Below are 142,357 nucleotides of genomic sequence, written 5' to 3'. Positions count from 1 at the left end.
GACCCCAAGAGCTGCTGGAGAGATCAGCCTGGATGGTTGGTACCTCAACCAATACCCAAGATACTTAGTTGAACCATGAGTGGAACCAGGAACCCAGGAAAAAGACAGCTCAGACCTATTCCCATGTCCTACCTCCCCAAGGGGTCTGTGGGGAGTCTCAGGACTCCCGACCCATGTGGATCACATTTTAAACATCACAGATTTGGTCCATCCCTCCCCATTTTACAAAGGGGGAATCATAAAGACAATGATTGTTGGTCATACAAATGGCCCAAATCCTCAAACCCCACGAACTCCTTTATGGCACAAAAATCACCTTTAGAATGGAAAAAAAGTAAAGTTAGAAGATATCTGCAATATATCTGAAAGGCAAAAGATGAATACCTCTCATATGCGAAAATAAATCCAGTATCCTCAGCAGAAAGAAAAATAGGCGAAAGGCATGAACAGGCAACTTGAAAAGAAAAGAAGAATAGATGGCTAATTGAGATGAAACAAGCTGTTCAATCTCACTAGAAAATGAAAGAAAAGAAAACATATCTATAATAAGCTGTGATTTTTCACATGTCAGCGTGGCCAAGACTGGCAATTCAAATAATTGATAGCATCCGGCTTTGGGAAGTATGCAAGGAAAATTGAACTTTTGTGCTGTTGGAGGGAGAATTAATTGGTCTAGTGGGTTGGAGGGCAGCTAGAAAATGTGAATCAAGATGGAAAATGGACCTGCCCTTTGACTCCGCAGTCCCACTTCTGTAAAATGGGGACAATAAAAGTCCCTATTTCAGTTAATCATTGAGAGGCTCAAGTGAGCTAATCCATAAAAAGCATTTAATGCAGTGCCTGGCAGAAAGGGCTAGAAATATTACTAGGAATTTATCCTAGAACATAAGCCCCCCCAAGCAAAATTATGTGTATACAGGGGATTGTCCCTGTGGCTTTGTTTTCAACAGCAAAAAAATTGGAAACAAATTGATTGTTCGTCAAGAATTAAGGAGGCTGATTCCATGAGGGTAATGCTCTCTGTGATTGCAGGATGAACCAGAGAAAGATCTGAAGGTCTTCGACTGACACTGTTTCTTGAGCTGGATGCTGGTAACAGCTACGTTCACTTTGTGAAATTTATCAGGCTGCATCCTTGTGATTTGTGCCCTTTTCTGTTCTACTTCAACAAAGAGTAAAAAAACCCTGTCTGTATTAGGATATGATCTCATCTAAATAAATATGTACATATAAGGTATAGAAACAAGTCTAAAAGGACGTTTACTCCATTATATTTAAAATGGTTTCTGGGTGTTGGGAGTAAGAGTCATTTTTATTTTCCTTTGTGTGTTTATTGATATTTTCTGCTGATCTTCAACAAGTATGTGTCGCTTTTGTAATTAGGGAAAAACATAGCCACCATTACAACTCTTCGGTTGGAATAGTCAGAAACCCAACTCAATCTTATTTAAAGAAAAATTGCAATTAATTGGCACCTGTGACTGAAAAATTTGGCCATGGATTTGACTTCAGGCCTGGATGCAGGCTCATATGAGGTCATGGGGATCCCATTTCTCAGCCTTCTTGGAGTTATTGGCCAACAGGGAAGGTGGGAACCAGGGGGTGTGTATCCATAGGTACAAGTAATCAGAGCTGCTGTACAATGCAGAAGAGGGAGACCCCTCCAAGGGCCTCTTGGAGGAGGAGGCCATTGAGCTGGGCCTTGAATGTTGGGCAGGATTTTCATGGGCAATTGGGGGAGAAAAGGGTTTCTTGGCGGAGCACGAAGCTCTATAAAGTGCTGGGTGCAGGATGGCATGAGGAGCACCTCAGCTGGCTGGAGTAAGAGGCCCATCATTAGAGACAAGAATGAAAATGTGGGCTGGGGTTTGATTGTAACGAGCCTTCAGTCCTAGGGGCATTAATCAAGTTTCTCTAGGTTTATAGTTGCAGAACCCTTATTCTGATGGAACCATCCAGAAGAGTGGGTTTCAGGCAGCAGCGAGTTCCAGGTGCTCAAACTATATTTGTTATCAGGACAGAGTCTCTCTGATTCTCTTGATCGTGGGTCCAGTTTCCTCTCTATTGATTTTATTCTCAGAGTGCACCTCCCTGGCAGCATCAGGCCCAAATCCTACTTAGCAACCCTGGGATACATCGTAACTTTCCCCCAGTAATTTCAGCAAAAGTCCAGGATTGACGCTCACTGGTTTGCTTTGGTTTATGTGCTCCTACACCAGTCACTATGGCTGGGGGCATATTGTCTTGAGGAATCAGGTCCGATCATGAGTTCACTCCTGGAACCAAGGGCTGGTTCACACAGGTCACTCAGGAACAAGGAACTGTGATCAGACGAAGAGCAACATGTTCTCTGGGTAGGCACAACTGCAGTTGGCCAATAAAGGGGTGACAATCTCCTCTGGAGGCAATGATTCAGGCCGCCCAGAAGGAAGACAGCTTTTCAATGTGGTGGGGCACTAGAACGGGAAGTCCAGTTTACCCTTATGTCTCCTCTTCCCCATGAAGCCAGGAGCTCAAGAAGGCTGGGTGCCGTCCTGGACCACCCTTGCCTTTGCCGTGCTGCCTGGCGCGTTACGGGTCTGTGTGGATTGCATTTCACAGAGTCCATGGAGTGACCTCTGTTTTAGCCAGATCTCTTTAAGTTGCAAGTGACAAACACTCAGTTCAAACCCACATAAACAAACACGGGGAATTTATTGCCTCTCATGAAATTAAAAGTCTTTGGGAGTATGTTTGCTTCAGGTATGGCTGATTCAACTGCTTAACAGATGCCATCAGGTCTCTCTCTGTCTCTTATCCTCCATCTTTTTTCCAAGCTTTCTTCAATTGGGCCTCATTCTCAGGCAGACTCTTGTGAGTTGGCAAACACTGTCCCCCGTGGCTCCAGGCCGACATCTTACCAGTTTAGCAACCCCAATGGAAAGCAAATACCCGTTTCCCAGTGATTCCATCCAGAGTCCTGGAACAGACGCTTATTTGTCCGGCATGGGTCACGGGACCAACTCTGATCCAATCACTGGCCAGGGGATAATGCTCTGATTGGCCAGCCCAAAACATGGGCTCATCCCTAAAGCTACAGGTGGTTGAGGCTGGTTCCTTAAAGAAAAGCAAAGTACTGGAATAATGGATGTTATCCAAGCAAAACTAACATGCATCCACCCACACTGACACCAGACCTTCGGGCTTCCCTGGTGTTGGGGACCAGACAGAGCCGGTAGCTCTGAGCCCACAATTAACACCCTTTTTCGGAAGGACCCATGGCTCCCACCTCCAGGGGCTCACCCTGAGTGGGGCAATGAAAGGGAAGAAGAGGGGAAAACCAGCCATCCCTCCCCTCTGGGGCTGCTGGTGCCAAGTTTCTGGCTGAGCTGCTCTTAGAAGACTGGATCACAAAGCTCTGGAAATGGGTGTTTGGGATGGAAATACAGACACACAGTTAATTATGGCGTCCTGCTCGGCGCCACCCTAATTAAGGCAGTTCCCTGGTGGAGGCCAAGATTTAATGCTCTCTTTTATAGTGCTTGGTGGCAAGAGGGCGGCCCTGTCCTCTCCTCTCCCTCTGATGCATCCCCGTCTGGCTGGCCGAGAGCTGGGTGGAGACGGTGGCCTGGCTGGCTGGCAGCGAAATGAGAAGGCAGTCTAGGCCCCATTGGAGTGACATAGCTGCCCTCCCAGAACAAGGGACAGGACAAGTGGGAGGCAATGTGAGGGGCAGAAATGTCAATCCTGGCTGTCTCCTGCTGGTAGGCGGTGACTGGGCAGAAGTGTCCCACGTTGAAGGCAAGTGTTAGGACTCTCTTGGCTCTGGGGCCCTCCAGGAAGTGGGAAATGGCTCCCAGAGGGCTGGCCAGGAGCACAGTCAGCTCCTGACGTCTGGCTTCATGACCCTCCCTGATACAAATAAAACAAGGAGGGCAGATCTACTGCCAAAAAAATATGTGAAAAAGTCCATAGAATTTCATTTGAAACCAACTGAATTTCCCTCTACTGTCCACAATGTAGAATTTTCCAGGCTGCTGTTATAGAATTCACTGGACCACAGAGCTGGCAGGGACACAAAAATCATTTCATATAATAGATAAAGAAATAGAGGCCAAAAGAGAAGTGATTTTCTCAAGATCCCAGAGTTTGTTCAATTAGTATAGGTGACATCTGGCAGATAGATCTCACCTTGCGTACCAGTGCTGAATGATTGGACAGCTGGAAGCTGTGATGATATGATTCTGAGGCCTTCGTGTGCAGTGGGGGACAGGCACTTGATCGATTAATGATGTCTGTCGTGGGCACTGGTGGGAATATGGTGGTGAATGTGCATAGTTTCTGCCATCCCTCCCTAGATGTCAGAGGGGTGCTCTGAGATGGACCCTGAAAGTAAGCCATCTTGGAGGGTTTTGGCTGGATCGAGAAGACGAAAGTCAAAACAGGTTTACTAAGAGAGACATGAAATTTGCAAAGCTCCTCAATGAACTACCTTCTAGTTACCATGACGGATGGATGGTCAGGATTGAAAAAATGGGAGTTCCCAAGGTTTTTCTCTCTAAGGAATCTTATGATGAATCTTGGGCTATGTCTCTGGAGTGTTGCCTGGCCCCCCGAGCTGTGAGTCCCCTAGTCCCTTTCCTTGAGGGGCTATGGGTCAGTGGTCTTGGTGGTAGATTCCAAGACCTTTGGAAGAACTGGGTCTTGTGTGGAGATATTGAGCTGGGAGACTGGTCACAGAGTACAGAGCTGAAAGGCCCGAGCTGAAGGCCCGAGTGTCTCGCTACCTAAGTTCTTCTCCTGCCTCCGCTATCACCACTCTGTACCTGGAACAAGCCTCTTTCCCCATTGAACTTCATCTACACAGTGAATGAAGGTCTCAGTGGTCTTATGGGTTCCTAGAAGCTCTCACACTTGACCAAATAATCTAGCTTTCTTTTTTATTATGATAAAATACTCATAAAATTGACCATTTCAACCACTTTAAGTGTATAGTTCTGTGATATTCAACGTATTCACATTATTGTACAACCATGCGCCTCCAGAATTTTTCATCTTACCCAACTTTAACTCTGTACACATCAAATAATAACTCTAGATTTGCATGTGCCCCTGGCCCCTGGAAACCACCATTCTATTTTCTGTCTCTCTGAAGTTGCCTATTTTAGGCACCTCATACAAGTGGAATCGTGTAGTATTTACCTTTTTGTGACTGGTTTATTTCACTTCGCATAATATTTTTGAGGTCCATCTGTGTTGTAGCATCTGTCAGAATCTCTCTTTTTAAAGAAAAAAAGCCTGAATAATATTTAATATATTTTTAAAAAATTTAATGTTTAATTTTTAAATGCTGAATAATATTCTGCTATATCTATCTACCATATTTTGTTTATCCACTCATCTCTTGAAGGACACTTGGCTCACTTCCACATTTTGGCTACTGTAAATAAGACTGCTGTGAACATGGGTGTACAAATATCTGCTTGAGTCCCTGCATTCACTTCTTTTGTGAATCTATACACCCAGAAGTAGAACTGCTGGATCATATGGTAATTCTGCGTTTAATTTTTGAGGACTCGCCATACCATCTTCCACTGCAGCTGCACCATTCTACATTGTCAACGGCAATGTACAAGGGTTCCAATTTTGCCACATCCTTGTCACACTTTTCTTTTTTGCTTTTCAATAATAGTCATCCTGCTGGGTGTTAAGTGGTATGTCACTGTGGTTTTGAATTACATTTCCCTCATGATTAGTGATGTTGAGCATTTTTCATGTGCTTATTGGCCATATGTATACCTTCTTTGGAAAAATGTCTGTTAAGTCCTTTGCCCATTTTAAAATCAGATTGTTTGTTTCTAGCTTGCTTTTAATCTTCTAGCAGGGCCCTGAAAGATTGGTACTAAGGAATGGTAATTTTGTTTTCCAGGTTTATTGAGATATAACTAACAAATAAAATTGTAATGTATTTAAAATGTACAATGTGATGATTTCATCTATGTATACATTGTGAAAAGAGTCCCACAATCAAGTTACTCACATGGTTACCTTGTGTGTGTGTGTGTGTGTGTGAGAATGTTTAAGATTTACTTTCTTAACAAATTCAAGTATATAATACAGTATTGTCAACTATAATTATCATGCTGTACATTAGATTTTCAGAACTGATTCATCTTATTACTGAAAATTTGTACACTTTCACCAACCTCTTCCCATTTCCCCCACCCCAACCCCCTGCAACCACCATTGTACTTTGTTTCTATGAGTTTGACTTTTTGTTTTTAAAGATTCCAGATATAAGTGAGATCATACAGTATTTGTCTTTCTCTGTCTAGCTTATTTCACTTAGCAAAATATCCTCTTGATTCATCCATGTTGTCACAAAAGGCAGGATTTCCTTCATTTTTAAGGTTGAATAGTATTACATTGCATATATGTACCACATTTTCTTCATCCATTCATCCATTGATGGACACTTAGGTTGTTTCCATGGCTTGGCTATTGCGATAATGCTGCTATCTCTTCAAAAATGATTTCATTCCCTTTGGATATATACCCAGAAGTGGAATTGCTGGATCATAAGTAGTTCTATTTTTAATTTCTTGAGGAACCTCCATACTGTTTTGCATAGTGGCTACACCCATTTACATCCCCACCAACAGGGCAAAGTGTTAGGAAGGGTAATTTTTTTTTTTTTGGTACGTGGGCCTCTCACTGTTGTGGCCTCTCCCGTTGCGGAGCAGAGGCTCGGGACACGCAGGCTCAGTGGCCATGGCTCACGGGCCTAGCTGCTCCGCGGCATATGGAATCTTCCCGGACCAGGGCACGAACCCGTGTCCCCTGCATCGGCAGGCGGACTCTCAACCACTGCACCACCAGGGAAGCCCAGAAAGGGTAATTTTTTTTTTTTTTTTTTTTTTTTTCGGTACGCAGGCCTCTCACTGTTGTGGCCTCTCCCGTTGCGGAGCACAGGCTCTGGACGCGCAGGCTTAGCGGCTATGGCTCACGGGCCCAGCCGCTCCGCAGCATGTGGGATCTTCCCGGACCGGGGCACGAACCCGTGTGCCCTGCATCAGCAGGCAGACCCTCAACCACTGCGCCACCAGGGAAGCCCCAGAAAGGGTAATTTTTGATGGAAGAAGAAATACAGATGAAAAGGCTCAAGGCTGAAACAGTATTCTAGACCTGATTTCTCTCTGTCTGATCGGTCTCTTCATTCCTCTCTCCGTGGTGTTGGCTTCATCCTTGGGCTTCCAGTGGTGTCTGTCCCTCCCCAGCCCTGGTTGCTCCAGGGCCTCCTCTTTTTTTTTGGATTTTAAAAGGTTTATTATTTAGAAATATAAGCCAAAGTCTGCCCAGTAGCCTACAGAGCCCTCATGATCTAGCTCCCCGCCACCTTCCTGACTCTTTGTGTTACATCCATTTCGCATACCATCCCAGGGCCTCCTGTTGTGTCACCAAAATAGAGGGAGCAGTAGCCCGGTGGAGAGCTCACACACACTCACCAGAGCAAGTCTCTTCACCAGCTGCCCGAGCTCACTCTGAGGCTTGGCTCTCACTGGACTCATCTAGAAGCAGGGGCGGAGCCTGAGGAGCATCCCTGCTCCTTGCGAGAGGCTGTTCATGCCACAAGGAATAGAGTCCCTCAAGTTATCTCAATAAAATTGTCCAAGACTCTCTAGGAGTAGGGATGGTCACTGCTACGCCGAGCGGTAGGGGACTGGAAGGGCGTTCAGAGTGCCCGGCAGCTGTCCCCAGTGAGGGAAGAGTCCTCAGCTCAGAGGAAACATCCAGAAGGTGACTCTCCTGTTGCCTCTCCACCTCATGTCGGCTTTCTCCTAACTTCTGCCGACTCAAAGCCTCCACTCCCTCGTGGCCCCTGTGGCTCCGTCTCTGTCACAGCCTCTCAGCGTTTAGTCCCCTCGTGTTTTCCAGTCCAGAGAGGAGAATCAGACCGGTTCAGTGTATTTGACCCTGACCAGATGCATACGGCCCCACCTGTTCTTGGCCCTCAGCCCCTCACTCTGTCCCCAGCCAGAGTGGTCCCACAATGGTCAGTGCTATTCCTGCCGTCGGAAAGTCCTGTCTGCCATGTCTGTCACCTCATCTCTCAGCACTGCTGGTCACCTCAGCCTCCCTCGGGGCAGAGCTCCGGCTTTGGTATGGCCTCCACCATACCTGCCCAGGTGGGAGAGGCCTTTGGGATTGGTCCGACGGGGCCCAGGGAGGCACTGGCTTCACCAGCGGCTGCCTGGAGGGGCTGAGTGATGCATGGAAGAAGAGCGACCACCTGGTGAGGCGAACCTGGATGAGCGAGAGTCAGGAGATGAAGTTTCTCACCTGTCTTCCCTCTGACAGACCCTTCTGAGATGCAGCACTTCCCCGTGTCCTCTGTGGAGATGGACCCACCGTGCAGAGTTGCTCAACCCACTGGCTTTTCTGGGCTGCTGGAGTCAGCGAGGTCATGCTTACATTTTTATTTTTTATTTATTTACACTTATTTATTTAGTTATTATTATTTTTAAATTTTAAAATATAAAAAATTTTTGATTTTTATTGATTTTTTAATTTAAATAATTCATATTTACGTTTGAATTGTGCTTTCCCCCTGTCGCCCTCGGTTCCCTGGGAGGCAGTGCCTGAGGTGGAGCTCAGCACTCAGGGGGTTTACTGGGGGTGCTCCTGGGGTCACTGCCGGTGGACTGGCCAGATGGGAGCAGTGCTGGGCAGAGGGAGATGTGAGCTGTGATTTCGTTTCCTTGATGGGAGTCTGGAAGCTGGCATGACCTTCAGAGGTGTCCAAAGTTGGGGTGAGAGGTCTGGCTTTTAATGCCCCTGTGCTTATCAGCCATTAGATGGGCTGCTCCAGGAAGGGGGCATGACCTGGGGCCGGGTGACTTCAGTGAAAACAACTCCAAAGAAGACTGACAGCTGGGGGCCATCTTCCACCAGCACTCCCAGGAGCTGGGGGAAGACGCTCTTCACTTCTGAAGCGGCAGCCGCTGTGCCCTTCTTCCCTGCCTCACTTCCGTTTCCCCTCCTTCTTGCTCCACTGGGATTATATCTACCAGAGAAGCATTGGGAGGTAAGTTTGACCCAGGTTCTGCTTTCCGGGGAATCTGGGGTGAGACATCCACTAAACCACCACCACTGCTACTGGGGAGACTTTTGCATCGAGATGTATCATAGGCTGTCGGCTAACCTACGACATAACTTCCTTTAGGTCAAGTGATCGATTTGACCCACCATCTCTGGTCAGAGGCAGGATGGGACAGACATTGGCCACCCAGGGACAGTCTGTCCCCTCTTCCCTCAGTAGGGGACTGTGGGCATGGCAGGCGCCAGCACTGACCCATCCAGTACAGCTGGGTGCCTGCTACTGGATGGACTTGACCAGGCAGGGGAGCAGGGAGAACAGGAGGACTGAGGCACGATTTCTGTCCAGGATGCTCACAATCTAAGTGGAGTCACCCATCGTTTCTTCTCAGAGCCCTCACGGGGAACCCGAAACAGCGGCGGAGGCAAACGCTCTTGGTTGCCCCCTTCCCCCTCATCAGCCGTTCCCACCTACGCTTGCAGTCTCAGGGGGTGACTTGTGAATGTTCTAAACTCGTGGCGGCCGATGCTTGGTTTGGTTCTGGGTGTGGCACTCAGCCTGGTCGGTGGCCCCGAGGCAAAGTCTCAAAAGTTAGATTTGGAAAAGGAGTTGCGGAACTGCGTGTGATTTTCTGAAAATGCTGCAAGTACAATGTGCCCGTCTGCGGGGTTGGGGAGACATGGTGGACGTGATAAAGACGGCATCTTTGATGATGTCGCTGAACCGCAGAACTAAGCCCCCAACAAGAGCTCTGGTTCTGGGCTTGTAGTTCTATGAGGTAATTGCATCCTTACTGGTGCAGCAGCCAAGACCAAGGTCTCTGAAGCCTGACTACCTACAATTTACTAGCTGTGTGACCCTGGGCAGGACGCTTAACCTCTCTTGTCTCAGTTTCCTCATCTGTAAAATGGACGTAAAGTACGACCCACCCCATAAGGCTGCTGTGAGGTGTAAATGTGTCTGTATACCTGGAGGAATTACAACAGTGCCTGGCACTCAGGAAATGGCATATAAGTATTGACTTTTATTTAGACCCCCTTTAAAAATAGATGTAAGTTAAAGGGGAGACAGAATTGGATTAATCATAAGCCTTGGTTCATGACGTGCCACTGGTATATTTATTAAAATAACATACATCTGTGGACCCATTGCTCAACTCAAAACTCAAGAACTAGAATATTACCAGTCGTTGTTGCTCCTCCACTGGCCCCCTGATCGTCCCACCCCTTACCTGCTCTCCCACTCCTGAATTCTACGTTTATTATTCTCGTGTATGTGTGTGTGTATGTGTAGTTTTGTCACATATAAAGGTACATGCAAACAACATATTGCTTTGTTTTGCCTGTTTTTGAGCATTATAAAAAGGATACACACCACGTGGTCTTCTGGGAGTTTTTCTGCAAAGACACGTGTATTTGCGGGCTTCTGCTCCACACAGCTGAAGGCAATCCAGTCACATGGCGCCTTCTTGAAGGGAGAAAGAAAAGCCCACTTTCAACAGAAAGAAACAAAAGTTAAGTCTTTTCTTCTTTCTTGCCCTTCATTTGTCTGCAGAGGTGCACTGGCCCTCATAAGGGTCCTTCCAGAATTGCCTTCCTTCTGAATTAGTGTGTGAGGGGGTTCATGTCCTTCTGGCCTGGCTGCCCTGCTGGGCACAGGGTCCAGGTGTGAGGGACCAGGAGATGTGACTGCTCAGAGACCTGGTCCATGTGGAGAGAGGCTGTGGCCCCTGTGGAATTTTTCTGATGCTTCTGAATCCCCTCTGGGAATCATTTTCCCTTTTCCATCCCAAATATGGGCTCGGTTCTGGAAGGCGTGGGAGAACTAATTTGAGGCGAGTGTAAACACTTCCATGCCGGTGGAACACTGGCCAGGAGGAATTCCAAGCCATTTGAGAAGTCTGCCAGCCTAGAGCTGGACTTTGGCTGGGACCCTCTGGTGTAGCTACTTTTAGCTGGGAACATTTTTTCCCAGACTCTGGAAGGCCACACTTGAAAGATTATGATTTACCCCAAACTGACCGGGAGCATTTCTCCATTGAGTTGGCCATTTACATGCCTGCTTCCCAAATGTTGCCTTTCTGGAGAGTGGAACCTACCTACTCGTTAAGACCCAGAGCTTGGGAGGCATATGAACATGGCTGTACCTCTGGGTCTACCTCTTGTTGATTTTGGGCCAATTACCTAACATGTCTCAGTCTGCTTCTTCATCTGGAAAATGGCGATAATAATAATACCAATTTCAAGAGTTGTGGTGAGGATCAAGTGAGATCATATGCATATGAAAATACTTGTACATGACAGTGCTTGTACCAGTCAGTCCAGGCAAGGCTATGCTGCAATAACAAATATCCCCCAAAAGTCAGCAGCTTAACACAGCAGAAGTTTATTTTTTACTCTTATAAAGTTTGTTGTTGGTCCAGGCCACTCCCCAAGGCAGCATTCCCCCACATGTGACACATGATCCAGCAGATCAAGTTGTGGTTCCACCATTTCAACAAGAAACCCTCAGGTTTGCTAGAGCAGAGGAAGAGATTAACTAAAGAACAAGGCAGAACACTTTGATTTCCATTTTAATTGACCAGAACTAGTCACATGGCTGCATCTAGCAACAAGGGTGCTGAGATAATGTAGTTTTCTATACATCCAGGAAAGAAAAGCAAACCCGATGTTGGGGAGCATTTGTAACATCTCCCACAGTGTTCAATAAACGATATTGTCCTGCCTTTATTTTCGACCCTCAGAGAGTTTAGAACTTGTTCAAGGTGACGAGGCAGAGATAGATGAAAAGATAAACGTATTTTCTTAATTCCTTAGAAGCACGCAGGCCTTCGCATTTTGTAGGAGGCTTTTTCAGCTTTATTTCCGTAGTCTTCTGGGGAGGGTTTTTCCTCCGGTGTATGAGGAGAAGGAAGCTGGGAAGTAAAGGGCTGGGGGCCTGCTCAGTGACTGGACAGGCAGGTGTCAGAACCAGCTGGCTTTGCAGAGGAAATCCACTTGCACCAAGCCTCAAGGAGGGCAGAACATGAGGCTAAAAGAAAAGGACATCCCAAGTGCAGGTATCAAGCCAAATGCTATATGTGCTGTCGCTCATGTAGTTATAATTAGCGCTGCAAGTTTACAGATGAGGAAACCGAGGCTCAGAGAACCAGGCAGCAACGGCACAAGGAGGAGGGAGGGATGACAGAGGCCTGGGACAGTCTCTGGCTTGAGGAGTGGGACAGGGACGCCGGGGCCCTCCCTCGTCCCGTCTACTCACGCTATGGCTGAACAGCAAAACAGAGGACGTTTCTGGCAAAACACCAAATGTGACAACACCCGAGAGGCTCTTAGCAAAAATCCAGAGTGTTCATGGGGATTTCTTACAAATAAAAAATAAGAGTTAACTTTTCTGTAGTGTAGAAGCAATGAGTTGCCCCTTTTGGTTAGAAGGGAGTTGGGGAAGGAGGGAGGGATTGTGTAGAGTGAGGGAGGGGGCTATTCTCCACGTTGGGGTCTTGGGTGGGCCGAGATCAGAATAAAAGTCTCCCTTCCTTATTTGGGGAAACTGAGCGCCAGAGAGGGGAAGGGTTTGTTCAGGGCCACAGAACCAGGAAGCAGCAGAGGCAGGTGAAAAGGCAGGTCTCCTGATGCTTTTTCCCTCCCACGGCCGCTCCATAGTGGCCTCAAGGCCAGAGAGGAAGGGAGGTGTGAGGGCCCCAAGTCCACAGCAGCTCCCAGCCAGCCCTGTATGCAGGCAGTGCTCGCCCAGATACCTCCTCCAGCCTGGTCTGTCCCTGCAAGCCCACAACATTACAGATAGGAGGGAGCAGGGGAAAAGGCACCTCCACTCACTTCTTTCCCCCAAAGTACCCCATTTTCTATAAGAGTGATGGGGTTGTCATGGCATTTGTTAGGATTCTGATAAGATGGAAGAAAACTCAAGGCCAAGAGGCATAAAGAGAAGGAGATCAAATGGGGGATCCCTTTGTTTCTGTGTTTACCAACCAAGGCACCAGCGAAGCAGGTCCCCCCACTAGCTCTGCTTTGGCCCTCGCCAGGCTTATGTTCCCTATTCTGTATGTGACCTGCTCCCAGATCCCAGAACTTGGTTTTGCCGGGAGCTGAGATCTGGAATATTCACACGTGTATAGGCTGCTTGCAGGCGGAGGTGGGGGGAGCTTCCCACCCCTGGGCGTGCACAAGCTGAGCGGGGCCCAGTGTGGCGCTCTGCAGGGGTGTCCCGCGGTGGATGGCATGCCCATATGCCCCTCCAGATCCCGCTCTGTGCTCGGGCAGCTTCATCTCTCCATCGGCGCCTCCCTCTGGCTTTTGCTTGGGTTTGGCCAATGGGAGGCACCATAAGGGGATGAGAAGGCGGCAGGAGAGAGCAGTCATGCTGTTCATTCCCTGCTTTTCTCCCTGCCTGGCCACAGTGCCTACTGGGTGGCTCTCCAGATGCCACCCTCTCTGGGTTCTGGTACCTGCTCCATCATCCCCTTGTTCTTTCAGTCCTAGTGGTAGTACCCACTCCCCACGGGTACTCACTGTCTCCGGGACCTTTCTGGTTCCCCTTCCCCCGTAAATAGCCCCGTCATAAACTCCCCCCACTTTCCCTTTGGAGGATGCCATCTGTTTCCTGCAGGGATCAGACTGATACAAAGAGGAAGGATGGGACGTCGACCCCCTGGACCTAGTCTTTCCCAGAGGCCGAGGTTCACAGGTCCCACGGTCGCCTTGCCTGCCCACATTTCCGCCAACCCGGCCCCTCCTCGTGCCAGGTCTGCGCCGGGCTCCCGCCAGCCTTATTTATTTATTGAACAACATGCAAGCTCAGTTTCCTTTTGTGTTTAATGTGTCAGCGTTTCAGTGGATTCGGACTTCAAGGCTTGGATTTTGTTGACAATAACGAGATCACCCAGACAATTATCGTTTGATTTTTCGGTTTGCCAGAGAGGAGAAGATTAAAGAAAAGTTAGGAAGCTTTGGCTGTTTCCTGTTATCCATTTGCTGGGAGGGATGGGGGTGGGCTTGAAGGGCTGGGGAGAAGAGAAAATCTGCTTAAAAATGACCGCATCGGGAGACATGCAGACTGTCGGCTCGCAGCAGGCTTCGTATGTCTGTGATGGTCTCACGTGAGGTGACCCAGGAGGCACCTGGAAGGCTCCTTCACCGCCTCAGGCCACAGGGTCTGAAAATCCATCGGCTCCAGTTGGAGCCATAGGAGACTGGGATTCAACAAACATTTTTTATTGTTATGATTATTATTGATAGAATTATGGTTATTGTTTCAGCTCACCACTCACTGGTTGACATGGGATGGCTTCATGCCTCTGGCCTCAGTTTCCCTTCTGCAGTGACGAATGCTTGAATGAGATGACCCAAACCTACCTCAGCCCTGAATTCACCACCCATTGCCACCTCTTATTTGTGTGGCTGGATTTTTCAGACGGGGAGACCCCGAGGAGAGGGTGCTAGGGTGCTGAAGGAGAGGAGGAGGGTGCTGGAGGGACAAGCAGGTGCTGGAGCCTTCCTTCTTCCCATCATGCTCTCCTAACGGGACCCCAGCCCTGGAGGAGCACCCCCCTCAGCTGGGGACTTTCAGAGCACATGTCCCAAGGAATTCTGGAAGAAACAGTGGTGCTGGGAAGGCAGGGCAAGCTGGAGGGTCTGTTCCCTTCTTCTATCCCTCCATCCGGGGTTCCTAGGGGGACTCCTGCTGTGAACTAACCCCCACTGACTGCCAGAACATGGCTTTTATGCTCAGAAAGACCATCTAGGAAACGACTCTACCTCTGGAAACGTTCTCATGGCCCCGTCTACATCATGCCCCTTTCTAGAACACCGCAGAGACCCTCACCCCCAGTGGTTCCACCTTTCCCTTGCTTGTCACCTTCTCTCTTACTCCCGCCGCCTCCCTGTCTAGCTCGGATGCCTCTGTGGCTTGGCCTCCCTGCCCCTTCTCGCCCAGCCTCATCGCCCTGCTGCTGCTCCCAGGTTGTCACTCTGCTGGTCTGCCTTTGGTTTTGGCATTTTCAAACAACCTGCTATGTATGGGATGTTAGAAGATGACCACTGGGGGCTTCCCTGGTGGCGCAGTGGTTGAGAGTCCGCCTGCCGATGCAGGGGACGCGGGTTCATGCCCCAGTCCGGGAAGACCCAACATGCCGTGGAGTGGCTGGGCCCGTGAGCCGTGGCTACTAAGCCTGCACGTCCGGAGCCTGTGCTCCGCAACGGGAGAGGCCGCAACAGTGAGAGGCCCGCGTACCGCAAAAAAAAAAAAAAAAAAAGAGAGAGAGAAATGATGGGGATGGGGTGGGTTAAGGGGACTCAGAATCTTTGAGCAAGAAGAATGCTAGACAAATGGGAAAACTGAGGTCCACAGAGAGGACAGAACCCGTGTCTCCTAGTCTGGCTCTGAACTGCAGGCCTTCATCTAGGGTTTGAATTCCCCACAGCCAAATAAGGCCAGTGAGGGCAGTATACTGAATTCTTCATAAAGCTTTTTATTCTGAGTCTGTCCTTCATATTTTTGGTGTTTCAATGTCCGTTCTTTTATGAAATCCTGCCGGTAATGAATAATTGCCGATTTCCCTTTTCAATGGACTTGCTTGGCATAAGATTTAAATGAAAAAATTGGCAACATCAAATTGATAAGCCAAGTTTGGGGGAGATCTGACTGTTGCCCAACAGCCAATGTCTGCGAACGTATGCCTCCCAGCACTCTGAGGAAACGCAGAGCAGCATTTGCTGAATTCCTCTCCTGACGGGGAGCTCCCTACCTCCCCTGCAGTGTGGTTCCAGGGAGCACAGGCTTAGGGAAGCCAAGGCTCACAGCTCTCACTGGCCCAGACCCGGGCCTGCGGGGGCACCCAGAGCCCCACTGCAGGAGGGACTTCACAGTTGAGCCCCAGTCAGTCTGATTCCCAAGGCCTTACATCACTGTGGGTCAGAAAAAGAAGGACCAGATTTTTCCAACTCATTCAGTGATTATCAATGATGTTTCACTTTCTTTGCTGTGTTTTACTATTGTCTGAATTTTACAAGGAGCAGAATAACTTTTACAGCCACCTCCGATAAATCATCTCTAAATTGAAAAAACTTAAGCCCGTAAACCTTTGCTCTCTAATTTTAAAAGTAATGATTGCTCGTGGCACTGACCTGGAACGCCCAGGCGAGGATGATGAGAACGACTCCCCCCGCCCCGCTCCCACAGGAGAAAACGGCCAGGATTTGGGGTTTCTCCTTTCCATCCTTAGGACCACTTAGAAATGGAGGACACAATTGGCTGTTCTCTGGATGGTCGTGCAGGGCAGGTAGCAAACACCTTTGCTCTGGGAGGACCCTGGTGCCGAGATTAAGTTTGCTCCCTCTGGGGGCTCCCCTCTCTCTTCTGCTCGCCCACCCGTCCTCCACCGACCTCCCCAGACACCGATGCCAGCGCGGCAGGGAGCTCTCCTGCTGAATATTTGTGGAGCTGAATAAAGAAGCAGCAGAGAAGAGCTAGCCCTCGAGGTGTGCCGCCACTCCCGGCCCCCAGGAGGACTCTGAAGGACTTTGACAGACAGGGGTTTGTTTCTTCACGTTGTTTAGCTCAAAACAGAGCTAAGAATCCTAATCGTCTCAAATGACCTGAAATGGTTTCCCAAGCAACCTGGGCAGACCCTGGGGGGTCCAGAGGGCATTCAGGGGCCCTGGGCCTCTGGGGCTGGAGGCCTGCCCGCCCCTGCTCGGCCTGACACAGATTCCAGAAGGGCAGCAGATGCCTGGTGCCGAAGGGCTGGGGGAGTGAGAGTGTGTGCTCCTTGGTGTGGGGAAGGGCGAGGCGGGGAGCAGGGGCTCCAGCCTGGGCCCAGGGCATTGTCTGCAGGGGCAGGCAGGAGAAAGTGGCCTGGGGTAGCTGGGAACAGCGATGAGCCAGAAGAATGGGGTCATTCTTCCAGAAAGCTGAGTGCTCAGAGCTGGGGTGACTCCCAGGGGTGGGGGGTCCCAGCCACCATTTGCACCGGGCAGGGCAGGCTGGGGGTCAGCACCAAAGCATGGCTGGGGGTATTCTGCTGCAGCGGCGGGTTCCGGAGTGGAGGGGGAGCTGGTGCTGGAACCCCATGTTGCTCTGGGACCTGGGAGGCCTTGCAGTGGTCAACAGGGTGGGGAAGCTGAGCCCCAGGGAGGAACAAGGACTCTCCTCATCTCCCTTATGAGTTAGTGGCAGAGCTGGGACGTTAAGCCTGGAGATGCTGGAGATCTGGGTTTGAATCCCAGGTTGGTGGCTTATGAAGTGTGTGTGTGAACCATGGGGCCTCAACTTCTCTTTCTGCAAAATGGAGATAATTACAGTCCCCCAAGGAGCCGATGCAGGACGCAGGGCTAAGGTGTGCAAGAGAACTTCCTTGCACTGACTCTGAAACCTAGTCTCCACACTCCTACTTGTCCTTAACGGCCCCTCACAAACGCTCTTTCCTCCTCCCGTCTCCTCCGTTCAGCTTTTCTTGGGGACAATGGTTCTTCCCCTGTTCTTAGTGGAGGACTGGCTTTTCTCACCTCCTTACTCACCTCCAGTCTTTGTGGTTGCCCTTTCAAAATGTATGGCTGGGACAGAAGCCTTTCTTCCAGTTCTGGGCAGGGCTGATCAGCTAGGGTGAGAAGCAGAGTGACTTCCCAGGGACCGAGGTGACTTGTCACCTGGATTAATGGCTGCTGAGAGTGGGGGAGTCTCCGCAAGGGAATCAGCATCTCTGTGCACCAACCATGTGCCTGCCACAATAGGGTCATTTAAGCCTCGCAAAAGCCCTGTGATGTTCATGGCATGTATCCCCATTTTACAGATGAGGAAACTGAGGTCTGATTTGCCAGAATCACTTTCCTTTGGATGTTTTGTATCTATTTAGCCCGAGTCCTCCAGGCCTTGTGCTGGCACTCTGTCCTGTTTCTCACCTTGACTCGGCAAGGCCTGAGTGCCCTCTTACTGGCCAGAACTGACACTAGGCCGGTTCAACACCAGTTATTGGTGACAGAAACAGAATTGGCATGATGGATTTAGACTGGTCGAGATTCGTCCTGAAGATGAAGTCCAGACACTCTCTAAAATCCATTACCTTAGGCCTCTGCCTTGAGGAAGAGGAGGGAATTCTAGGAACAAGTAATCAAATGTGTCTCCCTTATATATATATCTATCTGTCTCAGACACACACACACACACACACACACATTTGTTTGTTTGATTCATTTTTAAAGCACCTATTTAAAAATTATTTTAAAAATTCTGATTCTGGTGCCACCCCCGAGATTCTACTTAGTTGGCTGGGTCTCACCTGGGCTTCAGGACGATTAGCAGCTGCCCAAGAGATTCCAACATGCAGCTGGGTTGAGGATAGAACATAAGACACCTGGGCTGGTTCACATCCCCACGACTACAACAGCCAACACTCAGTATTATTTTCACCTTTGCCAATGGGGTGGATGAAAAACAGTACCTCCCTGCTGTTTTAATAGGCATTTCTCTGGTTACTTCTGAGGATGGGCATCCTGGTGTCTCCCCCACCCCATGATTTTCTCCCCACACCGTTGCCCATCTCATCCCTCCCAGAGCCAGAGCCTTTCCATATTCCTGTCTCACTGGGTCTCCTGGGGTCCCTGGGGGACAGGCAGCAAAGGGTGTGGGTCCATTTCCCATTTTAGAGAAGTGGACATAAAAACCCAGGAAGGACCAAAGGTCACACAGGGGATAAGTGGCAGAGGTGGGTTCACATCAGCGTCTTCACACTTAGGTCCACCTCTGTTTTCAGGACGCTGATAGTTTCCAAAAATTTTTACGTAAGGAAGGAATTCTTTTTTGACATCTTACGTGTAACCCTAAGTGAAAACCAGAGAAAAGGGCTGTCACTGGGGAGCATGGTATAAAGTCTTGCCTCTCTGTCACTCTGCTCCTTGAGGGTAGGGGCTGGGTCTTCCATGGCCCCCCTTCTGTTCTCCATGACGCCTAGGACAGGCCACAGGCTGGATGTGACTCGTGGTGCTGCTGCTTCGTTTGGCCCACAGAGTGACTTTTATTTTATTTGCCATGTTTTATTAAGGTATATTGTTTTATAAGGTATAATTTTATTATACAATTTACATAGAGTAAAATTCATATGGTATATAGTTCTGTGAATTTTGACAAACTACCGCCATAAGCAACGCATAGATCATCTCCATCACTCCCCAAAATCCCCTGCATGCCCATTTTAGTCTATTCCTGCCCCCATCCCCAACCCCTGGCAAACACTGATATGTTTTCTGTCCCTATACAGTTTTGTCTTTTCCAAAATGTCATGGAAATGGAATCCTACATTAGGAATCTGTTGAGTCGGAGCTCTTTCACTTGGCAGAATGCGTATGAGATTCAGCAATTTTGTTGCATGTGTAGGTGGGTCAGTCCTTTTATTGCTGATTAGTATACCACAGTTTGTTTATCCATTACCCAGTTGAGGGAATATTTGGATTGTTTCCAGTTTGGGTGATTACAAATAAAGCTGTTATAAGCATACACTTACAGAGTTTTGTGTGAACATAAATTTTTATTTCTCCTGGGCAATACCTAGGAGTGGGATGTCTGGGTTGCATAGTAAGAATATGTTTAACTTTATAAAAACTGCCAAATTGTTTCCAGTGTAGTGGCACCACGTTGCATTCCCATCAGCAGTGTTAAGATTTCTAGCTGCTCCCCATATTTGTCAGCACTTGGTATTGTCAGTTTTTTTATTTAGCCATTCTCATGGGTGCATCGAGTTATCTTATTGTGGTTTTAATTTGCATTTCCCAAATGACGAATGATGTAGAACATCTTTTCACATGCTTATTTACCGTCTGTATATCTTCTTTGGTGAAGTGTTCAGATCTTTTGTTTAATTTGTTTTTAATTAGATTTTGAGAGTAATTTATATATTTGGGTAGATATAAAGTGTTTTTAAAAATCAAAATTTGTTTATAATATTTAAAAAGATTTCAAGAGATTTCATGTAAAAGTTGGATTTCCGGTTTAATAAAACGTTGGAAGATCTGGCAAGGTTGAGCCCTGTATTCCATGAGGCAATAGTGGCTGGGGCTGGGTAGTGCCTGCATCTTTACATGGGCTGCATCCTTCAGTCTCCTGCCTCTTTTACTTGCCAGCCTGGTTCCTCTAGGTATTTGAGTTTGAGACCCTCTGAATAACATGGTCTTTTTTTTGACCTGTGATGTGTTGGCCACATAGACAGCACCCCCTAGGGCTGAGTTCAGGTTTTGCACTGTTTTTCTTCTCATCTTCCAATCACCCCTTGCCTGGGACGGAATCCCCAAAACCCACTTATTCAGGTGACTACGAGACCCCTCCTCATGCTCCCTGGTTCCTTGATGTTCCCAACTGGGTCACCATGTTTTGCCATTCAGGTGGTAGTTTTTGTGCATGGCGCCCTCTGGAGTTGTGCAGTGCACGACCCACACTGCCATACATGATAGGCAAGTCCTTTGTGCCCACCTAGCCCAAGACTCAGGTGTTTATTGTTTGCTCTCCAGGTGGGAGGATGCTACGCAGCTGAGACTAGAGCCTGAAGTTGTCTCAAGACGGTCCCACTTTCTTGGGTTTTGGTTTTAAACTTATTAATTCACTGTAACGATTATACTGGACCAGTGGTTCTCAAACTTTAGCATCCATTAGCATCACTTGGAAGCCTTGCTGAAATGCAAATTGCTGATCTCCACTCCCAGAGAGTCTGATTCAGCAGGACTTGGAGGGGCCCAAGAATTTGCATTTCTATCAAATTCGCAGGTGATGTAGATGCTGCTGGCCTAGGACCACACTTTGAGAACAATTGTCCTAGATCATTCCAGAGCGAAGGAGTGGGAGGAGAGTGATTCTGAGTGGGGGAGGTTGATTTGGGGAGAAGAGGTGATAAGAGGAAAATTAAATTACCTGAGGGAGGAAAGGGTTGTGTGGAATTCTCAGATCCTTAAAGTAACAGGACAGAACCTGGGGACAGGGGTATGGTAGCCCCTCCGAAGGAAATGGCCACAGCTTGGGCTGCTGGACTGAGAGACGCCAGACCTTGGCCGAGATCCCACGCCCAGGTGTGGCTGGAGGCATCCGAGCTGCAGCCTCTGAGGGAGGCTTTGGGGTTGTCCAGCTCTGCCTTGGGATGCGGACTGATCAACAGTGACCAGGGACAAATTTCTCGTCAGGCTGCTGGGAGGGTGCTTGGAATCATGTTTAATTTGATTTTAGAAGAATAAAATAAGAACTTTTTTTTTACACATCTAAGATCATGGAGTAAAATTCACATCTGCTCTAGACGATTTAGTTGTAAGCACCTCTGTCTCCACGATTGTAGGGTTTTGCTACTGATAAATAATTCCGTCTTTCCTGAGTATATGCAGAAACTGATGATGGAAAGACATCAGCGGACAATAAAAATTAATTTGTGGATACTCTGCAAAGTGGAATACTCAATAGTTGGTTGAAATTACTGCTTGTTCTCCTCGTCACTAAAGATTTCTAATGTAATATAACAATGATGATAAAAGCTCTGGCCAGGTGCTGGGGCTCTGCTGCATCAGGTCCTATGTACAAGGATCTCCAATTACATTATTTATTTTGAATCTCCGAAAAGCCCCATGAGGTAGGAATTTATTTCTCCCGCCTTATAAATAGGAGAAACTAAGGTTAATAACCTGTCTAAAAGCACACGGCCAGGGGCAAAGGCAGGATTAAAACCCAGCTCTGTCTTACTCTGTTTACCTGGGGGATTATATGCCTGTAAAGACAGATAATCTCTCAAATCACCTTAAATATAAAATGATGCTCCGCAGGAAGGATACAGGGTGATGTCAAAGGGCAAGGGGCAGGTGAGGCTGCAAGACCTGTACGCAGAGAGTAGAGGCTCTTCCCTCGGCTCTCTGGGGCCATCTGGGCTCAGCATCTGTTTCTTTCTGCACATCAGCTTCATCCTTCTTTCCTTTCAGACATTTCATCATCTTACTTGCCTGTGGTCCAGTTTTGGTCACCTCAGCACAGCTTTTCACAACTGGACTCCAATCTCCTCTCCCCAGGAGGAAGGAACTGATTGGCCCAGCATAGGTCAGGTGTCCACTTCTGGCCCAACTGGCTGTTGCGAGGGAGGGCATAGTTGGGGGGAGATAAGCAAGGCTGCGGGTGCCTTGGGGGTAGGGAGGTCCTGTCCTGGGTGGAAGGGCTGTCCTCTGTGCAGGCGGCCCCCATGTTTTATAGGAGAACCAGAGGCTCTGAGAAGTAACCACGCAGCTAATGGTGAACCCAGAACAGAACCACTCAGACAGGCAGACCTGGGTCTAACCCTTGTACCCACTGGGTAACCTTGGGCAAGTCCTTGAGCCTCCAAATACTCAGTTTTCTCAGTTGTGAAATGTAGAAACTATAACTCAGCTCATACGATTGTCGTGAAGAGTAGATGATGTCTACTCAGCTCCTTGCACAATAATACACCCCAAGTGTTAACCTCAAGCTTCCCTACATTACAGGAAGACACTTTCATTGTGCTTTTCTTTTCCAAAATAGTTATATTGGCCATAATATCAAAATAAGAGAGGACAAATACGTGTTAATTCCCTTTGTCTTGTAATTTCTACTTCTCAAGTCTATCATTACCCATTGTGTGACCTCAGGCCAGTTATCTGAATGTCACAGGGCCTCAGTTTTCCCATCTGTAAAATGGGCACAACCGTTTCCCCACTACACCCTACCATCTCCACAGACAGGGCTTAGATTCTGGTGGGCCCAGGGATACAAAAGCAGGAACTTCAGCGGAAACAGTAGTTTAAAGCAACAGTTTAAAAAAAAAGAAGTCACCTGAAATACCCCATGGATGCCACTAGGATGAGGGAAAAACCTCTAGAAAGCTGGTTAGCTCACTCCCTCTGTAGAGGCCCAGTATTGCCAGGTATTCTGATCTTTAAAAGAAAGGAAATAGAAGGGAACTACTCTATTTCTTTAAGAAATATTTAAGCATCTGCTATATTAAAATTTAAAAAAATATTTGAATTAAATATTTAAATAAAAAGTCACCATGGGGGTCAAATAAGACCTTCCCGGGGGGCTGCCAGTTTGAAAGCCCTCCTCGGAGTCAGGCAGGGAGGTTTGGGGTCTTATTCTGAAGGCCGTCCCCCACTCAAGCTGTGGTCCAAGCCTCTGGCCAGGCTACAGCAACCCCTCCCCAGACCCCCTCCCCTCCTGGTGCCAGGGATGACTTCAGCTGGAAGACAAAGGGGCCTTCATGTTCAAAGGCCGGCAAGACGGTTCATCCTCCGTCCTCCACAAACAAACAGGGCGGCTTTGATCTGGGCGGGGGTGGAGGCAGCAGCTCCAATTAGGAGATCAGCCCGTGACTGGGCTAAAGAATGTTTGTAATAAAATAAAAGATCTAAGTGGCGGTAATGAAGGGTAATAGAACAATGGTGTCACTCGGGATTCTCCCTGAGCTGTCCCATTTGAAGTGGATTAACCGACTGGTACAGGACAGAACAAGGGGCCAGCGCCCAGAGCCCGTCCCGGGACTCTGCCTCACCCCCAGTCGGGGTGGGGTGGACCCTCCTGGGTGCATATGGAAGGGCACCCAGAGGAGTCTATTTTCTGAAGCATGCCCCTCCTCACCTTTGCAGACACTGCCCCTTCCACCCAAGTGACCGCCTTCCTTCTGTCAAAGCGTGGGAGTCCAGACCTTCCCTGGTGACCTTCCTGTAGAGAAGACACCTCTGCTGTCCCAGCCTTTTCCCCCTCACCTGCTGTGGATTGCTTCGCTCTGTGGGGCCTGACCCATGGAGTTTGGTTCTGCGTTACCGCAGGACTTGGGCTATTTCCTGCTAGAAACGTTTGTTCCTTGAGGGCAGGAACCCTCACAGACTGGAGATGGCCGTTCTTCCTCAGCGTTGGCATCCGCCGTACTCATTACGGAGGAAGGTGCACAGGAACGATTTTGAGTTCAGGCTGATGGTTTGGTAGGTAAGCTTACCCAGACGGAGGCACATGGGTGGTACCTCCAGCGTGCCATCAGGGCTGCTGCAGACGGTTGTTCAGATTGTGCACTGCACAATCCTAGGTCATTTACATGCCATTTACAGTCTAGGGATTGCCTGTTCCCATCATGCCATGTTTCTTCATGATAATGCTGCAAAGCAGTCATTTTGATTCTCAAATGAGGGAGCTGAGGCTCAGAGGGGTTGCATGGTATCCCCTAAGCAAGATGACTGAGCTGGGAATGTGGGTCCTCCAGACCCTTGAAGTCCTTATGTTACCACATGAGGATACGACACTGAAGATGACAGCCTGGAATAGGTATTTATTTAGTAGACACTATTCTAGGGCTCTATGCATGGGAACCCACTGAATCCTTACACATCCTGACGATATGGTTACTATGATTATCATCTTCATTTGATATATAAATGAGGAAGCTGAGGCAGGGGACATTTAGCAAACAGAGTTGTGGGTATTTGAACTCAAGGAGCTGGACCCTCAAAGTCTTTGATGTTACCCACTCCACCATCTTGTCATAATTACTACCTTGCGTCTGGCTACCTGGTCTGATTTTCTGGTCTTGGTTTTTTCCCCCTTTTAAATTGGTGATTCCATTCACCTGAGAAAGCCTTGGGGCGAATATTTCTTCTTTCCTAGACCAGGTTTCTCCCTTCCATGTGGGCAGGGACCCCTGGGCAGGAACTTCCTGGGGTGAGGGGTCTTCCTCCTTCTTGGCACCCAAGCCATGAAGCGTGCCTCTCCGTGCTCTGTCCCTCTCCCCCTCCCTCCCTGAGAGAAGGTCCTACTTCTGGGGAAAATGCCCAAGGACAGTCTGGATTTATCTATAGTATACAAAATAGAAGGCAATCCTTTCCTTGACACGGAATTCCTTTAGCTTTAATTTTCCTTTTTCAGTTTCTAATTATTAACTTCAACTAATTTGGTATGACTTGATATCCACTCCATTACCGGTGAGTAGATGTAATGGGGATGTTAACCTTGTTCCTGTTTCCCCCGTGGCACGAAAGGCAGCTGTCCCCCATCCTCCTGGTGGTGGAGGAGGGAGAGGGCTCCAGGGGGGCAGTTCCGGAGTTGTGGCTCTGATCTAGCTCTTGAAACAGAGGGGATTTTGGAGCCTGTGTGGCCAAGCCAGTTTCTCTCCAAGCAAGCACAAGCAAATCCAGGAGGTCACTCTGGAGGCAGCTTCCGAAAGACACACATGTGTGTGTTTCTTCACGTGGGCCACAGACTTTTAAAATCCATCAAACTTTTGACTTAGGTTCACAAAGTCATACCTCTGCCCGCTCACACGCCGGCCACGTTGCTGAGCGTAAATCCAAGCAGACTCAAAGCACAGTGAAGAGGGTCTCTGCCCTTTCCAGGATTCTGGGTGCGTAAGGCTCCTTTGCTGGCAAATTCCACCTGGCATTCCCACCCACACTAGGCAGGGCAATCTGCCTTACTCAGTCCCCCCCACCCCGATTCAGATGTTAATCTCATCCAGAAAGTTCCACACAGACACACCCAAGCTAGTGTGTGACCAAATGTCTGCACACCCTGGAGCCCCGTCAAGTTGACACATGCAGTTCACCATCACCGCTGCCCACAGAAGCCAACTCTTTAAAAAAGAGGTGGACATTCGTCCCTGTGCTCGCTGGCTTGGCATTGCTGGCGGAAAGGTTTGTGCACAGGGAGAGACTTGAGCCACTCTGTGTGCCACTGTGGGGACTTCTGAGGGACAATCCAACTTCACCATCCACTCATGAGACCTTAGCACCCCCTAGACTGTACCCCCGCCCCCCTGGTTGTTGTGCTTTCCCCATCCCACCCCTCAGGCCTGCAAGTGCTCCCCCTTACCCTCACATCCGATCCCAGAGCCTCGATCCTGGGTGGTCCCAGCCGCCCATACCTCCCGGTTGACACCCCCCTCCCCTCTTGCCTCCCAGAGGCCTCCTTCTCCCTAAACCTCCCGGGGCTGCTTGGGTGGCTTTCAAAATGCCCTTCTTCGTTCGTAGACCAGTGTGGTTACTGGAACTGGCAGGGTCTTTAGGGATGGTGTATCTTCTCCAGTCCTCCTCTCCTTCCTTACAGCTGGGAAGCTGAGGCCTGGGGAGGGGAAGGGACTGGCTTAGGGTGGCTGCCCTGACCCCCAGGCCGTGGTCTTCCTGTGTGTTCCCAGGAGGCAAATGGGGGAGTAGTGAGGACAGGGCTGTGGGCCTGATGCGGAGAGAGGATGTAAGCAACGTGGTTAGGGGTGGAGGTGGTAGAGTGGGGAGTCTGTGAGTGTGAGGCGGAGGCACGTGACACATGCATGTGCCGGGTGCACGAGTCGGTGTGTGAGTCCGTGCGACTCATACAAAGTGACAGTGGATTCCGGAGTGGGAGGTGGGGGGTGGGAAAGGAGACAGGCAAGGGCCAAGCAGTATCAGCCAGTTAACAACTCAAACCGACTCTCTGGGAGGCTCGTGATGGGAGTGAGATCTTCACGCCCTTCAGACACAGCCCACTTCCACACATGCCTCACTGGGGGCTCCCGGGAGGGCTATTCTGCTCCCAGATCTCCCGGGAGGGCTGGGGCGGGTGTAAAATCTTACCTGGGGTCCTCCTGCCAGTTGGTGCCTGTCTGGAGGCCAACCCAGGGTCCAGCCCCATTGAACCATGCTTAGCTGTGCCCCTGCCAGCACTCAGTCCTCTGGGGCGTAATTTCTCTCCTCTGTACGAGAAGGGGTGTGTCAGGCTGGAGGCGGTTTCTAAACACCCGTCTTCTATGCCAACATCTGCCCCCTGGCCTTGGCAAAACCAGAAAAGGACAGCGCAGTGAGCTGTGTATAAATCTAAATGCATGGAGTTTACTGGGCTAGCCTTTCTTCTGAGATGACGTCCTTCTTCTTTTTGATATTCAAATGCCCTTTTAAAAATCAAATGATAGAAGCTGTGAGTGTGTGTGTGTGTGTGTGTGTGAGCGCACGCGTGCACATTTGTATGCTTATGGAAAAAGCCAGTGAAAGTGAATAGTGAAAGGCAGTGCGTATCAAAGTGTGGTCTGAGGATGCCTGGGTCCCTGTCAGGGAGTCTACAAGGTCAGAACCATTTTCATAAGAATACTGAGATGCTATTTGCCCTTTTAACTGGGTGGACATTTGCACCGGTTGTGCAAGAGCAAGGGTGGGTAAACCTCCTGGCGCTGGAGCATGAATCAGGCTGTGATGCACTCATGGTAAAACAAACAAACAGAAAAAAAACAGAAAAAGAGACAGTCATCATGTAAGAATGTCCTTGAAGCAGGAAACTTGATTGATTTGTTAATTTCTTGACCCTTGAGTACAAGCCATTTTCATGTTCTGTGTGACCAAATGCATAAAGCATTTCTCCTGCTGAAGTGCAGTAGTTGTCTTGAAAAGAAGTACTGGGGCAATGGTTTGAATTGTGAGCTGATCTAACTGAACTCCATTTTTACTTGGGAAAAAACGACTAAGAGAGAAATTCTGGTTATTCAGACTTGAGTATTGGAGACATTTTCCCAAAAAGGAAGGAAGCGTGCCTGTCACTTCAAGGAAAAAAAATGGACAGTATTTGTTGTCAGTGATGTAATTCAAGCTTTCAAGATAATGGATGCCTGGACCAGAGTGGGTATGCAATACATGCTAGCCTTCCCTCTTCCCTGCCCCCAGTTCTCTCCTTCTTTTCCTCTCTTTTTGGTGGGGATTAGCTCCCGGGCCATGGCTGGCAAAGTGTCTGAGGATTTGGTATGAACTGGAGGAGCTGTCAGTTAGGGCACAGGTACGTGGCTGTAAGAACAGTGCCCCCATATATGGCAACTTAAACTAGGTAGAAGGTTATTTCTCTCAGGTAAAACTCAGGTTAGGAGGTGGTCTGGGAGTGGAGGACAATTGCTCTCCATGAAGTGGGTCAGGGGCCTAAGCAACTTCCATCTTGTTCTCTGCCCATCCCCATGGCTGAAGCTGGATCTCTACCCCATGTCTATGTTCCAACCTGCAAAAAGAGGGAAGGACAAGGTGAAGGGCAAACACACATCCCCTCTGCTCACGTGCTGCTCACACAGGGCCATGCTTAGCTGCAAGGGAGGTGGGAAAATGGTGTCTGGAGCTGTGCGGCCATTCTCTTACTGAAGCAAGTAAGGGAGAGTGGCTACTGGAGTAGAGATAACTCTTTCTGCTACAGTGGGAATGGTGCAGGATCAGGAGAGAAGAATGTGGCACGTACAGGCTCTCAGACACGAAGAGATTCTCAGGTGAAAGCCCAGAGAGGCCTATGCAGACTCAGCACACTGGCATTACTGACTCTCCTTACCGTGTCAGGCTGTTCACGTGATCCAGGCCAGGTGCATTCACGTTTGCCCCAAACATCTGAACCTGTTGGATTTAGAAGAGACCTCAGAGATACCCCCCAGTCTATAAAAGGGGAGCTGAGCCCCAGAGGGGGAAGACTCTTGCCCAGTGACTCACAGCAAGTCAAGGGTGTCACTAGAACCAGCTGTCCTCCTCCTGGCTCGTGGCTTTCCTGCGGAGCCACTCAGTTCCTTCTGCTCCCTCCTGGACACATCAGGTGGCTCCCTACCTGAGCTGACCACCTGATTCCTTGTTCTGTGTTACCTTGCAAAGCACTGACATGCTTTAAATAGGAAAGGAATGAAGTAAACCTGTAGCACACAATCAAAAAGAACCAGCAGAGAGACGTAGCTGAAGAAAGGTCATCCACGGAAGGGGTTTCCCATCCTGTTTCTCACATCTCTCAAGATCTGCTTGGCTGCAAGGGCAAAAATGTCACTCATACCTGCTTACATAACGAAGGGGCATTTATTGGCTTGTATACGTTTACCAATTCCATTTTTTTTCTTTTTTTTTTTTGCAGTACGCGGGCCTCTCACTGCTGTGGCCTCTCCCGTTGCGGAGCACAGGCTCCTGACGTGCAGGCTCAGCGGCCATGGTTCACGGGCCCAGCCGCTCCGCGGCATGTGGGATCCTCCTGGACCGGGGCACGAACCCGTGTCCCCTGCATCGGCAGGCGGACTCTCAACCACTGCGCCACCAGGGAAGCCCCCAACTCCATATTTTAATGGAAATTAAATTAGGTCACTTTCAACACCCCACTCTTGGTACCAACTTCTATGTCACTCCAGGTGTCTTGTTGGCAAAATGGAGCAATGGGCTCCGTCTAACCTGAGCCTTTTGGGGACTTTTATCGGAATAATTCTGGGGTATTCTCAGAGGATTGAAGATGGGGCTGAACAGCTGGATCTGGAAGTTCTATCTCAGAGGATGTCAGCAACAGGAGTGTCTGTCACCTGATGTTTCTTCTGCAGTCACCTCCCACCCCTGAGTTCAAGGGCCAGGTCTGGGGAAAGGAATTCTGATTGTATGCCCACCTCTATCTGGTACCAGAAAAAGATGGGGTGAAGAGGGGGAGGTATGCCTGACAGACAAAAGCGATCACCATCACAACTTCCATCTCCCATAGATGTGCCCTATTCTCCATGTTTGTTTAATGGATTGGTTATGGCTTTTTTTTTCTCAAGTTTAACTTATAGATATGTGTCTCGACCCTACTGATGGCATCTTTCTAATGGAAGGCAGTACATATAGCAGTTAGAAAACCTTGCTCAACACTTATTAATTATATAACCTTGGGCAAGTTGCTTAACTTCTCTGAGACTCAATTTCTTCATCTTTAAAATGGGGACAAAGATTCCTTGCAAGGTAGTTGAGAGAGTTAAAAGATAATTCACGAGAAGATCTTGAAGTAGAGTGAGCATTCTGCTTTTCATTGTTTTAATTTCCCTCCCTCTCTTCTCTCTTAGGTCGGGTTCCCAGAAGCAGATTTTTAAAAGAAAGAAATGTGTAGGGGGTTAGGCAGGTGAGGCCAGGAAGGGAAGGTATCAGGGTACAGATACCCAAGCCAGGACATATTATCTAGCAAAGATGTGATATCAAACAAAGTCCTCCAGAGGGTAATTTGGGCCCACTCCCACAGAGGAGATCTGTAGTCATATGAGCTGCGTGAGCTGGGGTAGTGATACTCCCAGACTGACGGACATTGGCTGAGGTCTCTGGTTGCCTCTGGGTCAGAGCTTGCCCACCCTGTGGCTCCAGGACTCTCCTCTTGGAGCTGCCGATTTGCAAAGCCCTTCCAAGTGGGAGGCTCCCCGTGCTCAGCTCAAAAGCTAGCAGTACTCGTTTGAAATCCCAGCCTGAGGAATTAAGGATTTAGACCCAGAGGTCTATTGCACTGCGGCATTTCACTAGCAAGCCCTGGGCTGGGCCAGGCTGCATACGTATATTAGCCCAAGCTCAGATGGGTTCCTGCTTGCTCACATGTTGAGGGTTTAGAGGCAGTTGGGGCTCTCACAGTTGGCAAAAGGCTCCCTTGCTCAGGCATTCTCCCAGTACTTCCTCAGCACCCACCAGGCACCAGGCACCGGCCTCAGTGCCCGGGAAGACCTCAGGCCTCACAAGGTCACAGACGACTTCAGGTCCTGCCCAACATCAGAACAGAAGGGCAGATCAAGCGGGTTGGGATGCTGAGGAAAGAGATGCCACTTCCCACCTGGGGCTTAGGGAAGGCCTCAGGCAAGGGTGGCTTCTGAGATAGGCTTGAAAGTATCTGAACTTACCGAACTGGGAGAAGGCAATCAAAAAGGCCTGATTTAGCCCATGGCCTAGAAGTTATATCTTTCAATATTTATTTGAGAAGCATTCATATGGCAGTTACTATATATACTACAGTATACTACATATATATACTATATATATGTATATATATATAGTATATACTATATACTATATATATACTATACTATATATATATATACATACATATATATATGTATATAGTATATATACATATATATAGTATATACTATATATATAGTATATATATATATATACTATATATATAGTATATACTATATATATGTATATATACTATATAGTATACTACTATATATACTACAGTATACTACTGTAGTACAGTATACTACAGTATACTATATATACTACTAGAAAAATTCAAGAGCTTTGCAAATGTGAACTCGTATCTTATTCACAGGGAGCGTGGAGGTTCAGGGGATGTCTGTGGGGATTTGGATGCCTAGAATCTCACCTTGTCTTCTTTAGGAGTCCCACCTGTTCTTTCTCTAGTAGCAGCTAGGGTGTGGCGGCACCAGCAGGGTGCTTCCCTCTCTAAAGAAGCAGGAGAGCCAAAGATTCCCCCTCTGCAAGCAGTGGCTTAAAGATCTAGTGCCCAGAGTCCAGGTAACCGGTGGTGCTCCCATTTTAACTATGCCTCTTCTGACCTTGGCCCAAGCTGCCTGATTTTCTTGCTTTCTGCCCATTTTCTCAATCTGATTTTACAGGTACCTCTGAGTCCCTTTACTGTTAGGGTTCATCAGGATTGGATTCTGTTTTAGCACCCAGAGTCTTGACTGGTTCAGAAGAGGAAGCTGGGAGATGAGGCCAGAGAGTCAGACCAAGGAAGGTCTTGAATACCAGGCTAAACACTTGTGACTTTATCCTTCTGGCCAGTGGTTCTTAACCAGGGGTGTACTTCAGAATCACCTGATGTATTAGTTAGCTATTACTGCAATAATGCTGTGTAACAAGTGACCCCTGAGGCATACAACAACAAAGATTTATTTTTCTCACTCCAGGTCAGCAAATCAGCTGGGGTGACTCTGATGAACTTGACTGGAATTCGCTGAGCTTGAGTCCACACTGGGGGTTGCATTCATGTCTGTTCCGTATGTCTCTCATTTGGGGGCCCAGGCTGAAAGGGTAGCAGCTATCTGGGGCATACTCTTTCATGGGGAATGGCAAGAGTGCAAGAGGGAGGAGTGGAAATATGCAGTGCCTCTCAAGGCCTTGTCTTGGAACTGGCACAGTGTTGCTTCTGTCCACATTCAATTGGGCAAAATAAAAAACATGGCCAAGTCCACTGGTGTGGGAGCATTCCCTCTGCTCACTGGGACCCATGGTACAGGTAGGCAAGGAAGAATCATTGGCAAATAATTTAATCTACCACCCAGGGGTGTTTTTTCATCATCTGATACCCTGATTCCAAGCCTTTGAATGAAATATCTGTATTTTGATAAAGATGCCCTGGTAATTCTGACATGCACTCCCTAGGGCTAAGTACTATTGTTATGGCCAGTGAGAAGCCGTTGAAGGCTTCTGAGCAGAAGAATGACACCCTCAGTCCTGGGTCTGGAAAACAGCCTTGGGAAATAGATGGGTGTGGAGGCTGCGAGATCAGTTAGTTAGCAAACAATTCCAACAGGAAGGATGAAAGCTTGAGCCTGGGGTTCAGGTACTTATTGCTGTGAAACAAACCACCAGAAAACTCAGTGACTTAAAACAACCGTTTTATTATCTCTTGTGATTTTGAGGGTGAATGGGCTCAGTGGGGTAGCTCTTCTGCTCATGTGATGTCGACTGGGACTGCTGTCATCTGGGGACTCTTTCATGCTAGACGTCCAAGATGGCGCACTCCCATGGCTCGTAGTTGTTGCCGGCTGTCCGCTCGAAGCTGAGCTGGCGCTGCTGACTTGCAGAGATACATGACCCCTCCATATGGCTTGGGCTTCCAGCATTGCAAATGGGTTCTGGGAGGGAATGTTCCAGAAGTGAGCATTCCAAGTGGGAGAAAACAAAAGCTGCCTGTCCTCTTAAAGTCTAGGCCCAGCACTTGCAAGGCTCACTTCTCCCACACTCCATTGGTTCAACAGTCACAGGGCCAGCCCAGACTCAAGGAGGAAAATCAACACCTGTGCTCCGTAGGGAGAGTGACAAATCATGTGTGGCCATCTTTAATCAGTCACACCCGGACAGTGGCAGTGTGGAGGGAGGGGGTGCAGATCTAAGGGAGAATTCAAAAGAATGGACAGGAGCAAGCACGTCATTGGTCATGGAAGGAAGACTTGGGATGACTAGAAATCCTGGCAATGAGGATTTATTGGGGTGGCCACTTCAAACCCTGGGGCCAGCCTAGGGAACAATCCCTCTGTCATGTGTTAAGTGTGTCCCCTGGGGAGGAAAGGCGATTGGCACTTTTACCCAGGACAAATACAATTATTCCAGAGGCATCAGATAGATTAGCCGGGCTCCTGGTAGAGCAGTAAATGAAGAGGCCACAGGAGAGGTAAGTCTGGATAGCAAAAACGTAGGAAAGAAAAAGTACTGGATGCTCCTGGGAGAAGAGGGTTGCAGAAACCAGACTAAGATGTAGTGTGAGCAGGTCAGGAAGCGGGACAGAGACTGGCCTCTGATTATTCTGAGAAGTAAATTTCTTGCCTATATCATCAGAGACTGAATTATTTGCCCTCAAGGGTGGCACCTGGCTTCCTCCCAGTGGTGTCAGTCGACCCAGGTGATCAGTCTTGATGGCAACGTCCTCTTCATCATTTTCCTCCATCTTTGGAGGCCCATGCTCATCTGGAGAGGGAGGGCTCATGGTCCTACTCAACAGGAGAGAATCCAAAAATCCTCCTTCTCAACATCGAGACCAGGCCTCGGAGGGCAGCCCTGGGTCAGGTATGATATATATTTTTCTCTCCTTTTTTCACTAAAGTATTTTTTTCCCCTCTAGTTCCCTCACCAAACCAGCTTTCCTTTAGACCTGAGGATTCTGGTCTCCAAGTCACCTGTTTCAAGGGCAAGGACAGCTGCTAACCTGCTCTTCAATTTGCTCGGTCTCTCATTCCTGTGTCTCTACTGTCTTCCCTCTTGCTTTCCCAGGGGTCAATTTCAAGAGGTCGAGTTCACCCAATTAAAAACATTTCCAAAGATCGAACTTGGCTCTGAACACAGCTGGGCTAGCCCAGGCAGGCAGCCAACTACGTTGGGGAAACGTGAGTGCCTGTGCGTGGTCAATCTTTCTCTTCTGCCTGAAGAAAGAAAGGGATTAGATGTGAGAAAAACTATGGAGGCAGACGTTCCGAGACTGAGTCCCTGGGCCACCACTTACAGATCATGTGACCTTGGGCAAGTTATTTCATAGATTTGAGACTCACCTTCCCCATCCATAAAGTGAGGATAATACCTCTTTGACAGGCCCTGAGTTCATGTATTGGAAGGGTGGAGCTCTGAGGACATTCTGCCTTCCTCAGGTAAGATAATGTCCCCTTTTTCTCCTTCCTTTAGGGGACTTGCTCCTTCTCATCCACTATTGTCATGGAGATGGAGCTGCCAATCAACTCCATCTGGCCAAGAAGTTGGCCATCGGACGCAAGTTGGACCCACCAAACTCCTCTAGTGATTGGTCCAGGAATGTGTACATGACCCAAGCTAGACCAATCAGGGTCCTTCCCCAGGATTTTTCTCATCTGAGCCGGGGGGGAATAATTCTTTTTTTACTCTCAACCCAAGGTTGTCAGGTTATAAATTGAAGCTGCCCATGGTCTGTCCTCCCAGAACCTGGGTTATGTGAGCCCATAAAGTTCCTTTTTGCTTGGATTAGTTTTAGTGGGTTTCTGTCCCTGTCACTTACAACCAGAAAGTCCTAAAGAAAACATTATTTTTTGGTGTCCTTATAATAACAATGATGAGATCCTGTGTACCGCGTGTCTGCTATTTGCCAGGCTCTGTGCTAAGCCTTCCCATACCTTAGCTCATGATTCACCTCCATCCATGCTGTTGTGTGCTCATCTCCCAAGGTTGGGTTTGTCTCAGCACTGCCTAGAGCACCCAGCATGGTGCCTGTCCTGCACTGGGTGTAGGGCAGCCTGATGACAGCCCCCTCAGTGGATCACCTTGAACTTAGCATCCAGTGTATGGTGGGTGGGGTGGTCAGTGCAGACACCCTGTCACCACACGGGTTCCACAGGCTACATGGAGTTGGTCCTCTGGCCAGGAGTTGGTTTGGGACTCATCTTCAGAGGGTAGCCACTTAAACGTGGGGTGGATCCCCATTCTTGGTCAGCCTGCGAGCCCCAGCCTCGGCACTTCCTTTCTGATTAGTATGTTAACAGCTGGTCCCAGAATTCCATCTGGGGGCTGTGAGAGTTGGGGATGAGTAAGTGTGTTATTAAGCCACTTGGGTTGAAGGAACGAACTCCCCAGGGCTCCAGCTGGGAACTAAGACAGGAGAAGGACTGCTGGTTTATAGAGGAAGAGGTGACATCCAGGCTGGGGCTGAAGGATGAGCAGGTGGCCGGAGTGGGGAGAGCAGTGAGTGGGGCAGCAGTGAGAGGACAGAGTCAGGAGGCCACCTGGGTGTCTGAGGAGCTGGCCAGAGGCTGGAGCTCAGGGAGGCCTGGGCAGATGAGAGGGAGAGTGGGCACCCCATCACTTGCTTCTGACATGCCGGCACATATTGCTAATTTTTAAGAACAGAAAAGCTGGCATTTTTCTTGGCATTTAAAATTTTTTGAAAGCTGAATGATTTTCATCTGAAGTTAGAGATATTCAGAATATTACATGTGCATTAAAATGTTGACTTGTATAAAGGGGGCACCGGGTTTGAGAAGGACGACAGCTCTCCTCTGTTCAAATCTCTTTCAAGGTATTTGATTGCTGTTTAGCTCCCATTCTCCTGGATTTTAGTGAGGCCGAGAGTTTTTTAAAGGTTTACTAGTCCTCTGCATGTTGCCTGAACCATTTGGCCCCTGAGAGCATCCTCCTACAAAGAGGGAGGTTAAGGGTTTAGGGGAGGAGCAGGGAGCAGAGGGTGAGGGGTTTCTGGACCCAATTTTCAGCCTTTCCCTCCTCTCTCCTTTTCTTTCTGAGGCCAGTGGCCTGACCTGCCAACCTTGGATAAGGGGTTTTGACCAGCCCTCCTCCCCAGCGTCCTCCCTGGAGAAATCCAAGGCAATGGGTGGAGGAGCCTCAGCCCTGGCCCTAGCCACCCTGCTCAGGGGAAGTGCACCCCAGGTTGGAGGGCAGCTGACACGGCGGGCCCAATCCCACTTCACCCTGTCTGGGAGCTCTGTCACATTACTCCTATGTTGCAAATGTGGAAGGTCAGCTGTGCTGTGCAGCCCAGTGAGTTCTTGGTAAGAGTTGGTCTGATGCCTGATGGGAGCAGGAACCATGGGATGCTTTTATGCAGGAACGGGGCATGGCCCCTCTGGAGCATGGAAGGTCACAGAGATGATGATGATGACAACAGTTAGGCAACATTAATGATGGCTTACCGAGAGCCCACCCTGAGCCAGGTGCTGTCTGCCATTTTATAGATGGAGGAAGTAAGGGTAAGTAGCAGGTCAAGGTTACCCAGCTGGCAGGTGAAGAAGGCAGAGCTACCTTGTTTAGCCTAGAATCCCTCTCCAGTTGTTTCAGGGATGTTAGAATTACTTCCTAGCTATAATCTCCATTTACAGATGAGAAAACTGAGGGCAAATATTGGAGCCAGGAAGTGCTAATGTTCTGCTTTGCTTCTTTCAGGTACCCATGGAAGGTGGAAAGTCTGGGCAAAGGAGGAAATTTTTTCTTCTCAAGGAGCAAGATTTGTGCTGGGAAGAGGATCTCAGGGGAGGCCCCAGCCTCAGCATTCTTGGGCTTTATATATACTTTGATGAACACTTAATTTGTTGTAATTTGTCTGTTCTACTACAGGGTTGGCATGTACAGTTGCACAGGTTACACACTGCACAACACCAAGAGTTATGTGGCATAAACCTGGGTGATCCATCTTGCAGGTCTGTGTATAGTAGTGGCCACAGGCAAGGGCTCAGCTGGCAGGCAGTGGGGAACCTAGTCTCTTGTCACTTTGTTGAGAAGTTCTGTTATTCTTCTTGAGCTCATTTCCTCATCTATAAAGCGGGGATGGTAATCATAGGTCCCTCCTCCCCAGGGGGTTGTAAGGATTCTGTGAGGTAACAAAATGCATACAGCCCTTCACACAGAGCCTGGCAATAGTGAGCCCTCAGCACAGTCTAGCTTGCCATACTTCTGCCTGCTTGCCTGGACTTATAGAGTCCTTTCTGATCCGTTCCTGTATCCCCTGCACCCAGCCCAGTCCTGGCACATTGGAGGGACTTGGTACCCATTTGACGAGAGATTGGAGGAATAATGCTGATGGCAGAGAGGGTGTTTGGGGGACACTGGGGCAGGAGGCACTACTCTGCCTTCATCTCCCCTCTTTTCCCCTTTTGGAGAGAGCCTGGGCCTGGTCTGAATTATTGCCTTCCCCCCACCTTGCCTGTCTCCAATGTACATTTTCTCTGGATGAATCTACCTAAGCAGAGGGTGAAACTGGTGCCCAGGGGCTGGATCCTAGGAGGAACACATGTTTCATTTGGCCTACACTATGACTTAAAAAATTTTAAGTTAGCTGCCGATATTTTAAAATTTGGAGATTTCACTTAGAAACCTGGATTTGCAGCTACTCTTGAAAAATCAAAACTCCAGCAACTATGGGCCCTTGGGCTGGCGTTGAGCTGCAGCTGGCCCTTTAGACTAGGCAGATGCCACCAGCTCTACCTGTCCAAACCCCTCCTTTGTGTTTCCTGACCTTCCCCTGGTGTACCTGTGGCCGCTAGCTCTGTGGAGCTCCTGGGCAGTCCCGGTGACCTCTCAGGTCTGGGTTTGGCAAATCATGGCCGTGCCAGGGCTTTTGTCCATGTAACAAGTGTACCTCACCAGACAGCCTCAGCAGAGGTTCTCTCCAAATGTGCCAGCCAACGTGCTGATGCTCACGGCCAAGCCTCCACTGTAACCATCCTGCTGACTTTCCCTTCCTCTGCTCCCCGCGCCCCCCCCCCCCGCCCCGCTCCATCCATCCAGCAAGGCTGCTGCATTGTTTTGGGACACAAACATACACACGTTATTAGAACCCCAGATCAAAGGCGGCGTCCCATGGCCTGCCTCTCAATGGTCCCTTTGTGCAGACGGAAGCCTGTGAGAAAGAATCAGAACCCAGGGAGAGAGGGAGGGGCCGAGGAGGGGGGCTCAGTACAAAGATACTTGTCACCCAGAGAAGTCCGCAGACAATGATGTTAAAAGAGGCGCCAGGTGGAGGATGTACCCCAGCTCTCTGTTGGAAGATGCAGATGGAGAATTCTCCGTTCTGTGGAGAAGAAAACACTCATCCCAGTGGTTTCAGAGAGATGGGATGATGGTGGTGGGGTGTCTGAGCACCTCCGTGGGCCTTCCTGCCTTGGCTGGGGGTTGGTGTGATGCGGGTAAGAGCTGCTTGGAGCAATAGAGAGGCAGCGACCTTCTCTTGGGCACTGAGTCAGAAGAAACAAAAGTGACGTGGGAGGGGATTTTGGAGAACTCCGGGAGATGCCGTGGGAGACAGTGTCACCCCTGGTCAGACGGGCCCGTTTGCTCAGTCATTCTTGCCTACGGTGAACATTTCTAAAGCCCCAGCTGTGGGCCAGGCCCACGGTGGTGTGAGGCAGCCGTAGGCATGGCTAAGTTGGGGAGGGCAGGGTGCCCTGCTCTAAGCGCCTCATCAGGGACAGCTGGCATCCACCGGTCCCGAGCTGGACGCCCGGAGCGCTTCACGCACATTGTCTCGTTTATCTCTAGGGCTGGTTTGAACAAAGAACTGCTTTGAGACTTGAGATGCTGAGCCAGGAATCCTGCCTGCTCTGGGGAGCGGGGGTGGGGGTAGGGTGGGGGGGATGGGTTAGGGCTTCAGGGGTGGGGTGAGCAGGTGTGAGAAGGATTTACTGAGCAGGGGGTTTTCTAGGAGGGCAGCCTATGTAAACTGGATGGGGGTCAAGAAGTTGCGGAGCCACTGAGATTCCGAGGAGATGGGCAGATACTTGCCAGTCCCTGAATTTGCTCTGTCCTTGGCCCTCTTCTGTTCTCTGTCTGCACTCATTCTCCTCACGGGATCTCATCCAATGGCAGGCTTTAAATTCCCTCTCGAGGTTTAGGACACCCAGGTGCAGCTCTCCGGCCTGCAGCCTCTGAACTCCAGGCGCATAGATCCAACTGCCTACTTGATCTGGCTGCTCGGATACCCAAAAGGCCTCTCAAAATAACGTGTTCCAACAGAGCCCTGAGCTTCCCTGCCCTGCAGACAGCTCCCCGCACAGGCTTCATCATCTCAGTTAATAGCAGCTTCTTTCTCCCAGTGGCTCAGGCCAATGATTTTGGCAACTTCCTTAACTCTGCTCTTTCTTTCCCACCCCATGCCAGTGTATTAGCTCCTTGTTGCCACTAACTTCCAAATGCATTCAGCCTCCGACCTCTCACCTCCTCCACTGCCATCACCCTGGTCTAAGCCACCATCACGTCTTGCCAGGGCTGCTGCCATCTCCTCTTGACTGGTCTCCTTGCCTCTGCCTGGTCTCCTGCCACCAGCCCCACATCCACACTCTGCTCTCAACCCAGCAGCCCCTTCACTCCCGGTCACAATCCTCTAATGGCGCCTATCTCCCTCCAGTAAAGCTGAGGCCCTGGCCAAGGCCCACAGGGTTCTTATGATCTACCTCGTCACTTCCCAACCTCATCTTCCCCTCCCCCTCACTTTCTCTGCTTCAGAGCCACTGGCCTCCTTGTTCCCCAAATATTCCTGGCATGTCCCCACCTCAGGACCTTTGCACTTGCTGCTCCCCCTGCCTGGACCTGCTTTCCCCTGGCGTCCTTATGGTTCCTTTCCTCATTTTCACATTTTTGCTCAGAGGCTACCCTCTGACCCCTCTACCTAAAATTGCAACCCCTCCCCTGGTGTTTCATCTCCCTCTTTCTTACATGATTTTTCCCATAGACACACCGTATATTTCACTAACTTATTTTTGTCTGTTTTGGTAACATAACAGCGTAGTGTAAATTAGGCCCTCAACAAATCTTTGTTGAATGACTTAATTAATAAAAGAGAACACCTTTATTTCTCAGGTCCCTCCTCCCTGACGTCTGTCTCTCCTTCTCCTGCCCAGTACTGCTACTTACTCAATGAAGAAGCAAGTTCTATAACCCTAGTAGCTGCTGAGAAGCCTTCACTTTCTAGAGCCTCGAATGCAGTCTACAGACCAGGAGCATCAGTCTAATCTGGGAGGTTGTTAGAAATGCAGATTCTCAGGTCCCGCCCCAGACTGCATTTTAACACGATCCCAGGGGATTCATATGCCTATTAAATTCCAGGGAACCTTCATCTTGGTTCTTTGACCCCAGCCTAAAACAGAGGGACCAAGGGTCTCTCAGGGACCCAAGATCAGAACAGAACATACAAGGCAGAACTAACAAGGCTAGGAGCTGGGAACAGGTAGTATCAGGGACCAAGACGGTCTGTGTGTCTGTCTGTCTGTGCATCTCTCTCCACCTGGTTGACTGTCTCTGCCCGTCCCTGACTGCTTCTACTCCTGCTTCTTTCTGCTTGTTCATCAGCCCACATGGACTCCCCGGCAGCTGCTCCAGCCTCTGGCATTACGGAGCCCTTCAGCTTCAGAGACCACCAGCAAACAGACCCCAGGCCCTGGGCCTTGCCCTTCAAATTCTGCAAAAAGATCCTGATTGGTCAGGCTCATGGGTCAGGCATCCAATCAGCTGTGGCCAGGGAATGAAGAGGTCATGTGGTACCAACATGGCAGCAGGGCCACCATGAAGCGGTGCTCTGTGGGATGGAAGGAGAACGTGGTGGTGGTGGTGGGGACCGAGGAGGAGGAGGGGGAAGGGGAGGCTAAGCTTGAAGGGAAAGCAGGTGAGGCAGGCAAACTGACCATGAGCTTTGTAACAGTGATGCTTTTCCTTCTTGCCTTGCGCTTTGGCCTTAAGAAGCCCCACGTGGAGCCTCATGCATGGGAGGTGTCTGATTGCTCAGAGGCCTGGAGGTGGATGTGCGCGTTCTGAGACATGTTAAATGCACATCATAAACACGCGGGTGTACTCCTTCAGGGAGCCTCCCCGCACTGGCTTTGTCCCCAGTGAACTTTCCTTCCTGTCACCCTCCTAGGCTAGGTCCCCGGATTTAGTACTTGGAATTTCAGATTAGAAGGAAACTTAGAAGCCACCTAATCCAGCACTTTCCAAAGTATGTTGCATGAACATCTGTTTTCACTTGCACCTCTTATAAAGGATTCCCCGGTCCAGCGCGTTTGAAAAACACTCCTTAGGATGCCTTCCTCTTGGAGAATCACAGAGCTTCGCTACTCACTGAAGGTTCTGACAAGTCCTGCAGAAAAGGAACCTGTCTCCCTTTGCTAGGCCAGGGCTGCCCAAAGTTTCCTACGGAGCCCTTTCTTTCACACAATAAGAGCATCTCACTGGAATTATGGTGTTCACTGGAACCCATTTCAGCAAATAGTGAATAGTGCTGGACACTTCCTTCTATTTTGTGGATGTGCAGACTGTGTGCATCTGGGTGGTTAGGCCCAGATGGTAACTGAAAAACAAAGCCTTAAAAAGATGGGAGTTTCTTTCTCCCTTTTGCGAAAGACGTTGAGAAGTAGACAGAGTGGTGCTGTGACTGGAAGGGCTTCTCAGAGGAGCCTGGAGAGCAGCAGAGAGGCAGGGACTGGAGGAGAGCAGGGACAGGATAAGGCCGGGCTGGCTGTCTCCCTCCTTAGAGGTCACCTGGGAAGCCTGCATTCTGAACTTGCTGAGACACCCTTGACCTGGGATGTGTTGGCGGCACAAAAATTCAATTCATTTAGGCTCAAGTAGCTGTCTTCGGGGAGTCTTTCCTCTAACACCTGAACAGAGTGGCTTGAGGACCCTACCCCTTGTCCTGGGGGAAGCCCAGCCTCCCCCCACCTCATCTCCAAGGACTGATGCTGGGGCTGGCGTTCCTCCCGGCTGCCTCTTGCTCCCCTCTTTTCCTGCTGATGAACATGTCCACTCGGAAGACTGTGACCTGTTGCCCTACGAAGGATCTATGTTGGGCTGTCTTTCTGGTTCCTTCATTCTGTCCTCTGCCACTACCCCAAAGACGTGGTTAGGATTTTGCCAAGATTTGGAGGGATGAAGGGCGATTACAGAACAAAGCAGGGCAAGTGACAACTGCCCACATTTCACTGTCCTGAAAATGAATTGGCTGCCCCTACATCACTGGATTGCCCCTTCTTAGGCACTTATATTCGTCACTCTCTACTCATACGCTTTCCCTTGCCACTCTTCCCTTCCCTTTCCCGGTTGCCGTCTTGAAAGTTCTTGTGACTTTTTCATGCAGGATAGTTGAACTCTCCTCTTCTCACCCAAACCAGGTTTGGCACTTAGCAATGCCAAAACTCACCAGGGACCTGTGGAATGAAGCAACGCCCGGGACCTAGGGGGAACCAGCAAAATTTGGGCATTCATTATTTCTTCAGTATACCCCAGATCATACTCTTGGAAGCCCTCCCACCCTCTTACTGATCACAACACGTCACAGGGTAGAGATGGGACTGGGCCGGTTCCTCTCGTTTCATATAGAGCACCTCCTATGGGCAATGCTGGGTACTGCATCTAGAGGTGTGAGTCAGACAAGACCCCACCTCAAGGAGCCCAAACTCTAGGAGGGAAATCTAGCTCCCTCCTTAAAAAATAAGGAGTGCCAAGTGGAGAGAGAGGGGAGGGGACCTTGGCTCTTTCAGAGTGGTCAGAATTCTTCAGATGGGAAGGTCAAGGAGGGCTTCCTCTAGGAAGTGGCATTTGAAGGGGGCCAGAGCAGATGGCTTATCTTGCGGGCAAGTGTGGGGCAGCCAACCAGGTTGATTTTTTTTTTTTTTTAAACCTCCCAACTCCACGTCTAACAGATTTCACCTAAACCAGCCTTGCTAAATCTCAAGCCCCATGAAACCCGTTTCTGTTATAATCTCTCTCTTATCTCTTCCTTGCCTTCCTTCCCCATTCTCCTCCCCTACAGGATGGGAAATCTTCAAAGAAAAAGATGTGTCACTGTAAGTATACAGCCCAAGAAGTGGGCCAGATAAATTATTAAAACACATAAAAAGACAGTGAGTGGTGCGGCAGGAAAACAGCAAAGGCCGAATAGCCACCCCAGGTGGACAGTGGGTTGGTGGCCCCTGGGGAGCCCCTCCTCAGAGGCCTGGACAGGCTGAGGTTTTACCACCAGGCCCACCTCTCCTGTGTCTCCCCCCAGGGCCAGGTTGGTGGGGGGTGGGCGTGTCACGATTCCAATAGCAGCGAAGTCCCAGGCGCCTGCTGGACTGGGAAGGGCCAGGCTGAAGGTGGAGGGGGGCCTTTGCGTCTGGGCTGGACATTTGGGATTTACTTCCCCCAAGACTTAAAATGGTAACTGCAGTTTTAGTTCTTGCTTTTATCTCTTTTTGAACTGTAAAAAGAAATTCCCAAGGGGAAGAGGGGATACTTTTTTCTCATGCAAGAAGAAAGCCATGACCGGTTTAAGGAAGTAACCAACTTTCTGAGCACTGTGAGAAAGACCGCTCAGAGTTTTGCTTTGATTTAGATGCACCCTGGCGCTGGCGGAGGGCGGGGGTGAGAGAGACAGAGAGCACCCCCAACCGAATTCCATTTCCTTTGGAGGGGTCTGCAGGAAAGCTCCTACTGGAACTCAGACACACAGAGCCCCCCACCTCCCTCCTACTTCTGGTCCCTATCATCCTGCTCTGCTTTTCCATTTTCCTGCAGCTCAGGGGTTCTCACTTTGGCACTATTGACACCTGGGGCTGGACCACTCTTTGTTTTGGGTGGCTGTCCTGTGCATTGTAGGATGTTTAGCAGCAACCCTAGCCTCTACTTGCTAGATGCCTTCAGACATTGCCAAATGTCCACCAAAGTGCAAAACTGCCCACAGCTGAGAACCACTGCTATAGCTGGTGATGCCTTCTCACTTACCATACTGTTTGCCCGTTCAATTATGTTTCTTGTTTCTTCTCTGTCTTCCTCCCAGTAGAGTGCTAGATCCATGAGAGTGGGGATTGTTTGTTTTGTTCACTGATATATCTTAAGTGCCTAAAACAGTGCTTGGCACACAGCTGGCACTGAATCAGTATTTGTTTCCAGATGGGTGAGTCTCTCTCTAATGGTGGAATGTTAAGTTTGGACAGTGTTGGGACAACCTGGTGTAGTAAAAACAACATGGGCAATGGAATCAAGGGGCTTGGGTTCAGTTCCTAATCAGGTCATTGCCTAGCTGTGTGACCTTGGGCACGTGACTTCACCTCTCTGAGCCTAGTAGTTCCCTCCTTTGTAGAATAAGTACGAGCCTGCATCAAACAGTGGTTGTAAGAGTTATACATGACTTAGGACAATGGCTGACACACAGTAGGTACTGAATAGAGAACTGCAATATAAAATGGACAATAATAATGTTTTGGGGGGTCCCAGCACTCCTCAAATGAAACCAGCCTGCTATGAGCGTTAATGTACCTGCTTATAAGATTAGCCTTCATTTCCACACAAATGGGTGTGTAGAAAGCAAGTTTGGAGAAAGGAAGTAAGACACTGTTGGGTGAAGGGATTTATGACTCTGGAGGGCCACGCAGTTCCCAATATCCTTTTGAGACATGTATGTGCTCCAGAGTTATGATGTCCAATACAGTAGCCACCAATCACCCATGGCTATTGGTCACTTGAAATGTGGCTCGTCTGTGTTGAGATGTGCTCTAAATGTAAAATACACACCAGGTTTTAAACAGTGCAAAACAAAGAATGTACAATATCTCACTATAAGTTGAAATTAAAGCGTTTTTGATATATCAAGTTAAAGAAAATATATTAAAATAAGTTTAATGTTTCTTTTTGACTTTTAAAAAAAAATGTGGCTACTAGGAAATTTGGAAATTACGTATGTTGCTCACATTATCTTCCTTTTCGGCAGTGCCCCTCTAAGGAGTTGGCAAGAAGGGCAGAATTGAGCCTCCATTTTACAGACCATAAAACTGAGGCTCACACAGAGAATTCAGTCCTAGCACAGAGTTTTCTTTTCCCACGCCTAGGCTACCGAGTACCAGGAAGAACTTAACAGGCCCACAGCGTCCCTAGAAGAGCAGGCGTTCTCTCTGAGAACCACAAAGGTGGAGTGGAACCCCTTGATGTCGCCCTCCCCTCCGCAGAGACCTCCCCAGACAAAACAAACAAGCCCTTGGTCTGGCGAACTGCAGCGGGGAGCGGAAACCAAGGAAGATCAAAGACCCAGCGGTTACCCCCTTCCGGGCTGCACAGCTGGCAGCGCGCCCCGACCCCCGGCGGGCACCCACGGGCCCCGGGATGCGGGGACAGCGATTGGCTGGCAACTTGTGGCTTTCGGACACTTGTAGCCGCCGGGAGTTGGCTGGGTCCACAGCTGGCCGGAGGTGCAGTGGAGGCTTCTCCTGCACAACCAAATCAAAACGTAGAGAGTCGGAGGAGAAGGTGGGCGGGCACGGGGCGGGTAATAAGCGGACACTTTCTGCAAAAGTCCGATCGTGCAACGGAAGGGGCAACGCTGCGGGCGCTCCAAGCAGCGTCTCTTCTCCGACCTCAGTTTCATCACCTGTAAAGTGGAGCCGCTGAGTCCTCCTGTCCGCTGCCAGGAAAAATAGAGCGGAGGGAACGCACAGCCCCGTGAGCCAGAGGAGCGGTTATTGCAGAGCGGGCAGGACCCAAGAGGGTGTCTGTTCCAATACTCCTCCTGGCCAGAGCTCCTCCGCCTCCCATCACCCCCCACCCCCGGTCCCCAGTCCCGGGTCCCCAGCCCCTGGCCCGGGTCAGAGACCGCAGCCTGGAGGGGGGCGCTGTGTCCAGCCCTGCAGCGCCTCTCCACGCCCCGCCCCCAGCCCGCCGGCCCCGCCCCCAGACTTCTCCCTCCGCGGCCCGCCTCGCCTTTGATGCGCCGCGCCCGGCCAATGGGCGCGCGGGGAGGCGCAGGCTGCGGCGGCGGGCTAGGGGTTCGGCGCGCCCGGGCGTCAGTCCGGCCGCGGCGACGGCGGCAGGATCGTGTCGCGGCGACCTTTCAGGATCCGCTCGGCTTCGGGGCTGCTCCAGGAGGAGGAGAGCGAGGCGCGGCGCGGCGAGCCGCAGGGCCCGCGGGCCGGGCGCATGGCTTAGGGACGCCCCCTTCCGCAGCGCCCCCAGCATGGGGAAACTTCACTCCAAGCCGGGTCAGTGTCCCCGCCCGCGTGCCGGCCCCCTGGTCCCCGCCGCCCTCGCCCCCGCGATTGCTAACTCTCTGCCTCTCCTTTCTTTCCGGCTCCCGCCGCCGCCGCGCGCGATGTGCCTGCAGCCGCCGTGTGCAAGCGCAGGGAGAGCCCGGAAGGTAGGGGCGCGCGGGGCACGGACCGGGGGGGATAGACTGGGAAGCACCGCGGACGGCGGCGGAATGGCCTAGCCCGCGGATCTTATTACCAGGGCCACCCCCACCCGCTACTCCAGTCACCAGTCCCACAAACCCTCTCCTTGGAGCGGACTTTGTGTCCCCTCCTCTGTCCATCCTACCCCCTCCCCGCTATCCTGTGCTCTCTCTTCTGACTCTCAACCCCTCCTGTTGCGGTACCCCGACCCCGCACTCACTGCACCCCCTTTGCAGGCTCCTAAGCCCCTTCTCCAAGAGCCTGCGCCCTCTCTTTCTGGCCCTCAGCCCCCTCTCCCGAGATCTTGGCTTCTGCGCCCCCTCTCCCGACGCTCAGTTCCCCTCTTCCCCTCACCCCGTGTTCATCCCTCCCCTCCTCAGTCCTGGCCTCTGGCGCTCGCTCTTCTGATCCCCAGACGCGTCTTCCTGGGGTCCTGCTTCCCCCTTGGCTCCCCTCTGGATCCCCGCTCTTGCGGCTTCGCTGAACTCCCTTCTCCTGATTACCTGCGTCCTTCTCTCGGATTGTGCGCGGCTCCCAACACCCTCCGGGTCCCTGCTGCCTCTGCCTCGCCCACTCTTTCTCTCCTCTCTCGGGTAACTTTCAGCCTAGGGGCCAGACTCAGGGGCTTCGTGTCGTCCCCGCCTCAGGTGACAGCTTCGCTGCGAGCGCCGCCTGGGCTCGGAAAGGCATTGAGGAGTGGATCGGGAGGCAGCGCTGCCCGGGTGGCAGCTCCGGATCCCGACAGCTGCGGGCGGCTGGCACCGTTGGCAGAGGAACGCGGGTACGATCCCCACCTACGTCCCTTTCAACCTCAGAGATGCTTCTCCATACCTACCCCCCGAACCCCAACTTTTAGCACCCTCTTGGCGCAGCTTCTAAGTCCAGAAATCCCTTCTCAGCTGCCCCTGACCCACCAATATGACCCTGTACACCCCCTGCCTTGGGGAACCTTATTGGTGACACAGGTGGCAGTCTCCTGTTCAGTTGGGGGCAGAGGGCTGCCGTGTGTGTGGGGGGAATGTCCTAGGTGATGTGGTGGTGCAGGTCCAGTTGATGGGGAAGGTTGTCTGCGCTGGAGGGATCTGGGGGCCTGCTCTGACTTCTACCTTGTTTCTGTGGCCAGCGCTCAAAGGTGGATTTGGAGTTGGGGCTAGGGAAGTGGGAAGGCATCTGGGGGTGTCTGGGTGGAAGGCAGGACCGTGCCGGCCTCTGATGTGTTCCAAGTGTGTGACATTCATCAGTACTATCTGTCCTGCAGCCCCAGTAGAGCCGGCTGTGATCTGGTGGCGGGCAGAACTTGGGGGGTACTGAGATCTGGGAGACCCCTTGGCTTGGCCCACAAGGAGAGAGAGGGCCTCATTCTGCTGTAGCCTGGGCCTACCCCTGGCCCTCCCCCAGTGGGTCCCTGAGGTTGGAGTTGTTCCTAGGGGAGCAGTAGATGTGACAGGGGAGTGAGTGAGTCCAGCCTCAGCTCCTGGCCTGGCACTGGTGTTCACAGATGTCCTATGGGCTCCAGAACTCTGCACAGGGCTTTCAGATGGTCTGCGTGGAACTCGAGCAAGCCAAGGATCAAAGGATGAATCAACTTTTTGATGTGACATTTAATTTTTTTTTTTTTTAACTTAGAGGAGAACAGACTGAGTCTCAGGTCTGGTTAGTTCTTTGGTCTTGTCCATGGGCTGGGGAGGGGCCAGTGGACTTTTCAGCTGTGTGTGTGTGTGTGTGTGTATTTGGTGGTGGGACCTGGACTGGGTGCAGCCAGTTGGAGGAGGTGAGCCTGTGGATAGAGTCGACTCTTGTGCACGTATGAAATAACCCCTGCATCTGGAAGAAGCTCCCATCTCCTCCTCCACTGCCACTGCTGAGCTGGGGGCCTTCTCTTCTCCATTTCTCTTCATCTGTTGGCTGGGTTAGAATTGGAGCTGCTGGACCCCGGGAAAGGCCAAAACTCGGTGGGCGGGGGCACTGCATCTGGGGCCCTTTAAAAACAGAACTCCAAACTTCCCTTTCAGCCCCCACCATTTCTAGTTTTTGATCTCCTTATGTATTTAAAGCCCAATGAAAATGATCCGATTTAGCCATATGAACAAATGCATTTGCAGCTGAAGACAGAGGCCAACTGAGTGGATTTCCATTAATCAAGTTTTGGGTTTTTTCAGCCTGTTTATTTTTACAAAGTATTCCTGCAGAATGACATTTATTTGCAGTCCCCCCTGCTTTTTTTTTCTTTCCTAAACTGCCAGGGAGCTTGCTCCATGCTTTAGGGGAAACTTGAAATGCAGCGAGGGCTTACTTCAATTGGCTTTTATCTTCAAAGCCATAACAAATGTTACCCGCATGTTTTTGGTAGGTCTCCTTGGCATCCAGTCCTGGAGGATGGGAGGGAGGAGGAAGGAAGGAGAGGAAAACAAAAGTCTGTCGTTTTTAATTAAATAGTAGTGTTCCCAGCAAGAGGAATGTGAGCCAGTAAAAGTTGCCATTGGGGGAAATGAGGGAGGGGAGGGAGGGGGCCCCAGCTTAGGACTGTGGCTTTGGTAAAGTCACGGAATTTTGTTGCCTGGTTTCTTCCCCCATCTGAGGACAGCATGGGATGGTGCTTGCCTCCTCCTTTCCCAGCCCCCTCTCTCAGAGAAATGCTGAGGGGTCATTAGTGTTTGTTCAAAGCACTTTTGAAGATGTGAGACACAGAGCCATCAGCATGACATATGTTGGGTGGTGGAGCGCGGGACCTGCCATCCAACATATTAAGGGGAGGGAATCTCTGCTGCCTTGAGAGTTGTGCTTGGTGACTGGGACCTGGATGCCTGGGTTCCCACCACCGCTGGCCTCACTCCTGAGCCTGCAGAGGTGGGGATGGCCCAGGGATAAGTCAGGGTGAGCCCAGGGTGTGGGGCTGCACCGTGGAGGCCTGTGAGGTGATTTCAAGTGGTACCTGGAGGAATATTTCTTATCTTAAGAGTTACATTTTTTTTTAACCAGAAAAATATAAATAACTGGGACATAAAACCCTTGAATTCGCAGATATTATTGCTTAGGAGGAAGCTAAGTGGAAAGAGATAGTCTAAAGTCAATTCTGAGAAAAATATTAAGTACAACTGGTCAAAATTGTGAATGAGAACGGAATGCCCCACATTTGGGAAATGTTGAGATACTGAACAGGATAGCAGTAGGCACCCCCCGGTCTGTTTAATTTCTGTGATTTCCAGTGGCACGGAAAGGGTGGCTCCAGGTTCTTCCATTATCTCATCAGGATGTAGGAGGGCGTGGGCTCCAAAGTGTGCTGAGTTCCAAGGACTGGCAGAGGTCCCCTCACCAGCCCCAGACCCGTCCTGGGGTTGGCCTCTGTGTCCACTCGGTCACCCGGCCTTTCACCAAAGTGGCGGGGGGCACATTCATGGCTCATCCAACCAGCATTTTTACTGCACCAATAACTACTATTTATTAAGCGCCTGTGTGTGTCAAGCACTTTGCTTACATTATCTTAATCCTCCTCATAACCCTGTAAAGTTGCCAGCCGGCTGGTGTGGACTCTGGTTTTCTCCCATTCTGGAGTACTTTCTAGGACAGTGGAAACCATGTGTGGTAAAGTTCCACACGAGAACATCTGCCTGGAGGGGGTCGCACTTATTCATTCCTGAGAGGTGGCACCCTGGCCGGCTGCCGAGTACTTTGGGATGAGGCAGGTTGTGGGGCAGGCAGAAGCATGAGGGGCCCCTGCTTGCCCTCTTCCTCTCTGAGGGAGCCTGAGTAGCTTAGTAAATGTTTAAATTGGGTCTGAGTTTCATGCAAGATCCTGGGATATGAGAGGGTGACCTCACCGGCAATTTAACCCATGCCTGCCCTCCCAAATACAAAACTAAATGAGGTCAGTCTCGGCCACAATAGCTTGTCACCTTGTATAAGCCGTTTTACCTTTGTCTACCTTACTTAGCTCATCTGCAAAATGGGTGTAATAACATGCTCATCCCTGGCAGGGTTCTGGCAGATAACTCTTCACTGAAAGTAGAACGTGGGGAGAAAAGTACTGGCAGGTCCCTGAGGCCCTGGGAGAGGTGGAGATGGGGGCCCATATTATGAAACCAGAGGCTCCCCCTCCCCCATACTCTGTAGCCTTACTTGGAGGGACACAGGCTAGGGCTTCTGCCCTTTCAGTGGGTACATGCTGAACTTCAAGGGAATATGAGCTTGGCAGAGAAAAATAATGAGAAATGTGACCTGTACAAGTACTGCAGAAGATGACTGATACGTGAACAGTTTGTATGCCAGACAACAATATGCTAAACAATTAGAAATTAAAATAAGCATAATAATCTCAGAGATAAAGGACAATATTAGAAACACGAAGCAGCAACAGGCAGTTACAAAAGAAAACCAACTGGAAATGTTGGCTCTGGAAAATATAATGGGTGAAGTTAACAAGTTTAGTAGATGGATGGAGTAGCGTAATGGACGCAGAGATGTTGATGGGAGAACACTCAGAGAAGCCGTCTGTGTACGCTCCTGCAGCGTGTGCACACGTGTGCATATATGAATGTGTACAACTGGATTTAAGACCCTCCCCTCCCCCACCCCCCAGTTTGGTCCTTTTGTTCTTTTATGGCAGAGCCGCCTGAAGAAACAGGCTGAGAGCTTCGGGGCAGGCAAGTCTGCCTCTGGATCAAAGGTGGCTGCCAGGCGGTTTGGTAATTTGATTAGGGGGCACCTAGTGCATTTTGATGTTTAGGGAAGATTGGGAGGGTGCAGGCCCTGTTGGAGCCCGTGGGGATGTATGGAGCTGGGCGATGAGATTGGAGGCTGGCCCAGCTGCTGCCTGAGTGCCGGATTCCAGGGGAATTACCCTTGAATGATACCAGTTGGCACAATTAAAAGGCCCCATGTCTTCACCATATGGAAAGTGTTAGGCCTCCTTACGTGGTTTCAAAGCTATGTGCCGGGAGGTGGACTTGACATTTGAGGTAAAGCATAAATTAAATATTTGGTGTTTCAGAATTAAAAGATGATTTGCTTTGAGGCCAGTGGAGGCGTTTGGACCTCCACTCGCTGGCTTCTTTGAGTTCTCCACGGAGGGTGCCCTCTGCCCCTGGCACCCAGGCCAGCTTCATAGCCCCACCTGGCAGCTTTCTGGACCCCTGGGGAATGGGGAGGAGGGCTGGGACAAGCTGGAGCTGAGCAGAGTGCCAGGTGGGGCTTCTTGTTTCTGGTAGGTCTGGATCCCTCAGGAAGGCGGGAGGAGGGCAAGGTTGTCATTCTGGGTGCTTTAATGCACCTCTGTGATGGGGTCTCTGGTAGAGGTTCGAGGAGTGCCTTATCCTCCCTTCGAAACTTTTCTTCTTTGAGAAGGACACTGGTTCCCCGAGTCAGGCTGTGTGTGTGTTGTGTCCCTCAAACTCAGGAACAGACCCTCTACATTCATATCTTTTTTTTTTTTTTTTTTTTTAACATCTTTATTGGGGTATAATTGCTTTACAATGGTGTGTTAGTTTCTGCTTTATAACAAAGTGAATCAGTCATACATAAACATATGTTCCCATATTACATTCATATCTTGTACAAACTGTCACAAACTCAGGGGGAAGCTAACCCAGGAGACAACCTCAGCATGTCCCACAAGCTCCTAACCTTGGGGAAGGTTCCATCCCCTCACCCAGTGGGAGTGTCAGAAGTGAGGAGAGAAGGTGGGTGATAGACAGAGTGAATTCCTCCTCATAACAGGAAGCTTGGGCCCCTGGGCTCAGGGGCCAGACTGTCCCTTGGAGGGCTTAAAACAGCAAGGCTAAGCTGTCAGCAATGGAAGAATCACTTTCTGAGGAGTCCATCTTTCTTGTGGCAGCCCTGGGGCACATGGTGGGCTCTCATGATATATTTGCTGAATGAATGAATGGAGATAGATTAAGTCACCATCCCTGCCTCTTCCTCCCCCAGGTTCTCTTCCCCAGCCAGGTGGAGCTGGAAGTAGGAATAAAGGGAAGAGTGGAATTAGGCCTTTTCTTTCAGACACTCAGCTGTTAATTAATTATGATCAATAATGAATTGTTATTAATTATGGATTCCCTAGCTGTGCTGGGCATTGAGGCTACAGTGGCAAATCACAGAGCTGTGGTGCCTGTCCTCCTGTAGCTTCCAGTCTAATAAAGGAGACAAAGAATAAGCGTGGTCACAGGCACACTGGCAGACAGTAACACTCATGAGAAGCTGAGGCAGTGAGGGAGAAAGTGTGGGAAGAGGGGATGGGTTTGTGCAGTGGGAGCTGGGGGAGACCCCTCACTCGCTGGTGTCCATGGACAATGCGTGGTGCTTGGGTTGGGCCCTTGAGAAGGGACTCTGGGCTCCAAGCGGCTCTGCAGCCTGTGGGGTCTGGAACTCTCTCTGCTGCTCATTCTTTCTGCAAAGCCCCCCATGTTAGTGGCTCTTGGCACGTGTGAGCTACCTTGCCCTCTGGACAGGTGGGTGGGGCGGAGCCAGGCGGGCAGCCACCAGCGCGCTCTGTAGGGCTGATTCGCATGCAGCGTCATGCACAGGGACTTGGGGCTTTACTCCAGCTGTTTGGGTGGAGAGGCAGCCCCTGCTGCCCCGCGGGGGAGGAGGGTCAGAAGCCCAGCCGTGGTGGGATGTGGCAGCCTGAGCGGTGGCATTGGCAGAGGGAGGCACCCCAAGAACCAGGGGGGCAAGAGGCAGTGACAAACCAATCCCAGAGAGAGCCCATCCTGCCCCAGAACTGCTGTGAACCTGTGCCTGAGGGAGGAGGGTCTCCTGCCTCAGTTTAGCAGATGTGTCTGAGGAAGGGGCATGCAGCCTGACTCTCTGGGCAATGAGGCAGGGGCCCACAAAGAGATCTGCAGGCGCTGGGGAGTCGGGGACCCCTCAGTCCTCCTTGCTCGGGGGGTTCTCGCAGCCTCACTCACTGGCTGTAGGTTCACAGCTTTGGAAGTTTTAGGCCGCGCGCTGGATTCCAGAGCGGGCACTTCCGGCTGCCTCCCTGACTTACCGCTCTCTTTTCCACTCACGCATGTTCTTTTTGTGGCTCTTGTCTCTCACAGACATTCTTTCTCTTCCTCTCGCTCTCTCTCCCCCCTCCCTTCCCCACCCCCTCCCAGAGGAAGGAAAAAATTCAGCCTCTCACAAACAAAATATCTGCCATTCCATCCGAGGGAGAACTGAGGCAGAAGCCCAGAATATCCTGGAAGAAACGCCAGAGAGAGCTGAAGGCCTCAGTTGTTTAATCTGGAAGGCAGGCTTTGATGTCACCGTGCTCCGTTTATCCTGGGAAGCTGCCTGCTTCTTTATGGCTGGCTTCAGACTCTGTGCATGAAAAATGGCCGAGTCCCTTCAGGAGCTGGAGGGAAAGCCTGATCCCTCCCCAGAGGGCAGGCCTGGTGACGCTGCCGCTCCTGCCAAGCCCAGGTGGGCTGGAGAACCTTTTCCAAACAAGCATTTCCAGAGACATAAGTAATTCTTTGATAACTTCCCGGGAAAGCAGAGGAGGCTCTTTATCCATGTGGGTACCCGTCACGGGGCTTCGCGAGGGAAGCCTCAGATCCCGCCACTGGAGTCATCCTTAGCCCCAGAAGGGCGGCACACAGGAGCTCTCACCAGACGGCTCTGCCCTCCGGGGTGCGTCCTGGATGTGTGTTTGTTTAGAGGGCTTTGAGGACTTGCTCTGGGCTGCACTTTCCTTACTTGTTGAGCCATGTGGGCTGCGGTTTGTGTGTGGCTGACGCCTTTCAGAGGATCCCAGGGTAGTGGGTGGGCTTCACAGTGGTGTGGCATCAGCTGAAGGATCCCCCCCACTTCTCTGGGCCTCGGATCTTCTGGCTGAGAAGTAGGATAAAATCATTTATTATAATTTAGAAACTATGTAGTAAATGCATTCTATTCAAGTCATTCATGCATCTGTGCAATAGAAATTGAGTACTTAGGCCAGGTATACATTTGCTCTGTCAGTAGAGCATGGTCCTGGTTTTCATGGACCTTACACTCTAGTAGGAAAAGATAAGTATTTTTAAAAACAAATTACACAACCTAAGCTGCAATTTCTGCCTCAAAGGAGAAGTGCTGGGTGCTTTGAGAACATTTAATAGGAATCAGACCTAATCTGGGTGGCTGTTCATTCTACAGATATTTGAGCATGGGTAGGATGTTGTAGAAACTATGAGGAATAGAACATAGTTCCTGCCTCATAGAACTTGGAGTTTAGTGGAACTAAACTTTCATCTTTGCCTCTCATCTATTTTTCTTATCTTATTGCATTGGTTAGAATCTCCTCAACTTACTTAATAACTATTAAGTATGATGTTCATTGTTTATCTAGTTAAGAAAGCCTTCTTCATCTCCTGGATTGCTAGGATTTTTAAAACCAGGAATAATTATTGAATTTTATCAAATGCTGTTGGGGTGTTGATGGAGCTGGTGATTCTTTGCTAATATAATGTATGATTTGTATGCATGATTACATAACTAGATTTCCTAGTGTTCAGCTTTCTTTGCACTCCTAAGTTAAATCCCTCCTTGCCATGATAGGCTGCTGCTTTAAAATGCTGCTGTATTTGATTTGCTAATATTTTACTTTGCATTGATATTCGTGTTTGATTGGCTCATGGTTTGGGAAGGTAGCTCTCGAATAATGAAGACGATGTTCAGGGAATGTTAGAGGATGCTCTGGGGGCTCTAGAGCAGGAAGTACCATCTGGTCCAGGGTCAGAGGTAGTCTCAGAGGAGCTGGGATTTAAGGCCAAAGGTGCATGGGGGGAGGGGTGGTGGTGAGCAGGGCAAGGGGAGAGGACATGTAACAGCCATGAGTATTTGCCGAACCGACCGGCCACGTGGGAGAAAGCCCTGTAGAGAAGAGGGTGGTTCATTTGAGATGCTGGTTGAAGTTCAGTTGGCTGAAGAGAGGTCACAGCCTGGGCCTGGGGCCCTTCTCAGCCATGTTATGGAGTGTGGTCTTTGTCCAGAGGGGAGACAAGTGTGTGAAGGGCCTGTGTGAGGGGCCAGCAGGAAAGAGGTGAGTGCTGTGATCTGGGGGGAGAAGGAATGTGGGGATGGGCTCTCCCTTGTAAAAATACTTGGGAGGATAAAGAGGAATCAAGTGACTGTATTCTGTGGGCTCAGTGAGAGATTCTGGAAGGTCTGCATTGGTCCAGGCACAGTGCTTGGTTCTCAAGTGTCACCCAGGGGACTCTTGAGGAGGCCATAAGCAGGTGAAGGACCAGGAGAAGTAGATTAGGACATCAGGCGGTGTAGGGTGGTGCTTAAAGTGCGAGAACTTTGGAACCCGATGTCTTGGGTTCAGATCCTGCTGCACCATTTTCTAACTGTGGGACCTTGGGCATAGTGTCGAACCTCTGTCAGCCAGAGGTCTAGTGGGAAACAGATGCACTCCAGAGAGTTTAAATGAAACTAGCTTCCAGAGGTATGGGCAGGGTTCAGGGATACTTTATGGGGCGTTGAGGTACCCAGGGACTGATGGTCCCTGCCAAGAGTGGGAAGCTGTTACCACCCCTAGGGCAGAAAGGGCCAGGGGAGGAAATGTTGGATATTTTAGATTGGATCCCTGTAGGAACCACAGCTGACGATGGGTGGAGACCAGGCAGAAGCTATAAAGATGGAGGATTAACCACAGTCAGAGACATGGTACAGAAGTAGTGAGGGAGTGGAGAAGAAATACCCTAACTCCCATCTCCTCGTATCCTCCTGTTTCTGGCCGGGGCTTCGCATTGGCTGAATTCAGAAGCCAGAGGCCAGAAAGCTCCAGTGAATTGGTCCACAGGGTCAGCTTCCTGGAGGCACGGGGCAGTACAGAGAGGGTGGGGAATGGATGGGGGTGGGGATGGCAATAGAATAATCAACTCTGCTTGTGTTTCCTCATCTGTAAAGCAGGGATGATAATAGTACCTGCATTATAGGGCAGTTGTGAGGACTCAAATTGTAAAACAGTTGTAATGTCAGGCGCACCGTAAGTGCTCAATACAAGTTCGCTCTTACAGTTATAAGACCAGGAAGAGACACAGGGTTATGGAGATTCGGCGAGGTGTTTCTGAAGGAGGTGGCATGTCAGTATGGCTCTAAGGACGGTAAGACTGGGACCAGGGGTCAGAATCTAAAGGCCAGAGAAGTCATATTCATGAACGCAGCAGGCTGGGAGGGAGACACCTGGGAGGTGGGGGGACTAGGGTGCCCTGGGGAGCACATGTCCTGAGTCAAGAGAACAGCGTCCCTCAGCCCCAGCCAACTGTCGTCACGTGGGAATGTGGCCCTGGTATTGCCATCCTCTCGTTAAGAGAATCCAGCCACCTGGATTTTTATGTGAAATTTTTCTAATTTAAAAAATTATCATCAACTACATACAATTTTTCAAAAACACTTTTCTGGGTGGATCCAGACAGCTGGAGTTGGCCTGGCTTGTGACTGTTGATTTAGACCTTCAAGATTTTGGCGGGGTATGAATATGTTAGTGATAATAGTACATACAAGGGAATATTAAATGTGCCTAATGGTTTACATGCATGCTTTACATGTATTATTCACCCTGTGTACAGACGAGGAGACGAGCTCAGCAAGTCAAGTCCTGAGCCCAGCCAAGGGAGAGCAGAGTCAGGCTGCCTCCCAGGCAGAGGGTACAGACCGAGCCAAGGCTGGGTGCTGGGGAGTCATGGGTAGCATGTTTCAGTTGCCGGGGAACAGGATAGGAGGGCAGGTGGGGTAAGTACAGTATAGATGTGGTTTGGGCCACTTTATACTGAGGCCCAGCGTGTGCATGTAGTAGGTGTCGGGAGTGTGTTTAGAGCTTTCAGAATCAGACTTCCTGGGTCCAAGTTCCAGCCGCACCTCTCCCCAGCCGAGTGGCCTTCGGCCACGTGACGGCTCATTGCCGGTCCTCAACTTTCGCAGCTGGTGGAATGGGCAGTCACGGTGGCTACTTGATGGAGTTGTTTGAGGACTGAAGTGAGTTCACTGGCAAATCAGGGAGGATAAAGCAGACGTCACCCCTCCTCTTGCAGCTTTCTCGTGTGGTTAGCTAACGATCACCCAGATGTGCGCTAAACGTGATGAAGGGGAAGAGCAGGGCGTGGTGAGGGAGAATGAGGAGGGTTCTACTTTGCACTGGGGAGTTAAGTTGTTGAGACCCAAAGGATAAATAGCCAGGTGATGAAAGGTTTAGTAAAAACATCTCAAAGGGTTTGGGAATTGCAAAGGCCAGGAGGCACGACTGGCAATAGAGAGTCTTCAACCCACTTCTGGGTGTCTGGCTTAGGACAGAATCCAGTCTCTGAGATGTTCAGGCAGACATACGCGGTCCGGCACCGGGGGTGGGTAGCTCTTGGGGGTTGCGGGACGCAATGCTCTATGTTGCAACCTGTTTTGGTTCTTCGTCCACCTGCTGCAAATCTTCTTCCACAGTTTTATTTTTATCGATGTCCGATCACTCCAGCTTCTCTCCTTTCTGGCTGGGTGGGAGGTTGGGGAGAACCTCCTGGTCCCATGAAGTAGTGTCAGCCGGGAGCTGATTGGCTGGTCTGCCACGTGCTGCCCAAGCCCCTGGCCTTGAGCTTGAGTACAGAGCTGGGGCCCTGGAGAGGGTAGGGCAGAGCATAAAAGTCCCTGTCAGCAGGATGGGCCTGGCCACCGTCAGGCTACAGGTGAGGCTGGGGAAGACCGGAACCTCCCAAATGGGCTCAGGCCCAGGGTGTATCTCTGACTGCAGAAGTCTGGGCAGGCTGATGGGCCCCTCTCACGGAGGCTTTGGCGGATGGCGGCTCCACTGTGTAGGTTTGGGGGTGCTACCTTGGGGTACTGAGGCCACTCCGGGCCTGGCTTCCAGAGGTAACCTTGTTACAGGGCAGTTTTTGACCTCGACCTTGTTTTACCCTTCTTTCCCCTAGGGATCTAGATAGACTTCAAAAGCAAAAAGATGATGTCAGAAAACTACTACAAACCAGGAACGAGGCTGCCTTTTCAGTGCATGGTGGGAGCACTTATCTTGCTCCCCTGCCCTGGAAATCCCAAGGAGCCCACTGCCCCGGTCAGTCTTGGGTATGTGCCTCCTTTCTCAGTGTTCTGTGGCGGCAGCCTCCGTGTGACTGTTAAGTGCCTGTGTATGCTGAGCCCTGTGCTGAACCATAGGTGCAGCATTAAGTATCTGCTATATGTCAGGCCCTGGGCCAAGAGCTGTCCCTACCACTCAGTTCTCACAACACCGTTATGAGGCAGGTACTATTATTATCCCCATTTTACTGCTGGGGAAACTGAGGCTTTTTTAAAAAAAATTATTTATTTATTTATTTTTGGCTGCGTTGGATCTTCGTTGTGGTGCACAGGCTTTCTCTAGTTGTGGCGAGCAGGGGCCACTCTTCATTGAGGTGCATGGGCATTGCGGTGGCTCCTCATTGCAGAGCATGGGCTCTAGGCATGTGGACTTCAGTAGTTGTGGCTCGCGGGTTCAGTAGTTCTGGCTTGTGGGCTCTGGAGCGCAGGCTCAGTAGTTGTGGCACATGGGCTTAGTTGCTCTGCAGCATGTGGGATCTTCCCAGACCAGGGATTGAACCCATGTCCCCTGCATTGGCAGACGGATTCTTAACCACTGTGCCACCAGGGAAGTCCCGGAAACTGAGGCTTTAAAGAAATCTACCGTCTTGCCCAAAGTCACTTGACTTGGAAGTGGAATCTTGCTCTAGGAAGATTCAAATTCAGATCAGTCTGATTTTAGAGCTATCTTAAATCATTATAAGTGAGTTTTTTTTTTTCCTTAAACTGTATGTTATAACCCCATTCATGGCTCATGAAATCCATGTAGTGACCAGCATTAAAAAAAAATGAAATAGACAAAAATAAAAATATAAGAGAATATCCTATATAGTAATAGTAAATATTGCTTTGTGTAACTTTCTGTTTAGCTTATAGGTGTGGATAGCCATGTCTATAGATGATTGATAGATAGATATGGACATGTAGACATGGGTATCCATACCGATAAATAGATAGATCTATTTATAGATAGATATGTGTATATCTAAACGCACATCTATACCCAAACCCATATATACAGAGGCCCATTATAAAACATAATTCTTATTGTGGGTCACTATCACAGTGTTAGAAAACACTGGTGTTTGGTCACTGGTCTAGACTCTGAGTCTGAATACCTGGTTTCGGGATCTAGCTCTGCTTCTCACTAGCTGTGTGACCTTGGGTAAGTTCCCTAACCTCTCTGTGCCAAAGTTTTCTTTCTTGGCTTCAGAGCCTTTTGGTTTGTTGACTTTTTGGCCAGAACAGATTGTCCCAGGATTGCCATGGTTGCTGTCTTGTTCATCAACTCCATTTGCTTAGGGCATGAAGAGGGCTCTTGGGGACCCTGATGTCCTCTCACCTTAGAAACCAGCCTCTGAACATGACAAGCAGCAGTTGCACCCTGGCAACTAAATCTTTCTGGACAGAACATTGTTTTGGGAATCCTGAGCCTGGGGGTGGCTGCAGCTTAGCTATTAGGTATCTATTGTGATCTCTCCTGGCCTTTGCTTCCTCCTCTCAGAATGTAGGAAAGAAAAGGTGGCTGTCTAGGTTATCTTTTGCTGTGTGACAAGTTATTCCAAAACTCACTGACTTGATATTTTATGATCTGCTTAAGATTATGCAATTTGAGCAGGGCTTGGCAGGGGCAACTTATCTCCAGCTCCATGTGCATAGTTGGGTTGGCTCAAACAGCGAGGGGCCACCTGCCACAGATCCACTTGGCTTATATGTCTGGGGCCTCAGTTCTCTTCCAGGTGTCCTCACCACTGGTTAGCTCGGGCTTCCTCATAGTACGGCGATCTCAGGGTAATCAGACTTCTTACACTGTGGCTGGCTTCCCAAGAGTGCAAAAGTGAAAACTGCCAGGTTCTTTAGGTTTAGGCCTGGAATTGGCAGTGCCACATTCTCTTCGTTAAAGCAAGTCACAGGTCCAGCCCAGGTTTAGGGGAAGGGATTACACAGGGGCATACGTACTGGGAGGTGTGATTGATTGAGGGCCATCAAAGTAGTGTACCAGAGAGGATGTGGTCTCCCAGAGAGAAACGGCTGAGAGACTGAGTAAGGAAAAGGACTGAAAGGTGTCCATTGGATTTAGGGTCCTGGTGGTCACTGTCCGGTTTGACAGGAGCTGTCGTGGTGGAATGGCAGCCGAGGTGAGACTGGCATGGGTCCTGAAGGGACAGGGGAGCACTTACACGGGAGCAGATGCACATACTTGTAAGAACATCCGTGGCTACATTATTTGGAAGAAGGAAAATTTGTAACAACTCAAATATTCATCACCAGTAGACAGGCTAATAAACAGTGGTGTAGGCATTCCATGGATCTCTCTGCAGCTGGTAAAACCAGGTTGAGTGAGGGCCACAGGCTGATAGGAAGGAGGCCCTGAGGTGCTGTTGGATGAGCAAAGCAAGAGCAAAACATCACTATAATGTGGCCCCGTTTTCTGCACTATACAAAGGTCTGTTCAGGCCTGTGTCTCTATATATTTGCAGGTGCACATGGAAAGATCTGGAATAATACACTGTCAAAGTCTGTTTCCCTGAGGAGTGAAGTGGTGGGAGGTGGTGAGGAGAGAAGGAATTTCACTTTTCACATTATATATTTCTACATTGTTTAACTTTTTTTTTTCTCAATGAGCATGTATTACTTTTGTATTTTTCAAAGAGCCAATACATTTTATTTTTATTTTTTTAACATCTTTATTGGAGTATAATTGCTTTACATTGTTGTGTTAGTTGCTGCTGTATAACAAAGTGAATCAGCTATCCGTCTCGGGACAAGCTTTTCTGGAAGGGGTGGAGAGAGAAGCCGGTAGCTGGAAGGGGACGTGGGGCTGGGATGGACTCAGGGTACGGCCCAAGGACCACCTACATCTGAAGTTCTGAGCGCTGTTTAAAATGCTGAGACCTAGGGGCCCCTCCCGCCACAAGCCCTCTGAATCAGAGCCTCTCTGTGTTGGGCGACTGGACCCTATAGGAAAGGTGATGGTGGGAGGGAGCTGGAGGGGTTAGGGCGGAGGGAGGGATGGTGTTCCCCAACTGTAGAAGGGTGGGGATCGAGTGTGCGGCCCAGAGGAGAAGCCGGCACAGTTCCTGACTCATGACACGCTCTCAGTCAGTGATTCTGTCTCCTGTGCAGTTCCCTATGGCTGTGGATCCTTACCCCCTGTAAGTGGGTTTAGAACTTTGCTGACAGTCATTGATAGCTGGCCTCTTTTTCAAGACCGGCCAGGCCCCTCCTTTTATAACTGGAAGGAGGGAGATGTTAAAGGGATATCTAGCCTAGTGATAGAACTTTCTGTGATGATGGAAATGCTCTATGTCTGCACTGTCCAATATGGGAACCATTAACCACCTGTGGCTACTGAGTGCTTTGAATGTAGCTACCGGGACTGAGGAGTTGAATTTTAAGTATATTGTATTTGAGTTAATTTAAATGTAAATTTAAATAGCCACGTGGGGCTAGTGGCTTCTGCCTGGGTAGCACAGCTCTGGACCAGTGGAGGAGATGCAGCACTGCGGTACATCAGGCTAACCCCCATCCCGAGGCGGGTGGGAGGGGCTATTTGCAGCAGGTGATGGTGGGAGGCGAGCTCTGCCCCCAGGAGGCACTGGTGAAACCCTCCCTGGGGCCTCTCCAGACCCTGCTCCTGGGAGGCACAGCTTCCCTTGAGCTTGGAGGGAGGAGGCCCAGGCTGGCCACTGCTGTGGTCAGTGATGGGAAGGATGGTGGGTCTCCCAGGTAGGTGGATTGGTGCACCTTCTCCTGCTGTCATAAATTGGGGCCTTCTTAGCCTTCTCAACCTTGGAGGGCCTGCTTGGCATCTGCTTCTGGGGTTCATGGGTGAGGACTTGTCCCCTTGGCTCTGGTCTGAGGAGCTGGAAGGCAGAACCCGTTCGTGGGGCTGGAGCTCAGCACTGAGTGGGACCAGCTTTTCCCTGGGAGTCAGAGGCAGCATTCCTCTCGAGCTTTATGGTTGGCAAAGCCTTACTCGCAGTGATCTTCAGGCATTTACTATTTGCAGAAACCTGGCCAGGGTCAGTATTAATACTATGGGGAAACTGAGACCAGACTGCAGAGTCCATGGGGCAGGCTCTGTGTGTCTCACTGCTGCGTCCTCAGGGCCTTTTGCACTGCTTGGCACGTGGTGGGTGCTCAAGGAACATTTGCCTGGTGGATGTGGCTCAGGGAGGCCTAGCAGCTTGGCCAGAGGGCACATAGCCTCTGGAGGTCCTGTCCCTCCAAATTCCACCTCCTTTTGGCCTTTGGTGAGAGCCTCCACTTGCATCTCCCCTGCCTTTCAGAAAGGGGCCTCGCCAGTTTTCTTTTGGTAAATGAAATCATGCACACGGTGAAAAACAAAAGGAAAAAAATTCAAAACAGTACTAAAAGGTCCTCTGCCAATACCATTGGCCTCCCAGCACCCCTCTCCCAAGGCATCTGCTTTTTCTGGTCCCGGAGGTGCTTCTAGCCGTGCTCTGTGAGTATGGGCCCTTATCCCTGCACAGACAGTAAGCAGTCCTCTTGGCCAACAAGACTGGGAAGCATTGGTATTTGTAGGTTAATTGAAAAATTCATTTAAGGTGGGGATGCATAAAAAAGTGATAGAGACTTTATTTTCTTTTAACCTAAGTTGCATGTTATAATCTCGTTCTGCACCTCGCCTTTTTAACTTAACAGTGTATCTTGGAAATCATTCCATATCAGTGCATATAATCTAATTGCCCTTCAATCTTATTGCTCTTCATGGCTCTCAAGGCCTTCCATTGTAGGGATGGACCATACTTCATTGCACTGATTCCCTGTTGTTGGGCATCTAGGTTGTTTATGGGCTTGTGCCTATAGTCTAAAGCAGACTATTAGATCAATGTGGTGCATTTCTGTAGCTGTGCTTCTGCACACACCCCTGCTGCCCCAGCACACACACTGCACACCTGATGTGAGCTCCAGGCATGGTTCTACTTCTTTTCTGGCAAAGCCAGAGTTTCTCCCGCAAGCCAGCGTCTTCAAAATCCAGGAGGGCAGCAGCTTCAGGGGGGTCTGTGGTTAAGTGCGACCTTTCTCTGTGTGGATGAGTCAAAATCCTTTGGTTTTTAAGCCCATCTCAGCTGTTTCGTACAGAAGCACATTATTGGCCTGTGTAACGGGGAAGTTGGGAGGGTGAATTGAATTCAGGGACATCTGGGTCCCAGCTCCAACTCTGCCCTCAGCTCTGGTTTCTTTTGGGTCGGCTTCATTCTTGGGCAGACTCTCCCCAGGTAGTGGCAGTTCGGCTCCCAGCGGTCTGGGCTTCCATCTCCAACTAGAAGAGAGAGTTTCAGTCAAAGCTCAGTCTGGCTCCCATGGTTTTGACTTGAGTCACATGTCCATCCCAGAACCAAACCCTCTGCCTCTGCCGGTTCTGGGTCACGTGGCTACCCTCAAGTGGGGGCTGGGATCAGCTCCCCCAAACCTCAAGGGCTGGGAGTGAGGGGGTGGTTCCCTAAAGAAAAACCACCTGTGAGGGCAAGGCTGCAGAATGCACACTGGGTGGACAGAACCAACATCTGTGCGTTGTGTGAGACTCACCGACCGCAGCTCCAGGCAGCAGCTGGCAAGCGTGGGTGGGAACAAGGCAGTCTGACAATTAGCTGACTGTCCGGGGAGAACCGCTCCTTGCCATTGGATCTTGGAAGAGCCTGGGTGATTTGCTGCCTCCTCCGTGCAGCCCACATGGGTCACAGCTTTCCTTTCAAGCTTCTAGCCTCTCCATGATGATCCTAGGTGATTCTTAACCCTTAGGGGGTAGGTAATAAGACCCTTTTGGGAATCTGCTGTATTGGATGGTGTCTTTCTCCTCAAATAAGTGCTCTTACACCTTTACCCCCAATTTCAGGGCCCCCAGGTTAAGAACCTCTGCCTCAGTTTGTATGGATATTTTAAAAACCTCATTATTTAACTTTTTTTTTTTCCTATATGGGTCTTATCTACTCCCGGGGGCACAGAGCTTTGGACCTGGTCTTCAGATCTGGGTTTGTACTGAACTGTATTCACTGTGGGCTTTAATTTTTTTACCTGTAAAATGAAGGAAAAAAGTATCCATCTCTTGGAGTCACTTCAAGGATTAAGTGAAATAACTTACGTTGTGATTTAAGGCTCAGCATGCAGTAAGCACTCCGTAAACATACTCAGTAGTCCGATAAGGCCTCTGGAGCTGCTGATATGTTCTGGAAGATTCCCAGTGAACCCACGCCATCTCTCTGGGGCCCATGACAGTCTCTGGAAGGGGCTTGGTTGCTGTTTGATGGATGAAGAGGTTCAGAGAGAACATCTTTGTTCACTCAAGAGTTCCCTGGAGTGATTGTTTGCCATTTCCAGGTGGGCAGACTAAGGCCAAGGAGGTTTCAGTGACTTATCCAGGCGTCTTGGGGTTCGTTTGGGTTAGTTGTGAGCACTTTTACATCCTGGTCTTAGGACACCCCTCACTTATTTTATAAACAGTGCCTCCTGCATGGCCACGGACAGGCCACAGGTGACAGCTCACCTGTGCATGATGCCTGCCTGCAGGAGTTCCCTGATCTCAGCAGCGTCCTTTCCGGCCCCTGAGCCCCAGCCAGTGGCTCCTCTGCCCGCCTGGCTGGACACCAGGTCTCGGGTGGTGGGTATTGTTCTGTAGAAATGCAAACTGGTGCTTTGAGAGTATTAAGACACAAAGTCCCTGTGGTTAACAGCAAATTAATCACAGCGTTAAGGAGGGAATGTCTGGGTAGACGTGACTTCATGAGCTTGTCATAAAGTCTGTCCCTGCCATGTTTCACTCTCCAAGATTTTTGACTTTCAGAAAAGGAACCACAGATAGAGTTACCAAGTTTTACAGAAATATTTTTACTGGGCAGAAGATTGCTTTCTGGTGAGAGCCAGCTATTTCAGGAGACAAGCAAAGAGCCCTTTATTCTCACGTTCTGTGGGAGGAAAATATTATGCTAGGAAGCCCGCTTCTTGGACGGGCTGTTTGAGAGGCCGGGCTGCATTTCTGGAGTTGGGAGTGGGTGACATGAGATGGTGTGGGTGCCTGGGGGGCTGCTGGGTGTGCCTCCCTGGGGATTTGGGGCTCGTTGTACGGGCATAAGGGAGCCTAAGCTATAGAGCAGGGAAGGGAGGTGATCAGACCTGGGCTTTGACCTGGGAGCGCATGGCAGAGAAAGGAAGAAACAGGGTTGTATGCCAGTGTGGGAGCCCCCCAGCTGGAGAGCAAGCCTGGGGTCAGCTGGCTCTGCCATTTACCGGCTGTGTGACTCTGGGTCCTCACCCCTCTGAGCCTGCATTTCCATATGTAAATTGGGGATAACGAAGTTATCCACCACATGGGCTTGTGTGAGTGTTAAATGAGATCATCTATGTCAAGCACTTTCTCATTTACTCAATCTGTGATATCCAGTGGTGACTGTCAGAGGGAGGGAGATGGACCTTCCTCCTCCACATTCCGGAACCAACTCGTCCTGCAGCTCATCCTTTGCTGGTGCCTTGGAGTGCAGTGGGCATATTTCCCGGTCCCAAATGTGACTTCCGGTTGGATACTGTGGTGGGGGATTGGAGATCTGGGTCCCTCCAGCAAACTGGAGATCTATGAGCCTCGTTCCTTGAGCTCTAGTCTGTACTTCATCTCGAGGAAGGGACTGTTTTCTCCTGGAAATTAGCGGGAAACAATATGGGCTTGATTGTATTCAAGGAGGATGGGTTTGACCTTTGCGGATTAAGACTTTGTTCCCCCCTCCCCCCGTGATGTGGAAGAAGGATGCCTGCCAAGAGTTTTGTTTGTGTCTGGAGCAGCCATGTGTCTGATAAGGAGACGGCATCCTTGCCCTCTTCTTGCTTCTGAGCATAATCCCTTTTAAGTTGGGCAGTTGGAGAGGGGTGATTTATTTCGTTCTCTTCCTCACCTCCCTGTCGTTATTTAGAATGTGAGGGAGAGTTTATCTTGTTCTCCAGGAGATCTATCGTTTCAGCTTTGGAACGGTACCCAAGTTTATAGAATGGAGTCTGGTGCCCAGAGCCTTCTGGTAAATATTTTGGGAAGTGGGATTCCTCTGGCATTATAGCCCGTGAGTTGGGCAATGGGTGCTTTTCCACGACTGGAAGATTGAACTTGACCTCTTCTCTTACAAAGCCCTGCACACGGGCTACTCGGGGCTACTTGCTAAGGCATCTCAGCGCCCAGAAGTCCTGCCTCTTAGGGGTTCTCTTGTGCTGTGCCTTCCGCCAGGAATCCACGCATTGCTTCTTCATTCGTTGCAAATGCACATGCCCCTTCTTTATCCTCAGAACCTGGCTTCCTTCTTCCTTCTCATGTAGCCTCCATCGTTCATCATAACCCCCCCAAAGCCTTCCCTCAAGGCTGCCCTCCTTGTTGCTAAAAGCCTTTCCATTGCTTTGTTGATACCTCCTGTGTTCTGCCCTGGGTTGGCCAAGTCAGATAGGATGGCCCTGGACAAGATCCATGTTCTTTCAATCTGTTTCCTGATCAATAAAATGGGATGGTAATATCGATCTCCCCCTGCCCCGGAAGAGTGGAAGGATGAAAAGATAATGAGTGGGAAGACTCAGGGCCTGGTGTGCAGTAGGGTTTGGTAACTCTTTCGCTCCCCGTCTTAAATTATAAGCTGCTCGAGGGCAAATGCCAGTTCTTAGTCATCTTCATATCTCCTTGAGAGCATCTTAGCCTGGTGTCTTGTTCATAGTAGGCCTAAGAACACAGTAAGTAGGACCCACTGGTTAGGAGTGGTGGTGGCTCTCCAAAGGGTTCCTTGGTTGAGAAAGTCTCTCAGAGCATCATTTTCAAGGCTTTGGGGAAGATAAACAATATTGCTTTAGCTGAGGGGTTAGGGCAAGGGGGTCACTGTCTACTATGTGGCCACTAGCCTCACATGGCTGTTGAGCATTTGAAATAGGGCCGGGCTGGGTTGTAAATACCCAGCAGATTTCAAAGGCTTCCTGTTGAATCAGAGAATGTAAATTTCTCCTTAATCATTTTTACATTGTTAACAAAGAATGATGATATTTTGAAATGGCAAGATTTTTGATATTTTGGCTTAAATAACATTATTAAAATTAATTTCACCTGTTTCTTTCTCTTTTTTTTTAATGGGGCTACTAGGAAATTTAAAATTACACATATGGCTTGCATTCTATTCCTACTGGGCAGCGCTGGTCTAGATTCTAGTCCATTCTCAATGGTGATGATATTGCCCCCAATATATGTGTGTGTGTGTGTGTGTGTGTGTGTGTGTGTGTGTGTGTGTGTGTATACACACACACATACATACACACAAGTGGACAAACAGTATACCTATGGTATACCCAAATTTCATGTTGGGGTGATTAGGAAAAAAAAGTGTAAGTAGGCTCAATATGGGGTAGGGGCAGATAATAATGAATGAGAAGTGCTCCAGAGACAGCCAGACCTGATGCAGTTGCTGGCTTTGCCACTTACTAGCTGTGTGACCTTGAGCAAGTTCCTTAACCTCTCTGTGCCTCTGTTTCCTCATCCGTAAAATGGGAGGAGAAGTGATACGTACCCCACAGGGCTGTTGTGTAGATTGAGAATGCCCGTGAAACACTTAGGGCCTGACACACACAGAGCAGGCAATCAACAGGGCATTATTACCGTGGTTTATACTGATATGTAGTAAGCGAGCCCTCTGGAGGCAGAACGCAGTAGGACTTCCACTTCCAGAATTTGTAGTGACCGTAATGTTTGTTAACCTCGGTTTCTCCATCTGGAAAACGTGTCGCTGCTGGGGGGACTGTAACATCTGTGCAGCACTTCATGCTGAGCGAGGAACATGGCTTCAGAGTATTTGAATGATGTGTTCCCCCTACTCCCAACCGTACCAGCACCGTGCCAGGCACTGAGGGATTTCACACCGAGGGCTGGTCACCGGTGGTCTTATCCGGGCTCCTGGCAGACCCTTCTGGCCGTGCGGGTGTGCAGCTGTCAGGGCTGGGCCACGGCTATGCTGGGCAGCTCCTCCCTGGGGCTGCCTTCAAAGGGAGAGCTGGAAGGAAGGTGGAGGGGGAAGGAGGGGCTGCCCATTGACTGCCTGACACAGACAATTGGATTAAAGGTCCCTTTCAAGGCCTTGGAAATTGTCAGTGACACGGGCCCTGGCTTGGGGACTGCAGATGGCAGCCTTCCAATAACTAAACCAAGTTCCCTCTTCTGAGATCATGATTTGAGAGACACAGTTGCTGAGGCTCTGCCTTCTGTGGGAGGAGGTGATGGAGAGAGGCCGGTCAGCAAGGCAGCTAGGATGAGGATGACCAGCCGGCTGCACGGCTGGGTGGACCCAGGCTGTATGTACATGGCGGCTTTGGGGGTTGCGCGGGGGCCTTGGGAGTTTCAGGTGGACTGAGACCTGGGTACCACTGCTTGGTACCTCCTCTCAATGTCACTCACACATCCAGACATAAGCTGTCGGAAACTACCCTCTTCATCTTCCTAGGGAACCTGTGAAGGTTCCTAGGGACCTCCCTGGCCCAGTGACTGGCCCTCTGTTCACCTGTTGTTCAGGTCAGAACCTGGAGGTCATTCCCAACTCTTCCTCCCCTCCCTCAACTGAATAGCCAACAGGTGGACAACTTTTGTCAATTAACCAGTGCTTTCTCTTCCACCCTACGTGTTATTTGGGGGCTGGAGGTTGGGTGTTGCAGGGTCATGTGCCCCACCCCTTTCCTTAGTGCTCTAGCAGGGCAGGGGCTCAGGGAGTCTGCAGTGGGACCGTGGAAACAAAGAAATCCTCTGTGCACAGCTAGCCCATCCCTAAAAATGGTGCTCACCCCCAACCCAAGTTCCTCTTAACCAGCTTCGCGGCAGCATGGTGTTAGGGCCCAAGTGTGCCTCTGAGCCAGGCAGAGCTGGATCCAAAGCCAGTCTCTGCTGAGCCCAGAGGTTGTGGAGGTTAGAAGGGGTGCTGACGTGCCCATGCAGAAGAGGGTAGGAGAGTGGGCTCTGGAATTGCATGAGTTTGAATCTGGGACCTGTTACCTACTCGTTGTGTGACCTTAGGCAACTTTCCTAATCTTTCCTAATCCTCAGTTTCCCCACCTGTAAAATGGGACTACCAGTTCACCCTCCCTCTTGTGGTGGGTGTATGAATTCAGCAAGGTCGTGAACCCCTGTGGTCTGGCATAGATGGTGCTCAGTAAAGCTGCTCTTATTCCAACTACTAACTATTCCCTTCAAGTTTTCTTATGAGGGACAAGGAGATAGAAGAAGGCAAAGTCTTTCTGGAAGTTTTTTCCCCTCTGGACAAATGTTTGTTATTTCCCTCCTTTCTGGAAAAGCCCCAGCCCTATCCTTCAGTACCACCCTATCCCTGTCCCGCCGCTGTCCCCCTGCACCCTGTCTGGTCACCAGGTAACTCAGTTTCTCCAGCTGAAGGGTCGCTATGGAGACCTCCTTATGCTGAAATTGCCCTGTGGCAGGGTTGATGTCCCCAGTTTCCCCTCTCAGGCCTAGGGGCTATGGTCAAAGGTTAAGGGGACAAGGGAAGGCTCAGTTTGGAGACTCTGGACATCCGTCCTCCCCTTAATCTGCTCTGCGGGGTGAAGGTGGATCATGGGGGGAAGAGCCAGCGAGTACGTTCTTGGGTCAGATCAGAACTCTTTCTGGTCTCTGCCCCGCCGGAGCGCCCCTCGGGGCCTCTCACCTTGGCTCAGGTCTGGGAGAGGGTCCCATCCTGACAGCCCTTTGGAATGTGAGACCCTTTGCAGATGTGCGGCTTCCTGGGGGGATTAACACCTTCTATGAGCACAGCTTCTGGGCCGTCGTGAGTTTTTCTGGCAGCTGTTCCTAAGACTGCCTCTTGTGCACCTGGGGAAATGAAACAAATAAGTCACTTCTGGGTTCAACCCCTGGCAATTCTGATTCAGTAGGTGTCTGAGAACCCTTCTGGAAACGAGTCAGGCCCGTAGCCACAGGGATTGAGAGAGAGGAGGCAGCAGCCCAAGGTGTGTCAGGGTGCTGTTACCCCAGATGGGGGAGGGGTATCTGGCCATGGGAAGGACAGCTGTCTTCTCTATCATCTATATAGACATCCTCTATATCTGGGGTGTGGCCCAGGAGTCACTTTTTAACACATACGTACGTAAATGTGTATGTATATACCTATACCTCTCCACATTTTATTTGTGCCTTATCACAACTTTTTGAGGGAAGCATTCTCACTCCCATTTCACAGATGGTAAAACTGAGGCTCTGAGTGACAAGGTGCCTTCTTCCAGGTCACGTGGGTACAGCGTGCTGGGACTGTATTGGATCCAGCCTCAGGACTGCCCACGTTCATTCTGCCTCACCACTGCCTCTCTTGGGACTCAGTGTTCCTGCCTGTCAAATGGGTATCCTACACTGACCTCGACCGCCTCCTGGGCAGGCAGCGCCTGGAGAGTGGGGCTGGGGATTGGAAGCTGGCGTGTGTGCATCAGCCCTCCGGGGCTTGAAGCCCTGAAGTCAGGGCTTGGGGCTGAGGTGTCCAGGGAGGGCCTGTTTGGTTTGGTTGACATTTCTGAGGGATGCTGGGCCTCGCTGGTGCTCTGGCTGAGCAGACACAGCCGTCTCCCTCCAGGGACTAAAATTAGGATTCCTCGGCTCTTGGCTGGGCCTCCTCTTGTTTTGGGAAAGACTCCATTTTGTTCCTTCTGCTGCCGGCGGCCGAAGCCCAGCCGTGGCCAAGTGACTGTCCTGCCCGGTCTCCACTCACACGCTCTGGTCTGCATTGATCTCGTTGGAGTTCATTAGCAGCTGGCCCTGCAGGCCTGGCCTCCAGTGGGCAGGAGGAGGTGGCAGGGGTGTGCCAGGACCAGGGGGTCCCCTCCCCACACCCCTGCCTCGCAGCCGCCTCAGGCAGAGGCCCTCTGAGGGAGGCTCCGGGGTTTTCTTTGGCACTCAGGGAGCTAATGGCTCCCTCTCCCTTTTCTTTGGAGCCCTGTAAAAATAAAAAGTTAAAAGACCCTCAAGTTTGAACAGGAAAACCAAATACATGAAACCAAGCTGTTTCCACGTGGGGCCACAGACTGTGAACACCCAAGTTTGAAACTTCCTCTCGTCGGAATTTATGGAAGCCTTGGAAGCCTTGGAAACTTTTCCTTTTCCCTTTAAACATCAGAATTGGCTCAGGGCATTCTTTAAAAGCATAACCCCTGTGCTGCTCACAGCTTGATTTAATGCAGCTTGAATACAATAGTAACTTCTGAACCCGCTCTCTTCAGAGAGCGCTGGAAAGTTGTTTCATGACACCAGTAAGTAAGGTTTTTTTTTTTTCTTTTAGCCAAAAAGTATATTCTAAGATTTATTAGATTCTCCACTTCCCTCCCCCTAGTAACCCAGATTTTCACTCGAAGTAAAGGAAACTTGCTTAGAACAAGTTCTTTAACTAGGGGCTACAGAGCCCAGTCCTCCGGGGGAATGTTGGCACTAAAAGATTCACCAGTGCCCAGAGGCTGGTTGTCATTATAGGTGGGTGTTTCACAAGTATCTGCCTCATAGGCCAGAACCACACAGGGCCTGGGCTCTAGAAACATCGGCAGGAGGGTGATTGTGTTTTGGGGAGAGGGGGCTAAGTCGGGTGAGTGAGGAAATCCTCTCAGTTTTTCTGCAAAGGGAAACTGTTCTTCTGGGGATGGTTTGTCAGTCTGTGTTCCTGGGAGAGGGTGTTTGCAAAGCGGGTGAGGTGGTGACATTAGTCCCCCGGAAATAACTCGATTCCTTGTGCGTCTCCACCTTTGGAGGAGGAGCGGGCTCTTCCAGGCTGGGGGTCTGAGCTTGGCTTGTCGGGAGCTCAGGGCCTCCAGTGTCGGGAAGTGGGTTATGTCCTTTCTCGCTGTCCTTCTTGATTTAGCAGAGGCTTGGCCGGTGACCTGCACACACGTTTTTTGGCTCTCGCAGCATAAGCAGATTCTTTTGAATTAGTTAGTTGGCAAAATTTAAACACTAGGACATTTCACGTGAGAATCCAGGTATGAGAAGATGGAAGATCTGAAAGCACGAGGCTTACATTTTGGCCTGGCCACCCCTGGTCACAGCCTAATTTAGAGCAGCGTTTCTCAATGGGATCGCGGGCATTTGGCAATGTGTGGAGGCGTTCTTGATCGTCACAGCTTGGGTGGGTGTTGCTACTGGCATCTGGTACGCAGAGGCCAGGGGTCCTGCTAGACCCCCTACAGTGTGCAGGATGGTCCCACAGCAAAGAACGATCTAGCCTCCGTAGTGCCATCGTGCTGTAGGGGGCATGTGGGCTCCACTGGGCTGCAGAGTCCCACCAAACCCACCTCTGGCTTCTAGACAATTCTGAGTTCCTGAGATTGGTCACTAGCTTCTGGGCTTATTCCTGCCTTTTGTTCAAAGTTGGAACTATGTGAAAATTTGCCCTCACTCCCCCCCAGGGCCCTGCTCCGGCCCTAGATAAATGGCTGCTTGGTGGCTGGCAGATGTGTGTACCGCTAAGCATGCCCCAGAACTGGTGGGAGAAGCAGCTTTCCCTAGCCCCCACGTCAGATCCCATGAAGACAGCTGGCCACTCACCCCTCCTCCCCTCCCCCAGGCTGCAGAGAAGATGCAGACCCCCCCACCCCAGTGATAATAATGCCTGGTTTAAATATTGATAACTAGTGACTAATAAGATTGTTGGGAGAGCTGGGTTAGAGAGCTAGATTTGGATGTGAGCCTCCCAGGTAGGCTCAGGAGACACCAGAATTTGGCCCGAGAGACTGTGGGTTGACACATGACTCCCAGCAGTGACTGTTGAGGCCCCCCCTGGGTACAATGAGGCTGCATGAGGCACGGCCTCAGCATCCCCTTTAGGAGGTACCAAGTGTGGTGGGAGGTGCACAAAGTGATTTGTGGGAAAAGGTGTGAAATACAGGAGGGCTTGATGGAAGGAACAGTGGCTTAGGTCAAAGCCCAGCTCTACCTCTCCCAGCTGCTTGACCTTGGACCTGTCATTGCATCTCTTGACCCCATGGTCCTCACTTATTGATGGAGATGGTGGAAATACCCTTCCAGCAGGTCACTGGGTGGGTGGGCTGAATATACTCGGAAAATAGCTATTGTTTTTTTCCAAAATAAGTTTTCATAAGGCATTCTTGATCAAGGTAGTAGATGTAATTAAGCACCCAGGGGTCTTAAAGTTGACCTCTATTTGGGGGCTTTCAGGAGGGCTGCATGTAGGAGGAGGTGGCTGATCTGACTTAGCAAGGTGAGTTTTTTCTGTATTGCTTTGACCTTGAGCTGCTTACCCTGGCGAGGATCTCTTTTCTCAATCCATGGCATTTTCCTTTCTTTCTTCCTCCTGGTTTAGATGGGGTAAGCTTAGTTGTTGTAGCAAAAATGTAAACCTTGATATTACAGTGGCTTAACACATAAGAATTTTATTTAACACTCATGTACCAGTCAAAAACAGGTATCTTACTTAGAAGTTGACTGTCACCCATGTGGTGATTCAGTGGCCCAGGCTCCGTCCATCTTGTGGCTCATTCATCTGCTTCTCTGGTCCTCTGCTTCCAGCTAGTGACAGGGAATGAGAAAGTGGAAAACTCTACGCACTACTTAAGATCCCTGGCTGTGAGATGGTGTGTCATCACGTGGTCCCATGATGCAAGGGGTGCTGGGAAATGTAGTCCTGTCTGGGCAGCCACCTCCCACTGACAACCCCACACTGTGGAAGGGGGAGCATGACTCTTTGGACACAGGTTTCCATCTCTGCCACCACCCCAGCTTGAGTCCTGTGCCCTTTGCTGGGGCTGTTGGTGCCTGGGCCTCTTTTTCTGCCGATTTCCTCACCTGGCTGTGTCTAGCTCTGTGCTCCAGAATTTCCTGCCTCTTTTCCCATGTGGAGTGGTGTTGCCCCTGGGGGCTGCTAGCGCTTTGCGGAGAGACTCATACTCAGGTTCCAATTGGATGCCCACTCTGTATGCATTTCTTGCACTGCTGTGGTTGTCCATCTGATTCTGAGAAATGTATGAGACGAATATACCTTCCCTCATGGTTCAGAAAATGCCCAGGAGGCCTCCTGCAGGCCTGGGTCCTCCTGGGCAACTTGGAGAACCAGCCTGATTGCAGCACAGGCTGTGTCTGGTCACTGCTTTCGTGAGCTTCCACCCGTTGGGAACGCAAGAGTTGCCATGTCGCTAGGGAAAAGTCATTTTACATCCACGGGCCTCATCTGTGAAAATAAGTAAATGAGCATTCAAAGAAAGCCCTGGCTGTGTTATCGCGTGGGCCGTTCTGAGGATCCAGCAAGCTCGTGGTTGTGCACGTACTCCTGTAGTCTGACCTGCTACACCCAGGTTTTCTGTCTGTCCCCTGAGCTAAGCCTTCCTTTGTTAAGTATTTCCAGGTGGGCTTTTTGTTTTTATTTTTGGTTTGAGAATGGATCCCATTTCTGGAAGGGACCTTAACGTTATGATGCCATGAAGGGTCCTCCTGATGGCCCGGCCACGCTGGGCTCCCACTGTGTGCTGGGCTCATAGCCCACCCTTGCCGCATATGTCAGGGTGAGCCCAGGCAGAGGAGAGGGCCCGGGGCTTGGGATGGAGCCTTCGCAAAGGCAAAGCCCACATCTTTGGGAGGCCTTCATTGCATCTGGCATAAGAGCAGGTACACATAGGGAATGCAGTACACGTGCTGCGTAAACGCAAGGAACAGCACCCAAGATGGCAAGGACACTCAAACCCTACAGCTCTGCTCTCCGAGGGTGCCTTAGCCAGAGGAGCTTGGGAAACAGGTGATAGCACCAGGTTAATGAACATTTTGCTCTCTTCCTTTTGGCAGAGATTGCAAATTGGTGGCCCAGATGTAGCCCCCAGGAATGTTGTATTTGACCCACTCAATTAAAAAAGGAAAAAATAGAACCAACATCTAAAAATGGGGGATTTCACTTAGAAGTCCAGATTTCTGACTTCTTGTTATTTTTTTCACTTTTTAAAAATTGAAGTATAGTTGATGGACAGTATTACATAAGTTACAGGTGTACCACATTGTGATGTGGTGACACTAGCATCAACTTCTTAGCCTGGCAACATTCGGCTGGAGCCAAGAGTGGCCGGGGCTCTGGGGGGCGCACGCCAGAGCCCAGTGTGCCCACCAATCCTGTTTCTCTCTCTCTTGTCACTGCTCTTGCATATGTTTTCCTGTAGAGATATGTTTCTTTTCAATAAATATTTCTATTTCTCTCATAGAAAACACATTTCTATCAGAGATGGGAGGAAAAGGTGGTTCTTTGTTTTAAGAAAAATGAGAGAGAACATATTTCACCTTTTCATGGAGATGAAAGTTTCTATATGTCTCCCAGGCAAATAGTAAACCTGGTGCACTTCTCTTATTTGGATAACTGAATTCCTATAGGATTGTGGCTAAGACATCTGCCCTATGCTGATGCCCTATGTTTCCTGTAGGACAGTATTTCCCAAATCCAGTATCCCACGAGGGTTTCTGGGGGTAAAAAGATCCTGTGCTAAAATAGGTTTGGGAAACAATCGATACAACAACCAATTAAACAAGTTTCTTTACTGCAGGACTTTTCAGAGCCTTTGTTGTGCTAAGGTGCATTGTGAATCTGAAATATGGGGTTTTAGTATAACTCAGTGTTCCTTCAATTTGGGGACCAGTTTCCCAAGCTCCCTGCTGAGATTTCGAGTCCTCCTTGCTATGTGCGTCCCCAGCCACTTGCTCAGAAGCAACTTGGATTGAGCAAAGCTGGCTGAACAGCCAGGGCCCACTCTCTGTGGTGGGTCTGTGGCTCTGTGTACTTTGTGGGCTTCCACAGAGCTGGTGACTTGTTTTTCTGATCCACGATGATGTTGGGCAATTTTGCAACAGCTCTCTGTCTCTGTGAGCCTACAGGGCTGGAGGAGTGCATTCTGGGGAGGGTGGAATCGTGGGGGTAGGGAGATTGCCTGGTTGACCTCCCTGAGCTATGCATGCTGTAAGGTGTATTTCTTACCCAGTAATGCATTTGTCTCTTTGCCCAGCCATAGTAAGGCAGCTCGTGGACCAGATGCCAGCCTTGATCTGCTGAGTTCCCTGGGCTGTTTCCGAGAAGGCCAGAGTGCGTTGCCCGCCCAAGGATGTCTCAACTAATTAGTCCATTTGCGCCGATGTGCCTCAGATCATGAATTTGGAGCTGTCTGCTAATTATGCCTCAAATGTGATTTTAGTTAAACGATTAAGGACTCTCCCGGGGCGGCCCTCCCTACAGCAGTCCCTCAGGCCTCTGCCTAGAGCTCTTGCCAAGATGAGATTCTTTTCTGTCCCAGGGCTCGAGGGAGGCTAGGTCTTGCAGGTACGCATTTCCAGACTGAGGTCTTTGCAAAGAACATGGTGGCCTCATACCTTCCAGATGTCCCTGTGTGTATGCAGGGATGGGAACAGCCCTGTTCACGGGTCCTCTCACTCATTCATTCCGGACAGGACCTCAGGGGCCTCCGGTGATGCAGCAGGGATTCTGGGGTCCAAAGCCCGCTGCCTTCACCTTGGTGTTCTTTCCAGACCTGCCTGTGGTTCTGGTGGGAATGCCCATTTGCGTATTCAGTGTATGTGCTGCAGACCCATCCCAGGCCTGCTGCCTCGTGTGGATGAAGGTATAAGATGTGTGGCCGCTGCACTTCAGGATGCGGACCGCTGCTGACCTGGGTGTTGGGTTGAGTGGGCCGCGCGTAGGAGGTAGGAGGTTGTGATGGATGAAAGTGGCTGCAACTTCTTTGTCACCCGCCCCCCGTGCCCCGACAGTTTATTCTCCTACCCTGAATCTGCACAGGCCCTGTAACTGCTTCACTCTGTAGAAAGCACTGGAAGGAACACCTAAGAAGGCCTGGCAGCTTCTGCTATCGTGCTTTAGAGAGCTCCAGGCTGCCCTGTGAGAAGTCCAGCAGCCTGGCTGGAGAAAGCGCGTGCAGAGGTCACACAGAGAGAGTGAGGCTCGGAGGCAGAATGGGGCAGGAGAGAAGGCCGGCTCTGCCCGTGTCTCAGCTGAGCCTGGCCCTGCAGCCATGCCTGCCAAGGGGCCAGACACGGACTCACGGACTGAACCCTTTTACGTGCTCCAGCCCAGTGGATCTCCCAGTGACGGCAGCCGCAGCCTCCATCTGCCAGCAGCCACGTGAGAGACGTAGATACGATCAGCAGAGCCGCCTGGCTGAGGGCTGTCAACCTACAGCATCATGAGAGATAAGGAACTGGAAGTTTTAAGCTCCTACGTTTTCGGCAGTTTGTTACACAACAGAGAACCAAAGCAGAGTTGTAGCTTAACATCAGCTTGCATGGGAGAAAGCTGATGTGTCCCCCGGCACGTGCTAGAGCATTGCCTCATGAGTGTGGAAGAGAGCGGGGGCGGGGCAATAAATGGTTCCACCCAGGGGACGCGGTGCACAGGTGTGATGGAGTGACGAGGGTCACGGCTGCAGATGTGGCCTGATCCCTTCATGCGTGTTGTCCAGAGTTCTAGACTCATCTAAAAACAGAAACTCAGTGACAGTCCCTCATTTAGCATCAACCCCTTGATTTAAACGGGTTTCTCATTCACAGGAGCATGACTGTTCACTTTGTTAATCTCAGGAGGTTTTTTCCCTTTGTCAAAGAGAATAGGCAGTAAGAGAGAATATGTATGTGTGCATATATTTATGTATGTATGTATATATATATATAGTGAGCTATTGCTGTGTAACAAATCACCCTAAGGCTTAATGACTTAACACAACCATTAGTTATTCCTGACGCATCTGTGGATTGGTTGGAGCAGTTTTATTGATCTGGGCTGGGCTGGGCTGATCTGAATTGGGCTTACTTGTGCTTCTGAGGGCAGTTGGCCGGTTCACTGGCAGCTGCCTGGTCTAGAAAAGAACTGTATGGGACAAGTTGACTCCCCTTCAGGTGCATGTCACCTTCCTCCAGCGGGCAAGCCCAGACATTTCTCATTATAGTGACTGGCATCTAAGAAAGGAAGTGGAAACCCCAAGGGCCTGATCAAGTCTTTGCTTACATCATGTTTGCCACAGTCCGCTTGGCCAGAGCAAGTCACATGGCTAAACGTAGAGTCATTGTGGAGGACACTGCCAGAGGGGGTGCATGCAGGGGGCTGTGAACAAATCGGGCCATTAATGCAATCAGCCTGCCACAGCTGGGCTGAGGGGTCTTTTCCCTGCCTACAGGCCCCGGAGTTGCCACTTTCTAAATGTATGTGTAACTTTCGTCATCATTCAGCCTGTGTCTCAGTTTTTTCATCTATAAAATGGGCATAATAACAGAAGGGATGTTGCAAGGGTTTAAAAAGAAGGTAAGTAGAAAGCATGTAGCACAATGCCTGGCACGCAGAGTAAGCACTTAGCGAGTGTCAGCAATTATCATAATTATCGGGCAATAGAAGTAACCCTAGGTCACAGGCACATTGTAATTGGTAGCGACTGGGGCTGGTTGGTTTCTCATCTTTGACCTCCATGAATGAACGAGTGGTCTGTTCCACCTAGGGTGGCCCCCGCTGAGCCCACCTGTCCCTGACTGTGGATGGCAGGGGCCTTGTGACACCCTAGCCCCCATCCTGCAGCACCTGTATCCCTGAGGGCTCTGGATTGTCATCTGTAGATGGTAACAAGTCCCAGACACCCAGACTGAGCTCCCAGACGTGGGCCTGGGTGCACACGGGCTGGCTGCACAGAGCCTCCTGATGAATGGACCTGCGGTGGGACCAGGTGGTAGCAGTTTCTTTGGCTCCCTTGAAGAATCACGGACAGTGGTAGATTCCGGCTCCTGCTCTGGATAACAGAGAGGGTTCTTTTTTGTTTCTTTTTCCTTAAAACTTGGCCTTTCATGGGATTTTGTTCCAGGGTGGGGATACCTGTCTCTAGATACCGATTTTGACCACATGGTGTCTGCCACTGTAAAGGCACTGAGGGCTCAGGAGGGGTGGCCAAAGCCCCTCGCTGGCGTTTGTACCAATATGTGGCTGAAGCAGGGCCTGGGGACACTGGCGGTTCCAGTTCGTCTGCTCAGCAGCTGGCGGGACCTTGGTGGGAGTGCAGGAGAAGGCGCCCTAGCAGCTGGGCTATGTCAGCCTCGTGGAGACGAGGTCCCTGCCGGCCAAAGAATTCTGGGCCTAAGTCTGAGATGAGGCTGCTTTGGAAGCACATCCCAGGCCCTGGAAGAATCTGAGCGCCCTGGGCAGTGGGCCTGACTGGGGACTTAGGGCCGGAATGCCGGGAACTGAAAGCTGGCCTGACTTCTAAGGCCTGAGGAGCTGACTCTGTGGAGGCCTCACTGCCTCCAAGATGCAACCGCTCAGCTCTTACCCAGGCAGGGCCTTCCCCTCCTCCCCACGCTACCCTCCTCAGCTGTCAGGGTCTCCCATCCTTCCTCTCTGTAACCCAGCCCCCTGGGCTGGACACTGTGATCTGTGTTGATTTTTTTCTCTTCTCTCCTTCGAATCTGGTAATAGTAATAAAAATGACAGCAGCAGGATCTGCGGTGATAACAGCCACCGTTTACGCAGAGACTTCTCTATGCCCTGACGTGCCAAATGTTTTTGTTCGTTATTTCACTGAGTGCACTATTTCATGAACATACCCAGTAAAGCTCACCACTCCTTTGTATTACAAGGATGTTTTGGTCCACTTTTTTTTTTTTTTTTTGTGGTACGCGGGCCTCTCACTGTTGTGGCCTCTCCCGTTGCGGAGCACAGGCTCCGACACGCAGGCTCTGGACACGCAGGCTCCGGACGCGCAGGCTCAGCGGCCATGGCTCATGGGCCCAGCCGCTCCGCGGCATGTGGGATCTTCCCGGACCAGGGCATGAACCCGTGTCCCCTGCATAGGCAGGCGGACTCTCAACCACTGCGCCACCAGGGAAGCCCTGGTCCACTTTTTTGTGTTTGTGTTTCAACGCAGTGCTTACTGTGTGCCTGGCACAGTTCTAAGTGTGTTTCATGTGATAGATGCTGTTACTGTCCTCATGTCCCAGACAAGAATCTGAGGCCCAGAGTGGTCCATTCACGCGGGGAGCTGTGACTTCAGCTCCAGCAGTCAGGCTCTGAGCCTCGGCCGTGCTGCCTCCAGACCAGGGCTGTGTTCCTCTGAAAGATTTCCATGGTCTGACATTTTTAGGAGATAAGTTCCCATCAGGGTTTAACATTTTCACCATGTTCTGTGAGCCAAGTCCAAATTGCAGATGCAGATGCAGATGCCAGCGAGTGGGGTCCGCTTACCTATGGCCTTGGCCCATGGGTGAGGGAATGGGGGCTTCTTTCCCAGGGTGAAAGCTCGAATCACTGAGCCACAGAGGTATCGCCTTGCTTCAGAGTAGGGGTAGGGTGTATCCCCACGCCCCCTGCCATCCCCAGCCAGGGGTCGGTTAGCTCTACCTGCTCTCTGAGGACAACCAGTGCCACATGTCTGGGATCCAGGATGAGGAAGGTGCTTGGGCCAGAGGGGTAGCAATAGGTCCCATCATCTGTTCGGACTCCTAAGGCCACAGAGACTTCCTAGGTGCCCATGGGTCATTATCCACAGCCAGCTGTTAGTGGGCAAGGAGGGCATTCTCACCTTCCAGTCCTCCAGCAAATTTAGGAAACATCTTCCTGGCCCTGGGATTAAAGAGGAAAGTCCAAGCCAACAAACTTGATTCCTTCACGAAGTAGGAATCCTCTCCAGTACACTTTGGACAGAAGGCCACCCAACCTCTGCTTGAATGCCCCCCTGTGATGGGGAGCTCACCACCTCAAGTGGCCTCTTTCTTTGTTGGATGGCTCCAGCTCCTAGAGGGATAGAATGTTTGAGTCCTTTCTGCCATGAGTTCTGCTCTGCCTTTAAGAGGCACCCAGAATTGACCTTCTCCCTCTACCGAAGGGAGGAAGCCAGACTCTCCCACCCTCTCCTGCAGGTCAGCTTGAGTTTCCACCTCTTCACCATTGTGCTGTCAGCTCTATCACTCTGAAGCTGTGTGCTCTGGAGTAGGTTACTTAGCCTCTCTGAATCTTAGTTTCTTTATCTATAAAATGGGGATTGCGATAGTTCCTATGTCCGTTGCTTGTGAGGATTACTTGAGTTAATATTGTAAAATACTTTAAACAGGGCTTGGTACCTGCTAAGTAAATAAATATCAGCTCTAACTATGCAGTCATCTTTCTGGTTATCATTAGACTAGGGCTTCCTGAACTTGAAGGTGCATATGAATTGCATAAGGATCATGAAAAAAATGCAGATTCTGATTTAGTAGGTGAGGTGGGGCCTGAGACTCTGCATGTCTAACAACTTCCCAAACTATGTGGAGACTGCTGGTCCTCAGGCCACCCTTTGACTAGCAAGGCTAGTGTATGCATTTCTTCACATATGAAATTTCATTTTCCAGGCAGGGCCTATCCTATTCTAGGGATAGCAGAATCATCACCTCCAATGATCCAGAGGTAATACTTCTATTAATGCAACCTAACATTGTATTACGTAGGGGGGAAAAAGTATTATCTTGAATATCAAGATAGCTTTAGTCCTCTGGCTTCTGAATCTGAACTAGTGATTTATGGAAAAATTGTCCTGCAGTTTGCATGTATCTTGATGAATCTGAAAGAACCTGAGGCTCTCTGAGAGACATGACTTGCTTCTGGACATCCTTCTGCTCCTGGGATGTGTCATGTGACTAAGCCCAAAGCTAAATCAGTAGAGGGAGTCCCAGAGGGTCCAATAGAGCAGATTTCCTCAGGGCAGGGGTGGCCAACTCAGGCGGGTAGTGAGTGAAGCAGGCCCGGTGTGGGTGATGGGGCAGCACCCTGGTGCTGACGGGATTCCCTAATGTCCCCATGACTTGCGTGCATGGAGGGGCAGCACCTATGCCCATTCATACTTGTACTGCTCAGTTCATTCAACTTACGTGTCTAAGCGAAGAGCCAAGTTTTCTTAAAGATTTAAATGCTAATTTCAAGTTGAATTGCCATAAACAAGCGGGGCTGAGAGTAGACAGTAGAATGACAGATCAGATACCCTAATAGTGGATATCATAGTTACCAGATTTTCTCTGCACTTAAAATGAAATCCGTTCCAAAGCTATGGTGGCGCCACAGGTTTAACCCATTGTTGTTTCTATATCTGACCTTGCTGGACCACGATCTGCTCTGGGCTGACATGGAAGAGCAGTTCAGTATGGTGGTTAGAGCACAGCCTCGTGCACCACGTGGCCTGGGCTGACACTTCTTAGCCACTTGCTCAAGTTTCTTAACCACTTCAGGCCTCAGTTTCCTCACCAGTAGAAAGGGGGAAGTAGCAATGCCTACCTCACGGTTGTTGTGATGGTTAAATGAGTTAGTCAGTGTGAAGCTCTTAGGATGGTGGCTGGCTCACAGTCAGTGCCACACAACATCTAGCCCCTACTGTTCTGCTGTGATCTCACTGTGCCTAAAAGAAATCTAGCATCTTCTCAGAACCCAGCATCACAGGACCTTGGTTGTTGACTCACTGTTGCCTGGTGAGCCTTGGGCCTGGCTTCTTCTCCCAAGAGGATTCACAGTCATGCTCTTAGTCTTCAGGCTAAGCTGCCCTTCCTCCCGACCTCTCAAAAAGTATTCATGGGCTTCCCTGGTGGCGCAGTGGTTGAGAGTCCGCCTGACGATGCAGGGGACACGGGTTCGTGCCCCGGTCCGGGAAGATCCCACATGCCGCAGAGCGGCTGGGCCCGTGAGCCATGGCCGCTGAGCCTGCACGTCCGGAGCCTGTGTTCCTCAACGGGAGAGGCCACAACAGTGAGAGGTCCACATACTGCAAAAAAAAAAAAAAAAAGTATTCATTACAGAAAATTTCAATACGCAAAGTAGAGAGAATATGGAAATGAGTCTCCTTGAACCAGTCACCCAGGTATACCAAACAGTTAACTTTATCGACTTCCTTTTTAAATATTAAACTTTACCTGTGGCTTAATAGGGCTTTTTAAGAGGTTTTCTTATTTATTTATTTATTTACACCTTAGACAAACTTTAAAATTTTTATTTTATTGTGGTAAAAACACAACATGAGATCTACCCTCTTAACACATCTTCAAGTGTCCAATCATACATTTCTGTTGACTGTAGGTACAATGTTGTACAGCAAATCTCTAGAGCGTATTCATCTTGCTTTACCGAAACCTTATGGCCGTCGATTAGCAGCTCCCCCTTTCCCCCTGCCCCAGCCCCTGGCAATACCATTCCACTCTTTGATTCTATGAATTTGCCTATTTTAAGTACCTCATATAAGTGGAAGCAGGCAGTATTTGTCCCTCTGTGACTGACATTTCACTTAGCATAATGTTCATAGGTGCGGCTCATCTGTGTTGTTGCATGTTGCAGAATTTCCTTCTTTTTAAAGGTTGAATAATATTCGGTTGTATGTATATACTACACTTTCTTTATCCAGTCATCTACTGAAGGAAATTTAGGTTGTTTCTGCATCTTGACTACTGTGAATAGTCCTGTGATGAACATGGGTTTGCTGATATATCTTTGAGATCTTGATATATTTAAAGTGCTGAAGGAAAAAAAAAACCTGTCAACCAAGAATGCTATATCCAGCCAAACTGTTCATCAGAAATGATGGAGAGATAAAGTCCTTCCCAGACAAACAGTAGCTGAGGGAGGCCAGTAGACTTGCCTTATAAGAAATGCTAAAAGGAGTCCTTCAACACCATAGCATAAGAAAGTATAAAACTCGTTGGGAAAGATAAATACATAGCCAAATGCAGAATACTGTAATGACAGTGGGTAAGTCACTTTAAATTCCAGTACAGAAGTTATAAGACAAGATATTAAAAATACCTATCACTAGAAAATATATTAATAGATACACAATATAAATAGTAACCACAATATAATATACAACAATATAAATAATAACAACAATATACATAATATAACAATATAAATAATATAAATATATTTATATAAATAATATAAATAATAACCACAACAATGTAAACATTGTTGTATTGTTGTATTATTGTTGTATTGTTGTATGTATTATTGTATGTATTATTGTTGTATTGTTGTATTGTTGTATTGTTGTATTATTATAAATAATAACCACAATGTTAAGTGTGGTGGTGGGGGGGAAGTGTTGAGTTTTTGTATGCTTGAGTTTTCAGCAACTTAAAATAGACTTATAACTGAGATATTCTATGTAAGCCCTCTGGTAACCACAAAGAAAATACCCAGAGGAGCTACACGAAAGAAAAAGACAAAGGAGTACAAGCATAACAATACAAAAATTCACACAAAAATTCACCAAAGCAGGAAAGAGGACAGCAAGAGGGGAAAAGATGGGCAAAAGAACTGTAAGACTAACAGAAAACAGGGAACAAAATGGCAATAGTGAATCCTTCCCTTTTGATAGTTACTTTAAATGTAAATGGATTAAACTCCTCAGTTGAAAGACACAGAGTAGCTGAATGGATTAAAAAAACAAACACACAAAAAAACAAAAACTATGTACTGCCTACAAGAAACTCCTGGGGTTTTGTTTGATTTTGCGTTCCTGCAGTCCAGTGTGCCCAGTAGTGCTGTGTGGCAGAAGCCCCTTGTGACCGGGGCTTGCAGGCCCCTCCCCTAGTCAGGGGCGCTATGAAGGCAGGGCTCTGCCTTGCTAGCACCATCCTGTAATTAGTGGAGCTACCTTGAGGGTTCATCTGGGAGGTGGTGGCTACAGTCTGGGCCATTCCTGCTCCCCTGTAAAGGGATTGCGCAGATGGCTCACGTGGGATCCCTCTTTTGACTCTGGCATTATAAGTAACCTCTCCTGCCAGTCTAGCCTTCCTGTTTCTGGAAGAGGCCCAACCTTTTCCAGGACTGTTGGGCCCAACCTCATCTCCCCATATCGATCCTTTTGTGCTTGTACAGATAATACAAGAACATATCAGTACCTCATGTAAGACTGGCATACACCCAATGGAAGAAGCAAAATTATCCACGGACATTTATACCTTCCTATACGTCAAAGCCGACCAATGCTAAAGATATTCACAAACAGTCATCCTTTTTGGTGGGGAGGGGAATCATCCTTCTCTTCTATGACGAGTACCTCTTTATGTATTTTATTGTAATCTTTGGTTCTATTTATTGAACAAACCTTTATATAAGAGCTTCCGATGAGCCAGGCACGGTTTTAAGTACTTTACAAATATTACTGAATTTAATCACCACAATGACTGCATGAGGTAGGTATTATTATTTCCCTGTAATTCAAAGGTGATAACGGAGGCACAGAGAAGGTAACAACTTGCCCAGCATCACACAGCTGGTAGGTGACAGAGCCGAGACCCAAACCTGGGGAAGACTGGGCCAGAATCTGGGCCCCAGCCCACTCGGCGATGCTGCTGGTACCTGTGGCACCGTCCGAGCTCATGGCCGTTAGGACTCAACCTATTGTGAGATAAACCTTGATAAGTATTATTTTTTGAGGTGCACGTAGGCTGAGCTGCTGGGGTCCTGCCTTGGGTGTTCCATGTGTTTGCTGTTTCTCAGTCTGTGAGCTGTCCGTTTCTCACTCCCGGGGCAGGATATGTGGGGCTGGGGGAGCTGCGTGCTGGGCTGATCCAGAATCTGATTGAGGGAAGCATTCAGATCCCACAGATCTCCTTCCTTCTCCTCAAGGCACTTTCGCTCCTGAGAGAGGCGGTCCTGAGAGCTGACCAGTGGCTTTGCAAGTGGACAGTAGCCCTTCATGGTGGCCTGAAGAGCAGAGGAAGGACGGAGGTCAGGGCCTGGCTGGATGGGCCCTATCGTGAGCCCATGGAATCATGGACTGTTGGAGCCCCCCGTGTACAAATGGGGAAACTGAGGCAGAATGCGCAGCTCCCAGGCTAGTATCCCCCCACGCCCATAACCACTTGTCTCCCAGTGAGCAGGACTGAGGAGGTAGGGCAAGACTACAGCAGGATTTGAGTTGGTCAGGAATAGGGAGACGTTGAGGGCTGTAGAGCGGGGAGAGGGAGCCTGTGAGGATGAAGCAGTGGTGTGCCACCTGAACGGGCTGTGAGTCCAGGAGCTAGTGTGGCAGTGTCCTCCAGGTAGCTGACCTCAGGCTGGGAGCCTGGCTGGACCAAGAAATCAAGTGAGGAGGCTGCCCCGGGGCAGGTCAGGATTGCTGCGTGGGAAGGGGCTGAGCAACCCAAGGGGACGCTGTCTGCTCATGAGTGGAACAGGGCGGGCTGTGTGTGGGATGCCACGGCCTTGGTCTCTGGTTGGAGAGGCCCTTTGCACCTGCCCAGTTTGCATTCTGGGCAGTGACTTGGCTGCCGCTGCCGAGGACAGAGCTGGCCAGGGCTGCGGGGAGACGCCGGGCCTGTGTTTTGAACAGGAGCCAGGGCTGGATTTCTGGAATAGGCAAGCGGCCTAGGTCCAGTCCACGCTGGCCCCAGATCAGTGAAAGCTGTCGCAGGGCCAGTGAGCTGCCGCCGCCACCGCCTAGGGGCTGCCGAGCTGGGCGGGGCCTTCTGGGACTGCTGTCCCCAGAGTCACTGGCTCTGAGATCATTATTAGCATGTCCTGGCCGGCTGGGGGCAGGCCGTGCCCCTGCCCCACACCCTCCCTACTCCGTCATCCTAGTCCCATTGGGCCCTGCTTGACATCTCACCCAGGATGGTTTTATCAACGCGGAGAAAATACAGGATCTGCAGAGAGGAGAAAAAGGAGGGTTAGCTGTTTACTTTTCTGGCTGTCGTTTTATGTGTTCCAGGCACTGTGCCAGGTCTGTAGGGCCTTCAGTAATGAGGAGGAAATGTACAGTCCCTGTCCTTGATGGGTTTAGCCACGAGGGGAGACTGGCCATCCACAAGTAGTAGTCATACAGACCACTAAGGGCAATGAGGGTGTCACAGGCGGCCGGGGGACACAGAGTGGGGGACCATACTGAGTCTGGAGGCCTCAGGGTGGCTTCTCCAAGAGGGGACATTAAAGATGAGGCAGAAGTAGCTAGAAGGAGAGAGTGGGGGGAGTGTCCTGGGCAGAAGGGAGGGTGGACAGGATGGAAGGCATTGACCGTGGGTCAGGTGGAGGTGGGTAAGGTCAGCTGTAGGTCAGGCTACCACTGGCCTGTTTACCCAAGACAGTTCCAACCACTCCTATTGTCCTGGCCTGGTTCTTAAAATTGCCCCCTTTTCACTCTCAAAAGTGTCCTGGTTTGGGCAGTGACATTATATGGGCATGGCAGGTATAGGTACTAGTATCTTTGCTTTACAGATGAGGAAACTGAGGTTCACGACACTTGAGTTATTTGTGCAAGGTCCTGGAATGAGGATGGGACAGAGCTGGGATGGGAAGTGAGCCTGCCTGACTTGAAAGCCCAGGCTTTCGCATAATCCCACACGACCTTGCACAGTAAGGTGTAACGTTACAGACATATGCAGCTGAAATACTCTCTGATCATGGGCTCTGTGCCCAGCGTTGTGCCAGGGGTGGGTAGGGTGAGAGGAGGCTGAATTGAGCATGACTCATTCATGACAGAAAACAAGCTCAAACTGGCTTAAGCAAAAAGGGGACATTTAGTGGCTCATGTAACTGAAAGACTAGGGGAAGCACTAGCTTCAGGCATAGTTTGATCCAGGTGCTCAGACAACATTGTCAGGACACGTTTTCTTTTGTTTCACCTCCTGGTTCTCTTTTCCTCTGTGATGGCTTTTTTCTTAGACAGACTCTCTCTGTGAGGAGGTAAACTGTTTTCCTCAGTGTCAGATCCCTACCCTCACATCTCATTGATGTCACCAGAAAGAGAGCAGATGTTCTGGGCAATCACAGAACATCTCTCTGGCCTTCTTGGGTCATGTGCCCAGCCTTGGCCAATCCCTGTGGCCCGGGATGTGCAGAGTTCTCATTGGTCAGGCCTGGGACATGTGTCCATCCTTGTTGGGTTAGGGGGAAAAATCAGCCCTGTCCACACCTCTTGGATGAAAATGGTGGAGGGCTAGGGTTTCCAGATAACATACGGGGTGCCCAGTTCAATTTGAATTTCAGATAAATAACACATTTTTAAAAATATAAATATATCCCAAATACTGCATGGTACATACTTATACAAAACAATGATCGAATCTGAGATCCGAGTTTCACTGAGTGTCGTATGTTTTTATTTGTGAAATCTGGTGAGCCTGTGGAGGCGTGCCTCTCCAAGGAAGATCAGAGTGTTGCCAGAAGAAAGAGGAGTGGATGCTGAAGGGAGTGGGGGGAGGTCTGTTCACAGGTGCCCAGTGCAGAGGTGTTGAAAGGGACGAAGAGCTTTCCTTCAGCCTTGGACTCCCCCTGAAGGCACCATCTGTGAAGGCCGCCCTGAGAGCTGTGGGTAGTCAGCAAGAGAAGTCTTGGGGTGGGGGTGCTCAGAGAGGGCTTCCTGTACTTGAATTAGGCCTCAAAGAAGGGGAGGCTTTCTTGGAGTGGGGGTGGGGTGGATGGTGGGTGGGAAAAAATGTCTGTCCTCACCTGCCTGCCACTCAAGCCTGAACCCTGACATTAGGGCCCCTGGTACTTGACCTTGCTGGCCTGGCCATGCGGTGATGCCTTGTCCGAGACTAACGGGCCCGTCTGCTCTGTGTGAATTCACCAAATGTGTCAGGATTCCTCCAACTACCCAGGTAGTTCAGTGGAGAGATGGCTTAGGTCCACAGGTACCACGGAGGCAGAGCCTGAGACGAGGATTGTGTGCCAGTGATTCATGGAGGTCTGTTCTCTGTCTCTCCCAGGACAGGCCAGTATGGGAGGGGAGGAGACAGGACAGAGAAGGGGAAGAAGGCAAGCAAGGTGCAATTGCAGGCAAAGTCTTGGTTTTAGCCTGACCCTGTGGGGAGCTCTGGACTATAAACTGTGGCTCAGAGTCAGTCCCCACCGGAGGTGTGGAAGCTGGACTTTCATTCTGCTCCAGGCGGTCCCTGGCGCAGGGCTACCTGGTGGGGGCGGGCTGTGGGGTTTGGGGTTCTTTGACCCCACAGACAAAGCCCTAGGGCTGTTCTCTGAAGAAACCTCCCAGGTGTGGGCTGATGGCGGGGACTGCACACTGGAGGAGAGGGTTGGGGGGTAAAAGAGACTGAGAGGTGAGCCTACATCAAAGGATCTAGAGGAGTCGGGGAAGTCCCGCATGTGGTGGACAGCTTGAAGGGTTTCCTAATGCAAACAGTCTGTAAAGGCTTGAGAAGTTCCCCAGCAGATCCCAGGATTTCCCCCAGACTACATGGGCCACGGAACCCGGCTCACGGAAGTGCTCACTCCCCGGCCTCCGGTGGAGTTGAGGGGCTGTGGTCTTTATTTCCGGCCCCCGTGGGGGCTCATCTTTTGCTGCTGGTTTTGGATCTGATCATGCGTCTGCCACTCTCCAGCTTTGTGACTCTGGGCAAATCCTGTCACTTTTTGAGGCCTCAGTTTCTCCATCTGTACTCTTGAGAGTCCTTAACCTAAATTTCGCAAAAAGGTTCAATGTGCAATTTTATCTGTATGGAGTTTTTCTGGGGGGACATTCTTAGAGGGGTTTGGACCTTTCTGAATGAGGGTTCCAGTCTGGCTCCAACACCTGTGGTCCAGGAGGCTGTGTGTGCGTGTGTTGCAGGCTTCTCTCCCGCTACACACAGGCACACACCAGGTGTCCTGTCCCGAGAGCCTTCCTCCCAGGAGGTCCTGTACCTCCCAACTGCTCACGTTCTCACCTCCTCTCTCAGAGCCTCAGTCTCCTCATCTGTAAAAGGGGGTGATAGCTCCCTTACTGACCTCCCAGGGTTGTTGGGTGAGTCAGATGACCCAAAGGCTGCAGAGGAACAAGGTACAGGTGTGATGGATGAAGTCACTGCCATGGATGCCTTCTTGCCCCCAGACCCAAAAGCATCCTCAGACCTTGGATGCTGGCCACACAGCATCTTCCAGACCTCCATGGACTTCCCAGAGGACCACTCTGTAGCGACAGTAGTCCTAGACGTGGGTTGCTGACCAGACCAGCAGGGGCTGCCTTCCTGATCCCCCAAACCTACATTTTTCCCTCCCTCCCTCCCTCCCTCCCTCCCTCCCTTCCTTGCCTGAGAATGGAAACGCAGAATTTGGTGTGCAATGGTTGAGTTGGGAGGAGGGAGCTGCCACCCTCCCCCACTCCCGGTGACAGCCCAGTTTGACATGCTCAGCTGGCCTCATGCCATTTCTGGAATCAAGGCCTTGTCTGCATTACATGACCACAAAGAGGGGTCTTGCCAGCCCCTCGGCTTCCTATGCGTGTGCAGCCTAAGGCACTGGGAAGTGGCGGTTTTCTGGCAATGGTCTCTTCATGGTCGGTGAGCATGGCGTGGCTGGGGGAGGGAGCAGTGGGGTCTGGGGAGCAGAGAAGCCCAGCGCCTCCACCTTCCCTCCCAGCTAGGACCAGGAAACCACCCAGTTCACTGGAGAGTTGCAAACCTCACCATCTGTTGGGGCCAGGACGCTGCTGGCACACTTCCGTGCGCCAGTCCTTCTAGAACTGGCTCGTGGGCCCATTTTTGCTTGCTTTCATGTGCTTTCTTCCAAATGCCTTGCTATTACTTCTGATCGTAGAAGTCCTCATGCACGTTGCTGGCAAACAACTGACGACCTTGAATCCGGCGCCCAGGAACAAACCTCTGGGAACGTTCTGGTGCCGGTCTCTCCAGATGGGTCTCTCTGACTGCATTGCATGGAAACACATGCAGATAATTTGAGCAGATGCAGTCGGATGCTCTCTACTCTTTGGCAACTGCTTTTCTCTTTCAAGAAAATGCGGGGAATGTCTTTCTGAGTCAGTAAGCATAGAGCCGTGTTTAGTCGTCAACATGTATTCGTTGCATGCCTCCTCTGTCAGGCACTGATGTGTGTGTCACATGGCGGTAAGTGCCCCAGACAAAACCGAGGCAGGGAGGAGGGTGAGGGGGTGGAGGGGGCGCTGCAATTTTAAATAGGGGGGTTTGGGACTTCCCTAGTGGCGCAGCGATTAAGAATCTGCCTGCCAATGCAGGGGACACGGGTTCGAGCCCTGGTCCAGGAAGATCCCACATGCCGCGGAGCGACCAAGCCCATGTGCCACAGCGACTGAGCCTGTGCGCCACAACTACTGAAGCCCGTGTGCCTAGAGCCAGTGCTCTGCAACAAACAGAAGCCACGGCAATGAGAAGCCTGCATACTGCAATGAAGAGTAGCCCCTGCTCGCCACAATTAGAGAAAGCCCACGCGCAGCAACAAAGACCCAATGCAGCCAAAAACAAACAAACAAACAAATAAATAAATAAACAAATAGGGGGATTTGGAAGCCCTCACCCAGGTGATGAGGTGACGGTGACGAAAACGTGAAGGAGGGGTGGGAGGAGGGGATATTTGGCAAAAGAATTCCAGGCGGAGGGAACAGCAAGTACAAAGGCCCTGAGGTAGTGCCAAGCATGTTTGAGCCACAGCAAGGGGGCCTGGGTGGCTGGGGAAGAGTGACACAAGTAACAGATGAGGGTAGGGAGGTGATGCAGCAGATTAGGTGGGGCTTTGCGGGGCGTTAGGAGGACTTGGAAATGGGGCGGGAGGTGGGTGCAGAGAATAGAAAATGATCGTCATCATCCTGGCGAGGGAGGATGGCCTCTCTGCATGGCCTGGAACACAGGGTGGATGTGGAGGAGGTGAGGACCTGGTGTCAGGGTACCTTTTTTTTTTTTTTTGTGGTACGCAGGCCTCTCACCGTGTGACCCCTCCCGTTGTGGAGCACAGGCTCCGGATGCACAGGCTCAGCGGCCATGGCTCACGGGCCCAGCCGCTACACGGCATGTGGGATCTTCCCGGACTGGGGCACGAACCCGTGTCCCCTGCATCGGCAGGCGGACTCTCAACCACTGCGCCACCAGGGAAGCCCCAGGGTACCTTTTAAAGGCAGAGCCAGCAGGATGTGTGGTGGATTGAACAGAAGGGTTGGAATAGATGTGGCAGGATGACTCCCGGGTTTCTGGCCTGAGCAACAGGAAGGAGGAAGCTGCCCCAGTTGGACACAGGGAAGAAATCGGGAGCAGGGCTGGGACACATGAGGTCTGAGATGCCGGCCCAGCGGCTTGATGGAGCTGTCAGGTAGGCAGGGGAGCCGCGTCATTCTTCTTCATGGATCAAGTTTAATTTCAAAATTTAATTTCTTTCTAATAGAAAAACGTCACATGTAGGGAATTCCCTGGCAGTTCGGTGGTTAGGACTCCGCGCTTCCTCCGTAGGGGGCACGGGTTTGATCCCTCGTCGGGGAACTAAGATCCCGCAAGCTGTGTAGAGTGGCCAAAAAAAGGGAAAAAACCCCAAAACAAAAGCAACAGCAAAAAACCATTGCCTGTTCTCGGTTTAAGAAAGAGAAAGAAGAGAGACAATACAAAATCCAAACAGTCTAGAAAGCTGGACAGCTGGAGGGACAGCTCCTCAGCTCCCCAAGAGCAGCCGCTACTACTGCGCGTCCTTCCGGAAACATTCCGGAGCATATGCCTCTTTTCTTTATAAACACAATGGGATCAGACTCTAGGCTGTTCCTCACCTGCCCACCCACCTGACAGCAGCATGGACCCTGGGACCCCTCACTCCCAGTGTCTTTAACTCTTCTGTTCTTTCATGGCGGCCTCTTGTGTGACCCTCAGGGCACTCCTGGGTCACAGGCCCATTTTACAGGTGTGGACACTGAGGCACAGATTGGGCGACACATCATCAACTAAGATCCTGAATGAACTGAGTCCTCTGGGAGTCCAGAGGGGTGACCCTTGATTCTGTCCCAGTTCGGTGGAGTGGGGATGTTGGGAAGCAGCAGTCACGCCAGAGCGGGGGCAGGGGTAAGACTTCACCCGGCAGTCGAGGGGAGAGGGCTCTCCCTGCAGAGGAAAGAGCATAGGCAAGGTTTGGAGGCCCTGAGGCAGGCGGTCCAGCCGGTGCGAGTGATGGTGAGGGGTCGTCAGAGCTGGGGTATGGGGGTGAGGTGAGGGACCAGGAGAGAGGAAGGCAGGCCTGGTGTCAGCTAGGATCAGAGGGGCAGGAAGATGACTCCTGCAAGAACTTCAGGGCCAGATGGGGTGGGCTCTGTGTGTGTGTGTGTGTGTGTGTGTGTGTGTGTGTGTGTGAGAGAGAGAGAGAGAGAGAGAGAGAGAGAGAGAGCCTGTGTGTGTGTAGCAGGATGGCCCCAGAGTCTGGCCCACACCCTTGTTCTCTGCTTTGCTCATGAAATTGACGAGGACTCGGGATATTCGAAACAAGAGGATCTTATTCATCTATTTATTTAAATTAGCAGAAGCAAGAGCCTAAGCGTCTCACTCTCAAGGCTGAGACAAATACCACACTTCCCTGGGTACCCTGGCCGCACGGGGCCCCCAGCTGGGCTGGCCTTGGCCCCGGGGAAGGGCACACAACCTTTCCCCACAACGAGTGGCCCGTGGTCTGGGGAGGCCCCGTTTTCTGCTCAACAGACGACAGCGCCGTCTGTCATAAGCAGCCTGGCTCACGGCCACCCTGCTCGGCAGGGCACACGCGCTGGACCCTGGCAGCAGACCTGGGGCCTGTCCCCAGGCCAGGAGCTGCTGGCAGAGGCAGGCCCAGCTGCTCGATCAGAGGCGCACCCCAGCCCCTTTGGCCTCTCCCGTTATCAGCACTCGGCTGCGGGGCACGGCAGGCCGGCGACGTGGAGGCCAGTGGTGTGATGACCAGTGGCACGGCAGACCGGTCGCGTGGCAGGGTCAGCTGGCGGTGGCACGGCTGGCCAGGGGCCAGGCAGGAGGCAGAGACTCTGAGAGGTGCTGAGTGCAGGCAGCCTGCCGGGGACGCTGCTTGAGGCCTCGTAGGGTGACTGAGGCCCTGCCGGGTCCGGCTTTGATCAGCTGTACGGCGTCCCGAAGACAGCGGGGGTGGAAGAGGATGGGGGGGCAGAGAATGAAATGGGGCCCAGAGAGAGAAGGAACAGCTGTGCTGACGACATGCTGACTGCCTGGTGTGTGCTGCACGCTTCCATCAGTGCTCCCATTTCCCCTCTGCAGCTGCCCCGCCAGGGGGGTGTGGGCGTTGTTTCCATGTTCAGATGGGGAAACCGAGGCACAGACAGGTGAAATCATTTGTACAGAGTCACTCAGTACACAGCAGAGGAGCCAGGGTCAAAATCAGACCGTCCAGTGAGCCACTTAACCTCTCTAAGCCTCAGTTTCCTGGTGGCTGAAGCGGGGCGACAGCGGCCCCCAGCTCGTAGGGCTGTTTGGAGCATTTAGCAGCGCACGTAACGTGCTGAGCGGAGCGCTGGCACATGCCGGGCCCTAACCAAAGAAACGCTGGTTATGATTATCACTGAGTCCTTTATATTCGTGACCTCAGTTACTCCCACGCCGCGACAAGCCCGTTGGATCCTGATTTCCAATGTAGAAACTCCTTTGAACACTGACTTGTAGGAAAATTCCACTCACGCAGCCACAAGCCCCGTTCTCCGCCCAGCCTGGACAATCTGCCTTGCGTTGGGTCATCTCCTCCGAAGAGCGCTGAAATCCCGGGGGCTGGAGGCTAGGGCGCCTTCTGGGTCATGCTAAACTTTGCCATCTTCTGCTGGCATCAGCCATTTTCTCCATGTCCAGAAATCACATTCCAAAAGCATGAGCTCCAGAAGGAGGGCCTGTGGTTGGGGGGGAGGGGGGAGGAGCATCTGTTGGGCCGTGAGAACCTTCTTTCATCCAACCTCACCAGCTGCTTGCCTCATCCGCCCGGTGCCTCCCCTCTTCCCACCTGTCAGAAAGAGACTGATGGCTCAGAGTGGAGGTGGGCACACACTCCAGCTTTGGGCTCCTTAAACCTTGTGGTTCCCGGAGCACGTTCCGCATTCTGCTGGGGGGATGGCCCTTGAGGTCAGTGGTGGACATCTTGTATTTCAATGGTCCTGTGTTTGTGTCATATGCATGATATTTTTTTTTTTTTTTTGCGGTACGCGGGCCTCTCACTGCTGTGGCCTCTCCCGTTGCGGAGCACAGGCTCCGGACGCGCAGGCTCAATGGCCATGGCTCATGGGCCCAGCCGCTCCGCGGCATGTGGGATCCTCCCAGACCGGGGCACGAACCTGTGTCCCCTGCAACGGCAGGCGGACTCTCAGCCACTGCGCCACCAGGGAAGCCCCTGCATGATATTTTTTAAAACCCCAACTCTAACTAGGACATCACACCCACGATTTTATTGATCTTCTTGCTTACGGCAAGACTAGTTCTAAAATAAAAAGAGAGAGAGAGCCAATTTAAAGAAACGTATGAAGTACTCGTGGTAGCCCAAGTGGGACCCAGTTCCGGGGGAAGTTGGGACGATGGCTTATGGATGCTGACAGCTCGCTGGGGTGACAGCCCAGGGAGTGGACTTTGCTGGCTCTTTGCTGCCTGGGGCCGGCCGTGTCTCCAGGACAGGACAAACCCATCTTTGGGGATTATTTGTACCCTGTAGGGTCTAGGACCTGCGGCTCAGAGGAAGGGGATGTGGTGGCCCCAGAGTCTGGCGCCAAGGGTCAGAAGCCCTCCCCGCCGTCCCACTCCCTGCCCACGGCCCACCTTCCTGAGAAGCAATCCTTCAAGTCCAGGAAGGAAGCTCAGGCTGGAGTCCCTGGGATGTGGGCCCAGGGATTACACCTCGAGCAGATTAAAAGCAGCCAGGGAGAAATCTGAGGAATTTTAATTACTGCCGCACATCCCTGGAGTCCTGCAGCCCTGGTCCTCGCGGGCCAAACACGCCAGCCAACTCTGCGGGCCTGCCTTCCCCTCCTCCACCCAGCTCTCTGGGCTCCCGCAGTGGGGCTGGGCTTGGGGACACTCGTGGAGGTGCTGCAGCAAAGCAGGCGGTGGCAGCTTCCTCCCTCTGGCTTCCAAGCTTGGCTGGGAATCTTGGGCTGGGGTTTTAGGAGACTGTGGCTTCGTGCTGGGGGTTTTGGGGGTTGGAGCTTCCGGCTGTAAGTGACCTGAATTGGTGTGAACAAGGAGGGCCATTTAGTGGCTTCTGTAACTGTCCTTGCCCAGGAAAGGCCGGTGAGGGTGGGCCTGACTCAGGAGTCATCCAACAGATACTTATTGTCTACTGTGCATCAGGCACTGTCCTAGAGCAAAACAGACCCGGATCCCTGCCCTTGGGGAGCCTACGTGTTACAGAAGGCTGGGGCTGAGGCCGTGAGCGAGCGCCCTCTCCCAGCCTTGGCCTCTCTCTGTCCCCGTGGGAGCTCTCTTCTGGGGTGGGCCTTCTCCAACAGCTGGAGAGGAGATTAGATGCAGCCTTGGCACCAGAGAAGACGTCTTTCCCGCCAGCTCCCGTGAGAAAGATCCCGGGGATGACTCCACTTAGCTTAGCGGATGCTGGGGGACAGGTGCCGGGCCTGTAGTGCCCACGGGTGACCCGCGACCACGGGAGGCTGCGGTGTCCTCAGGGGAGTGGCTGAGGGCTCTGCCCCATTTTGCTCATTTGAGAGGAGGTACCATTTCTCTTTGGAAGCTGCCCCTTGAGATCTGGGTTCTGCTGAAATCAGGTCCCGGAAGAGTGAGTCTGTTTCCCTTCCATCCCTGGGGAGGAGGGAATCCCCAGCCCTGGAGCCAGGACCCCCAGAAGTCCCCCCTAATGCTGCTGCCAGCACCCTCTATCCCTTCCTCCCGCCCTTGTGGGGCAGAAGTATAAAAGGTCCACAAGTTAGAGGCATATGTTGGAGTTGGGGACATTGAAGCCCAGAAAGTGGACGGCCCTGGTTTTCCTCTCACTCTTGATTCCTGACTGTAGCCCAGGAGAAGGAGCCGGCCCCCTACTGGAGGAGGGGGCTGGAGCCCCAGAAGGTCTGTGCTTGAGGGGACCATGAGAATCGTCGTGGCCTGCTGCCCCATTCTCAGGACAAGGAGCCCGGGGCCTGGGGGCCCTAGCCCAGCCCAGCCACTTTTCTCTCCTTAAGTGACCTTGGACCAGCCACTTAATCTCCTGGCTGATCCTCAGTCCCCTTTTTTATCAAGTGGGTTATTGGGTGCGGTTTTGTTAAAGCAGGTTTTAATGACCCAGGTGACACGTGAATATACTTGTCTTAAAAATTACAACAATTTTGATAAAGTTGAAGTTTGTGACTCCTATTTCCCTCCATCTCGTCTCCTTCCTCTCCTTGGGGGTAGCCATGGATGTTGGGTACCACGGGATATTGGGATGTGGGTGATCTCACGGTACATGTGTGTGTTTGGTGTTTTCTTGGGTATGCACATAGCATCATACCCTGCGTGTCTTCCATGTGGCGTGGGCTCTGTGTGTCAGTGTGTACGGGTCTGCCTGACTCTTTGGAGCCACTATGTGGTTTTCCACTGCGTAGATCTAGCATACTTTCCTTTGATGGGTGTTCAGCGTGTTTCTGACTGTGGGTTGATAGGAACAACGTTGCCCTCAACATCACTGAACTTGAACATGCCTCCCTGGTGCCCACGCGTAAGTGTTGTCCCAGGGTAGACACTGAGGCATTGAATCACTGGGTATTAGGGTTAGGCTCTTCTGAGCACGTGGCAGGAGTAGGGCGCTACAGAAGGAGGAGAGAAGTTCATGCTTGTGTTCCCACCTTTGCATCAGACACCGTCCTAGGTATTTTGTCTGCACTTTCTTACGGAGTTCTCTTTGACATCGAAATCCCTGTTTTACAGAAGAGTAAAATGGGGCCCAGAGGGGTTAAGTAAAGCATCTGCCATCACTCAGCTCCCAAGGGCGGGCAGGCAGGCGCCTGCCTCCCAGGTCCGGCTGGGTTCTGGGAACGGAGCATCCCTGCCCTGGCCGGCCAGAGCTTGCTCTCCAAGGGGCCTGCCCACAGCAGCGCCAGTTCCCCAGGAACGCTGCCTCTGTGCAGTGTGCTGGGAAGAGGGAGCTCGCCAGGAATTTCCTGGATCAGGTCCAGGGCAGACTGCTTGGATCTAAGGGTTACAGGGTGGCTGGGTCCTGCCTCCCACCCTTCTCTTCCCCCGGCATGTCCCAGCCCTGTGCATTCTTGGAATCTATAAGTTGTGCCGTGTTCTGTGGGCACCAGGAGTTTCCTTTGAAACCCCGTGGCACTAACATCTGTTAGCTCTTAGAGAACAGAAAGATTGACAAAGAACTGCTGGGGCAGGCAATGGGGAGAGATATTAAGCTCAGGGTTATGAAGTCTCAAAGACAAAGAGGAAAAACCCCAACCGAACTCCAGCCCGCTCCCCAAGGCCCTGTTTTGATGTGGGTTCCCGTCTCTGGAGGCCTTATAAGGCATTGTGCCTGCAGTTCTGGGCTCTGGGCTGGTGCTGGCTGCACTCTCGGCACCCGGAGGAGCTGCCCTCTCTTCCTGGGGCCCAGCATGGGGCAGAGGAGGGCAGTGCTGGGACTTGGGAGGGAGGCAGGTCCGGATCCTGTGGCCTGAGAGGCCACCAAGCCCGGCCACTAGGCAGGAGGCAGCCTGGCACCAGGCTGGGTGGGGCAGAAGGTCTGGGGATCCAGGAAAGTCTTTGATGAGAATTTGGAGCAGAAGCTGAGTCTGACTGTCCTGGAGGCCAGAGCAGAGGGGGCCTGGCACCAGGGGGCCAGAGTGATGGCTGAGTGGACAAAGGGAGATCACTGCCTACCATGCCCCGAGTGTGGGCTTCCTATAGGGCAGTGGTGAAGGGTAAGGGTTTTGGAGCCAGGCAGCCTGCCTTCAATCTTGGCTCTGACACTTACTAGCTGTGTGACCTTGGGCAAGTCACTTAACCTCTATGTGCCTCAGTTTCATCATCTGTAACGTGGGGATAATAGTGGTTCTACCTCAAAGGACTGCCCTGGGGATTAAATGCAAAGTGCTAGAAATGTGCACCAGGCAGGAGAAGAGCGTGTTTCTCGGTGTCTGCAGGGCCACTTTGGGTCTGGTGAGCTTTGCCCAGCAACGTTCTGGTAGCCATTTGACAATAAGAGTCAGAGTAATAAACAGTAAGTACTGTCTGTCGAGCCCCCATCGTGGTATCAGCTGTAATGCTAAGTACTTTCCGTGCAATGGCTTGCTCGATCTTCACACCCACCCTGAGACAGTGTGACTGCTCTCATCCCTGTGCACAGCTGGGGAGACTGAGGCACACTGGAGATAAAGCTCCTTCCCCCAGATGACCGGCTTGTGTGATGCAGAGCTGGAATTTGAACCAAGGTCTGAGCAACGCCAGTTCCATGCCCTGCACCCTCCGTGCTAGGGTTCCCACTGGGGCTCGTGCCTGTCGAGGGGTACAAGTGCCTTCCTGCAGGATGGTCCTGAGGGCCTGGCCCCAAACCCTGCATGCAGGGCTCCCGGCTGACTCTTGGCCCTGTCCCAAATCTACGGGGGAGGAGCCGTGGGGCTTTTGAGTCCTGCAGGACAGATGGGAGTACTTGGCCCCTGACCCACTGGAGCTGCTGGCTGGGCTGTTTTCTTGCGCTTCTTTAAGCCTGATTCTTGGTCCCTGGCAAGTGGCAGGACTCTTGGCCACCTCTGTCCCCATGCCCACAGGAGCCCCGATTCCACTGTGCAAGCTCAGGCCAGGCACTGGAAGGCGGTGGCTCAAGTCTTGGCTCTGCTGATGACCCAGAGCCAGTCGCCGGGCCTCTTGGAGGCTCCTCTTGTTTAAAGCCAGGGCTCTTGGGAACCCTGTTCTCCAGAGGTTCTGGTGAAGATTCCAGTTGGTCGGTGCCTCATACATCATGAGTGCTTGGTGATGTAAGTGACTGTCATTGGCATCATTTTCCTGTCTCATTCCTTGAGGGTTGGGGCACTTTCTTTGTAGAAAAAAAAACAATAGCAATTCTACCTCTCACTTTACAAGTTGCAAATCATTTTTTGGAGCATCTGTTCCTTGAGAGATGGAAAGAGCAGGGCTGCTATGATGATAAAGGGAGATAATATAAAGTGCTCGGCGCATAGGAAAGGCACAATAAGTGTCAGCTGTCTTCTTATTGTTGTGGTTTATCACCATATGCCCATTTTACAGGTAAGTAGATTGAGGTTCGCAGAAGGCAGTGGCTGACGCCACATCCAGGGCGAGGGCGGCCGTGGAGCCAGGATGTGATCCTGTGTCTGGCTCAACAGTTTACGTTGCCTCTGGTGCAGTGATTCAAAGCTTGAGGACCACAGACACGGCACTCCTCAGGCCCCGGGCTGTCTGGGTCAGTGGAGGAAATGAATTTTTACCAGAGTTGGGCACCTGCGCTGCACTGTGTGTCAGCGGACCACGGTGCTGAGGGCCCTTCGATCTGTTATACAGAGCAGGGTAAGGTTTACCGGGAAGAGACCGACCCCAGAACTTGCCAGAACTCTGCTTTAATATGCAGAGACATATCTTTAATATGTCAGAGAGCTGGGTCCTCTCAGCTGACAGTTCTTCTCAGAGAGCATTGAAGCCGTCATCAGAGTGATGACTGTGGGTGTGTTATACACACCGCGAGGCATCGTTATAGGGCTTCCAGACGGCTGCTTTGCTGCTGGTGACATTTGGAGTCTTTAAACTCCTCTGAGTGTGCCAGTAAAAAGATGCAGGTGCCCAAAAGTTTCCACCTCACGGGTCCTGTCGGCCTTGCCAGGAGTGGTCAGGGTGGCACAGAGGTCAGCGCTGGCTCCCAGCCTCCACAAGGCCCCAGCACAATCAGGTGTGTCGTTTCCCTTGAAGATGGTCGCCCGCTCCTGTGAGGAAGCGCTGCCTGCCAGCCTTTCCAGGGAAGCGGCATCCGTCTTCCTCTGGCATGAAAGATCGACTCTAATTGGCTGCTGGGGCATCCCAGCCATCTAATGATGCCAGTTGAGTGCGGCCCTTTCCTGTCACCGTCTCCCAGTTCCCCCGTCAACTCCAGCTCTGTTAACACAAACAGCCAGTTTACAAGCCCAGGAAGTGTTCGGTGATTATAATAATTGGCAGAGGAGGAGAGAGAAGACATCCTGACTCGAGGAATAAAGCAGCCTGGTTTTGAAGTCCATGGGACACCAGGAGTCTGAATGACCACATTTGAACAACCTCTAAGGAAGAGTGTGTAATGCCCCAGAACGATTTGAAAGAAGAAAGAGAACAGAGAAAACCATCTCTAATCCATAAAACGTTAGCTGTTCATCTTTAAAAAACATGCATGCAAGAGACTTATCTCCAGCTGTGTCCAATTGATAAGATCAGCTATACAAAGCATTGTTTTTCTTTTGTTAATCAAGGCGAGCTCTGGTTTTTCTTTCAAGCATCTCCAGTGCAGGGTTTTTTTTCTTCTGATTTTTCAAGAAGAGGGTGTTTTTTCTTTTTCTTTATACTTTTTTTCTTTCTTTTTCAAAAGGAGAAGTTGGTGAGAGCTGCTGAGTTTGGGCTTTTTTATTGCTTGCCTTTTTGTGGTTCAAGAAGCACTGCCACAGCATCCTGTGGGCATTAAAAAAGATAAAGCGGTGTGACACCCCACCCCCTCAACCTCATCTCTCCTCCCCCAAAGAGGAGCGTTTCCCAACGTGGATTCCTCAGAACACAAATCCCATGTGATGCTTTTGAAAAACAAAACTTCATGGTCTAAATAGGTTTGAGGGATGCAGCATAAGCTACTACTTAGATATCCGCAGCATCCGTTACCATAGTAAGTCCTGCAGTAAGGGGTCTCGTTTACCTTTGTTTATAACAGTCTTTTTTGATCACTTCACTCCTCCTGGCAGAATACCAATAAATACAGAAGACGGTTTGACAAGCGCTAGTCTGTTCTCCTCTGTACCTAGAGTTGTCCTACTGGGGTGGGGTCAGATAGGTGGGACCTTTATTGCCATCCCAGAAATTTCCCAGCCTCCCAGCCTGTGGACCAAACAAACTTCCCTTGCCAGCCTGACAACACCTGAGTGGCAGCCTCACCACTGATTGGGAGCAGCTCTGCTACATGGGATGAGATACCGGACATTTTTAACTCATGCTTGGGGACCAAGGCAAGGCGTGTGCAGGCCAGTAGCTGGAAGGTGCGTGTGTTGGGGGAGATGCAGGAGGCGTGATTGAAGGTCAGTTGAAGGCGGAGCCTATAGCTTTCTAGATATTGTGCTGAAGAGTTTGGGTTTGTGTTAGGGAGCCCCCTCTATAGCACACCAGGCCCTCTTTATAAACCCACCAAGACAGCCCACCTGGGACCCTCTGGTAGAGGAAGGATCCAAACTGAGTTCTCTTCTTGGGACCCACATGGGTGACTATGGTCCCGAGTCCATCAAGTTGGCTCAGAGGGATAGAGGAGGGACATTTTCTGATCTCATCTTTGTCTTTTTCCAGGGTGGAGGGTGGAACTCCCTTTCCGGGGGAGAAGTGTGGTCCTGTGTAATGTTTTGTGGCGGGCTATAAGCTGAGAATAACTTAGTTCCTAAAAAGTAGTGCAGCGATTAACTTTTCAAGTGTGATAGGATCTACATAGTTGACCTAAATTCCAATCAGAACAGGGTCCCTGCTTCTTTGCGACCAGCCACACACACGTTCACAATGCCACCTTGGCCGTAATGATGCCAGGTTCCTACCTGACCCCAATACTCCTTTAATATCCCTGCTTTTTCTTCCTGTAGGAGCTCGTGGGCGAAGTTTTCAGAGAAACGCTCAGCGAGGAGGAAGAGGAAGACTTTCGGTTAGAAGGTATTGGAGTCCATTGTTTTCTTCCCAAAGGCAGTGAGGTGGGGAAGGGCCATCTGGTCTACCTCATGCCCCAAGTACCCTCCAGAAAACCGGCAGACCAGGTGGAGGAGGACTGGACTCTGACTCTCGGTGGGGGTGGGCTGGGAGTAGGTGGGGTGCGAAGCAAGAGGGAAGTGTAGCATCTCGTAGGTCCACTCCGGGAGTGGATTCAGACCACCCAGGCTCACATCCTGGCCCTGCTCCGTGTTAGCCGTGGGGTCTTGAACAGGTTGTTTGACCTCAGCTTCCCTGTTGGAGGTGAGCATAGTGACCACTCATAGGCCCCTCAAGCAGAGTTAGGTATGTAGTGAGCACTGCATGAAGTAGCCCTTGTGTTTCTCTGCTTGTGTCACTCACCTGGAGCACGGGTATGTGCACACGCACGAACACCCCCAGCCCCTCCCCAGAGCTCTCCTCTGTAGCTCTCACTCCTTTCTTTCTTCAAGGAGAAGCACTGCATTGTAGAAAGAATTAGGACACTCGAGCAGAGGGCCGGCCAGCCACTGACATGCTGATTTGACTTTGGGAAGCCATGTACCCTTTCGGAGCCCAAGTTTCCATGTTTGTAGAATGGGAACGAGGGCCTTTTCCTGCCTGATTCCCTGAGTTGGTGAAAGGACCGGATGGGATCGGAAAGCATTTGCTGAAAGGGATAGCATTTCCCTTTTTTACTCTGAATCAGAGGAGAGCATCACCGAACTGGGGCAGCCTTATGACAGTAAAGCCCTCTCTGCTGGGACCAGGACAGGCAGCTGTTAGGAGAGCTGGGGCCCCGGGGTCTCTGGGGGGAATCTAGGCCTTGGAGGGCTTGTAGGGCCTTGACAGGAGAGGAGACTGTGCCGGGAGGTTCTGGAGCAGAGCCTGGGCCAGACCTGAGGACTGTGGCCACGTGGGGCCTGAGAGCTGTGATAAATGTAGAATCCCTGGCTCCACCCAGGCTACTGAATCCACTCTGCCCTGCAATAGGCTCCCCAGATAACTTGTATGCTCATTGTACTTTGAGAAGCGCTATTTTGAGAGATTCATTCAGTAGCCCGGGAGCTGGAGGCTGGCTGGAGACCCAGATATCTCTCAGGCTTTGCTTAAATTCGAGCAGGTCCTGAAGAGAAGGGGAACAGACAGCTCTGTCCAGGCTCTGGGGTGTTTCCCTTGAGCATGTTTGCCTGTGGATCTGGTGGCGACACTCAGGGATTCAGTGGCTTTGATTCTCATTGTGCCCTGGGCTCCCCCAAGCCTCAGCTATTATCCTCAGCTCCATGGAAAGACGCTGGGGCTTGGTACCTAGAGTAGATCTGGGCAGTCAGGTAAAGGTCTGCAGGATGTAGGGTCTGGAGGCTGAGGTGACCCCAGACATTGATTACGTGGGCTTCAGCACTCATTCCATTTTCTATTCATTTGCTCATTCACCTGGTAACTTAGCAAGTTCATCCTCTTGTTCATTCATCCTTCCATCTATTCCATCCACCACCCATTCACTAGCCATCCAAGCACCCACCTGTCCACTCGTCTATCTGTCCATTCATCTACCCATCACTCACTCATCACCCACCCAATAATCCATGACCTACCCCATCCAGCACTCATCCATCCGTTTGTTGCTCCCCCATCACCCAGCCATCACTGCCTATTCATTCATCTACATACTCTTTTGTCACCCATCCATCAGCTGGCCAGCCTTTATCTATCACCTAGCCACCCATAATCCATCCTCTGCCCATCTCTTCGTCATCCATCACTCATTCCTTAACCCATTTAACCATCCTCCACTTGCCATCCACCTATCTCACCATCTGTCTATCTCTTCATCATTTATTGGGTCCCTGGTCACTACCCCAAATGAGGCACCTCTCTGGCCATGGAGGCTCAGTCTGAAATCATGGAATTGATTTCACATGAGGCATCTTTCCCTGCAGACATGAAATGGCCTGCCCACAGAATCCACCTCTCCCTGCTTTGTTTGATCTCTCTGTGCAGAGCATGCCCTGTTGTAATGAAGTAGGAAGAGCACTTGGCCTAGGAGCCCATAGACCTGGCTCCCCTGCCAGCTCCTGCAGGGACTTGCCGTGGCTCTTGGCCAGGCCCCTCCCGCTTGGGGCCCCTTCGCCCTCTGTGACACGATGCGTGGGGATGTGGACTCTGTTGCTGCTCAGAGGATGTGGGCACCTTGTAGGAAGGATGAACTGCTGTGGGGTGGTACTTACAAACATTGGTTGATGGATGGGGGATAAATAGGAGGTGCCCGAGGGTCCCAGCTCCTGTCGGGGCAAAGTGCGGAGATTGGTGGCACTTGGTCTGTCCCTACGGCCCACCAGCTGCAGGTCGAGCTTTGAGGGCAGCCTGGGCACCTTGCCGATCACTCATGGTGTCCAGGCACATCAGTGCCACCACTGACGAGGGGAGGGCTTGGGAGCCACTAGCCTGACTCAGTTTCCCAACTGAGGGGTTAGATCAGGTTGCTGGTGGTCAAGTTTCCAGCCCTTTTCTTCAAACAAAAGCTTACACAGAAGCACAAAAGGTAAGACAGACCAGGTTGCCGAGAGATGCGGTGTGTTATATTCAGTATGTTATCTTTTATGTAAAAAAGGGTACCAGACAATACTCTGTATTTCCTTGTGTATATGAATGTATACCACATATGTATGTATACTATTGTGTAGCTAGAGGTCTAGACGGACAGAAACAGTAGTTCCTTCTGGACAGGGGAGGAAGAGACTAGAATTGGAAAGCGTGGTCAGAGGATTGTAGTATTAACTGTAATTCACGTTTTAAGTTTTACGAGAAGAATGTGATCATATATTCCTTTGAAATGAAAGACTAATAACAGAATTAAAAAGTGAAAATAGTGTAAATAAAGCAGTAGGGTGGGACTGCTCTGGGCCTGCCTGTGTGGCCCCTGAGACTCCTTGGAGGTGATGCTGGCCCCAGTGACCGTCTGTGGTTCTCCGGCCACCGCTGGCGCCAGGTCCGAGGCGCCCCCTTCCGCCCCAGGATGAAGGACATGGCTGTGGACGGCAGGCCACCCCATGGCTAGGCCTGGTGGGAGTAGCTCTGCCGAGTCTGGCCACGGAGAAGCGTCCACCTGGCCTGGAGCTGGGGCTGCGGGCATCCCTCTGTGCCTCGGGCCAAGGGAGAGCAAGCTGAATCCTGAATCTCTTCTTTGTCTTCCTGTCGGCCAAGTTCATTGCCTCTTGGCTGGCTGGAGGGCTGTTAAGGGAAAAAAAGGCCATCTGAGGCGTGAAGATAAAAAGAAGTCTTTTAGCCATCCCAGGAGAGGATGGCTTTAGCTCCTGCGTTGTTATGTAAAGCCGGCCCTAATCCAGCGTCTTAACTGCCTTAACTGGCCAGCTGGGAGCTCACGGGATGGGAGATTAAGGCTGGGCTTGGAGCTAGGGCTGGGGCTGTGAGCTCCTTTTGAACTGTGCAGAGAACAAAGTAAGCATGAAAAGTCCCGCGCTCCAGAGCTGGCCGGGTGTGGAGGGCGGGACCCGCGGCTTGGGAGCTGGGAGGGTGGCGGGGTGGCCAGAGGGACCTTCCTCTGCTGACCCAGCAGGGCGCTGAGGACTGGGGAGGGTCATCCCACACTTCACTCCAGTGTCCACCGACGTCCCCACCTCCCCAGTTGGGCAGGACGACAGGTGGTGGCAGCCTGTGGCTTGTGGCCCGAGGTGGACATTGGTGTCAGGCCTCCGGGAAGCCCTGTGTCTGGGGGTGTCCTCCCCACCCAGCAAAGACTGAAGTACTGTTCCCGTCAGGAGGGAGAGACCTGGTCGCAGGCCCCTTCTCTCCAGCGTCTTAGCTCTCTCCCGCCTCTCACCCGCAGCCTCTGCCCTCTGAGTGTCAGTATCGTGGCTGTTTCTTGTCTGTTGACCTCTTTGCTTGGAGGGGACAGTGGGCAGAGTGCAACCAGCTTGGCATCTTCCATAGAAAGTTGACTCCACAGAACCCAGTCCTGCCTGCATTAAGGACCAAAAGCCCCTGAGTCAGGCGGCCCTTCCCACGGGGGCCAGGCCCTCCCTCCAGGCTCCCAGGGCTGCTGCCAGGCAGGCCTCCATTTGGCCCAAGCCGGGTTTCGCCAGGCAGAGTCCGTGGGGTCTCTGCTTCCCTGGCCGTGGTCCTGCCGAGCAGAGCAGTGGTGTTGGGACTGAGACCCAGACGGCTGAGCAGCCCCACTGTGAGTCCAGGGCCTGTCCCAGTCTGCATGGCTCGAACGTTGTCTTCCTGCAACCCCATCGGAGTGCATGAGAGGCACCCTTCTCCCTTGATTCTGAAGTCAGACCCCAGATCCAGCCTGGCTTTACCACCACTCACTGTGTGACCTTGGGAGAGTCACTTAACTTCTCTGTGCTTCAGTTTCTTGTTGGGGGCAGTCATAGTATTCCTTCCTCAGAGTTCCTGTGCAGATGGCGAGGTTATATAAGCCCTGAGAACAGCCCTGGTTCAGAGTATGCCCGTGTCTGTGAGCTGTCCTGACTCTTGTCTCGTGGGTTCCTCTTTCTTGAGGGGGAGCCAACTGGTGTTTGTAATTATTTACTAGTCCAGATCAAAGAAGGCCTATTTTCAAAGCTTCTTTAATCCTATTAGACTCTCTGAGTGTCTCCTATCACTCTCAGTGTGCAGCATAGCCTGGCATGCCATAAGTGCTCAATAAATACAGATCTTCCTTGACTTACGATGGGGTTACGCCCCCATAAACCCATTGTCAGTTGAAAATATCGTTAGTCGAAAGTGCATTGCGTACAGCTAACCTACCGAACGTCATAGCTTAGCCTTGCCCACTTTACGTTAGCCTACACTTGGGCAAAATCATCTAACACAAAACCTATTTATAATCAAGTCTTGAATAGCTCCTGTCCTTTATTGAATGCTGTACTGGAAGTGAAAGACAGAATGGCTGTCTGGGTACAGAATGGTTGTACGTGTATGGATTACTGACCCTTGTGATCGTGTGGCTGACTGGGACCTGGGACCCACTGCTGCTGCCCAGCATCACAAGAGGGGTCGTACCGCACGTATCGCCAGCGCGGGAAAGGATCCAGCTTTGAAATTCGGAGTACAGTTTCTACTGATTGTGTATCATTTTTGCACCATTGTAAAGTTGAAAAATTGTCAGTGGAGGACGTCACAACTGTGCTCACAAGAAGAATGGAGCCAACACCGTGAAGTCACTGGAGGCAGGCCCCCAGGCAAGCCCCATGTGCCCCCCTCCAGTCCATCCAGGCTCCCAGGTATGAGATGTCAACCATTCACAGAGCAGAGGAGCCCTTGGGAGGCCGTTAGTCCCCTTCCTTTGTGGTAAGAAATCTGAGGCCCAGAGAGGGGATGTGACCTGTCCAAGGTCACACAGCAGACTGAGGACAGTCTCTTCCTCACTCAGCAAGTATTTACTGAGTACCCGCTGCAGGTGTGGGGCCTTGCTGGGCTCTGGGTTCGAGCCACCCACGAGGTCGGCAGACCTTGCTGTCAGGGTGTCGACATGGAGGAGGCAGGGTAGTGGGTAAATAAGCCAGGGAGTGAGCACACAAGGCTCTGGGAGTGGCGCTCAGGGAAGAGGTGACACCCAGGGAAGGGTGGAGTGTGACAGGCCTCTCTGAGGAGGTGACATTTCAGCGGACATGCAGGTACCAGGAACGAGCCGCCACGGGAGGATGTGAAGGGTGAGCTGAACCCCAGATGGGAGGAACGTGGGGTTTAGGGGAGCACAGAGGGGAGGCTCATGTGGCAGCAGGAGACCTGGGGGATGAGCATGGGGCCACGGGCTTGGGTTTCACGCTGCTTTTGGAGAGAAACTGTGGGAAAGTTTGAGGTAGGAGAGTGTCAGATTCTGACTTCCATTTTCACCAGTTAATTGTGGCTCCTGGGAAGGTTGGGTCATTCCGAGGAAGGAAGGAAGCAATGAAAACAGGAGGTGATTGCGATAGTGCAGGGGAGAGGTGATGGCCTTGGCCTAGCCTGGGGCTGAGGGGCTGGAGAGAAGTGGATGGGTGTGGGGGAGAGGGGGGAGGGCTGGGAGACAGGAGGTGGACGGTCGGGGGCGGGGGAAAGAAAGGGATCCCGGGCACACCTTAGAGTTTTGGCCTAAGGAACTAAGGAAATGTTGCTGGTACTTCTGCGGTGGAGGTATTGGCAGGTGACCGTCAAGGCTTTCGTTTCTGGATATGTCAGTTTCAAGATGCCTGTTTGACAGGCAGGTAGGGATGCTGAGTAGACAGTTGGACACCGAGTCTAGAGTTCAGGGATCATTTGGGGAAAAGAGAGAGAGAGACAGAGAGACAGAGAGAGAGAGGGAGAGAGTGAGGACTTCTCAGGAAGTGGCCACAGATAGCTCCATGGGAGTCCTGGGTGACGCTTGTCAATTGGTGGGACTGGCCGGTGGTTCCCATAAGTCTGGGAGGAAGGGGAGTTCACTGCAGAGCAGCAGGGACCCCCAGACAGAGGGGGCAGGCAGGCCACACCCCGCTGGCTTCTCTCCCTCAGTTCAGAACCTGTCCTGCCGGTGAGTGTCAGTCGCCCAGACTCCACTCCAGTGCAGTCCCCCCAGAAGCCCGGGCTTCAGCCGCGACAGCAGTTTCTCTCAAGTCTGTTCTTCATAAAAGCTCAGCTTGAACAGTGGAAATTCTGACTGGTGTCAGATACCGAGGAGGCTTTCATAGTTTCAAGTAGCTCGGGGTTAGATTTTAAAAGTTGAATTTCATCACATGTTTTAACTTGGGCGGGGATGGGGGAGAGTGGAAGGGACATGATATTTTTAGCCCAAAGAAGGCTTTTTTCCCTTTCCCTCTCCCTCTCCCGGCGTTTCCCCCTCCTTCCCCCAACAGATGTTTCGTCTCAATCCTATTCAAACCTCAAAGCAGAGTGGCCATCAACCTTATGCTCTGATGAGAAAAAAAGGCCAGAATGCTATTTGTTGGGAAGGGTTTTTTTTTTTTTCCCCTTTCTTCTTTCCCCTCAGTCACAACTGGCCCTTAAATAAAATCTACTTACAGAAAAATGTAACCTGGGGAAGCAGGAGTGAGGAGAAAAATACCCAGGAAGGGGTAGACACCTGCTGGTGGAAACTGCCAGAAACCAGCTTCGAGAGTATTGCACTGGGTCAATTATATGTTGTTGTTGGTTTTGTTTTTCCTGAAAAGCAAGGGCTCCAAGTGATGGATAGTTAAGTCAGGATTCTTTGGGTTCTTTTGGATATGCAACCCAAACGCGCTTAAGATCTGCCTCATGAAATTGAAAAACTCTGGAGTAGATCTTGCCTAAGAAGGGCTGGTTGGATCCAGGAGCTCAAACCATGTCATCAAAACACACACACATACACACACGTAGTTCATCCTCTCTCCCTCCATCATCTCTCCCTCTGCCCTCTGTTAGTCTGTCCCATAAGGTGGCCAAGATGACTACCCTGATCTGGGTGCTCACATCCTACAAGCTGAGCTATCGCAGGTGAAAGAGAGCTCCCAAGTCCATTATTTCTTGCAGAAGTTTGATTCTTACTTTACTGGACAAAGTAGATATAGATTTTGTGGGACCCAAGCTTATCCAGTTTGGTGGGGTCTTCTTTAAGAAAAAGAAGACATGCTTCTCTTTCATAACTATGAACCAGTTATATACAAATATATGTATTTATATATTACTGTTTACAATATATTTCCCACTAAACCTAAATAAATATACCCCCAGCTCACCCTCCCCTTAGCGTGATTCCAGAAATGCTCGTGTTCACTCCAATACCATGTGACACAAGGGGACGTGTGGGAAGTCAGAATGGGAAGAAACAGTGTTCTTAACCGATTGAGGATAAAATATCTAATTTTGAAAGTGCCACAAAACCAACCAAACAACCAATGTCAACACATTTCCAACTTGGAAGAGGCCCGTGCAAGCGAGAGGCCCAGAAGCTCTAGCTTCCTTAGCTCCACGATGAACTGTCCTTTGCCACTGAGCTAAGTCACAGGGCCATCAGGATGAAATAAGCTGGTCGGGTCTGGGCGCTGGGCGCATCCCGGAAGCTCAGAGTGGGATCAGCCCCTGGTAAACCAGATGGATTGAGATGGGGGAGGGGTGGCCCCCTAGAGAAAACCCAGATGCTATTATCAGAAGGGGAGAATGGTTGTGGGACAGGCAGGAACAGGTGTTAACTATTGTTGGGTGACAGAATGGAGAGAACAGTGGCTGGGGAGGCAGGAAACTGGGATTTTAGTTTTCTGTTCCTACACCGTCTGCGTCCACATCCTGATTGTGCTGCTTCCTGTTGTTGCATTTTGATGATGATGATGATGGGACACTTCTACGTAGGGTGACAGGCACCGTAATGTATGTTGGAGCTGCAGCAGGAGTATTCGGTCAAATGAATAATGATAATGAGAGTATAAGCGGGCATCACTGAGCAGGGAAATCTAACCTAGCCCCCTGAGGGCATGAGGGCATTTCTTCTCAGAGGTAGGGACGTTTACAGTGAAGACCTGAAAGGTGGACAGGAGTTGGAGAGACAGAAAGAGTGTGCTCTTGGTAGGGAAAAGCAGCTCGGTGGAGAGATGGGGCTGAGAGACAGCAGCGGGGAAATGGCTCAATCAAGTTTGCTTTTTACACTTCGTTCCCTCTTGTAAAATGCAAACGGTAACACACCCCGCATGGTGCTATTAGGAGGACTTAATGGAATAACGTGTGCACCCACTAACTTTACCAGCTTCCACGTACAGCCCGCTGCCGTGTGCAGGGACAAATAGATTTGCGTATCTCTAGACCCTCGTTCCCCGAGGAGAGCCTCACGCAGATAATGCAAGAAACCATTTGGCCTGGAATGCACATATGATATCTTTCTCTTTTTACTGGCAGTAGATTTACCCTCCTAATTATATTTGGCATAGGCTAATATTAAAATTCATCTGCATTCCCTCTAACAGCTGCTTTCGGAGGGTTGGGGAGTCAGAAACATCCTGGCAAGCCACCCTGAGCCTAAAATATTTGTGGCAGATAATCTGCATGTGGACAATTGAGAAAGGCCTGTGGCTACGTTAAGGCCAGGGTCCAAGCTCTGGCTTGTGTTAAATCTTACTTACATTGTATCAACTGAGAAGAACTTGCCAGGTAACCAGGCTAAGAGAGGTGTGCACCTGGCATTTCAGCGTTAGTAATTTCTGGTCTTTGGTGGGGCTGATTTAATCATACATGTTTCAAATTTGTCTCTTCTTCCAAAGTTTAATATCAACCAGGCCTTTCTGGATTGTGTTAAAATAAGCTGGCATTGGCTGATATCATCCAGGGTTTGGATTTTAGCCGACATCTGGGATTCAGGAACAGACCTACCCCTTTTAAACCACCCCCTTTCCCATGCCAGTTCACAGTCTCAATCACACCAGATTCATGGTGTTTGTTATGCAGCCTGCCTTCCGTCCACCTGTGGGTGGGGTTTGCTGCAGTGGACCTCGCTGGGATGGAATATCTGCTCTGTGCACGTACGGTACGTGCTAGGCACTGTGGGCAGCCCAGGAGGCAGCAGCTAGCAGAGCCAGCTCTCTCGAGAAACTTGCATTCTGCCTGCGTGGATGTGACCGGCTCCCGTGAAGCCATCAGGAGATCCCAGATAGGACTGCAGACTGAATGGGTTTAGACAGCCCTCTGCTAGCAACAAATGCATCTGTACAAATTGGAAAAAGGGGCCCCTCCTCCAGACATCTTTCTGCCATCTGTCCGAAAACGGTCACAAGCAATACACAAATCTAGGATGTCCGGCATATGAACAGCGCCCCCTAGAGTTGTACCGTGCACAGCCGGCTTCTCAGAGCCGGTCTCCCAATGACCCCAAATGACCCTGCCCCCAAGGCCAGGGGGGGAAGAACCCTGGGGCACTCCTCCTGCTCAGGAGGGTGGGGCCTCAGGAGGCTGGATCTGTTTCATTTCACAGCCCTTCTTCTTCTCATGCTTGGGCGGCGCCAGCTGTCAACAGCTCAGGCTGGGTGGGCTATGCCGTCCTGCTCCCTGGGTCACTGCTAAACAGTCCCGAGAAAGTGACCGTGGCTCTCCCAGCGTGAAGTCCCACATAAGCCTCAGATGCCTCCCATTAGGTCCCTGGGTGGGTGTCAGGGACCCATGATCAGAGTTGCGCCCATTCCGGCATTTCCTACTCTCCGCGGTGCTCAAGCACTCTCCTCTTTCTCTCTCTCTTCCGCCCCACCCCCACCCCCTTTTTTTAAACTGGGGGAGGGGAGAGGGAAGAGACTGTCTTTGATCTCAGCGGAGGAAAAAAGTCTGTTCTGTTCAGGCTTTTGGCTAACACAACAAACAGTGTTTAAAATTTAACTTTGCTTAATTAATTAGTAATTCTGTTTAATGCTGTCTGATCTCCCTCCAAAAGGTATTTTGAAGCTTGAGAAGGGAACATCAAAGGGAGCCGGGTGAAGATGGTCAAGTAATGCATTTAATCTGGCAGTTGCTAGGGGTGGAGAGATGCCAGGTTGGGAGCTAATGTGGGACAGAGCCATCATCTGGTAAACACAGACGTCCGGCTGGCTCCTCGTGGCTGTGGCCGTGGTGAGAGGAGGGATAGGGAACAGCTTCCAAAGAGAAGGAGCTCCACACGCTGCCCCAGACTTGTTTGAGCTGAGACTTGGTTTTCAGAACGCAGAGTTGACGTTTTCTTTCTTCCATGGCTACTGTGTATGGTTGGGCAGGTTGTGGACTGCACAAGGATTTCCAGTCAAGCAGGTGAGCAGCAGGCGAAGCCTGCACCCTGCCTATCAAGGATGTATCCTCGTAGGTGTGCAGAGCTGCACTTAACCTAAGGCACAGTCCACGTGCTTTACTGTAAAGGGCTGGGAAAGTACATGTTTTAGGCTTTGTGGGCATTAGAGTCTATGTTGCAGCTACTCAACTCTGCTTCACCATAGACAATGGATGTGAGTGTCTCTGTGTCCCCGTAAAACTTTATTTACAAAAACAGGCGGTGGGTTGGCTTGCCTCTCGGGCTGTAGTTTGCCAACCCCTGCTCTAGGTCACCAAGGGTGCTTCAGAGGCAAGTGAAAGGCTTTGGTTCCTCCTCTCTCTGTCCCTTCCCTTCCTTTTTCTCCTACCCCTTGCACGGCTTTCCTTTCTGCTTTCAAATTAGCAGTGTTGTTACTGTTGCAATTGAAGAGTGATCAGAGCTCCCCTGAAACTATGCCCCGCAAAAGGTCACCTCTGGGGGCGGGGGGTGGGAAACCTGCTGGGCTGAACAGGAATAGGAGACAGGGATGCGCTTGGACTCTGGTGCTAAAACCCATCTTGACAAAAATATCTCCAGTTGATTGGACCCAGGCAGCCTGTGGCGAGCCCCATTCACCCTTCTCCCACCTGCCCATGTGCCCGAGGACGGATGCACGGAGGGAGGACGATTTGTTCTGCACAGGGGTGGCTGGGGCAGGTGGCGGGTTTTCGTTGTTTGGTTTCAGTGGGTTGTGTGGATGGAGAAGCAGGTCCCTGAGTCCCAGCCCAGGCCTCTGGCATTGGGTCTGCATGGCTTGCTGATTGGTTATCTGCCACCTCTTCTGGCCGCTGGGCAGGGGAGAGTGAAAGAGAGAAAGACTTTCTTTGGTGGGGACAAAGGGGCGCTGACTGTTCCTGGCCCCCAGGCCCCAGGGCAGATGGCTTGCAGTCCTACTACCCGGCTGTACCTGTCCCCATGCTGGGAAGCGGCCCCGACTGGGTGTCCAGGTGGTTTTCTGAGCTAGGATGGGATGAGGGATCGGACCCCCCTGGTGAAGAAAGGACAAAGCCCTGGTCTTCGGAGAGGACATACGATGAGGATAAGGGATGGAGGGGGATGTCCCTCTCCTCCCTGGGAGAGGAGAAAGGAAGGCAGGAGGGGAGGACCTGAGGAAGGACCGGGCTGTTTGGGTGTCAGGGGGAGGGGTGGTCCGGAGAAGGAGAGAGCAGGGACAGAGGTTTCTTTTCTTTGGGTTTTATCAAGTGGAACTTGAAAAGCAACATTGAACCTGAAGGTGGTTTTCTGATAACTTCCCTTTGAACTTGAAGTTTGGTTTCGATAAGCCTGGCCGGCTTGTATCTCCAGCCAGGACCTCGGCAGAGGGAGGCAGCAGCTTTGAAGATGGAGCTGGCCTTTGTTTTTCTTTCTTCTTTTTCTTTTTCTTCTTCCCATGATGGTGGCAGCTCTGGCCCAGCAGTGCACTGATAGATTTGAGATGGAGGGATCAGGGCGGCGCAGGCCGTATGCTTGGCTGTCCTTGGGTCACTGGCCAGTCTCCCACCTGACTTCCCTGGGGCTCGGCGTCACACCAGAGCGGGACACCTCCTGGCCCTGGAGGTGTTTGCTTTGGAGGAGCAGGGAGGGCTGGACTTGGTTTCATCCACTACCCCAGGAGCGGTCAGCACCAGTGACCTTCCCCTTGCAACCACCCCAGTGATGGGGATGCCAAGCGCCCCCACCCCGGAGGAGCCAGATCTTTTAGGTTTATTCTCATTGGCCTCATTCTGTGAAACGACCAGGGAGGAGCCAGGGTCTGTGACTGAGACGGGATCTCTAGCCAGAGCCCCTGACAGCTCTAGGGAGTTGTTGCCTTGCTGCGGGGACGTGCAGAGCCGGGGGCTCCCTGCGTCCCACTGGGTGTGAAGAGAAGGACGGGGACACCCGGCGGCGGCTGCCTCAGCGCCCAGGCCCAGCCACGAGGGGAGCTGTGATGGGGCCGGGTCAGTCGCTGGCTGCCATGGCCTTCCTGTCCCCGCCTGTCTGGCCTGTGACTGGAGCATCCTTATCTTTATCTCCTTCCTCCCTGCCCTGCTCCCCACCCAGGCTGGTATGACGCTTTGTGTCTGTTTGTATCCCAAAGCCTCAGTTTAAAAAAAACTTATCTGCCCACTTCATGATTCCTAAAAGATTAAATGTGTCGGGACATCATTCCCCAGACTGTGACTACTAATGGCTGGACCCCGTGTGCTGGCCCTGGCTGGGTCTTAGCCCTTTCAGTCGTAGCTCCTTGAATCCACACAGGAATCCTCTGGGGAGGGGACTGTTATCATCCGCATTCTACAGTTGAGGAAACTGAGATGTCTAGAGAAGTTATGTGACCTGCCCAGGGCCACACACAGTGTCGGGAGGGTCAGAACCCAAGCAGAGACTAACGTCTCCCTGGGCTGGCTCAAGTCTCCTGAAGCCAGGAATGGCATGGAGTGGTCGAGGGCACGAGCCAGGTCGCTTGGGTTCAAATCCCAGCCCCGTCAATTAGTAGCAAAGCACTTAACCTCTCTGTGCCTCAGTTTTCCCATCTGGAAAGTGGAGCTGATAGCAGTCACTGCCTCACAGGGTTGCTGTGAGGACCGAGTGAGTCGCTGAACGGTGTAGTCAGCACTGTGTGAGGTCACTGCCTCATCTTTATGCTCGGAGGCCACCAAGCTGTGCGGGGCCCCACGGGAAGTGCTTTGGATAACTGCTGGGCCCACAGGGCAGAAGTGAAGCAGGAGAGTTGGGGAACTTCCCCAGCAGCCACTCCTGGGTCCTGGTATGCAAGGGTGTGTGAGTGCGGTGTAAGGACAGGGGTGGGGGGGGAGGCAAAGCCCCCCACCTAGTCTCCTGGCCTGGTGGCTGCATTTCTCCAGGCTCCTGACTTCCCAAAAGAGTCCACCCACGGTTGGGGCTACTGCCCAGTCATCTCAGCTCCTTACATGGTCCTCCTGGGCCACCCTGAGTCAGGCATAAGGGGACAGTTCCTCAGGTGGGAGCCAGGCTCCATTTGCTCCCCTGTAAAACAGGACAACAGAATCACTGCCCCAGGGCAGCTGAGGGAATCTGAAGAGAGGAGCTGTGCGGCTGGTTTGGAAAGCACATTTTTGAGCAAACTTGAGTCCCCTTTATCAGGCAGAGACAGAAGGGGCTGAAGGGGTCTTGTGGGACCTTCAAGATCTGAGGGAACCTCGTGGGCTGGGTCCTAGCTCAGAGATGATGGCTGCTCCCCTGCACTGTTCTCCTGGCACCTGTTAGGGGTATCCACGGGAAAATGGTGTCCACAGGCCCCGGGCTTTCATGCCCACCTTCCCACTGCTCCTGGGAGGACGCACAGAGACCATAGAACCCTCTGCTCAATACCTTTGGCAGAGCGAGGACCCTCTAGGTGAGCAGAGGCAGAATGAAAGGCCCAGGGCGCGCCGGCTCCTGAAGATACCATGGTGTGCCTGCCTGCGTGTCTGTGTGCGCGTGTGTGCTCGTGTATATGCCCTTCACCTACCCCAGTGAACTCCATTTCTATCACTCCCCATTTCTATCCCTCTTCCTGACCACCCACCAGTGCGCCCCATGCAGGTAGCATGCAGTGTGCCCAGGCAGGTGGCATCTTCGAGGACACCACAATGTCCTCCTGGAAGGCAGAGACTGCAGAAAGTGGCTGTGGTCCAGAGCTCCCCCTGGGGGCTCCAAAAGCACCTGTCTGCCTTCATTCACTTGCCCTTTGGCCCAGCACTGCCCTGGGTGGCCTCAGGATGCTTACCTGGGCTGCAGAGAACAGAGGCCTGAGAGGCCCACTGGGGTGACCTGAGCAGCGGGCAGAGAGGCACCCTGGGAAGAGGGTCTCCCCTGGGGCAGCCCTGGGCATTAACGGGGCAGAGGACAGAGCAGTTGGACTCCAGCAAACCGGCAGGGCAGAATGGGCCCCACGCCATGGTGAGGACATCCTCGGGACAAAGCCACAGGGAGCTGGTGGCCCCACAGCCTGGCACCTGGGCTTGGGGGGCTCGGGACCCACCTCCTCACGCTTTCTCCCTCGCCTCTCCCTGCAGTGGCCCTGCCTCCCGAGAAGACGGACGGGCTGGCCAGTGGAGATGAGAAGAAGATGGACAAGACAGGCGAATCCTGCCCGGGCTCCAAGAAGCAGCTGAAATTCGAAGTAAGTTTCCTTTCCTGGGGCTGGGCCCTGGATGGAGGTGTTTTCTCTTCTTGGTGCTGCTTTTCGAGGAGGGAAGCTGAGGCCCATCCAGATTTGAAGCGCCCCCCCCCCCCGGGTGAATAGCTGCCCTCTGGGAGAGGTTTCTACTGCTACCTCTGGGGCCGCCCCAGCTCAGCTCAGGCCCTGGGGACTCACCTCTGCCCTCCCCTCTCAGCTTGGGGCCCCTCTCAACATGGAGTGGTGGCCAGAGGATGCCCCTGGGCTGTGGCCTGGTGGCCTGGGGGAAGGACAGGAGAGTGAATGGGGGAGACGGCACCCTGGCCCTGGTGCTGCTGTTGCTGCCTGGGTGACCACCCTCTTCTCTGGGCCTCAGTTTCCTCATTGATGAAAGAAATCTTTGCTTCTAGCTCCCAAGGCTGTTCTGGGGAGCATGTGGGGACTCTCGGGTGGGGTGTGGACGACCAGGAGACCTGGGGCAGGTCCCTGACTCTGTCTGGGACTCAGGTGGTCAACACCAAAGGGGACATGCGTGCCCAGAGCCCACAGTCTGTCTGTCCTGCCTCCCCGAATGGAATATTACGCTCCTTCTGTGTACCAAGCACAGGGCCAGGTGCTGAGAGCAAGACCTAGACCTGCCCTCAGGGAGCTTACCGGCTCCTCCCCGCCCTCCTTTTACCCTCACCTCCTTCCTCCTCTGTTTCCTTCAGGAGATCACTAGGGCATAGCTCTGGGGCCAGCAGGTGGGGGACCGTTCCCAGCTCTGCCGCTGCCTCACTTGCCCCCCCTCCATGAAATGGCGATATCCATCTTATTGGGATGTCGGAAGCACGCTGAGTTAAGGCATCTCAAGTGCTTAAAAGGGTGTTCAATTCAGAATGAGTACTTTCTTTCCTCCTTCCAACCAGTGTTGATTGACAACTGCGGGTACCAGGGAACCTGGCAGTGAACTGGACGTGGTTCCTGCCCTCATGGAGCACAGCATGGCAAGGGGGACAGATGAGTGACCCGGGCCCAGTAACTGCACAGTTGGTGATGTGATGGGGATCTGGGAGCATGGAGGGGGACAGGGAGGTCACCTAAGCGAGGCCGGAGGGCTGCGGGGTGATGGGCATTTTGGCAGTCCAGACACTCGGTGCAGTGCCCGGAGGAGGGAGCCGTGGCTGCAGGCAGAGGTCTATCTGAGCCTCTGGGCATAGGAGCACGGGTTGGGAGAGGTGATGCACGGGGGTAGCCTTTGGGCTCAGGAGGACGCTTCTGGTGGAGGGAACAGCGGGGCAGAGTCCTGGAGGCTTGGCAGTGCCGGTGGGCTGTGCGGGACAGCCAGCTGCGTTGTACAGGGAGTCGGGGGGATGACGCAGGAGTGTGGGTGAGACAGGTCGCCGAGGGCCCTGGATGCGGGCGCTGAGGGATCAGGTGGCATCTGGTTGAGGAGCTGTGGGTGCTAAGCTTCTTCCTGAGCTCCCCGAGCCCGGGTCCCTGCAGGTCTTCTGGGGGTGCTCGGCAAAGCCAATGCCAGGCCCAGCGGCAGAGGGAAGGCCCAGCCCCAGACGTCTTCCCAGGAAGCCCAAGTGGGTCCGCTTCCGGAGTGGGGCCGGCTGTTGCCTGTGACTCATCCATGGTCCCAGAGGAAGACTCACCTGAGAGGTCCGGGGCTGGGGGGACAGGAAGGTGCGCGTGACAGAGGTCACGGGACGTGGGGGTAGTTACTTAACCCGTGTTTCTGAACTTCTAACCCGAGCTGTCTTTGGAGCCAAGTGGAGGGGCTGGGAGAGGGAAGCAGGTAAACACCGTGTGTGTGTGTGTGTGTGTGTGTGTGTGTGTGTGTGTGCACGCGCGTAGGTGTGTGTATGTGCGTGCATGTGCGTATGAATGTGTGTGTATGCACGTGTGTATGTATGTATGTGTGAGTATGTGTATGTACGCGTGGGAGTGTATATGCATACGTATATGTGTCCGTGCATGTGTGCTCGCAAGCACGCACCCGTGTACAGGCATGTGTGTGGGCCGATTGCTGTGCTGCACGACGCAGTGCCTCAGAGAGCAGAGTGGGCACTTGGCAGGTATCAGACAGGCATGTCACAACTGAGGGAAGGCCGACTTTGAACTCAGCGTGGGCTGCCCGAGAACTGCTGGAGGGAGCCGGCTTGAGCTGTGGAAGCCAGGGGCAGGGATGCCGTGCTGGGGCTCACTCCCAGCAGCCTTGGGCGGCCGGGCACCTCCACTCTCTGGGGGCTGAGCGTGTTCTCATGCAGAAGGAGAGGTGGGCCGAGGCAAGACGTGGAACAGGATGGTCTGGGGGTGTCGTTGCTTGTTTTCACAGAACTGTGGCTCTCAAAGGCCGTTTTTGGATTCTCTTTCCCCAAACGGCCATCCTTTCTGGATCTCTTTGTCTGGGGTTCCGCCGGCCCCCGCGTATGTGCCGCCAGTGACGGAGCCCCTGCTTCCCAGCTCCAAGTCCCTGTGGTTGGACACCTCGGGTTGTGGGAGTGATGATGATGACATCATCACTATATTAATCATTCCAGCAAACACAATAGCAGCTACTACCATTAATTAGGCTGTTCTCTGTGCCAAGAGGCATACGCACTTGTTTCCAGTTCTCCTAAAGCCGACCGAGACAGGACTTGGGAGGTGATCCCAGGGGGTAGCAGGGAAGCAGGGGCGCCCGTGATGGGGGGTTGATGGGCGGGTCACGGGCAGCTCGGCTCTGTCCGCTGGGGCCCCTCGGAGAGCCACTCGGAAGGCGCTCAGGTGTGTCCCCCGGCCTGGCCCCTCCCTTGTTCAGGTTGACTCCTTGGGGCTGCCTTCGGACAGGGAAGCCGGGCGCCTGAGGTGGGAGGTCGGGGACTGCCCACCGCAGCTACAGGGCAATGTGGAGGGGCCGAGGGGACGTGGGACAGAGCAGTTAATGCTCCCAACAACCTTCTGAGGTCGATACCATCATTTTCCATAATTTATGTGAGGGGAAACTGAGGCCCAGAGAAGAGCAGGGCCGTGTCCAAGGTCACGCAGCTGCGGAGGGCCAAGCCCGGGCTGGCCCCTGGGGCAGACTCTTTAACTCTTAATGCCCCTCCTGTCCTACCTTCCAGGTCAGGTGGCCACCCTGGGAGTCCCGTCACGGCTCCCTGAGTCACCCCTGCATCTTCCAGTAGCGTCTAGCCCTGGGTCCAAGTGCATTCTTCTTGAGGCCACAGAGCCTCCTCCCAGAGCCCCCCTTGTGTGTCCTTGGCCTTTGAAGACCCAGAGACTGTCTGCACCCGGCAGGCACCTCTCCCCAGACCCACGCTCCCCTGCCCGGCTTGGCCTCTCTCCCGGGCCCGTTACGTCTTGGTCATCACGCTCTTATTTTTTTTTTTTTAAATAAATGTATTTATTTATTTAATAAATTTATTATTTTTTAAAAATTTTTTGGCTGCTTTGGGTCTTCGTTGCTGTGCGCGGCCTTTTCTCTGGTTGCGGCGAGCGGGGGCTACTCTTCGTTGTGGTGCGTGGGCTTCTCATTGCGGTGGCTTCTCTTGTTGCGGAGCACGGGCTCTAGGAGCGCCGCCTTCAGTAGTTATGGCGCGTGGGCTTCAGTAGTTATGGCGCGCGGGCTTCAGTAGTTGTGGCACGTGGGCTCAGTAGTTGTGGCTCGCGGGCTTCAGTAGTTGTGGCGTGTGGGCTCAGTAGTCATCACGCTCTTCTTCACACAGAGTCTGGGGAGGACAGGGGGAGGTGGCAGCCCCATGACGTGGCCTATGGGTGTTCCAGCCTCCGCGTGCTCAACCACGTTCGTCTGTTGTCTGTTTGTGTCCAGGAGCTGCAGTGTGACGTGTCTGTGGAGGAGGACAGCCGGCAGGAGTGGACCTTCACTCTGTACGACTTTGACAACAATGGCAAGGTCACCCGTGAGGTGAGTGCACCCGCCTGGCCTCCCGCCAGGCCACGCCCTCGGGCGCAGGCCCATGATGAGCCTGCCACTGCTGTCCCTTCCCCTTCTCCTAAGGGTAGGTGGGGAGGGCAGGAGCGAGGCTGCTGGGAGCTTCACGGAGACCTATGAATGGGGAGGGGAAGGGCTGCCGGGCTGCTCTTGGCCGAGGCACCATTCCTGCTGCAGAAGAGGCAAGAGGCAGGCGCTGAGCCCAGGCCTCCCTAGAGGAGGACCCTGGGCCCCAACAGAGTCCTGTCCTGCCTCCTTCTCTCTCTGGTCCTGGAGCTCTGAGATCATCCCAGGCCACTTCCCACCTCGGCCAGTCTGCCCAGGAGCTGGGGTGGGCTGGAGAGACAGAGGCCAGGCAGTGCCTACCCCCACTGATGCAGGAACGAGCAGCCCCAAGGGCCCGGCCAGCAGCTCAGTTCACAGGCCCGTTCCTCCTCCCCCTCCCCTCCGCCTACATGCCTGTGTCTCTCTCTCCCTCAAATCTCAAATCTCCCCACATCTCTTTCCTCCCTCGGTTCCTCGCGCCCTCTCTACATGCCTGAGTCTGCGCATGGCGCACCTGCTGTGTGCATCTCCTATGTACCGGGTGCACAGTGGGCAACAGCACAGACGCAGTTTCTAGCCGTGTAGCTCCAACAGTCCGCTGAGGGAAGCAGAGCCCGAACAGTCACAGGGTCATCGTAAGCTGTGACGTGTTCAGTGACGGAAATAAACAGAGCAGTATGAGCGAGATGGGCAGGAGTGTCCAGGGAAGCCTCTTGGAGGAGGTGACGTGGGCGCTGAGCTGGGCAGAGCCCTGGGCCGGGGAGAGTGAGAGCGCTCAGGGCATTTAAGGAACCGGAGGAGACTGGTGCGGTGGCTGCTTATCCAGAGAGACAGGGCTGCAGCCGGGAGCCGGCAGGACAGCTCACGCAGGGCTTCTCAGGCTCCAGCCAGCATCCTGACTTTGATTCCAGGTGTTAAGGGAAGCCAGGGGAGGGCTGGTTTAAGCTGGCGAGTGATCTGATCTGAATTATTGCTGACTGTTGCTGCCTCTCTTATGCCTGGGTCTTGGTATCATCCCTTCTGCCTCCTTATTGACTCTTCTGTCCTGTTTCTCTTGACATCCTCTCCCTCCCCAGGAGGCCCTGGTGTTCAGGTGCGCTACCTGTAACCGATCTGCATAGAGAGAGGTCTGAGATGAGCATGGCTGGCTCCACGCCCACCTCTCGCCCAGCACGTGAGGGCCTCAGGGTGTTCCCAGGGAGAATTGAAGCTTTGCTCTCTTATCTCCCTGTCCCAGTTCAGGGCTCAGTATTTTCTTCTCTGTAGATAGTGCAGGAAAAGCTGCCAGAGGGGAGACCTGGGTGAAAAAAGCCCACCTCTTCCTCAGGCTGTGGTTTAGGGGTTGTTAGAACAGGTCGGAGGAAGAAGCTGTGAGTGAATTTTAATCATTCAGGACTCTTTGGGGCATCAGTGACAGAATCCCAGCACAAACTACAGTAAGAAAAAAAAAAGAGGACGATATTGGCTCATGTAACTGAAACTTCAGTCCACGGGCACTGACATCAGGCATGGCTGGATCCAGAGGCTCAAGGTCTTCAGGACTAGCTGTTCTTCAAGGTTCTCTTTCCTCTGTGTTCCTTTATTATCAGGCCTGCTCTCCCCTTGGCAGTAGCGAGATAACAGCTGATAGTTTCAGTCTGTATCCCATGCTCTTTGCAACCCTCCCAAATTCAGAATGTCAACTGGAGTTCCAGAACTGAATCTGACTGGCTTTGATTGAGTCACATGTCTGCTCCTGAACCAGTCATTTTTGCCATAAGTTTGTGATGCTTTTAATGGCCAATTCTGGACTCAGGGGAAAGTTATTTGACCCGTGAGTCACATAGACTGAAAATGGGGCGGGGTGGATTTGGCTTACAAAATAAAATCAAGGTGCTGTTATTAGGGGAAGAGAGAATGGATTCTAGGGAGGCAAAGCCCCCAGAGGGACCTGGGTGTTTGGGAAGCAGTGGAGACCCTTCCTGGTTTGGGACCCTGGGGAGATGAGGGATGGTTTAGGTGAGACCCCCAAGTGCCCTCCAGCTGTGATGCTTTTTGTTGGGGGTTATTGTTTTTCCATAGCGAGGAGCCCCTGTTTCCCACCCCCCTGCCCCCACCTATTAGGGAATGGAGTCATTATCTTCACAGGGGAACACATTACAGGCTTGAAGCCTGTGTAACAGAACTGAATTGGGGTGGCACTAGGGGGCAGCCAGGCTGGGCTTCTCAGAGGTGTGATAGCCTCTCCCCTCTTCTAACGCGTGCGGTGGCCCAGACGACTCAGCCTCTGGTAGCCGCCCTCTTCCTTTCTAGCTCAGAAGAGGCTGAGGGAGCCTCAGGAGCTGACTGTAAAAGGGTTTGCCCCCCACCTCGGAGACCTTACAGAAACCTTGCAGGCAGACACTGCATTCTGCTTTCCTTTACCCCTTGCTAACAAGATGAATAGAAAGGAAGTGAGGCTTTCCAAGGAGGGTGCCCCAGCTCGGCCCCTGGGGTGAGCCTTCACTGGTTTCTTTCTCCTGCCCAGCAGCAAGGAGGTTGGCTTCCAGTCCAGGGAAGACCCAGCCTGGTGTTTCTTTGGGTCTATTTTTAGCCCCAAAGCCACTCCTCAAATCTGGCTATAAATACGGTTCCCCTCCATACCCTCTGACCATCAGCATGCATGTTCCTGTGTGCTGGGGCAGACGCGCTCCCGCCTCCCTGCAACCACAGCCTACAGCTTCCCAACTCGGAAGAAAGAACCTGTTCATCCTTCAGGTGTTCACTTGTACAGTATTTACAGGCACCTACTCCTCTCCGTTCCGGACCCTGTGCGGTCAACAGGGCTGATTTTCCAGCTGGGATAGACAAAGCACACATGTTCCTAGACCCCGAATCAGCTGGAACCCTCGGGGATCACACACCAGGGCCCCAGGCCTGGTATATGATGCTTAGGTGATGACGTTGGTGGACCTCACCTTCCTCACCTGTAAAATAATGACACCTCCTTCACAGGCTTCCTAAGATGATGAGAAAGAGTGGGCAGTCATGGTGGTGCAGAGCAGCTCAAGGGAAAGAGAAGGGGGAAGAGGGGTCCTCCGTGGGCCTTGCCAGAAGAGCTGGGATCCCCAGGGAGCCAGCAAGTGAGTAGCTGGAGCCCAAGTCTCAGACTGGCAGCCCCACCGTCCCAGGCTAGCCCTCAGGTGTTCTGGCCCAGCACAGGCAACAAAAGCAAAAATAGATGAATTGGACTACATCAAAATTAAAAACTTCTGTGCATCAAAGGACACCATCAGCAGAGTGAAAGGCAACCTATGGAATAGGAGAAAATATCTGCAAATCATGTGTCTGAGAAGGGATTAATGTCTAGAATATATAAAGAGCTCCTACAACTCAACAACAAAACAAACAACTCAATTAAAAAATGGGCAAAGACTAACTAGATATTTCTCCAAAGAAGATACACAGATAGGCAATAAGCACATGAAAAGATGCTCAACATCACTAATTATCGGGGAAATGCAGATCAAAACCACAATGAGATAGTACCTCACACTGTCAGAATGGCTGTTATCAAAAGGACAAAAAAATAACGAGTGCTGGTGAGGATGTGGAGAAAACAGAACCCTTGCGCACTGTTGATGGGTTTATAAATTTGTTCAACCACTATGGAAAATAGTACGGAGGTTCCTCAAAAAATTAAATATAGAATTAGCATCTGACCCAGAAATTCCACTTCTGGGAGTATACCCCAAGGATGTGAAAGCAGATTCTTTAAGAGATACTTATACAGCCACGTTCATAGCAGCATTATTCGCAATAGCCAAAAGGTGGAAGCAACCCAAGTGTCCACTGATGGGTGAATGGATAGGCAAAATGTGACCTATCCATATGATGGAATATTATTCAGCCTTAAAAAGGAAGGAAATTCTGACACATGCTACAACATGGACGAACCTTGAGGGCATTACGCTACGTGAAAGAAGCCAGTTACAAAAAGACAAACGCTGTATGATTCCTAGAGGTTATCGATGAGGTTCCTAGAGGTAGTCAAACTCATAGAGACAGAAATAAAATGGGGGCTGCCTGTGGCTGGGGGCAGAGGGGAATGAGTTGAAAAAAATTACCTGGTTGCCAGTATCAAAGATTCTGAAGATTTAACAAGAGATTCTGGGTTTCTGGCTTCTCTGGAATGACCCTCAGCCTGCGCTGCCACATTACAAGTCAGTTGAGCTGGGTGGCTGCCACCTCCCGTGGGTGGGAACAGTACCCCAGTTGGCCCCAGCGTTCCTGGTCATCCATCCACCTACCTGCATGGCCGTGGCAGTGCTTGGTGTCACCTCTGCCCAAGGGCTTATGGGTGAGGGGGCAAAAGGGGGCTGAGTCTGTCTGTGTTCATGGAGAGTCTCTGGGCAGATAATCGACCATCTGTGAGCCTGACCTATAGAGGGGAAATACCTTTTCCAGAGTTTTCCAACCTCATTCAAAGCAGGAACCCTCCCCTCAGACCAAGGACCTTAGCAGATGGCCGGCACAAAGGGAGACCTAGTGAGGGGAACCTGCTTCCCCCTCCGTCACCCAATCAGGATTGGAGAGCACTGTTCTCGTTAAGGGGGTAACTGAGGCCCAGAGAGAAGATGAGATTTGGTCAGGTTCTCACAGAATAGTTTATCTTTGTGGACGCATCCACTTTTCCATTTTTCATGCAGGAGGTGCTCATCAGACCAGAAGTAGATGCTGTTGACGCCCACGTCCACAGTATCTGAGGCCCTCCTCCAAGTTCACCTGTTAGTGCCCCGCATAAGAGCGTTCTCTGGTGCCTGGGAGACGGCTTAGGCTTTTCAGTACAGCCTGGAAGTCTGGGGGATGTAGCGTCCCTGGTGCAACTCTCCACCCATAGCATCCCTGGGGCAATTCTCTACCCCTGACGGATGATAGTATTTTTTTTTAACATCTTTATTGGAGTATAATTGCTTTACAGTGTTGTGTTAGTTTCTGCTGTATAACAAAGTGAATCAGCTATATGCATACATATATCCCCATATCCCCTCCCTCTTGCGTCTCCCTCCCACCCTCCTTATCCCACCTTTCTAGGCGGTCACAAAGCACCGAGCTGATCTCCCTGTGCTATGCAGCTGCTTCCCACTAGCTATTTTATATTTGGTAGTGTATATATGTCAATGCTACTCGCTCACTTTGTCCCAGCTTACCCTTCCCCCTCCCCGTGTCCTCAAGTCCATTCTCTACGTCTGTGTCTTTATTCCTGTCCTGCCCCTAGGTTCACCTTTTTTTTTTTTTTTAGATTCCATATATATGTGTTAGCATATGGTATTTGTTTATCTCTTTCTGACTTCCTTCACTCTGTATGACAGACTCTAGGTCCATCCACCTCACTGCAAATAACTCAGTTTCGTTTCTCTTTATGGCTGAGTAATATTCCATTGTATATATGTGCCACATCTTCTTTATCCATTCATCTGTCAATGGATACTTAGGTTGCTTCCATGTCCTGACTATTGTAAATAGTGCTGCAATGAACATTGTGGTACATGACTCTTTTTGAATTTTGGTTTTCTCAGGGTATATGCCCAGTAGTGGGATTGCTGGGTCATATGGTAGTTCTATTTTTAGTATTTTAAGGAACCTCCATACTGTTCTCCATAGTGGCTGCATCAATTCACATTCCCACTAGCAGTGCAGGAGGCTTCCGTCTGGGATGGGAGTATTCTGAAGCAACTTCCACAGTCCCTCCAAGGTCCCCGGTGTCCCTGAACCCTGCTGCCCACGGCCCTTCCTGTGCACTCAGGTCATTCACTCTCCCTCTCCCTCACTCTTGCTTCCCCTTCCTGTGAACCCCTGACATCCTAGTGTTTGCCTGAGGCTGGGCTTTGGGGGAACCAGGGGGAACTTCGGCCTTTCAGATTCCGGAGGCCCTCCGATTCCTTTGTTTTAAATGCATGTGGGTCTCTGCTTCCCTTGCCATCCAGGACATCACCAGCCTGCTGCACACCATCTACGAGGTGGTCGATTCCTCCGTCAACCACTCCCCGACGTCGAGCAAGACGCTGCGGGTGAAGCTCACCGTGGCCCCCGATGGGAGCCAGAGCAAGAAGAGCGTCCTTCTCAATCACCCCGGTGAGGGCTGGAGGGCCACGCTGGCCACGGGAGTCGGTCCACTCCCAGCTCTCAGGGAGGGTCAGAGCCCCACCTGGGAGGAGTGGGAGGGAGTCCTGGGACCTTTCCTGCGAGCTGCTCTGTGGACAGGTGGGATTTGAGTGGGTCCTTGAAGGTTGGATAGGGAAGGAATTCCAGATGGAAGGCCCTGCATAAGCAAAGCGCTGGAGGTGGGCCTGGGCGTGGCAAGCAGCCGCAGTAAAGGCTTCTGTGATGGGGAGTGTAGGTGGGCGGGGCCTCGAAGGCAGCTAAGGAGTCTGGGGAGGAGGTGAGTCCGGGGGAGGCATCAGGCCGGGCAGGAAGCTGCGAGACCCCTCTATTTAGTCCTGGCTGGGAGAACCCTCCCTGCAGAACCATTGCGAAGCTGCTGTGGGCCAGTTTCAAGGGCTGTGTGCTAGGCAGCCTGGGTGGGGCCGGGAGGCCGATGGGTGCAGGAACAGGCTGCTCACCGGGCTGTTTCTTCGGTGGGACTCAGACCTGCAGAGCACCAGGCCCAGAGCAGAGACCAAGCCCGCCGAGGAGCTGCGAAGCTGGGAGAAGAAGCAGCGGGCCCTTCTCAGGTAGGGCGAGCGCGGGCAGAGCCGGCCCAGTGCCTCTGAGCACGGATTGAGCCCCAGCTGTGGACCTGCCTCTAAGGGATTCCAGGCAGGAGGCTGCATTCTCCTCGGGGGGCAGGGCGTACAGGGGTGGGCAGTGATTTCAGAGGTCAGGTTCGCAAATCAAACTCAGTTGTCCAAAGAGCTAAATGGAGGTCCACGTTGCTTCATCCAAAATGCTTTGGGCCAGATTTGTTTTGGAATTTGGCATTTGTTGAGTTTTAGAAAGGTGCTCCCAGTGTATTTCTATCTGGGATCTGCACAGCACCCCAGGATTTAGCACATAGATACTTCTGCAGGGACACATATAAATATTCATGCTAAGTGAGAGAAAGACTATAGCTACCTTCGCATCTGTTTAGAGCAAGCTTGGCTGCCACATGGGTTATGGAAGATCTTTGTTTTCACGTGCTTTGGATTTCAGAATTGTGGATAAGGGGTTGTAAAGCTGCAATTATCTTTCACCTGTTGTTATTTAACTGCAAGGAAGGAAGTGAGGAGAGGGAGGGAAGAAAGGAGAGAGACTGGGTAAAGAAAAGTGCTGAGTAAACAGTAATATAAAGTAACAGTAATGTGGGACAGTATCTACTGTGAACATGGAGAGGTAATGACTGGGATTTGAGAAGCAAATAGGGGAAAGAGAGAAGGTGGTCCAGGCAGGGACACAGCATGGCGTGGGGAGAGGGCTAGGAATTGGGGGTGCCCAGGCTGGCTACAGATGTGGGGGGCTGCCCTGGGGGAGCAGGCAAGCTAGTGTGGGCAGATCACAGAGGCCCTTGAAGGAGAGGGGCAGGGAGCCCAGAATCCTGCAGTGGGGGAAAGGTCACCTCTCTCCCCCGCCTGCCCCTCCCTGCACTCACAGCACACCGGGAAGGCCCATTATGAGCTTTGGGCAGGTTATGGAGTGCTCCAGCCTCAACTCCAGTGGCTTGGGGGCTTCTGTTCTCCCCACCCCGTGGGGAGCCAGGGAGACGTTAGGAACACATGGTTTGAAGCCTGGCTCTGGAGCATCCTTAAGTTTTGACCAGTTACCTTCTCCTTTGCTTTGGGCCTGTTCAAAGCATGGGCCCTAACCCGTCCTCCCGGAAGGCCCAGGGAGGCCAGGCAGGGGAGGAAGAGGAGGGACAGAGGGCCGACGTGCTCACTCCCTCCCGCCCCTGCTCCCAAGACCCAGACAGAAATTAACAGAGGGTCCAGAAGGGTTTGTCCTGGTGGCTTCCCAGGAGCTCGTGGGACCACTCCCACCGCGAGGCCAGGGCCCACCCTCTCGCTTGCCTTCCCTGATAGGTTCCAGGGTGACAGCCGTCTGGAGCAGTCCGGCTGCTACCACCATTGCGTGGATGAGAACATTGAGAGGAGAAACCACTACTTAGATCTCGCTGGGATAGAAAACTACACGTCCCAGTTCGGGCCTGGTAAGGGAGCTCCTTCACCGGTGAGGGCGGCCAGGGCAGGGCGTGGCGGGGCGGGCAGGTGGGCTGGTGGGGGAATGTGTGTTCGCTGGCCCCCTTGGGCTGGGGGAAGACCTAGCCTTTACTGGACAGAGTATAGAGTCTTCTTGGAGGAGATGGCATTCAAAACATTTAAAACATTAAAACATGCACAAAGTTGAACAAAATCAAGTAGTATCCGAGGGCTTATAATTCAGTGAAAACAACACTTCGGTGCTGCACCCCGACCCACCCCTCTCTTCCAGTGAGGACCCTGGGCTTCGTTAAGCAAAACAGTGCTCTGTCTTTTTTTTTTTTTTTTTTTGCAGTACGCGGGCCTCTCACTGTTGTGGCCTCTCCCGTTGCGGAGCACAGGCTCCGGACGCGCAGGCTCAGCGGCCATGGCTCACGGGCCTAGCCGCTCCGCGGCATGTGGGATCCTCCCGGACCGGGGCACGAACCCGTGTCCCCTGCATGGGCAGGCGGACTCTCAACCACTGCACCACCAGGGAAGCCCAGGGCTCTGTCTTTATCAGCCCTTGACATCTCAGCTCTTGCTAAAATAGATGAAGACACAGTCCACTTAATTTCACTCCCCACAACGCCCTTCTCCCCTTCCCCCCGCCCCCGCCCCGTGTTTAATTCCTCTCTGAGTTACCTCTATAAGTTAAGGAACGTGCTTGTAGATTTCCTTTGTGCTCCAGTGACCTTAGACAGTTTTAACAATGTCCCTGTCTCCTCTCTTTCCAAGCTCTCAGAAGGAGAATTAATTATTTTTAAAGACCTAACACAGAAACAGTTTTTCCCACTTAGCAGATGGCAAAGTTCCATTCCAGAAAAGTTTCCTCCAAGGCAGAGGGAGGAGCAGTGGGCTGGGTGTCGGGGCGTGGGGTTAGCTCTGATAAGAGGCAGCTGCCTCTATCAGCCTGGGAGAACTGGGGGCGGAGTGGTTTCCAGGGCACCGTGTGACACCAGCACACAGTAGGTGCTCATTAAACATTTGTTGAATTGGTTCCTAGGCTCCCCGTCAGTGGCTCAGAAGTCAGAACTGCCGCCCCGCACCTCCAACCCCGCTCGATCTCGCTCCCACGAGCCAGAAGCCATCCACGTCCCACACCGAAAGCCCCCAGGCGTGGACCCCGGCTTCTTCCACTTTCTTGACACCCCATTCTCCAAGGTCTCGGAGGTCCAGCAGCGGCTCCGGGGTGGTACGCAGGACGGGAGCAAGCACTTTGTGAGGTCCCCCAAGGCCCAGGGCAAGAGCGTGGGTGTGGGCCACGTGGCCAGAGGGGCAAGAAGCAGACCCCCCATGGGACCTGCTGTCCCTGCGGTGTCCCCATCCGCCCACCTGGCCGCCAGCCCGGCCCTCCTCCCCACTCTGGCGCCCCTCGGGCACAAGAAGCACAAGCACCGTGCCAAGGAGAGCCATCAGGGGTGCCGGGGCCTGCAGGCGCCCCTAGCCGTGGGCGGCACCGTCGTGGGGCGGGGCCACGTCAGGGAGCTGCCCGCGGTGGTGGTGTACGAGAGCCAGGCCGGCCAGGCGGTCCAGAGACACGAGCATCACCACCACCACGAACACCACCACCATTACCACCACTTCTACCAGACCTAGAGCCCCGCCCCTGCCCTTGCCCCACCATATGAAGGACCCCCCTCCCCCTGCCCCCAAGGCATTATTATTCTATTAATTATTGTTATTATGACGATTATTGTTTATTAATAATTATTGTTACTCCACTAATATTCAGCTAGCCTCCATGTAGAAGATATATGGAAACACAGAACTAAACTTTTATTTATATGTCGTGGGGACTGCATAACTTACCCAAGAAATGACTCTGGGTTTGGAAGTGGCCTGTAGTGGCAGAGGCTCCCTGGGGCTCCGGAGCTGCGGTGTCCACGCAGGCCATTCCACACGCTTCCCAGCCCCGGGCAAGCCCTCGGCCAGAGCTCTGCCCCATCCCAGTCTCTTCCAGGAGAACACCCTTCCCTGGCCCGGCTTCCAGAGACCCTTGAAATCTCCGAGAAGATAAACAGCTGCTACCTCTTAGTATGATTCTGATTTTATTTTGCCCTTAACTGATTGTAATGTGCTACAAGGGATTTCAGCGGACTGCGCGACCTTCCCAGCTGTTGTGTTTTTATGTCCCAACCTAGAAAGCTTAGCTGTCCTTTCTGGAGTTATCTTTCACACCTTTCCAGTGGGATCACGCCTCTGCCCCAAACCAGTCCCATCTTTTCTGTCGTGCGCAACATGAAAATACATTTCTCTTTTTTCTCTCCTCCTCCTCTCTTTAGAAAGATACACACCCATATTTAAAGACTGCCCCTGAAACCAGCCTTCTCATTTTGGAAACCTCCGGAGAGGGAACCAACCACACAGACAAGTGTGGTTTTCCCAGATCGGGCAATTGTGTGTTGTTGGTTGTGACCGAAGATGTGGAAACCTGGTGTCCTACCATTGGCAAATATATACATACCTACCTGGTTCTCTAACAGAGCTTTCTGTATCTGTAGATAGATGCCCTCTGTCCATTTCTATGTATCTTTCTATAAATATACACTCTCAGGTACCTTTTCTGGTGTGCAGAAGTCCGTGCTTTGCTTCTCAAGACACATCCAGAGAGAGCCCAGACGTGACCCTGTGTGCCTCCTGTTGGGGCGCTGTTCATTAGATGCCAGTGGCCACCTGCCTCTCATCAGGGATCCTTTCTCAAGGTTCGGGATCTGGCTGGTTTTGGAGAGGACTGTTGGAGTACAGAAGCGTGGAGGGAAACGGGGACAGTGGCCAGAGCTGGGACCCTGGAGCAATGTCCTCTGTAGAGCAGAATTTTGTTTGATTGAGACCCGGGGAGGCCAGGAAAAGGACACCTGTCAACTAGTCAGGGACCCCGGGAAAAACTGATGACACACACACTCTGATTGGGTAATGGGGTGAGCTTAATAAAGGGAATATTTACATGGTGTGGGCAAAGCCTCCTGAAAGATCGTGCGCTGGCACTGTGGTACCACTCCTGCCCCTGGAGTGGAGGGCGTGGGAGAGAGTCATCCTCAGCAGACACAGAGGGGTGGGGACACCTGAAGGAGCCGCGACCTTCACTGGAAGGATGCAGCCAGCCTGTGAGGACCCTACAGGGAAATGACTTCCTGACCTCACTCTCCTGCCCGCCTGTATCCTGCGGAGGCACCGTTGGCTGAAGCCACCAGGAGCCAGAGAGTGAGGCAGCTATTGATGGGGGTCACACAGGCGTTCTGCCGGGGAAGAGGAGAGTGGAGGGTGAATCTGGAGGGACACAGGAAGAAAAAGCGGCTCCAGCTGCCTGCCTTTCTGCCACTTGGTCTCCCAGCTGGCACTCCCTTTTCCAGAGCCTCTGGTGTTGGTTTACCGTGGTTGGTAAGGAGTTTGTTTTTGAAGATAGTGTGCTGACTTGTTGTCACTGTATTAATTTTATTAGTTACTGGTGTGCCTGGGACTGGATTAGTACGGTTAATCCTTATGACAACCCTGAGGCAGCCGGTGGAAGCTCAGGGAGCACAACAGGCTCAGGGAGGTTGAGTAACTCTCTTGAGACCACACAGCAGGTGGCAGAAGTGGGATTCTAGTCTTTCCCAGGATCCCTGAACCAGTGGATTTGGGCTTCCCTTGTTTAGGGCTATGGGCTTCTGTCAGTCAGGAACCTACTCAAACTGACAGGAATGTAACCAACCCAGGGAAGGCAGGGAGGAAGCTGGCTTTGAGAGGACAGGCTGTGAATGAAGCTGAGGCTCGCTGGTTCTCATGGCTCCCTTTCTGGATTTCTACTTCTCCCCCGACATGCTTTGCCGTGGTGTGGGGACTGCTGGCCCTTTGGGCCGCACAACCAGATGGAAAAGGATTTTCCACTAGGGCAAGTCCAAGGAAGGATTCTAATTGGCTGGGCTTGGATCTGGTACCCATCCCTGGACCAATCACTGTGGCTCCTCTGGAGTCACACGTCCAGCCTGTGGAGAGGGGGAGGGGCCTGTGCCAGAAGAAGGAAGAGGAGGGGTGCTGAGCAGACCAGAGCAGATGGCGCCCCAGGAGAATTGCTGCAACCATGGAGACAAGCCAGGCATCGGGTCCACGCAGGGAGCCTCTCTGTGGCCTGGTGGGCTGAGAGCTTTTCCGAAGCCTCTGAGAGGAGGTTCCTGCCATCTCTCCCAGCCCCACACCTGTCAGGGTTCTGTTATTTCTTGGTACCTGGAATTTACCTAACTTTAAAAAGTAGTAACGTGCACATGTAGAATATTCAATTAGTACACAGAGCTGCACAGGAAGAAGTACACATCCCTCTGACTTCCCCGACCCCAGCTTCCCGGGGCCCTTTGGATGTGGCGTGGTGGTGTGAGCACAGATGTCGGTGCCCAGCTGCCTGGTTCAAATCCTGACTCCTTCCCTTAGTAGCCCTGTGTACTTCTCAAGCCTCAGCTTCCCCTTTATAAGGGGGGTCAGAAGAGACCTACCCCACAGGGTTGTTGTGAGAATTCAGTGAGTTAAAATGGTGCCTGGCCCACAGGAGCACTACGGAAGTGTCACTGCCATTTTTTTATAAGAATAAATACATTTAAATGAGATATCTCCCCATTTAAATTCTGTTGATTTTTTTTTTAAAGACTTTATTTTTTTCAGAGCAGGTTTAGATTTACAGCAGAATTGAGAGGAAGGTGCTGAAATTTCCCATACACCCTCTGACCTCTGCATGCATTGCCTACCCTATTGTCAATATCACTCAACAGACAGTACATTTTTTACCAAAGAAGGACCTATATCAACACATCATAATCACCCAGAGTCCACAGTTTACCTTGGGACTCACACTTGATGTCATGCATTCAATGGGTTTGGACAAATGTATAATGATGTGTATCCACAGCTATAGTATCGCACAGAGTATTTTCACTGCCCTAAAAAGGCTCCATGTTCTGCTTATTCACCTGTCCCCCACCCCTAGTTTTATTTCAAAAAATATTTCAAAGTTTGAAACAGAAAACCGTGTAACCGTGAAACTCACCACCCAGATTTTACAAATACTGACATTTTGCAGTATTTATTTCAGATCTATTTTTAAGAAAGAAAACACTGCAGTTACTGCTTAATCCTCTTCCCACCACACCCTTTTATTTTTACCCAAGGAGTAGCATAGTATTCATACTTAGGCCCTTTTTCTCTGTGACCTAATGTATTGGAAGAGCTCCCCGCATCCGTCACAGAGCTCTGCCCCCTCCTCTCTAACAACTGCTCAACCCCGTCTTGGTCCAAGGCGCTGTTGCGGGCTTGCCCATCCCCTCCTGCAGGCAGGTGGGTCTCATCCTAGGCCACGGCACATCCTCGTGCCCGGGTTGTCTCAGTGCCCACAGGCCAGAGCACTGACAACAGACCGCCAATGCGGAACAGCTGAGTTCAAGAGCATGTGTGATTTCAGTGTTGATCGGTTGTAAATGAGCTCTAAAGGAAGTTGTACCAAGTAATTGGAAGTTTAAGGAAGAAGAGAGAAAAGGAAGAGAAGGAAGGAGAGAGGAGGGAAAGAGGGAGGGAGGGAGGGAGGGAAGGAAGGGAGGGAGGGAGGGAGGATGGAACGAACGAACGGTCAACCATGCTTCTTGGTGAGGTTTTGAGCACATTTTCCTGCAGGCTGGTGGGGGTGAGTTTTGTCTTGTGTGCAAATCTGACACCCACTGCGCAGGAGCTGCCCCTGCTTCCCCAGGACCTGAGCTCTGAGCACTGGGGCTCCCTCACTTGCGGCTCTGCCAGCCTCACGCACGCTTGCACAAAGCGCTGGCTGGTCGCTAGGATGCCCAGTTCCGCCGATCTGTCACTGGCACTGTGGACGTCTGGTTAAGGCAGCCAGCTGGGCCGAGGCTCTCATCACCCAGGGCGCGCTGGGGATCGGGGAGCCCCGGGGGCCTGTGCGCTTCACACCCAGCCATGCCAATTACACTTTTTGGCAAAGGAAACAGCTGGGAGCAGTTTCTTTCACTCTCCCCCACCCCGCCCCACTTTATTCTCAGGGCTTAGATGTCAAATCATTACTGGGCCAGAAGGAAGGCAGCCTTGCAGGTGACAGGAGGAGGGGAAGCCTGCCTGCCCTAATAACCCGGCTTCTGTGAGACCTGTCAGCGCTCCTGGGAATGAAAGGGGGCCCCGGAGCTGTGCTCGGTGCCGGAGGGCTGTGGCATCCCACCGCTACCGTCCTCACCTCCTCACTGAAGGTAGGGCTTCACCAGCACGTACAGGAGACTGCAGGCCCCAAAGACCCCAAGGCGGCCTCGCCCCTGGTCCAGCCAGCCCCAGAATCTGCCCTCCCAGCCCCTGCCTTTGCTCCCCAAGGCCCGTGGGTGTAACCCCAGCCTCACCCCTGCTCCCTACATGTGCATGGCTGTGTATTGACTCTAAAAGCTGTGTATTGACTCCTAAATGCTGTACAAGGGCACCCTCTCCAGTCATTAAGGCTTCATCACTTCCTACAGTCACGCCTCTTATTTGGGGGCTCTGATCCGGCTCTTGGTCTTGTCACCTTCTCCCAAGCCAGCAGACCTTTGAACCTGACCCCTCTTCTCGGGGGCTCACACCCTTGAATAACTTTACGGGTTAATGCATGTCCCTGCCAAGGGCTTTCTGCACCCAGCATCTGCCTTTAGCATGAGAAGGGGGGATGGGAGTGAGGTCCATCTCCTAGCAGCAGAAGGTGACCTCAGAAGGGGAGGAAGTAGCGGAGGCTGGCCTAGACTCCCCGTCTCCCGCCGAGCACCCCCCTGCCCCCGCAAGGGGTTTCCTCTCCCCTCCACGTTCTCTCCGTAAAGTAGAATTGTGTTGCATCCGGTCCGTGAGCCTGACAGAGACAAGAGGATCTCCACCTCGACAGAGACCCTCCAGACTTGACTTTGCCACAGGACAGCCTGGGGGTGGGAGCTGGGGGTGGGCAGGATGGAATGCGCACAGCCAGTAATTCTCATCCTACGAGTGCTTCAGAATCACCCGGGGAGATTTTTAAAATACCGGTGCCCGGGTCCCACCTCTGATGGTGCTGATTCCCTGGCCTGGGCACCAAGATGTTCCAAGCTCCCGTGTGGCCAGGCTGAGAACCCAGATGACCTCAAAGGGCTCCTCTGAGGGCAATACCTAACTTCAGGGCCCATAAGAATCTCCCAGGGAGCATGTTAAATGCAGAGACTCAGGCCCACCCCCAGAGACTGAGATTCCATGGGCCTGGGGGTGGGCGCAGGGATCAGTGCTTTGAACACACTCTCACCCCAGGAAATGATGTTGCAGCTGGGCCCATAGAGCACAGTGTGAGAAACCCAGGGCCTTGTCACAAGCAGGGTGGGACCCCAGTGGCCCGGCCTGAGGGAGTGTGTGCACTGAGGTATAAGCGAGACAGAGAGAGCTCCCCAGGCCCCTGTCCCAACCCCCGGAAACCTCCAAAAAGCCTCACGATGTTGGGGCAAGTGGCCGTGACCATGCCAGAGGACAGGGTGGAGACTTCAGTAACAGCCCTCCCGGGGTGAGCCCAGTTCTTTTCCTAGCTGCCCTGCCTCCTGGGCCCTCAGTAATCTACCACCCTCCCCTCAAAGCTACAGGCGCCAAAGAGACGGATTTAGCGGGACTCAAGGCCTGTGCTCCAACGGGGGCAGGTCCACAGTGAGCCCTGGTGTGGGGATCGCTGCTCTCCTTCGTCCCTCGGCTCTCTAGGGAAACGCCAGTGGGCCCTTCCCAGTCTTCCTGCCGTGCTTTGAGGCCCTTGCTCCCTGGGGAGGTACTTGTGCAGCTGGTCAAAGCCAGCCTTGGGGAAGGGGGGCTCCGTGCAACCACCTAGCCGTGCTGCTTTGCTGCGCTACAGACCAGCTCTTGGTTCACAAGCCTACAGGTGCCCTGCTGAGCCCCTACTCAGGCCTGCTTTGGCTTGGCGGACGGAATTTGAGGAGGTGACGGGATCCAGTAGCCAGACCGCAGAATGCAGGCCGGGGGCCTTGGCTCAGAAGGGCAGAACCGCCCGTGGTTGAGAGTATGGACACTGGAATCAGGCAGACCTGAAGTGAGTCCTGGTCCTGCTACTTCCTAGCTGTGCCACCTTAGACAAGTGACCTGGCCTCTCTGTGCCTCCATTTCCTTCTCTGTGACATGGGACTAATCAGAGTATCCCGCTCACTGTTAGGCTGTCGTGAGGATCAGATTCAATGATCTCTTGGGCCTGAAGCGTCCAGCTCAGAGCCAGGCAGAGCAGACCTTCAGGACGTGGCTGCTACTGTTATGAGAATCTGGCCCCGCCGGGCTTGTGGGGAAGGAGGTAGAGTCCCGAGTGCTGAAGGGTGCAGAGCCCCTGTGGAGCAGCGGCTGCAGCGTGCCACCTCCCCACCTGCCTTGTTGCTTTTCCCTTCCACATTCGATGAGTTCACTCCATTCCTTCCAGCCCCAACCTGCAGTGTGAACTTGGGCAAGCCCCGGCCCACTCTGGGCCTTAAATCCCGAATCTGCATGATGAGATTGCCCTTGGCTCTCACAAGCTGGGCCTTGGGGTGGCAGCTCTGTGCCCTAAAAGGATGGGGCAGCGAGTGGTGGGACTGGCAACCTAAGAGCCGTGCCCAGCAGCTCCTTCCCCTGGGTGGGGGGCGGCCCCAGGAACAGTCCTTGGCTGTCCTGCGTCTGGGCCTCTCCTTTGTCCTCCAGGAATCTGGCCCTGAGCCCTAGGACTGCAGAGAAGTCTAAACCTCCATGCCTATCACTCACGGAGCCCTCATGGTACGTTCAGACTGCATTTGCTGACATCCTTAGAAGAGCCTTGTGAGGAAACAGAGGAGGAAGCCGAGTTATGGTCCAGCTAAATGACGTAGCAAGGTTACCGCTAATGTGTTAAACACAGTGTGACACTTGTCCCTGGAGACAAGCTCTTAGTCACTCAACCCTCCCTTGCCAGAAACCTGTGGGCACTGACAAAGATTAGCAAAGACCAGTCCTACCCCTCCTCTGCCATCACCCCAGTCAAGTCCAGGGACATGTGAGTGCAAGGAAGGTCTGGGAGATAGGGCTGCTGGTCCGGCTCGAGGCCCCCGCGGCAGCCAAATGGTGCCCACGCTCTCAGGGTGCCCCGCCGCTCCCCTTCATTCACAGTGTTGATGCCGTTTGTCATTACAGCAGAGCCTCGTCACTCATGGTATTTACTCTCCGTAAAGTTATCGCCAACACTGATTTAGCCAGGTCTTAGGGGAAATATAGGGTTAGGTTCCTGCGAGCCTCTGGTCACAGCGTCTCCATCAATTTTGTGTTGTGTTTTTGTTTAGACACCTTGTTTATTCTACAATGTTGATTGGTTAACGTTGAACTCAAGGCCCTCAGCCACAGTAACCCACGCCCGAATGAAGCTTGTCTTGCACACACATTCGTATTTTCTCCGTAAGGCACACCACAGCCTTCCTGCTCGTAGGGACACTAGACAGCCCTTCAGCCATGGCTAACACAAAGCACAAAAAATGCAAAAAGCACAGCGCTGAATAGGCCACGGAAAGAACACGTTTATAGTATGAGAGCTGAAACGGAAAGGCAGAGTGTTGCCTTGTTTGATGTCAGCGGAGAACGCACGCGACTAGCGGCTCAAATTTTTCGGTGCTCTGCGCGTGACCACGAATGACCATGAAAGCGCCGTGAGTATTGATTTTGAGGTTACAAGTACATTTTAGTGAGTAGGCGAATTCACAGATAAAGAGTCTGTGAGTCATCAGGATCGACTGTATAAGCTCGCTTGTGCCTCTGATTATTTGGTTAACATCTGTTTCCACTAAAGTGCTATCTTGTTCACCAAAGATTATTTTGTAATCCCAAAGGCCCAGCAAAGATAGGTGCTTGTTAAATATCTGCTGAGCTCCGGAACGATAGCAAGTTCCTGGCCTGCCCACCCGGCCCCAAGCCAGATCTAGCATATGGCCGGCTCTCGGCACTCAGCACATCTCTGTTGATTGGATTCATGAGGACAACCAGGCAGGGGACACCCTCTCACAGGGTCCTGCTCAGGCTCCTTGATGTGCTGATTCAGCCTCCAGGAAGGGGTAGCAGCCTTTGGACAGACTGAAACCCAGGGATGTGCCAGGGCCGCTCTGGGTGGCACAGAGCTGAGGGGCAGCATCCCTGGGCTTAGCCAGTGGGCTCCCAGCACAGACCAGGGACACGGGTCTCAGGTGACTTTGAGTGGCTCTGTCCCCAGGCCAGATCCTCTCCTGATGGAGAGTGTACTTGGCCATCTTAACAGAGGTCACACGATTCCACTTCCTCTGGCTCTAGTCTCAAAAAGCAGCATCTGATTGTGATTTGTTCAGAAATTCCTAGCCAGAATGCCAGAATATTCTAGTGTGGTCCATAGGACCTTTCCTCCCTTCCTCCTGCCTCCCTCCCTCCCTCCTTCCTTCTTTTGTTGTGGAGAAGGAATCTGGCATTTGAGTACCCCACTCAGTCTTGCTTTGCGGTTTGGTGACTGCAAGTCAGTCTGGGGTCAGACCACCCCTGTGGTGACAAGGAGAGGCCAAACTCAAGCCTGGTCAGAGCAAAGGGCGACCCAAACTTGGTGCTCACTGCTCAGAGAGGCCCTTCGCAGGTCCAGGCGGCCTTTCCCTGCACCACACCTGTCTCATGTTCATCACCAGATTCCCCTATCCGTTCATACTCTCAGTTACTTACTGATCAACTGCTGCGTGTCAAGACCATGCTCAGCACGAAATAAGACAGGCCTCCTTCCTCCCTCCCTTCAGAGCTTTCAGTCTCCTCAGGAGACAGCTGTCACACCAAAGTTATATTGTTATCAACTGTGATAACTTTTGGGGAGACATGTGATTGAGATTGGGGCTTGCAGAGGGCCTCTCCGGGAAGCCACATTTAGGTGGAGACCTCAACAATGAGGAGGAATTAGTCTGGTGAAAGCTAGAGGAAACAGCTTGTACAAAGGCCCTGAGGTGCAAGACCGGGTAGGCCATTGGACACATGGATGGAGGCCAAAGAGGCTGAGCACAGCCTAGAGAGAAGCCCAGGGTGGGCAGGGTCTGGGGGGCCACGGTGGAGAGTTTGCTCACGACCCTGAAGAAACATCAAGAAGTAGGAGCGTCAAACAATAGGTCGGAAGGTGGACACAGAATATGACCATCTGGCCGCTTAGTGGAGAAGGAACTGGAGCCAGTAGCCTGGAGAGGAAGCCCTCATCATAGGACACAGGCCAGCCGGGTTCGTACAAGTTGCTTATGACATTCTCACCCATAAAAGTGCCGGGGATCCACTTTTCTGTCTATACCCGGGTTCAGCAATACCTTCTCTGCTGTTGAACAATGCCGTAAGTGTGAGAAGGAACAAAAAGTAAAGTTGGGAAGTACGAGAGGGCAAAGACAGAGAGAGACAGAGGCCTCAGATTGCTGAATTGGCGCCTGTGAAGGCAGAAAAGGAATGGCTGACTTATGTCCCTCTGCCAGGAGAGGGGAAAGAAGGGAGGCATGATATTGACTTAAACATGGGGGATTTAAAAGGCCCCTATGTTCCCACTTTGTGCTTTGCTTCTAACAGACAGCCTGGGACCTTTGAAGTCGGTCTGGCCCAGTGGGGAGCAGGCTTCTGTGGAGACAAGATGCTAACAGGGGCGGGGGAAGGGGGCCAGGGGGCGGCCGAAACTCTATTAGGCATGCTCTAGCAAAAAGAAAGGCAAATCCAATGATAATGTACATCTGTTTCAGGGAATTTATAAGCTTTGAACATTTTTTATGGGCAGATAAGTGGGTCCTTTTCTTACCATAACTTAGAACTTCAAAGCTGAGTGTGTGGATAATGCAAATTGCTGAAATATGAGATTTTCCCTACAAAGAGGTTTCCAAAAAAGACGAGGAAGCAAAAAAAAGAGACCGAGAGAGAGAGAACGAAGGCTAATTGATGCCACAGTCTTTTATGTAGATGGCAAAAACGGGACAGAAATTGATTTTTATGAAAAAAGAAATTGATGGGAAAGATAGGGCGAAGAGGAGGCCACGAGGCAGGTATGGGGGCTGAGACGAGGACCAGCAGGCTGGCCTAGGCTGTGGCTTGGCCCCGGCGACACACGACCCCTCCCTCTAGGAGTCCTCACTCTTAATGGGGAAGACGAGACAAACGGACACAAGGACACTTCAGAGCCATCCTAGGCAGTGTCAGCCCAGGGCCTGATCCATCCCAAGTCCAAGGGGGCTTCGGGGCAGGGTAGCGCCTGGGGGCCTGGGGAAGTCAGGAAAGGCTTCCCGGAGGAGGCAGGCATGATGGGGCTGTGGGGGGGGGGTGGGGGGTGGGATTCTAGATGGCGAAGCAGCTGAATCAGGGGACCCCTGGGTTATGCCTTGGCCACCCAGCCCCCATCACACTCAGCCCTCTGTGCCTTTCTTGTCTCCACACCTCTGCCCCCAGCAAGTAGCCTGTGCGCTCCTTGAGGGCAGGGACGTAGTAAATAATATACGCTGGTTGAATGAACGAATCAGTGAATGAACGGCATTCCGAGTCAACCAGCTCCATCTTTTCAGTACTTCATGTCTACGGTGGAAGACTCAGACTGCAAGGGAAGATGGGGGCGTGCTTTGGTCCTTGCGATTGACCCC

At 51.6% G+C, this 142,357-nt stretch overlaps 1 protein-coding gene across 1 annotated transcript; it reads left to right on the top strand.

Annotated features, from left to right (window-relative positions):
• Positions 1 to 45,976: 45,976 nt before the first annotated feature.
• NKD1 (NKD inhibitor of WNT signaling pathway 1) lies at positions 45,977 to 131,366 on the top strand (the record flags this gene model as incomplete). The annotated part of the gene is made up of 10 exons (XM_082863588.1): positions 45,977 to 46,001; positions 46,124 to 46,156; positions 46,838 to 46,971; positions 102,669 to 102,735; positions 117,526 to 117,632; positions 121,429 to 121,524; positions 127,542 to 127,689; positions 128,204 to 128,288; positions 129,612 to 129,739; positions 130,774 to 131,366. The coding sequence occupies 10 exons, from the start codon at positions 45,977 to 45,979 to the stop codon at positions 131,364 to 131,366; spliced, it is 1,416 nt and encodes a 471-aa protein (XP_082719714.1).
• Between the last annotated feature and the right edge of the window lie 10,991 nt (positions 131,367 to 142,357).

This window comes from Leucopleurus acutus, assembly GCF_964270905.1.
Source record: "Leucopleurus acutus genome assembly, chromosome: 20".
Lineage (NCBI taxonomy): Eukaryota > Metazoa > Chordata > Mammalia > Artiodactyla > Delphinidae > Leucopleurus > Leucopleurus acutus.
This window is presented reverse-complemented; position numbering and strand designations above follow the sequence as displayed.